Genomic DNA, 114,989 nt, shown 5'->3' on the forward strand with positions numbered 1-114,989 from the left:
GGGTGGCACCAGGACCAAAAATGGAGCCTCCCTGGCAGGTAGGAAATCCAGGGGATTTCCAGGATATTTTTCAATCTGGGCTGCCAGCGGGAAACGGCTTGAAAAACGGGGGTTTCCTCCGAAAAACGGGAGACTTGGCAGCTATGAAAATGGTAGAGTCAAGCCTGCTCTATAAAAACATAAGCAGACCTTGCAGGATGAGGCCAGTGACCCATCTAGTCCAGCATCTTATCCCCACAGGGGCACCAACCAGATGCGGGCTGCACTCCACAGAAAACAATCCTTCACCCTTCAGAATTAGGAAAACTTCCCTGATAGACACATTAGCACACAGGACCATCCCAAAGCCATATTGCCTCTATTTCCTCTGCAGAAGGAACTATCTTGGGGAAACCTTTCCCAATAGTTCTTTCCCTTACAAATCCCTCAAATCCTGTCTTAAGGACATGTTTTGTGTTTGAATAGGGTAGGCCTGTGATCAGGAGTCTAGAACTAAGGTATTTACCATCTCAAAAGATTGGCCCAGCCTGGCCAGGTAATGCAATCAGTAAAACATTGCCATGTATCCTGACAGACAGGAGACAAGCCACATTCTCAAATTTCCATTGTAGACTGTCTCTTTCTGTGACACATGCATGATGCTTTTGGGGTGGTCTTTGGCTGGGCAATTCCAAAAGTTCTTGCACACCTTTGTTCTGTGTCCTCAGCTCCTTTCAAAAAGAACAGGGGGACCATCTGTTGCAACAGGAAAATAAAGAGCTGCCTTCCTCTCACTGGATCCTGCCTCCATCCATTCTCTGACCCATCATGGACTTAGAGGACAAGGAATCCTTGATGGAGAGTTGGCCTGTAAAAGCCAACCCCAACTGCTATAACACCAGCAATGGGAACTCAACCACAGTGCCTCTGATCAGGTGTAGTCTAAAACATCTGGGGAGGGGACCAGGTTGGGGAAAGCCAGGGTAGCTAAAGCAGAAGCCGGCATCTGATGCTGTCAATGTGTCTTTCCCCTTCTGCTTCTCTCTCCCCGGGATGCTGAGGCACTCGACAGTGCTTCATCCTTGCTCAAGGCTGCTCCACAGCCTTCTCTGAGACATCTGGGTCCTTGGTGCTGGGTGTCTTTGGCGGAAACAAATGAAGAGGCGGTTTATGATGACATCTCCACAATTCCAGTCCAAGGGGAGGTGAAAACATGAGCAAAGTGTTCTTAGCTGGCATTGACGCCTGTCACAAGACCTGGCGTGACCACTTGAAAAGCTTACCCATAAGAAAAAGGAGCAAAAGTTCATTCTAATAGGGAACAGATGTCAGCAGTTGTTTGTGGTGCTAGAGAGCGATTTCTCTGAACGACAGCCTTTCCTAACCTTGTGCTCTTGGGAATACAACTCCCATCCTGTGGCCAGCCTCTGCCTGCTCTCTGCCCCCAGCCCCTGCTGCAGGTCAATCTGCATATTGGTTGGAATGACCCTGCTCCCATCAGCCCCAGCTAGTGCAGTCTCGTGGTGGCTGGCGTGATGGGATTTGTAGTCCAGAACAGCAGAAGCCAGGCACGGAGTTGAAGAAGGCTAGCTTAGAACCAGAGGGCATAAGCAGCAAGCCTTCGGGGAAGCTAAGTTTCAGCGGGTCTCACCTCTGAGTAGACTAGTTGAGGGTTGCATTTACAGTGCAAACCTAGGCATGTTTACTCTGAATTAAGTCCCACTATCACCAATGGGTCTTACTCTCAGATAAGCATAAGGTAAAGGTAAAGGTACCCCTGACCGTTAGGTCCAGTCACAGATGACTCTGGGGTTGCGGCGCTCATCTCGCGTTGTTGGCCGAGGGAGCCGGTGTACAGCTTCTGGGTCATGTGGCCAGCATGACGCGGTACCTATTTATCTACTTGCACTTTGACGTGCTTTCGAACTGCTACCGTAGGTGGGCAGGAGCAGGGACCGAACAATGGGAGCTCACCCCATTGCAGGGATTCGAACCACTGACCTTCTGGTTGATCTAGTTTCACCACCTGCAATGCAGAAATGGATGGCAGATGGCCATCCAACGTCTGCTGAAAAACCTCCAGTGTGGGGAAGAACGTAACCTTCCAAGGGAAGGTGTTTAGGATTAGAATGTTCAGGATTACAGCACTCCTTTATTTACAAAAATAAATAAAGCAATGCATTGCCTTCCTTAGAGCCAACTAAAATGCTGCTCACTTTGAGCATTGCATAACTTCATACCCTGAAACATCTCTCCAATGGAAATAGGGACGTCCTAAGGAAAAGCAGGTGGCGCTGTGGGTTAAACCACAGAGTCTAGGGCTTGCCAATTAGAAGGTTGGCGGTTCGAATCCCTGCGACGCGGTGAGCTCCCATTGCTCGGTCCCAGCTCCTGCCAACCTAGCAGTTCGAAAGCATGTCAAAGTGCAAGTAGACAAATAGGTACCGCTCCAAGCGGGAAGGTAAATGGTGTTTCCGTGCGCTGCTCTGGTTTGCCAGAAGTGGCTTAGTCATGCTGGCCGCATGACCTGGAAGCTGTACGCTGGCTCCCTCGGCCAATAACGAGATATGAGCACCGCGACCCCAGAGTTGGTCACCACTGGACCTAATGGTCAGGGGTCATTTTACCTTTAAGGAAAAGCAGGGATGCAGGTGGCGCTGTGGTCTAAACCACCGAGCCTCTTGGGCTTGCCAATCGGAAGGTCGGCAGTTCGAATCCCCGCAACAGGGTGAGCTCCCGTTGCTCGGTCCCAGCTCCTGCCAACCTAGCAGTTCGAAAGCACATCAAAGTGCAAGTAGATAAATAGGTGGGAAGGTAAACAGTGTTTCCGTGCGCTGCTCTGGTTTCACCTGAAGCAGCTTAGTCATGCTGGCTACATGACCTGGAAAAACTGTCTGCGGACAAACGCCGGCTCCCTCAGCCTGTACAGCAAGATGAGCACCACAACCCCAGAGTCGTCTGCGACTAGACTTAACTGTCCAGGGGTCCTTTACCTTTAAGGAAAAACAGGACGTTCCAGGATCAAATCAGAAACCGGGACGGCTCCTGTAAATATGGTAGCGTCCCTGGGGCACTTGGAGGGTCTGCAATTAGAGACGGCAGAAATTGAACCAGGCATTGAACCTGCTTTTTCGCTGAGCTAATTGAACCAGGAATTGAACCTGCTTTATCGCTGAGCTAATGCTCCCTTCCCAAATTCTAGTAGCAGAGCCCAGATACCTCCTCCGCTACCACCAGGGCAGCTTATGGGCAGAGGGGATTCCTGGCTTGATTGCTGCTGCTCTGCAGAAGCCTTGCTGTATATATGGCCAGCAGAGCTCCTGCAGATTTCAAGCCCACCACGATCTGAGAAGCCGGTAGAGCCCCAGCAGGATGGCTCCCCCCCATAAAAAAAAAAGTATTTCAAAAGATACAATTTATACACTTTATAAAACACAACATTAGAGATCCCCTTAATACTTATTCCCACTGGCCTTATGTAACTCCTGCTTCTGACTTGGCTTCATAATCGGACTACTGTAGTTTGTTGCTCAATCTAAGCTGATGCAGGGAACGTCCGCTCACCCATTCCCCTCAATACTCGCAGAGTTATCAGTGTAGTCCACAGGGTAATGTCTTAACAAGGGGGAGCACAAGCCTGGATGCAGGACGGATGCCCAGGAGGCATGTCACATCACATCAGTGGCCCATGGCTTCTTAAGTGATATCTTGGGCTCCACCGAGCAGAGGCGGGTAAGTTGTCCAGAGTCGATTGCTTAAAATCAGGGTGCAGATTCTTAGCAAGCGCTGCTGGTCCCCAAACATGCATCCTGCAACCAGAAAGCTTAAAGCAGGGGTCAGCAATTTTTTTCAGCAGGGGCCGGTCCACTGTCCCTCAGACCTTGTGGGGGGCCGGACTATATTTTTTTTGGGGGGGGGGGGAGGATGAACAAATTCCTATGCCCCACAAATAGCCCAGGGATGCATTTTAAATAAAAGCACACATTCTACTCATGTAAAAACATGCTGATTCCTGGACTGTCCGCGGGCCAGATTTAGAAGGCAATTGGGTCAGAGCCATAGCTGCCAAGTTATCCCTTTTTTAAAGGGATTTTCCCTTATGCTGAATAGGCTTCCTCACGAGAAAAGGGAAAACTTGGCAGCTATGGTCAGAGCCGGCCCCTGGGCCTTAGTTTGCTTATCCGTGGCTTAAACGGCTCAGTTGTTATTCATGCTTTTATACTGTATTTTATGCTGCTTTTATGTTGTATTACAATTAAGCGTTTTAAATTTGTTCTTAGCCGCCCTGAGCCCGGGTTTCTGAACCGGGAAGGGTGGGGTATAAATAAAATATTATTATTATTAATTAGCTGAGCATAGTTTTAAGGAAACAGAATTTCCTTCTTGTCGCTGAAAAATTTGGGAGAAAGAGACAGATGCCTCTGGGGTGCAGCAAGACAAATGCTGGGGTACATGGGGAAAGAAGCTGAGAAGCACCAGATGGGGTGGAAAGAAGGGGTGTCAGGAGCCTCGCTCCCATATTACTTCAGTGGAATGCATACATTGTGAAGATGACTTCAGATTACTACCCAAGGCGGTGGCAACATGTTTGTTTCCTGTGAAATGGCTGTCCCTTTTGCCTCCTGGCAGCCCACTCTCAGCTGCCATGTTTCTTGATGGAAAAAAAGCAGGGGTGAGGAACATCCGTCCCAGGGGCCACTTGTGGCCCCCCCAGGCTCTCCTCATACCCCTCTCAGACCACACGTTTGTTCCATACACCCCTCAAGTGTCTTTGCCTGGCTGAAATGTGTCCTTGAACTGTGGCAATGCTTCTTGCCTGCCCAGATGGAGGGATGGGCACGTATGTGTATAGAACTGACTGACATTGGTGTGGTTGAAACACAGCCTACTTTGCAAAAGTAAGAATCAGGTCCATTGCTCTGCTGCAATCCTAACCTCATTTCCCTGGGAGCTGAATTCTACAGGACTTATTTCTGAGCAGGCATGGGTAAGAGTGCTGTGAGTCTCATAGAATTCAGCCAGAGTTGCTTCGGAAGCTATTATTATTATGATTAAATGATTCTATATGTTGCTTAATGCCAAGACCCTGAGCACACTGTACACGTTAGTTGGCTAGATAACTGCACCGCAAAATTCAGAATTTGTGTTTCGGTTTGTCCAAAGTCCAAATTTGTGTTTCGGTTTGTGTATTGTGTTGGAAAGGGTGAATTAGGTAGGTCCACTTTTAAATGTGAATGGAATTGAGATTGTTCCCCATCCCTACCACCCATTCTGAGTATGCGGTTCTATTGTCAAACTGCTCTTACCATCAAGAAGTGTCTCTGAATGGCAAATCAAAATCTACCCTTCTGTCACCAAAGCCCATTAAGCCCTGAGTCCTTTAGGAAGTTTATGCTACAATAAATATGTTTGCCTTTAAGGTGCATATTGCCCTTCTCTCTCTCTCTCTCTCTCTCTCTCTCTCTCTCTCTCTCTCTCTCTCTCTCTCTCTCTCTCTCTCCTCCCTATTAAAGTGGGTTGTTCTCCACTTTACACAATTTCACTTATGTGCCACAGGGGCCCAAAATTTAACCCCTGTTTAAGTAGGCATCCATTCTGAAGGAAATCAGCCCTGAGTGCTCACTGGAAGGACAGACCGTGAAGCTGAGGCTCCAATACTTTGGCCACCTCATGAGAAGAGAAGAATCCTTGGAAAAGACCCTGATGTTGGGAAAGATGGAGGGCACTAGGAGAAGGGGACAACAGAGGACGAGATGGTTGGACAGTGTTCTCGAAGCTACGAACATGAGTTTGACCAAACTGTGGGAGGCAGTGGAAGACAGGAGTGCCTGGCGTGCTATGGTCCATGGGGTCATGAAGAGTCGGACACAACTAAACGACTAAACAACAACAACATAAGTAGGCAGGGAACTGTAGTTTTAAACCTTTTTTTTTACTGCTACTTTTATTGTTTTATTTTTTGAGGTTTCATAACAATCAAGTAACATATAAATCTTGTAAAAAAATAAATATTTTTATTTAAGCATTCCTTTGTTTTGGCTTGTGTATTCAGAAGTTCTGACATACTGAAGCGCCTTCTTTAACACAGGCACTCGTCCAAAGGCTGCAGCTTGACAGGCGCTTCCTAGAGAACAATTCCTGCTGAAATCAGTGCGACTTACTTCCAAGTGTGCAGCACCGTGCTTTAAAAACCACGGCCAATTTCTCGGCCCTTTTGCTAGGTTGGGGGATTGATTCCATCCGCTCCCCTTCTCCCGTCTTAGTAGGGTGGCCTACGGCATGCCGTTGTGTGACAGAGCAGATTCCTTCTCTGTGTTACTTCTGCTCAAATACATTTGTCGGGGTTTAAGCTGTCACTTCCGATTGGGAGAAGTCGAAGATGTGCGGAAGCAACCTCTGCTTCTGTCAGTTAATTAATTAAGCAGAAGGCACTCGCTTAAAGCAGAAACGCAGATCGCTGTGTCCACAGCAGCGCATGGCCATCATGTCTTGAGGACAGAGCCTGAGTCAATGCTTTGGAAAATGAGCTGTGGACTTAAGATGGCTTTGGCACTCAAACCAGGGGAGGCAGAACCCTCAGCCAGCCAGGGCGGAGTAGCCATCATCTTATTACATAACCAAAGGGGGCACCATTTCCCTTCTGGGGTTTTGGCAATAGGGCTGGAAAGAGGATCTCACGTCTCTGGGCGCTATTGCCACGTGTGCTGAGTTAGCAGGGCCACAAGTAGCAAAGCAGGGTTGGGAAACCTTTATCATTCTGAGCCCACATGCTCTCATGGACAATCTTCTGGGGGTGTGTGTACCACTGGGGTACATGGCCAAAGTAGCTGTGAGCAGACCCACATCGCTCTCCATCCCAGACAAGCAAGAGTTCAATGACTCATTCCAGCCTGGTGAAATCACTAGAGGAGGGCCACTGGGGTGTGTGGTACAAGCAGGAGCCTGAGGTCCAGGTAGAGATGTGTGAGGGGCCACATTTGATCCCTGTGCCTGAATGGCTCAGACCCTCCAAGTGCCCCTATTTTCCAGGGACAGTCCTAGATTTACAGAAGCTGTTCCAGTTTCTGATGTCATCCCGGAATGTCCCCATTTTCCTTAGGAGGTCCCTAATTTCCTTGGCGAAATACTGGAGGGTACAGAGTTATATGACGCCCTAGCATCTGAAGGCAGTCCTGTATAGGGAAGTTTTTAAACGTTTGATGTTTTATTATGTTTTTATATGTGTTGGAAACCACCTAGAGTGGCTGGGGCAACCCAGTCAGATGGGCGGGGTATTATTATTATTATTATTATTATTATTATTATTATTATTATTATTACTATTGAATAGGACGTACCTAATTTCATCGGAGAAATGTTGGAGGGTATGGGTACTGGAGTGACTCCACCCACTTATGGTTTCTCCTCAACATGAAAGGCTTTTGGGCTGATCTGAGCTAAACAGACTCAGTGTAAGCCACCTTCCTATGCAGAGCTATGAAGTGAGCTGCATCATATCCCAGCCTTGCAGTTCTCCATCCTCAGTCGTTGAAAGGGGCTCAGGCAGGGGTGTGTGTGTGCATTCGCCTGTGTGCTTACCAAACCACCCCTGCCCATTCCTGCAGTCTACATCATGGAAAACGCTTCCAGGTTCCAGCAGAGCCTATTGGCTCGCCTCCACCACACATAGCAGATTCCATGATGCTCATGCCAGAGGGAAGCTGAGAACTGAACAGAGCGTTCCCTCTGCCCTTTCCTGCTCCACTGCTGGCCGGCAAGCCTCCTGGTCCCCTCCCTTTTCTGGCTGATTCTTAATCTCTCCCTATGACCCCTCTTAAGATACTTGGGCATGCCCAGGAACTCCTGGAGACAATGGCCTGCTTCCCAGCATCACAAGCCATGTGTTGCAAAAGCACCAGGGTACCAGGAAGGAGAGAGAGAGAGAGAGAGAGAGAGAGAGAGAGAGAGAGAGAGAGAGAGAGAGAGAGAGAGAGAGGAATCTGTATGGTTTGGGCTGCCTGGGGGCTTAGGAATTCTGAAACCAAACGCAGGCTGGAACTCAATCTTTAGCTTGATGTCTGTCATGTGTACACACGTTTTGTGCTTTCCATTCTTGGTTTTGTTTCATATTAACACCATGAATCAAAACAAGAATGGAAAGCACAAAACTAACAGTAGGATTGGGAGACAAATTTGATTCTGTTCGCATTTAAAGGTGGAAGTACCTAATTCGCGATTTCTGAAACAATATGCTTAGGGTTGCCATGTTTCAAAAAGTGAAAATCCAGACACAAAAACTGTTGAGCTTTTTAAGGAAAATTGGCAAAAATGACACTGTCAACATGTTACAGGTAGGTAGCCGTGTTGGTCTGACGTAGTTGAAACAAAAAATTAAAAAAAATTCCTTCCAGTAGCACCTTAGAGACCAACTAAGTTTGTCATAGGTATGAGCTTTCATGTGCGTGCACACTTCTTCATACATCCGGATTTTCCCGGACATTTTTGGACGATTTCCACCTGGACACTGCTTCTGACTACAGTATTCCAGGCATGTCTGGTAAATTCCAGATGTATGGCGATCCTACAGCATGAAAACCAAAACATAGCTATCCTTCGAAAGCAACCCACCCTGTCATGAACTGGCAGGACAACGGGGAGGAGGAAGAGAATCCCGGCAAGAGATGTAACCTGGACAGGGACACACCGGGGAGGCAAGCAGGGGATGGGGAAGGAGAGGCTGGCATAGGAAGTACTCACAGAGTGACAGAGGATGGTGAAGGGATGGGGGTCGGTGCACAAGAACAAGAGCTGCAGGACCCATCACCAGAGCCAGAGGGGGGCCCTGTCTCCCCAAACACAGCGGGCTCTGAGGCGTAGGGAGCAGCAGGCAGGGTGCTCAGGAGGCTGAGGCAGGCAAGGGCCCATGAGTGGCTCACTAGCAGGCCAGGTGGGGCTCATTAGCTATGGGAGGAGGGGTGTGGTTCAGTTGGACTAGGCTGGGAGCAGGTGAGGGTCACCTGCCTCGTCAAGCCCAGGTGCTGCAATCAAGTCCCAAAGGGAAGCAGAGCTGAGGTGCTGGGTCTGCTCAACTGCCCACATTGATGGACCTCGGCTTGGATGCTCCAAGATTTTTGCAGGGCTTTGAACACTCGGATTGACCCTGGACTGGGGACTTGACATACTGACTTGCCACCAGGTAGACCAGGGGATCAGGATACAGTCCGATGGTTGGAGTATAAATAATACAATTATTGCTATTATAAGCTGCTCCTCTTTGCAATGCAGTTCTTTAGCCAAGTGATGTGTGTTTTTGTAGAAAAATAAAAATAAAAAAATAAAAAGGTAGTAGGGTAGGGCAATGTGTGCACAAAATGTACAGTACTGATGAAAATAACATTTTAAAACACTTTCTATTAGGGGAAATTGCTTTGCAAAAATGTGTTTTTAAAGCAACATTGCATATAAACTCATGCATAGTAGGAGAAATTCATAATGATTTTTTTAATATAAAACCCCCCAACAAAGTGTTGCGGAAATGCAGAGAACCGGACTGGAGACTGGAAAACTGAGAGAAACTGAAACTGGCAGATTCACCCATCCTCAACTGTTAAGGCTGGCACAGGGCCAGTGAGGGGTCTTGTGGCATCGGGAGAGCTTTGAGGGCCAGTTAGAAAGGCCTGGAGGGCCACATTCACCCCGTCCCCCAGGCTGAGGTTCCCCAGCTCTGCTCTAACCAGTATGCATTTGACAACACTGCCCACTTGAAACAGTATGAATTGCTGCTTGCTGAAGTCCAGCTCTTCATTCAATCCCAGGTCTCTGTTTTGAAAATTCCCTGCAGGAAGCCAACAGCCTTTCACCCTGATGGCTAGCTGACAGCATCCAAACTTGTTTGGCTGGATTTAATCCACTTAGCAACAACCCTAAATTGATTGATTTCCTTCCTCAAGGGCCAGTCATGTAGCTGTAATTTTGCACTGCCATATAACTGCAGAATTCAACAGCAGTAAACAGACTGGGCACTTCCACTCAAGGCAGCACATTGTTAAATAAAATTAGGGTTTAAAAGTCCATGCAGTTTATTTTTTATTCTGCGGAAATTGATTTACTGTATGTGGAAATTGTTGCATTTGGCTTTGTATTTTTAAATTCTTCATTTATTGCTTATGACTACTTTTGTTATGTGGTTGTCATGCATTTTTTTCATGTTTATTTTTTGATAATAATTTTCTATTAAAATCCAATAATAGCCTCATTGTAACAATACCAAATTATAATACAATTGCTAATACCAATCATTCAAATACTGAATTATATAATTTAGGTGGTCCCCCACATGCTAGATTTGATGGTTTGATGATTTTCTTTATTTCTGCATTCCAAAATCTTATTAATTTCAATTACATTCCGATCAAAATAATAATCCCTTATACAACAGCTGCAATATTAACATAACATTTTTCCCCATGTTGTAAGCAGCCTTGAGGATGGTTTGAACTGTAGAAAGACAGCATAAAAATAATAGTGTGTATATATATGTATGATCCAGTAGGGCTCTGAATATGTTCTTAATGATGGACAGGCTAAGAACTGAAGTCTGAAATCCCAAATGCAATGGCGATATGGTTCCATTTTACATCTTACAAATGGGAGCTGCAATGCAGTGTTAGTGTTTGCCCAGTGTGTTAAGATTCCTGCTCTGTGATTGCAGTCATAAGATTGTTGTCTATCACATGATGGTGTATGTTTTCATTCCACAGTGTGGGAAGTGACGGAGACAGGATGTTTGTGCTACTGTGTTCCGTGAAGTGGGACTATTGTCCTTTGTTCTTTTCTCTCTTTGCTGTCTGATGAGAAAGAGGCAGGAGCGAAGTCAGAATGCTCAGTGTGTATTATATGTAAATAAAGTAGATTTGCCAAAATGCTGTGCTATTGGTTCTGTTACGCAAACTGTGAATACTCTGCAGATCCCTAAGTGTGCTAATGCCTTTTGGCATCAGTCGCTGTGATGTTCGGGCAGAAGAAAGCTTTTGAAGCTCCCGAATGATTGACCAGGAGGGAGAGAGCATGCCAGCTGGGTATGTGTCTCTGCCAGGGTCCTACATGAGAGTAGGACCCTCCTAACACAGTGTACTCCAAGATAGTCCATTCTTTTCCTGCTCTTACACATTTTCCATAGGATTGCAGGGCAAATAGATAACCCTTTAATGCAAAAGGTGCTTTCTCATTGTGATGCAACTGTTATTGAGAGCCAGTGTGGTGTAGTGGTTAAGAGTGGTAGACTCGTAATCTGGTGAACCATATTCGCGTCTCTGCTCCTCCACATGCAGCTGCTGGGTGAACTTGGGCTAGTCAAACTTCTCTGAAGTCTCTCAGCCCCACTCACTTCACAGAGTGTTTGTTGTGGGGGAGGAAGGGAAAGGAGATTGTTAGACGCTTTGAGACTCCTTAGGGTAGTGATAAAGCGGGATATCAAATCCAAACTCTTCTACTCTTCTTATTATTATTCCATTTTACTCTAATTCTGGAGGGGAAAAACCAAGCTGTGGCAAAGAGAGAGATTGCGACCCACACCTCCCTGAGCACATGTCTGTTTTACTGGCTACCCCCCACTTGGACAAGTCTCCTGCCTGTTTCAGGCAAGGCAATCTCCTCAGGATAAATGGTCCCATATGGCGGCAATTATGGGTTGTTTGCACAGTCTGAAACTGCCTTTTATCATGCTCAGCACCTTGGGCAGCCAGTGGTTTATTTTATGGATAATGAGCTGCACATGCGGGAGTTAATGAATGGCTTTACAAATCCAAGTTGCCCACCACCTTGTTTTGCAGATTGCGTGCTGATGTCCTGCTTTCAAAATCATTGGGTTGTGTTTTTTTAATGGCATTCTTGGAGTTTGCCATGAATAAAGTCATGCAAACAGAGGAACGAGGCGCTTCAACAACTGATCTCTCCAGATGGCTACTGAGTCATCTGGATCCATAGCAGAGCCAAAATGATCCAGTCTCCTTCAACTGAGCTATGCAAGAGGGCTCCCCTCCCCCTTCTGTATTGACATTGGGTTGTCTCCAACATGAATCTTGCTCAGAGCAGACCCTCTGAAGTTAATAGACGTGATACATTTTAGTCCATTAATTTAAGTGGGTCTAGTAATGTTGGAGGCAACCCACTTTCTCTTGGCGTGTCTGCCCAGTGATGGCACCATTGTCCAGTGATTTGTGGTTCTGGGTTCAACCCTGGCATCTCCAGTTAAAAGCATAAGGGAGCTGCTGGTGGGGAAACCCCTCTGCCTGTGACCCCCAATAAGCTGCTGCCAGTCAGAGTAGACTGCACTGGGGTAGATGGACAAATGGTCTGACCTGGTTTAAAAGGTAGCTTTGGACGAGGGATCATAACAATCTTTGCCAGAGAAGCAAATCAAACCTCTGGCCTCTGGACCTCTGTTGCTCTGTATTGATCAGAATATTGACCCATGGAAACAGACCGGTTTCAAGCACATTCTAGCCCTGTAAGCGATAAAGGAAGTGCAGGCGCTACTTACACAAATGGTGCTGGATTTCAGCTGAGGCTGGACAACCGAAAGAGGGCAAGCTGCCAATATCCCAACAAAAAAAGGAGACAAGGGGGAATTTGGCAAACTAGGTCAACTCACTAAGGGTTACGTGCAAAGAATATCACATGAGTCAAAATAATAATGACGGCACCAGTCTGGTCCTTTGCAGTGTTTTTACATACTGGTAGTCATCTGGTCACTAACATGAGGATAGGTTGAAAAGTGTTTGGCGTTGCCTATTTCTGTGGTTTGGTAGATGTTGCATGCAAAGGGGACCCAGGTTCAGTCTTTGGCATCTCCAGGTATCCGGTGGTTGGTGATGGGAAAGACCCTGAGAAAGACCTTTGGGCCAGAGACGCCGGAGAGCTGCTGCCAGTTTGGGTAGACAATATTAGACTAGATGGAAGGATGAACCTGTTAATTGGCATGAAAATTCATACAGGTTCTTGTGTGCATTTCCCCCTAAAATATCATACATATTTGCGTCTTATTTTCACAGAGTGTTTTAATACATAGGTAAAGGTAAAGGGACCCCTGACCATTAGGTCCAGTCGTAACCGACTCTGGGGTTGCGGCTCTCATCTCGCGTTATTGGCTGAGGGAGGCGGTGTACAGCTTCCAGGTCATGTGGCCAGCATGACAAAGCTGTTTCTGGCGAACCAGAGCAGCACACAGAAAAGCCGTTTACCTTCCCGCTGTAGCGGTTCCTATTTATCTACTTGCACTTTGACGTACTTTCGAACTGCTAGGTTGGCAGGAGCAGGGACCAAGCAACGGGAGCTCACCCCGTCACGGGAATTCGAACCGCCAACCTTCTGATCGGCAAGCCCTAGGCTCTGTGGTTTAACCCACTGCCATAATAGAGATGTTTTGGGTGGAGCGCTGCATCACAAAATGCAAAGAAGTGTGCATTTCGAAGGACAGCTGTGTTTCAGTTCCTTGTATTGCTTTGGGAAGTGAGAACTGAAATGCAGACCAAATAACACCCACCCAGCAATCCCTAGCTTGTTGATGGAGAGTGCAAGCATTTTCATACTGGGTCCTGACTAGTTCAGAGAAGTATTCTGCCCTTTGCCAAGATCATGAGTCGTTTTAAACTCTCCAGACCTTCAGGGAAATTACTGCAACTTTGCCAGTTTGCATCAACTTTGAACCTGGTGAGCCATAAATTTTGGAGAGGCTGGGAAATATGATTTTATCACTAACCAGTGCTCTCAGTTCTGGCTTGTGAAGACCAAAGACCTGGACAGCATTCACATTGCACTGTCTGTATCTACTCCTAGGTTCAACCACATTTAATTATATGCAAGTCACTCCTTTGCACATTTGTTAAATTTAAGTAGCTGCTGGTGGGGGGCAAGCAAGATTGGACCATAGGAAAGTGGAGTTAACCCTTACCTTCACCACAGTCATGATCACAATCTCCCCAAGCCAGGCATGGCCAAACTCGGCCCTCCAGATGTTTTGGGACTACAACTCTCCTCATCCCTAGCTAACAGGACCAGTGGTCAGGGATGATGGGAATTGTTGTCCCAAAAACATCTGGAGGGCCAAGTTTGGCCATTCCTGCCCCCAAGCTGTTGTTAGTTCCAGGAGGGAAGCTGCTGCTGACACCAATGGGAGCATCACCCAGCCTAGGGGAACCTGCAGGTATCCAGATGTTCTTTGAGTGGAACAATGGGCCAGTGCGCCTGGCTGATAACCAGAAGGTTAGTTGTTTGAGCCCACACAAGGACAGCTGTGGGCAGAATTCCTGCATTGCAGGGGGTTGGTCTAGATGACCCCTGTGGCCCCTTCCAACTCTACAATTCTGTGATTGTAAGACTCCAGATCCCACCAGCCCCAGGCTAACCTGGCACACGGCCAAGCTATTCATCTTTTATGGAACTCAGATTAATTTGGTGCAGGGGTGTGTAAGCTTTGTTGGGCACAATGGGGTCCACTGGCCATTGCAGAAGATTTAAGTTTTCAGGAGCAGAGATGGGGAACCTCCTCACAAAAGATCGCTTTCAGTAGTGTCAGCAAATGGAAGGGCTGGAAAACTATTGCCGGGGAACAATTTGACCAGACCTACTTGGAAGTTTTCGAGAGGGAAGCAGATCTTGCTTTCCCTGACGTGCTTTCAATTATATTATGACTTAGAGGGGGAAAGAGAAAAGAAAATAACATAATGTAATTATGTGTCAGCATTGTGAAGCTATGGAAAATACAATAATGGGGTTGTTTGCTCTGCTTTCTTATGCAGAATATTTTAAAACAAATGCAAATGGCTGGCCTGGAGCAGTTCAGCCCACGGCTGTATTTTACCTATCTGATACTTCTGTGGTTTTTCTAAGTAATTTTGTATTAAAACAACCAGTCTTGCTGGGAATAAGGCTTTCGGCATGATAAAGACCAAATGCCCCAGTCCATTGAGGAAGATCATCATATGAAGGCAAACTTCCAGTCATGCATCATTTGCTAAATCGGGAACTGTGAGCATAAATGGAATGCATTAGTATCCGTCCATTTGAATGCACGTCTTACAGGTCGTAGTGCAGAGAAACCTGCATGCAGATTTGAATTTGTTTCCGACTTGTACCCATAATTCTTGGTTTTGCATGTGGAATCTCCTTGTGTGTGTTGCAAGACTGACTTTCATGCAGCTGTGTGGGAGAGTGGGTTTATGTAGCAAGAAAGTTCTCTGCAGTTCCCTATGAAGTCTCTTGCGATGCTGAAGAGGCAGGCCATATTTTGCAGTGAAATCTGGCTCGTCTCTTCAGCAGCGCAGTGGAAATGTCAATGAAACCTCCAGCCAGTCTTGACTACCAAGCCAACATTCAGCAAGAGGTAACGCCGGGCAGTTTTCATGTTGTGTTGATTTCAGTTGAACATCTTACTGTGTGAACTTCAAGTGGTAGTCAACAGATGGGGGCTTTATCATACCAGAAATGAACATGGGGATTTGCTTTGTGGGATAAGTGGAGTTAGGACTCCATCTTGCATCATAATTTTGTGTCACAGTAATAAATGCAGGGTATATGGGATGCTTATGTATACTTCAGTGTAATATTCCTTCATAGTAATGGGCAGAGGTGATGTTCTCTTTACTGTCTAGGTCTCTTAGAATGATGCCATTTTCAAGTGGTAGCCTAAGAAAGCCAGCATTTTGGGTTTCCAAGTGCCCCTTAGAGGGCCAGGCAATCCTACAGTGCAATCCTATGGCTGGTTAGTTAGAATGAAGTCTCAATGTGTCCAAAGGGGGATTACTCCTAGTAGGTGAGTAACAGGATTGCTGCCTTAGACATCTAGTATAAATTGACCAGCTCTATTTAGCAACTTTGTGTTTTTTGAGGATACCAGTATAATGTTCAAGAAGAACCTCCCCTGAAATACAGGTCAGCCATATAGCCATGCATATTTCCTGACTTGGGGCTGTGTTGAAAGCTGTAATTGAATTAAGGACAATAAAATGAGAGACATATGAGAAACAGGCACTGCAAAGTTGAAGGAATGCTTGTGTTTTCATTGAGTTTAGCATTCCAAGCTTGGATAGGAGAGGAGTCATAGAGCTGGCCGTACTGACTTAGAAGGCCTGACACCAATCCTAGCCCTGTTATAATAATAATAATAATTTATTATTTATACCCCGCCCATCTGGCCGGGTTCCCCCAGCCACTCTGGGCGGCTTCCAAAAAAACAGAAATTCTAAAATACAGAAATCCATCAAACATTAAAAGCTTCCCTAAACAGGGCTGCCTTGAGATGCCTTCTAAAGGTCTGGTAATTGTTCTCTTTGACCTCTAGTGGGAGGGCATTCCACAGGGTGGGTGCCACTACCGAGAAGGCCCTCTGCCTGGTTCCCTGTAACTTGGCTTCTCGTAATGAGGGAACCGCCAGAAGGCCCTCAGAGCTGGACCTCAGTGTCCGGGCAGAACGATGGGGGTGGAGACGCTCCTTCAGGTATACCGGACCGAGGCCGTTTAGGGCTTTAAAGGTCAACACCAACACTTTGAATTGTGCTCGGAAACGTACTGGGAGCCAATGTAGGTCTTTTAGGACCGGTGTTATGTGATCTCGGCGGCCGCTCCCAGTCACCAGTCTAGCTGCCGCATTCTGGATTAGTTGTAGTTTCCGGGTCACCTTCAAAGGTAGCCCCACGTAGAGCGCATTGCAGTAGTCCAAGCGAGAGATAACTAGAGCATGCACCACTCTGGAGAGACAGTCAGTGGGCAGGTAGGGACTCAGCCTGCGTACCAGATGGAGCTGATAAACAGCTGCCCTGGACACGGAGTTGACCTGTGCCTCCATGGACAGCTGTGAGTCTAAAATGACTCCCAGGCTGCGCACCTGGTCTTTCAGGGGCACAGTTACCCCATTCAGGACCAGGGAGTCCTCCACACCCGCCCGCCTCCTGTCCCCCACAAACAGTACTTCTGTCTTGTCAGGATTCAATCTCAATCTGTTAGCCGCCATCCATCCTCCAACCGCCTCCAAGCACTCACACAGGACCTTCACCGCCTTCACTGGTTCTGATTTAAAAGAGAGGTAGAGCTGGGTATCATCAGCATACTGATGGACACCCAGCCCAAACCCCCTGATGATCTCTCCCAGTGGCTGCATATAGATGTTAAAAAGCATGGGGGAGAGGACAGAACCCTGAGGCACCCCACAAGTGAGCGCCCAGGGGTCTGAACACTCATCCCCCACCACCACTTTCTGAACACGGCCCAGGAGGAAGGAGCGGAACCACTGCATGACAGTGCCCCCAGCTCCCAAGCCCTCTAGACGGTCCAGAAGGATGTTATGGTCGATGGTGTCAAAAGCCGCTGAGAGATCCAGCAGAACAAGGAAACAGCTCTTACCTTTGTCCCTAGCCCGCCGGAGATCATCGACCAGTGCGACCAAGGCAGTTTCAGTCCCATGATGAGGCCTGAATCCTGACTGGAAGGGATCCAAATGGTCCGCTTCTTCCAGGCGTGCCTGGAGTTGTTCCGCAACCACTCGCTCAATCACCTTGCCCAAGAATGGAAGATTTGAGACTGGGCGATAGTTGGCCATATTGGCCGGGTCTAAAGATGGTTTTTTAAGAAGCGGTTTAATAACCGCCTCTTTCAGCAGGTCTGGGAAGGCTCCCTCATGGAGAGAAGCATTTACCAACCCGCGAAGCCCATCGCCCAGCCCTTCCTGGCTAGCTTTTATAAGCCAGGATGGGCAAGGATCAAGGAGACAGGTGGTTGGTTTCATTCGTCTAAGCAGCCTGTCCACATCCTCGGAGGTAACAGATTGAAATTGATCCCACAAAACTTGACTAGACAGGACTCTAGCACTCCCCCGCCCCAGCCCTGCTCCCACGGTGGAGTCTACCTCTTCCCAGCTACCTTGCTTTTGTCAGGGAGACGGACTGTTTTTTTAATATGCAGTTGGACTTCTAAATTGCTAGGAGAGACCTAAAAGAGGATGCCTCTCTCTTATACCACGCTTCATCAAAGGATGCTGTGGTCCAGCCACCTGAGAGATTTGGCCATCAGACAAAAAGAGAGGGAGAGGGAGAGAGAGACCTCTAGTCAGGGTGCTGCTGACTAGAGAGATTCTGCTACAGAAGCAGTGGCTCTCCATCTGAGTGTGTACACTAGTGGTGTGAACCTGTGGCCCTTCAGATGTTGTTGGACTCCAGCTCCCATCATCCCCAGATAGCATGGCCAGTGGTCAGGGATGATGTGAATTGTAGTCAAACAACTTCTGGAGGGCCACAGGTTCTCCAACTCTGGTTTAAGCCACACCTTCATCTATCCTCAACCATATGCAGAAATATTGCAAAAAGACAACAAGACTTCAGTAGCCTCCTTCCAAGGGGAACCAAACCTGACATCCTCCTCACCACTTGGAGAAGTGGAGTGAATACAACAATATTTTTGCTTTCTATCCAGTCCAGATCAGGGATAGGGCCTTCCTGCTGCTGTTGCACTACAGCACCCATCATCAGTGACCATTGGCCATGTTGGTTATGGATGATGGGAGTTGTTGTCCAGTAATATCGAGAAGACCACCAGCTCCCCATCCCTGGTCAAGATGGGACCCAAAACCAGCTTACATAGCCGCTATGAACCAGAGAGAGATGCAGCCCTCCCCAACCTCACTTTCCTAGCCTCACTTTCTATCTCTTCAGCAAAGAAAGTAGATGTGTTGTTTATTTAATGAAAAATGAAATATGTAAAGGCTGGTAATTAGCAATTTGTTCTATAACTAAGGTTTTGCAAGCCATAAAAAGAGAGAAGCAAAACTTCCATTGAAACTTCATTTGAGATAATAACACCGATGCAGTATTAAAATAAAATTAAAAGGGGGGGGAACAGTACCCAAATCTGATTTCTTCTCCCTGCGCAAGTTATATAATGCTCTCATCTAAATTTTATATGGGAAATATAAAACCCCCTGTGAATATATATATCGTCTCACTATTAATCAGATGATGTCAAACTTTGCTTTCAGTTTGATCCCAAGCCAAGATGCTTTGCTTATTGGAAATGTAAATTAGCCTGCTATCTAACAGTGGTTCATGGGGAATTTGCAGGCTTTTCGTGTTCGTTTTCAAACAGATCTCTTTTTAAAAAACAAACAAAAAAACCTTCCATCGGCATCTTGCTTAATAAGCAAAAAGCTAGTCATTGACAAACATTGACTCCCTCTCCCCCAGCCAGAGGTGCCACCTTGAAAAAAATATTGGGGGACTCTAGGTAAGCCCCGCCCTGCATAATCAATCACAAGACACCATTTGAGTGACAATGTCCATTGACTTTGGGAGGGGTCAGCCCCCTCCAATATTTTATTGGGGGGCCGAAAGAACCTTGACCCCCTAGAAGTAGGTCCCTATGCCCCAGCCCTTAGTGGTACCATTTGCCAGGCTGGTGCGATGTTCCGAAATGCTTGCAGGCACTGTGCTCAGGGCAAACTCGTTTGTGGTAGAGGTAAAGGCAGCCCTGTTTAGGGAAGTTTTTAATCTGTGATATTTTAATGTATTTTGGTATTTGTTGGAAGCTGCCCAGAGTGGCAGGGGAAACCCAGCCAGATGGGCGGGGTATAAATAATAAATAATAATATTGGCAAACAGAACCACTTCAGTGAGGGGGAAAGGGTGAGATAATCAGCTTGGATAGGGACACTTTGACTCATGTCCTGGGAGCAATAGGTGCTGTGTACGGTTGTGGCTCAACTCTTTGGGACCAGTGGAGAAGAAGGCAGGGAGCCCAACGGTAGGTGGAGCTAGAGCCAGAATCAATGAGAAGCAAAGCCATCTGATTCGAGTTTTGTCCCCATTCCTCCACTGTATCAAGTTCTGTCATGGCAACACCAAAAGACGGAAGGCAGGCCATCCTACTTGACCTAATGAACCACCTGCCACCACTGGTGTACTTATTTTAAAAAAAAGGGTGACAGGCTTGCCAGACAAAGTCCGTGTTAACTGAAATAATGGCATATTCGCGTAGAATTGTAGAGTTGGAAGCAACCCTGAGGGTGATCTAATCCAACCCCCTGCAATGCAGGAATCTCAGCTAAAGCATCCATGACAGATGGCCGTCCAACCTCTGCTTTAAAAACTCAGAGGAAGGGAGAGTCCACCACCTTTCCATGGTCAAACAGCTCTTACCCTCAGAAAGTTCTTCCTGATGGTTTAGTCAGAATCTCCTTTCTTGTAACTTTGAAGCCACTGGTTTGGGTAAGAGCAGGAGAAAACAAGCTTGCTCCATCTTCCCTACATCTGCTTTTAGATTAAAAGCCTAATGGGGCAGAGAAGCCTGTCAAACTTGTAAAACCCCAAGTACATATTAAAGTACGTAAAAGAGGTACGTGTCCCCTGTTCTTTGGACTATGATCCCATATATTAAGCATGCTGTGTTACAAAGAGCCAGTGTGGTGTAGTGGTTAGAGTGTTGGACTAGGGCCTGGGAGACCAGGGTTCAAATCCCCACTTACGCATGAAGCCTACTGAGTGATCTTGGGCCAGTTGCCGCCTCTCAGCCTAAATTACCTCACAGGGTGGCTGCTGGGGATTAAATGATATGGGGGACAACCATGCAGGAGTGCCAGTTTGGCCCCGTGACTGTGGGAGCCCGAGGCCATGGGTGCCATGCAGCAGGTGTGGCCATGGCACTAAAATTTGTGGGTACCCGGCTCCTTCATGGGGAATTTTGTGGGTGCTCGGGCACCCAGGGCCCCAGGGAATTGGCACCTATGCAGCCATGCGTGCCACCTTGCACACTTTGAGGAATGGTAGGATATAAATGCGATAGATAGATGACAGTGCAGAACTGAGATAGACGGACAAAGGAAAAGACCTGAAGAAAAGACCATAAGAACAAGTGGAAACGAGACCGAAACTTAGGAAGCCATGCTTGGTGTTTTGTCACGGAGACAATAATTGCCTTACCTACCCTGTGAAGTGAAAAATCACTTCAAAGTAAGCTCAAATGATATCAGTGGGATTGAGTACATATATCCAGGGGTGGGATCCACCTTGCATTTTTATCCCATTCTATTTCCAAGGTGGTGCCATAGTCCATTAATCAAAGATCATTTGGACAGACTGGGGCTTCTTTCATTTCCGTAATACAGTGGTACCTCGGTTTAACAACAGCCCTGTTTATGAACTATTCGGTTTACAAACTCCACAGAACCGGAAGTAGTGTCCCAGTTTGCAAACTTTACCTCGGTCTAAGAACGGAATCTGAACGATGGAAGGGCACCGGCTGCAGGAGGCCTCATTGGGGAAAGCACGCCTCGGTTTAAGAACAGTTTCAGATTAAGAACGGACTTCCGGAACGGATTAAGTTTGTAAACTGAGGTACCACTGTACAAGGTTTTCCCCTTGCTTGACTTGAAGCCCCCCCCCATCAGAACAAACTTAGAAACAGCCACAGATTGAGCATATTTCAGTGAACTCTTAACCGAGAACTCCCACATGAGTTATCAAGGATGCAATGTCTAGACATATTTGGGGTGGGGGTGGAATTGTTTCATTTTGGATAAAAGCCTAGCTTTCTGCAGGCCTAGCTCATAAAAGCCTATGGATGCAGATCATCTTTAAGAAAATAAGTTATGCTGCACACATTTTGCACTTTGGTGATGTCTCAGTATTTGATTTATTCCGTTTCATAAGGAATAAGGAAAGGATAATCATAATCAACAACAACAAAAGAGAAACAAAACCACACAACGTATTATTATTATTATCATTATTATTTTTTAAAGCTTTTTAGGGGTACATTTTCACCATTTGGAAATGACATCCACCAGCTAGATTGCCTGAAAGACCTACATTGGCTCCCAATACATTTCCGAGCACAATTCAAAATGTTGGTGCTGACCTTTAAAGCCCTAAATGGCCTCGGCCCAGTTTACCTGAAGGAGCATCTCCACCGCCATCGTACCCCCCGGACACTGAGGTTCAGCACCGAGGACTTTCTGGCGGTTCCTTCACTGCGAGAAGTGAGGTTGCAGGGAACTAGGCAGAGGGCCTTCTCGGTAGTGGCACCTGCCCTGTGGAACACCCTCCCATCAGGTGTCAAGAAAAAAAAAGCTATCTGACTTTTTGACGGAATTTTGAATTAGTAGTCAGTTGTAGACTTGTATATGCAAGTTACTCAAACGTGTGGCTCAAGGGGTCTAACGTTTCCAAGAGGATAGAAGCAGCAACAAGGAGGTCATCTCTCTTGGACTTGGTCCTTACCAAAAGGGAAAGAACTGATTGAAGTGCAAGTGCAAGGAACCTTGGGCGGAAATGATCATGTCCTCTTGCGTTTCATTTAAAGTAGCTAGGTGTTCCCTTACCACCTCTTTTTCTATCTTGGGCTGCAGCTCCCTGCTTACATTGTTTACTCTGTTATCACCAAGTTGAGCCCACACCTGCAGAGGGCAGGTGCAGTAGGAGAAAATAGGAATATACCCTCTTGTGCTACTGATCGGAAGCAGCATAAGGTAAAGAAACTAGAGGGCTATTTACAGTGGGTTAGGTTCTGAAATACATATATCCTAATATATACATGTTTGCCTAATAGATATATTTTTTGCAAATGCTGGTTTGCAATCTGGATCTAGGCCTGATCTGGAAATCTGAATTTTGTACACAAAAGCACTGGGGAGCCAAAACAGCCATAACTTTGTTTTTTCACGCACGTGTATGGCATATGGAAACATGGTAACCTCTCAAGAGGGGATTAGCCTTGACAACTTTCAGAGGGCTCCAGGGATTTTTGTGCTAGCCACTTTCAAAGTTCGGTTTAAAGTACAGAGGGGGTGGAGGTGGGGAAAGAGAGAGAAAAAAATAGGAGAGGCAGAGGCAGAGAGAGAAAGAAAAAGAACAAACTGCACTATTTGGTTCATGGACCTGAGGTTCCCCACAACTGTTAACTGCTCTTGGTAAACACAGTCATTTCTTGCCTTTGGTGTGCGTGTTCCCTTTTAAATATTTGCTAGTTTGAGCTCCCCCTCCCTACCATATTTCAAAACTAAACATCTAAAATTGCTGGATACATCTTAATTGCACACATGGACACTTAAGAGGTCATGCAGTGCACAACCTGTAATTTCACACCCTGCTGTTGTTGAGATGTACTTGGAACTTTTGAAAATGTGTTGTTGGGCAGCTGTCTTATTCTAGAGAACCACAATATTGCTTCTCAGGGTCAGGCTCCAGGGTTTGGGCAGCAGTGCATTGGGGGGGGTGCTCAGCAAGATGCCCCTAGTGAGCTATCCCACTCCACAAGCCTGTTAAATCTTCACTGCTTCCAACAGAGAAGCAGGAACTGCTGCTACTCACTGCTTGGTGGCTTCAGAAGGTTGGAAGCAAGTGTTAGCAAGTTAGCAGTGATGCATGGTGCTAGTGAGTTGCAGCTGAATGTTGGGGCATCAGGAGCTACCTGGGGATATTGGCCCCCAGTGCTGGCCCTGCTTCTTGCATTTCTACTAGTAAGAAGTACAAGGAGTGTAGAGATAATACTGATACAGAAAAGTGATGTCAGGTCACTCAAAATATGGCCCAGACCTGGAAAGAGAGACCAGAGAATCCCATGGAACAAGCCCAAGTCAGAACAGGCGTTTTGAATCAATGTGTTTTATTCACATCTTCAGAGCAATGCACAGATGGGGGGAAAATAGCAAACATTTCAAGGCCTTAAAAAAAGAAAGAAAGAAAGATTTAAAATAGTGAAATAATTCTGAACACTGAAAATCAAAATTCCACCAAGAGCTTCCCTGCTTTTGCATGCATGTCTAATTCAAGTAAAACAGTGTTTCAAAAATAAACTTGCTCATCATCACATGATGGAGAGAATGTCAAAAACTTTAAAGCTTTCTCTGGCATAAATCCCTTACCAAGGCATGGAAGCGGCACGCAAGAAGTCTCACAGCCAAACTCGCTTATCCCCTGGGCTGAATATTTTTCTTCCTCGCTTGTAATGTTCCGGCTATCACTGTCACTGAGCGCTTCTGTGCGGCTTCTGGTATGATTCATTACCCTGAGCTGAAATCTACTACTGTCGGATTACGAGGATGATAGCTTGTGATGGCATGGAAATTTTCTAACTACGATTTCCTGCTGAGAGGGGAAAAGGGGTGGTGGTGATAAAGGAAGAAACCAAGTTTGGTTCTCTAAAAGAAAGCTAGAATGGCAGAAGATGATACACCAGTTACATAAATATTTAGAAATGAGACCTTCTGTCCTTGCTTTGCTAGTTCATGAAGAGCAATCCTTAAACTGTGTCTATTACAGAGTGACAGGTATCATAGTGAATGCATAGGGATTAATAAAAATTGCTGTTCTTTAAGACAAAGATCCAGTCTGACTGAAATGAAATGAAAACCTTTGAAACAAGAAGCAGCAGCAGCTTTCATCAAAAAGCTCTTTTAGGTCGCCCCACTTCTTCAAATGAGTTTTAAAAGTAGAGACATGCAATCTAAATATACACTTCCAGTGTACTTCCTTCCTGACAAGAAACCACCTTAGTATTTATATACGATTAATAGCATGTATTCAAATGGTTGACAAAAAGGAAAAGATAAAAAGGAGAGGGACAGTGCCATCACTTCTTATCTCCTCTGTGTGGCCATTGGGGTTAAGAATAATGTGGCAACTTATTCTCCGTGTTGTGTCTCCTGGGAGAAGATTTCTTCTACACTGTGCCAGAAGTGCATTGGCAGGACAGCTCCAGCCTAGAGGAGTTATAGGAAAGATATGGGTAAATTGAATTCTATACAGAAATGAGAAGAGCAGCAACTAAATAACAGATTAAAAAGTCTGACTTTGCAAAACTATGGCTAACAGCAGAGTAGAACAAAATCCTTCTGGTTTATTCTCGCTTGGCTTTTCTTTTCTTCTGTTGCTCACCATCCTGTCTTGTGAATTGTTTTTCATAAAAAGGTTCATGTTTTCTCCTACCCTACCTGTCTAAGAGCCCCCCAACAATTCAGTTCCCTTCTTGTGTGGTGAAATTTTATACCTAGATTCTGGCTGCTGCATTCATCCCTCTTTAAAGATGTTGACGCCTTTACATTTGTTTTCTGTATAAGCTCAGTATATACTAGTTTTGGTGTGTGGCGACTGGAAAGCACACTCTTTTGCCAAAGAACCTGGATTTCGTTTTTGTGCCACGTGGTTGCATTGCTGCAATGACCACAGAAGTGAGTCAGGAAGCATTCCTCAACCTAAAGCCCCCTTTTGGTGGATAAATTAGCACTTGGTTCCTGAGCCCTACAAAAACAAACAAACCTTCCTCACATCTATGCAGAGAAGTAACTTGCAGAACGTTGCGGAATCTTGTCAGTCATATCAAGGGCTGTTTTCCTCTTGCATGATAAACACAGGAGTGTTTGATCTGATCGCTGGGAGCAGCTAGGCAGTCCTTACATTTTTTCATTAATTGATACTTCCATGCTACATTTCCAATTGTATGAGGGATCCGTGGGAGTGCTCCTGCGCTTAGAAAGTACAAGGTGTACACAGCTGCCCTGAGAGACAGTTCAAGAACAAGAGAAGAAACCAAGAAGCCTGTTTCCATGTTTCTTGCTCGCCAGTTAGACTGAGTGCTTCCCTCAAAAGTTCTGCTTGCAATTAACAGATATCCTGGGCTGTTTTACTGCATGAATGTGCAACTTGCAGTTATAATTTGCATATATGTGGCCTTAATTTTGCCCTGCAAAAGGTGCCCATTGTTTCTTCTCATCTGCCAGAAGTATACATAGAGAAAACTAAGATGAAAATGTCCTTTGGAAAATATACTCTCTTATAAAATTAGATTATATATTTTTTTAAAATGCCTCTCTTACCCAGCATCATAAAAGTTATATGGAATATCTCTTTACTGCAACAGTCATGTGGCATCCTGTCTTCTGTTGTCTCTCTCAAGTATTAATAGAGATTCTCTCTATCACACTCTTTCAATGATAGCTCTTCTATGTAGAAGGCTTAAACTCCTTAGCTTCTTATACAAAAATAGAAAGCTATGAGACATATTGCCTCTGCAGATTTATTAAATACTGTTCAGACTCAGCAGCCTGGATTGTGGACTATTTACAAGTCTTATGTCATCTTGACTTTAGGAAGGTTACAGAGACTCTTAAATAGTTGGGAGATCAAAAGTAGAGAGATGTATGTGAAGTGGATGTAACGGAAAGCTTGACACCATTCTTCACAGAAATGTCACACATTTGCTTATAAGGTAAGTTATAAGGAAAGAAAGACATACCACCACTGACCAATAGGAAGAGCATCCTTTGCCAGCTCACATTCTTCATGTCAATGATGTAAGACACTAACAACAGAGCAGTATCCTTGCTATGCTATACAGAAGTTCCCTTTTACTCCCTCAAGTTTAAACACTTATCAACCCTAAAAATGGCTTGACATTAAATAAACAGGTGGCTTGATTTGCTTTAGATGAGACACTAGTCCAAGGGATTCTATTGTCTGCTAAACACCAGGGCAGTGAATGAGGGGTAACTTTGATGGGCATGCAAGAGAGAGAGAGAGAGAGAGGAGTTCTATGACAGAGTTCATAAACTCTTCCACATCTGAAGGGAGGAACATTAGAGCATGTGTCCTTCCCAAGTTATACTGTATTTTGATGGGGCTACTACTGAACTGAATGGAGGATGCAAGGCAGCAGTCCTTAGTAGCTTGTACATTTGGCTCCTTTGTGCTTAACTGGTCCACACTAGATACTCCTGTTTATTAACCAGCTGTGGTTTCAAAACAAAATGCTTCAGAGTGGGGATGTGCCACCCCTAAACTTTCCTTGCACTGAACCACAGGGGGATGTAAACATTTAAAACATACCCTAGTAGTTTCATTATGGCTCTCAAGAAGTTTTCCTACAGTTCAGTTAGGGGAGCCCTCCACCCGTGATTGACTTATCTTCTGTTGGAACAATCTCCAATAGCCTTTATTAGACCTATCTTCATTTCATCTCTTAAACTCTGCAATTGCACAACTTGAAGTGCAGGTATAATATAGCTTGATAATCAATGGTATGGAGTCAGACTTCATTCCTGGCACTCCTCACCCCCTGACAAATCCTGCTACACCAAAATAATAATTGCCAGTGCTTGAATAGCTGAAAGAGAATAAAAATTCAAAACTAATTTGGAAAAAGCACAGATGTTTGATGAGGATTTCAACAGCAGTGCTTTGAAGAATCTGTCTCTTTCCTTGTTCCCTTAAAGCCTATCTCCAAGTTCTGCACACAAAGAAGTCGCCATAGACATCAGTGATAACTTGGATTCTCTTTTAGGCACAATCAACAGGTTAGTCAGTTTGGCTCCCCACCAACAGCAATACCCGGGATTCCTCTTATAACTGGAGGCATCATCAAGATCTTCACAAAAGATCAATTTAACCATACCCATATTCAATTAGAAAAAAACAACAATTAATAATCTCTTCCTAGAAGGGAAGCCACTAAATCCATTCCAAGTGGCAGAAGGGATTGTACTTCTTTGGGATCCTTTCAGCAGGTTCCAGAGTCTGAAATGCAATTAGACCACTGCCTTTCCAAGGTCCCAGCCTGCTCAGTATTCAGTAACATGGATCTCTGCTGCTGAGTTGTTCTTTGAAGGCCTTTCCCAGCTCTGATCTCCTGGCTCAGACTGGTCCTGGAGGGGCTGCATCAGTCTTCTTCTGCAGTCTTGAACATGAGGATGGCATTGTATATTTTAAGTGCTGGTCCCAGCTTGATACTCAGAATTTTAACAATGTCTGACTGGTTCAGGAGAAGGAAGGCTTCACCATCGATCTGCTGGTGGATGGAAAAATAAAAAGAAAGTCAATATTACAGCTGGGACAATCCAGCTTCCATATGCTTAAAATTAACACAGCATGGGAAGGGCACGAAGAATGACATTTGATAGGATAATCCATTACACCCTTGGTAAGCTTTTTCCAAGCAGTATCCTTTAGTGCAGGCATCCCCAAACTCCGGCCCTCCAGATGTTTTGGACTACAATTCCCACCATCCCTGACCACTGGTCCTCTTAGCTAGGGATCATGGGAATTGTAGGCCAAAACATCTGGAGGGCTGCAGTTTGGGGATGCCTGTTATAGACTCTAAATGCCTGAATAGAAACAGCTACTTTAAAAAGTTCTTGTGGTGGGGAAGTGTCCAAGCATTCACATGCCTTCGCACCATAGGTTTCGCATTCAATTCCTGGCATCTCCAGTCAAAAGCAGCTGAAGCAGGATCTGGGGAAGAACTCTATATATCGGAGACCCGAAAGCAGTTGTTAGTCAAAGCAGACAAGATTGGGCTAGATGCACCAATAGTTCCACCCTGCTTAAGGGAGCTTCATACATTGCTTGGTTTGTGTCCAGTAAGAACAGAACCAATGTCTGAGAAGCTTTTTTACTTTACAATTCAACAGAGAAATGGTGCTTCATATATAAAGGTATATGCTGAAACAGTCTCAAGGCCCTTCCCTTATTGCAAGGGGCAGTGAACCATTTTCAGCCTGAGGGCTGTGCAATGCTTTCTGGGCGACCTTCCAGGGATGATATACCAGTGGTGGGCAGGCCAGAGGCAAAAGTGGGCAGAGCAATGAATATGAAATGTACCTCTGTACAGTAGGCTTGCTTTAAACACACTCCTCTCTCCTCCATCCAGGCAAGCCAGAAGCATGGGAAGAGTCCTTGCATTTGGTCCCCAAGCCCAAGGTTCCCCATCTCTAAATTACTATGTTAACTTTAAGGTGGTTGTACATGGGGTCACACAAAATTCTCTTCAGATGTGCCTCACTACGCACACCACTTGGCTGTGTTGCATTGAGGTGACCGGGTGGTGTGTCTGTTACTACTCCTAAACAATAACCCCCTTGCTTTCCTGACAGACCATGGTTGGACCTTGCAGGGGAAAAGGTGGGGAAGAATACCACTGGGGGGGGGGACTTCTATCTGCAGCAAAAAGAAACGAAAAGCAGAGTTCACCTCAAGCTCTGCCAGCATGCAGAAATGGAGAGGACTGCTTTCTAGTAGAAGGGATAAAATCTTCTAATTTTCATTATTTAACAGATGAACAACCCTGTTCCAACCTTAGTACATGTGCTGCTAACGCTCTATATTTGTGATGCTGATTGGTGCTTTCTATGTAGAGTTGATAGGAATGTTATCCAGAAGACATATTGTGAATTGTCGGTGGTTGTACAATTGCTTAGGAGTCCAGGGAAATGGTTGCTGCTTTTGCTATATTTGTCCTCCTTGTAGTCTTATCTCTCTCTTTTCAGATGCAAACTATGGAATCTTGAATTGTTAGGGCAGAAGTGTGATGCACCTTGTGCATGCGGTTGAGCTTTCTTTTTTTACAAGATCTCAAAAAGAAAAAAGTAGTTTTTGAGCTATTTTTAAGGAAATTCATCAAAATCTACACTTCTGACATGGGTCACCATATGTCCGAATTTTCCTGGACCTTTAAGCGATTTCTGGCCAGATACTGTTTCCAACAGCCAAATCCCGGATGTATGGCAACCCTACTTGTAAAGGAAAGCTTTGCCCTTGTAGGCCAGCAGCTATTGAGGAGCCTGCTCATGTATGGACTGTTTTGTTCCTAAATCACTCCTAGTAAGGAATTGCTGGATCCATTTTCTGGCCAGAATAGTAGGCTGACCATTCCTGTGTTAAGTTTACATATTTGTTAAATGATGTAGACAAATGCATAATTTTCAAAGCAGCTTCGTTTGCGGTTTCAGTGGCTAAACTTAGAAGGAGCTTTGTAGACAGGAATGTAGCAGACAGTAGGGGTGATAGGAAGAATACCCAAGACCTGTTGTTTTTCTTCTCCACCGTGGTTAGTTTTTATTTGCTGTAACTAAATAATGCATGCTTTGTGTGTTTGATGCTATATTTTGAAGGCTATTGCTTACAATAAAACAAATGACTGGTTTGTAATGTTAGAGTCATAGAATTGTAGAGTTGGAAGGGACCATGAGGGTCATCTGGTGCAACTCCCTGGTAGTCTCATGCTCTACCAACTGAGCTATATAAGCCCAGCATGTTGCTAGTGTGCTGTTGAACTGTTGCTCAGGAAGCACAGAACAGTGACTAGTCTTCCACCAGCGGAAGCACCAGCATAGTTTAACTACCATTGGGCTGCACCTTGCCCTGGTGGAATGAGGACAGGTTAGATACCCAAAAGAGAATGATTAGAGAGGTACAACAGAATAACATCTTCAGCAATTCTTTCTTTTAATACACTGACTATGAAGAGTTATATTCAAAGACTGCAAATTTAAAACTGGTAGTGTGCGATTGGGGTTTAGTTGAGCAAGATCGAGTACGAATACATATTTTAAGTTACCAGCTCAACTTTCCATCCATATGTGGGAAAGATGGGAAGATGCAAATGATACTGAAGAAATTTTAAAAATACCCAATGTAAAAGACTTTGAAGAGTAGCAATGAAAATTCATTATATAAGAGCTTATATAAAACAGTAGACCTAATATAAATATAAGTATCCCTACAACCATTGCCCAACACACACACAGTGAAATTCTACTGCAGCTCAATATGATGAAGGTCAAGAGCTTAATGCCCCCCAAATGATAGCTTATGCTAATTTATTTAAAGAGGATTAAAGCTTTGCACAAATCGATGAAAAAGTTTTGACTTGCATTTAAAAAGTTGGAAACTAGTAATCAGCTAAATAGGATGCTAATTTAATTGTACAGTACAGCATCAAAGGCTTCAGCCTAGGAGTCAGAAAGTTCTCTGTCCACACTATCCTTTGGCAAGCCACTTAATACTCCAGCTCCCTGGTTTCTAGAATTGTGGGCACCACAATTTAAGAAGGATGTTGACAAGCTGGAACGCGTACAGAGGAGGGCAACCAAGATGATCAAGGGTCCGGAAAGGTCGAAGGAACTGGGTATGTTTAGCCTGGAAAAGAAGAGACTGAGAGGAGATATGATAGCCATGTTTAAATATCTCAAGGGCTACCACAGACATCCCCAAACTGCGGCCCTCCAGATGTTTTGGCCTACAACACCCATGATCCCTAGCTAACAGGACCAGTGGTCAGGGATGATTGGAATTGTAGTCCAAAACATCTGGAGGGCCGAAGTTTGGGAATGCCTGGGCTACCACATGGAAGAGGGAACAAGCTTGTTCTCTCCTGCTCTGGAGGGTAGGGCTTGAACCAATGGCTTCAAGTTACAAGAAAGGAGATTCCAAATAAACATACAGAAAAACTTTCTGACAATAAGAGCAGTTCGACAGTGAAATGGTCTCCCTCAGGGGGTTGTGGACTCTCCTCCCTTGGAGGTTTTTAAGCAGAGGTTGGATGGCCATCTGTCATGGATGCTTTAGCTGAGATTCCTGCATTGCAGGGGGTTGGACTAGATGACCCCTGGGATCCCTTCCAACTTCACAATTCTATGATTCTAAGAAAATGTGTGTGTTCAGAAACAAAGAATGAATGTTTGATCAAGTTCTACTCATATTGAGAAAACACTGCAGAAAGCTTTGGGATTCTTTCATTCCTTTCAGTTCGAACTACTACCATGCTATTCAGTTTCAGAAAGATCTCTTCAGACTGTTGGCCCCCATACAGGCATAATTCTCTTGCTGCAGATCACTTGCAGCTTTACCCAATCTATTTGGCTACCTTTTTACATAGCTTGCACAATTTGTTCTCACATCAACTATGGCCATTTAGTAAATAAAAATTAAAATAAAAGCACAGCAGCTTACCATCTCTAGAATTATGTACCTAAATATGGTGTGTCTGGGCAGCTCAACTGCTGCTAATGGACTATTAAAGCAGATTTCAGCAATTCTGTCACCAACATATTTTTCTTAGCCAAAGTCTCGCAGAGAGGATATTTCTTCAATTTGGTTTAATTTCAGCCTGATCAGAAACCTATCCACTACATGCCAGATGAGCAGTGCTTTTCTTCTAGAAAGAAAGGTGCCAGTACTCACCAACATGGTGCTCTCCAGATGCTGTTGGACTCCAACTCCCATTAGTCCCTGCTAGCATGGTTCAGGGATGGTGGGATGTATAGTCCCCCAGCTTTGGAATGGCATAATGTTAGCTAGCCCTGCTCTGTATCACACCTTCCTCCAATGAGTAAGAAAGCAGAATTATGCAGAAAGACCAGAATATGCAAATCTACTTAATTTCCACAATACAAAGCATTTGTGGAATGAGAATTTTCTCAGAACTTGATGTGGCTAACTTTGGTGCCTTGTTTTGATTTTTCTTCTTCTCAGTATCCCCCTCCAAGTGCCACAAATTATCCAAATGGAACAGATAGCAAGATGACGTAGCCTGCCATTAGCATTACATAGACAGCACTGGATTACCTCTTGTCGGAAGAGTGCAGCTTGATCCTTGCAACCAGGAAGACGCTGGACAAATCCAGCCACCTAATGAAGTGTTGGAAATAACAGGCAGAATTATTAAAGGGCGGCCCGGCAACCTAATAATAAAAGAAGTCCTGTCTAAAAAAAACATATTTTCATTCATTTGAACAAAATATTGCGAAAATTAAGATTTTTCTTTCTTTGTATCTAACCAAGAGATGATAGGAATTAATTATTGTATTATTTCCATTTTTTTTATACAAAACAACAACACTGGAGTTGATATAAGGTTTGACGTAGATCTGTACAATAATACAGGACAGACAAGAAGCGTAGCAAGCACTAAGGAAAGAAGCCTTGAAGGTAGACAAACTTAGGGCCAACTCAATTGCGCATGGGTGCACACCAGCAAAGCAGCATGCGGTCAAAGAGGTGTGCTCCTGGATCCTTTGCTTTCTGGCAGAGGATGCCGGGACACATATATTGGACTACAGATACCTATAGGTGCAGATTAGCTGCAACACAAAGAGAAACATCATGAGGATGAGTTTAAAAACAAATAATGAATTTGAAGCAACGAAGCCTTATCAATCCAGGAATAATTAGCCTGGCTTACACATACAGCAGAATGAGATAGGATCCTGAGGTAGCTGAATGGACTTAACCACTTCCAAGTTGCAGGTGAGGGGGCATGGGATTCCATTTTTGAGTGCTCCCCATTGGAAAAAACACCTCCCTGTAGAAAATATTTAAAATAATCAAGGAAAAAGCTTTTAACCTAATCCACTCCCTGCTTTGCTAATTTTCTTTCTGAAAGCTTTTCATGGGGGGAGTACAAAAGTGGCACCCCCACCCACCTATCGTGAGTAGCAATAGAATGTATTCTACCAGCTCATTCTGTTGCATGTGTAGGCCAGGCTATCTTTACAATGGTCTGGGGCCTAAGAGACAGAAGATCGGAGAAAATGGAAGGAGTGTATAAATTTTACTACAACTCTCAACTTGTATAGCTCCCCCCCAAAAAAAATAAAACATGCCCTGATCCAGCAATTTTTCAGTAACCTCATGTTCCCTGAAGGGATTAACTCTATTATACAGACCTTGAGCTGTTACAGATGTGACATTCCTATCACCAATACCAAAGGACAAATAGTTACAAGGGACACTGTCAGAAACAATTTCCTCCTTTATATACCATAGGTTATCTAACTCCTTGCCTCTCAGCTTGCATAAGAAAAGTATACTGCCCATATGAATATAAATTCCTCTCTTACGTTTCTTTGCACAAGATCCTTCCTAGTTTATTATGCATATCCTTACGTTGGCATTACAAGAATTAGACCATGGATAGGCAAACTAAGGCCCGGGGGTCGGATCTGGCCCAATCGCCTTCTAAATCTGGCCCGTGGATGCGTTTTTATGAGTAGAATGTGTCCTTTTATTTAAAATGCATCTCTGGGTTATTTGTGGGGCATAGAAATTCGTCCACCACCACCCCCAAATAGTCTGCTACCCCACAAGGTCTGAGGGGCAGTGGACCGGCCCCCTGCTGAAAAAGTTTGCTGACCCCTGAATTAGACCATGCCAGAAAGCAGGCCTCATCCTAAGATACAGTAAAAACCTGCAACTCCAGCTGATACAGTAATGACAGCAATGTGGGATGATTAAGCACGCGAAGCTGCCTTACACCAGGTCAGACTGTTTGTCCAGTTAGAACTGCACAGCTTTCTGTGACTAATGAAGACTCTCCAGGGACTCCTGCAGGGGTCTCTCATACCACCTACAACCTGAACATTTTAAACTGGAAATGCCAGGGATTAAATATGGGATGTTCTGCATGCAAGGCATGTGCTCTGCCATGGAGTTAGAGCCCCTTCTCAGGGGCTGTATCCAAAGTTGCCTCAGCCTTCCTTGTATGAATGGCAACATGCACAAAAGAATAAAGAATGGTCCCAGGAGGAGGTCCATGTAGGGAAAAGGATAGAGATGAAAAGTTGCTCCTAGCTGGGCAAGATCAGATTAAATTCCGATGGATACTGCTAAGGGTAATTTCCACCATATGCTTAAGGTGTGGGAAGGCGAAACCTAGGAATTTGGACATTGTTAAACACATCCCATTGCACTGCAGATGGTGCCACTATTGTAAAAGACCCTCAGTTCACCCAGCAAACGCTTTGAACTATGTTTGTTTGCAGTAAAAAAATGCACAAAAGAAAGTAGGATTTGACAGTGTCGTTTTGAAATTCTGCAAAGAGGAACCAGCCTTGCTAAGCTTTGGACAGGATTCCCATCCATGTATTAATTTCTTCTGCAGGATTAACTAAAAGGGAGATAAAACTGTCACACATGATACAAAATCACCCTCCCAGCCAGTTACATTTGGAAAACATTTTAAGAAGCATTTGAGAAATAATCAACACTCAAATGATAAGAATTCACTAGAGGGTAAAGATTATTCAAAACGAGCCTTTCCTTGAGATTCTGCATTGAAGGAGAAACACTCCTACTTCTGCAACAGTTTCCTAAAATTAAATTTAAAATATCCTCTTTGGTTTCATTACTATTACTACTTAATGCTGGAGCCCCCCCCCCTCAATTTTCTTTTCTTTTTTTACAGAGGCTGTGGGTTCCTTGTTCCAATTTTAAGTTCATAAACAAAGTTCAGTTCTGCCCATGTTATGAAGAACACAAAAAGAGGCTGCTGGATCAGGCCAATAGCCAATCAAGTCTAGCATCCTGCTTATAGGTTTCCCACCAGATGCCTGTGGAAAACCTGTAAGCAGGATTTGAACACAGCAGCACTACTGATATTCAGAAGCACTACTGCTTCCACTACCACTATGACACATTCAGTATTCAAATACTAATGAGCACAGAACTGCAGCCTTTGTCTCTTACTTGGGAGAAAGCCCCATTGAACCTAGTGAGGCTTTCATCTGAGAAAACATGCGTAAGATCAAGATGCAAGTTGGGCAGTTCCCCAATGATTTCACAGTGCTGTTCCTTCTGAGCTTACAGCATTTGTGATAAGCAAATTAAGTGCCGCATACCAATAAATTTCATTTCCTATCCTAGGCTGATGATTGGCTAGGGAATGTCTGTGCACTCAGACCCACTAAGTAGTAGTTCTACAGCCAGGATTTTGACATTGGAATGAGATATTTTTCTCCAAAATACAGATAAACTCAAGGATATTTAAGGTGAAGAAAATAAATGAAGCATGATAGTGGCTTTAATATTCTCCCCCTGCAATTACAGAGTTTAACTGGATTAAGGAAGCATGGTGGGCAGAAAGAATATTATCATTATTGTTTGATCAGCAATTTTAAAAAGAGCTCAACTATTTTATAGTGTTGTGTCAAGAGCTGTATTCTGCATACATAGCTTTTCTCCTTCAGTAGTCAAACTAGTCGAAGAGGCTTTAAGCTGGACAAGCAAGTGTTCCCCACTCATAACAACACAAGAAACTGCTGTATCAGGCCAATGGCCCTCTCTAGTTTAGCATCCTACTCTCACAGTAGCCAACCAAATGCTTGGGGGAAACCTGCAGGCAGGGTCTGAGCCCAAGAGCACACTTGCCTCCTGTGGCTTCCAGCAACTGCTATTCTGAAACATTACTACGGAGGCAGAGCATAGCCATCATTGCTCATAGCCATTGCTAGCCTCATCCTCCATGAATCTGTCCAATCCTCTTTTAATGCCACCTAAGTACCATCACTGCCTCCTGCAGGAGTGAGTTCCACAATTTAACTATGCACTCTATCCTATGCAAAGAAGTAATCGCCTCCTCCCAATCAAAATATTTCAAGCTCCAGTCACCTCACTCTCTTTCTCCAGGCCAGAATAAGGACCACTATGTGACTGTGAAGCAATCTGCACCTGCAGTTCTATATTTTTGCAATGCTTGACCGACTGATGTATAGGGGCTTAGGCCAGAATGAAAGCTACAGTTCTACTGCAGCTGCCTCTCTTTGGCTAAAAAAGACTGAGAGGGATACTCACAACAATTACTCTCTGGCCTAGGAAGGAGAACTATGGCAGTCAAGAGCATACTCATTTGGTTTATTTTAATAAAAAATATTTTAATAAATTTTGTTTTATTTTAATAAAGCCCAGGTGTGACCAACATGGTGCCCTCCGGGCATTGGACTCCAATTCCCATCAGCCCCAGACAGCATGGCCAATAGTCAGTGACGACAAAATGTGCAGCACAACAGCACCTGGAGGGTATGGCGTAATACTGAATGTGGCATAATGAGTCAGTGCATCTGGCTGTTAACCAGAAGGTTGGCGGTTCGAGCCCACCCAGGGATGTCTGTGGACAGGATTCCTGCATTGCAGGAGGTTGGTTTGGATGACCCTTAGGACCCCTTCAAACTCTGCAATTCTATGTTTCTATGAAAGCTTTATATCTCCTCCTCATGGCCTTGCTGGAGCAAGAAAGGGGAATGTGTGAACTCGAGTCTCGTTCATGTAATGGCACATCATATTATATATATATATATATATATATATATATATATATATATATATATGTGTGTGTGTGTGTGTGTGTGTGTGTGTGTGTGTGTGTGTGTGTGTATTTAAAAACCCAGTATAAGACGGCTTCATATATTTGTATAAATCAAAATAATAATCATAACAACATGTCAATGATAAAGTAGTAACATTTGGCTCAAACTTTTGAAGTGTCAGTCTTTCATGATATCAAACATCTTCAAATTTTGAAGCATAAATTAATAAATTTTACAGGAACAACTACTGCAACTACTATGAAGCATAACCCTTGAAAAAAGTATAATTTATACATTTTCAAAATAGGGCCAAGTGACCATCAAACCAAATGGACTTTCATCTACCCACTCTCATAAACTCAAACAAAACCACTCTTTGCCACTTTCAGCCTGTGGTATAGCGATTGCTAACTCCCAAGGCAACTGGTGCAAATGTACAGCACACGGCTCAGATATGCTGTGTCACTCAATCCCTGACTGCAGGGAAAACGTATTAGTTTGCAGCAAAGCACAACATTACTTTTGACTATAAACCCATAGTCTCAACAGAATGGGTCTGTCTGTTAGCAATCATGCAAACTGTGGGGGTATTCTGTGCCACAGTCATGCAAGCATGCGCAGGACAATTGCAATGTAAAGTGAGTCAGCAGCAGACAAGCACAGAAAAGGCCATTGTCGAAAGAGGCCCCAAAGGGGGCAGCTGGTAAAAGTGGCATGGCTGCACAAGGAAGGATCAGTGCAAATCTATGTGTCTTGATCTAAAGTTCTGAATTAGCCACAGCTGTAAAGCAGAGGAAGAAAAGAATCACTGCCACTGTATTAAAAATGCTTTCCAATTAGATGGGGGGTGGAATCAGGAAGCACAACTCACCTCTTCAACACTCCATTTGGCCACATTCTTGGCGGTGAGGCCAGAGACCTCCGGCAGCAGCTTGCAGTGTTGCTCCCAGCAGAGATGGAGGCGGTGGGTAGGGTTTGCAGAAAGGGAAGGCATGAAGATAGACTGGTGGAGGGCCTGCTGCAGAGCAAATGCTGTGTCTGGGAAGAGGGAGGGCAGGGAAGGAAAGAAGATGAGTCAGTCCTTGTTCAGGTGCAATTTAGAAGTGCAGGGCTGGATGTGCTCAGAGCATCCCTCCCAAAAAAGGTAAAGAAGCAAGCCCTGTGCTGTTACAGATGCTCTTAGGGAAGAGATGCCCCGATGCTAACACAGGAGGGATTGCCAGGGAGGAGGAGGTTGGGTAACTGCATCTTCAGATGGAAATTAATGGCACCATTCCAGCTTACAGTTTGTATCCAGCCTGTTCAGAGCACTCTGCATACAAGATAATGACAGGCACTGGTCACATCCCTGGAGAGATGACTCCAAGGTCAGGAAGGTTGGCAGTTCTTTCCAGACGTTAGTATCAGTCTCCATTTGTCAAACAATAGAGGCATTAAGAACAAGAAAACGTCTCCTGCCTGCCTGCCTCTCTATCCCTCTCATATATATAAGATGATCTGATTAATGCTGTGTCATGGTGCAGTAAAGATTTGTGGCTATCTATGCAGCATATACTGGAGCCACTGATTAACATGGCATGGCACAATTTCTTTGATTAACAACATTAGCATGATTTATTGGGTTAACAACATTAGCTAATTATGTTTGCTGCTCCCCCTCCTCCACTGGGACACAGACACAAAAAGAAAGGTATTTCAAAACACCAGGACCTTTTAAGTGATTGTTATTGTAAAGGTCTGTAGTGACATCTAGTGGCATTTTCAAATAACTACCGTAAGATATACTGCTTATAAGAGAGCAAGGACTGAACAGTCTGTGAAATGCTGTGTTCTTACTCCTCCCCTAGTTTAAAAATGATTGAGGAATACTAGGGCTCAAAGGGGCTGCTTATGATGAGATTGTACAACTTCCCTCCCTGCGTTTGACAAGGAGGTTGTCAGGGAAACAACATGATCCCTCCCCCAAATGCATAACAATAAAGCCTTTTAGTGCTGTTACCGCACAAGCAGTTGAAGTTTTTGGAAGGGTGAGAAAGGAGGGGGAGCTATAACCTCTTCCTTTCCTACTTCCTGAAACCTCTCCTCTGTGAGCTAGTGCTATAAGCTTGCTAGAAGATGAGCAATTACAGGCTGGGGGTACACTACTTTTTTGTTGTGGGCCCTCACTTTTTTATACGGATCGTAGATTTTTCTGAACTGAAGCAGGGAAATCTCTCTAGTGAAGGCAGCTCTCCCTGTGGATTGCACCTGTTATATTGACCAGTGGTCAGTGGAAAGAGATGGAACACTTATGGCTCTCCAATGAGTAATCTGATCTCTGCAGGAACAATTAGCCTTCATTTTAACAGGTTTGCGAGAGGGAAAGAGGTGGGAGAAATGTAAGCGGCAGCAAACATCAAAACAAATAGTTTCACCTTATCATTGAAACCACCCATTTAGCAAAATATATAATTTTCATGACCAAATTTCCAGTAACTCCACAACTGTTTCAATGATTTTAAAAAGCACAAACACAAAATTAACTAACCTCTTCCATCAGCATCCTGCTTCACTAGCTGGAGCTGTATATAGCTACGTGAACAACCAATCCTGAAAACACAGATTTGGGCAGTAAGGCAAACAATTATACAGAAGAGACAAAATTGCTTATCCAAAGAAAGCTTAAATCACGGAGCTGAATAAAAGACTTTTAAATATTTTTTGTAGCATGTTTAGCCAGCATTTGATAAAATGAGCTCTGATTTACAAGTGTTTATGTCACAATACATGCTAGCCTTTAAAACTTATTAAGTGTATGCTGCCACAGGCTAACTAACCCCTTTGGAATAGAAATTGTTGGGTCCAGTGCCAGTTGAGGATCACTCAATTGTAATGTAAAAAGATGGTTTGGAAACTGACTCAGTTACTTTTAACTGATTTTGGAATTGTTCAGGTACATTTATTGATACTCCATGAATTTGTTTAATTCTCCTTGAAAGCTACCCTTGCATCTGCAGTCAGTATCCCAACATTTTTCCTTCACTTCAAAATGAAATGGCATGAAATGAAATGGTCCAAGTGGGAAACTTTATTAGGAGTAGGTTTGACAAGTTGAACAACTTTGCTTACCCTTTTGATTTGATTTTAGTAACAGCAGACGATTCCCCTTCCACTGAGTCCTTCTCTTGGCTGGTCTCAGACTGCTCAGAAAGACTGTGGACACTGCTCCGTCCCGATCTCTCCCCATCTTGTGTGGATGATTTTCTACTAAGAATACAATATTTATGCCTATAAAAACCACTTCCCAACACTCCCAACTAGCCATGAATTAGAACTCAGGGCAAATCCTCACAAATTAAGGGTTGTGATTGTGCAGATAAAGCCTGGATTGTGCAGATAAAGCCTAGGATGCGGTGATGCGGATAGGAATAGCTCCAATGTCAGTGACTTTAATTAAGTTCTGTGGGGCAATTAAAAATACACAAAAAGGTTCCCCACCAAAATCAGTCACAAAACAAGAAACTTTCCCAACCCAGCAACAGCATTAACAACAACTGCTGTCAGGAAAAGGCCACAAAACCAACACAGAATCATTGCTCAAGTGCCTGAGAGAACAGGCACCAAAAAGATCACAATATTGGCACCAAGCAAGCTTCTCTGGAGAGAGTGTTCCACAGATGTGGGGACTACTGCTGAAAAGGCCTGTTCTCTTGCTGCCATTCTCCCAACTTTTCTTGGAAGCCGCACACAGAGAAGGGCCTTAGAATGTAATTGTAGGGTGTGGCAGAGGCAGAATAGGGCTGGGGCAAGTGGAAAGCAAGACCAGTGCAAGAGTAGCTTAATAAATGTGCCCAATATTGTAGTAGACCTTAAGGTTTAGTTAAAAGTTCACCTGGACTGTGGAGAGTCTTCCTGAAGGTCTGTAAGTCTTGCAGAAGTCTCAGGTTTCTTGGGCTTCTGAACACTAGTGCTGGGTGAAGGTTTTTCTCCACCAAGACGATCTTGTAAAGAACTCTCCCTGCTGCGATTGATTTCAGAATATGGGCAGCCAACTAATCTACATCAAAAGCAGAAAAATGTTTCCACAAGAAAAATATTATGCAACCCAATTGTTCCATCTTCTCCCTCCAAGGCCTATTATACTAACTAGCAAAGTGGTATAATACAGCAACTCTGCAAGAGCAACAAATGGCAGGCATGTAAGATAAAGGCTCCTGGGAAGTAAATGCTTAGCAGCCACAGGCTAAAACAGAAATTCTGCAGAGAGATGCAGTTTTCAGCGAAAGGAGGAGGGAAGGACATTAGCTGCCAAAATGACTGCTCTTCAACAACACTGAGTAGCTGAATGAGCTTGGGGCAACATGAATGAAAGTAAACTCTTGCCCAGAATTCAGCAAACAGGGCACAAAAAAAGCTAGCCAGAGGCAGGGGGTAAGGTGGGTCAGCTCAAGAGAAGAGTGACTTAATGTAAAGAACAAATCTTTTAAAAAAAACACCCATCTTTTTATAACTGCCTTTTCCTAAAGGCTTTTGCTTTGGAACTGTTTCAAAATGTAGCTCTGCATAGTTGCTTCTTAGCCTCTGTTTTAACTACCCTTGTAATAATTGTTAATGCTGCTGCCTTTGTCCATGTTTTCAGCCACTGTATTTAATCATCAGTTTATGATATTGTGAGCCACCTTTGATGGGCTATGCCCCAAAAGGTGGAATATAAATAATTTTACAAATAAAGAAATAAAAATAAACACACAAATTAAAGAAGGAAGCAAAATGAGCAGGTGGGGATGTGAGCTGGCACAAACACAGAAAGGCAATTGCTACAAAATGCCTACATTTCGGAGGCCTTTTCAATGGCTAAGATTCTCAAGGCCGACCTAGTCTTCCAATAGAATTACATCACTTGTTCTGGACACTGGGACCATATTTATTATACAGGTCTGAGAAAACTTAGGTTGGTTACTCTTCCCCACCCCCACCCCTTTAAACAAAAGTTTCTTTCTCCTTCCTGTAAATCAAGCTTTGCCTCCCTCCGAAAAATTCTTAATAAAATAAACACAAGTTTTTGCCTATTTGAACAAACACCTCTTTCCATATCTGGAATCTCATCCACCTTAAGATTTGACAAACATTTATGTTGATGTTATTCTGATGCCAGCTTAAAGTGTGTCTTTTCACAAAGGCATTTGGGAAGTGTGATTGATTTTATGCCAACCTGGTTGTTTTACTGTTGGTTTATTGTCACTCTGAGATCTTTGGATTAAAGGACAGCATATATGTATCAGCCATGAAACTATCTGTCCAAGAAAGTTCACTTACACCTTCCATTCTGGATTTCAGGTGACAGGTGAAAACTTTTTTATTATTATTTCAAATGATTTTTAATGTAATTCCACTCAGAGAGCTTTGCTGTGGAGGGGGTATACAAATTCAAAATAACTAAAACCAACAAAACAACAATATTGTCACTCCGCAAAACATATGCATCATGTTTGTTCCGCCACATAAAGAGCTTCCTCTAAACAGCCAGTTAGCACATCAAGGGAGAAGGCTGGAGGAAGGAAAAAACAATCTCCTTATCCCAATATGCTACCTTTTTACAATCTAGGAGTTTTTAACATGGGGGAACATTCTAATATGCAATCCCGCACCAGCTTAGTGGCACAGAACAGGAAGGAGCACTCTGGAGGCCTTTACGAATCCTGAAATTCATGAGGAAGCAGGCTATGAATCTTCTCTTTTTTATGTAGGAAATATTACGCAGAAAGCCAGAGCCTATATTTGCAGTCAGCTATTTTAACGGCAAGAATTCCATTGCATAGCTTGGTTTTAGTTTCATGTTTAGAAAGACTTATGAGAGTGTCAATGAATCAAAGTAGTAAAACAGCTCCTTGCTTAAAAGAGGGAGTCCTGACTTTGCCTTATTAATTTTTAAATCTTACAGAGTTTATTGGGGAGAAGCAATTTAATGGCTTTTTGCCCAACAAACACTGGAAATCCTAAACATACACACATAGCCAGCTATGAAACACAATTCATTTCCCAAGCTAAGGAGCTGTTCTTTGCTCCTTTGTCTCAACTTTCTCCTGGGTGGGTTGAGAATGTTGAAGGACACCTCTTCAAGCCACTCCAACTTTCCCTTCTTGCTGGCAAAGTTTTGGAAACGAAACCATGAGATTCTAAACCGCTAGAGCTGCCTCTTCTCATGTGAGTAAGCTGTAATATGTAGCCAGGTTCTGATGCTACTTTTCTGTGGTGTCAGTATAAAGCTTGTCAGTGAAGCCAAATACAAAGCACAAGAGGGAGCTACAAGCACAGCATTTTATAACTGAGACACGCATTCATATTTGTAGTTCACTGAAGCTGCATTACTTGATAAACAGGTGCTGGGCAACTGATACACATTGCCCTTCAATCTGCTGGCAATTACCCCATAACTCTTGGGCACACGTACGTGTAATGCGTTCCATATCTGGGTCCCCTGACATGACCCAATCCCTGACAACCAGGAGTAGGGCATCCCTGTCCTACTGCCCCTGATGGGTCCGCAGTCCCTAGAAAAACAAAACTTGTTCAGGAATAGATTTCAAAGTCTTGTTTTAAATAATTAGGTAAGGAGGGGAGAAAGAAACTACAACATTATTCTTTGTCTCACCTGGTGGGAGTTGCAAGGCATGTCCAGTTTTTGCACACCAGCCCATGGGGTGAATGTCTGGACTGTCAGCATCAACCCAGAAATCAAAACTGTGGTCCCAGCCATCAAAGTGTATCTAAAGAGGAGGAAACCCATATTGGAGGAAGAAAGAATGAAAGTCGTAAGATAATGTTTCTTTTCCCCCCTTTTAAAATTAATTTTAATTGCATTTTAAAATTTACATTTACGTACATTGTCTATTTATTCTTCTATGCATGTTCATATCCGTACCTCTTAACAGCTTCATCATCTCTATTTCATTTTCATTATCATAAGATAATGTTTCTTGTAACAACTCTAAGAGCTTCTAATAGGAGCAGAATCTTTTTGGTTGTGGCTCTGGAGCTGTGGAATACATTCCCTTGAGAGTCTTTTGATCTTCCTTAGTTTTGCTTTAGACAAAAGTGAAACTCTCCCCCAACCAGGGATTTACCTGGATGTGTGCTTTTTGAACAAAAGAACCCTGCTGAATCATACCTTTGGTACATCTAGTCTACAATTCTGTTTCCTACTGGAGCCTCTGGAAGTCTACAAGCAGAAAATGAAGGCAGAAGCCCTCTTTTGTTGTTGCTCCCCAGCAACTGGTATTCAGCGGCATACTGCCTCTGAACTTGGAGGTTGCTATAACCATCAGGACTAGTAGCCACTGTACTCCATGGAAATAAGTCTGAATTGCTTTTGAATCATTTGTGAAACTGTTTTATCATTTTATGTACTGAATTTAAAACAGCTTTGAGAAGATATGTGTAAAAGGCAGTATACACCTGTAGTTAATAAATACACAAAGCCAGTAAATAAAATGTCACAGGCAGACTCGTGTAAATTGCATTGCAATAGTCCAATCCTGAGGTTACCAGAGCATAGATTACTGTGGCCATGTTATCCCTGTCCAGATAGGGTCATAGTTAGGCCACCAGCATAAGCTGGAGGAAGGAACACCATGCCGCCACTGAGGCAACCTGTGTCTCAAGTGACAGCAATGCAACCAATACAACTTCCAAACTATGAACGTGCTCTTTCAAAAGGAGTGTGATCCCATCTAGAGCAGGTTGCACACCACTCAGCCAGACAGAGGAAGCACCCACTTCACTGGATTAAGTTTCAGTTTATTTGCTCTCATCCAGTCTTAATCAAGCACTGATTCAGCACATCCACTGCCTCCCTTGCAGAAGATGAAAAGAAGAAACAGAGCTGTGTGTCATCAGCATACTGGTTACACGCTCCAAAACTATTTAGGACCCCACTTAGACGTTAAACAACAAGGGATGGGACCATAGCTGCCAAGTCTCCTGTATTCCCTGGAAAACCCCCGTTTTCCCAGCTGTTCCCAGCTGAAAAAAACAGGTGTTTTTTTCCCCCGGTTTACTTACCGGCGGGGGAGGCTCCTTCTGCGCATGTCTGGAGTCTCTGGACATGCGCAGAAACGTTTTCTGGCGCGGCGGCCATTCTGGAACTGGGCGGAGCATGCTCAGAAGCGACTTTTGATGCTGCTCTGCCCAGTTCCAAAATGGCTGCAGTGCAACTTCTGGCACGGCTACCATTTTGGAACTGGGCAGAGCAGCATCAAAAGTCACTTCTGAGCATGCTCCGCCCAGTTCCAAAATGGCGGCAGCACTACTTCCGGTCTTCTACTTCCGGTCCGATCCCTTATTTCTCCGGCAGGAACTTGGCAGGTATGGATGGGACTGACCCCTGTAGGACTCCATACTGGAAAACTCATGGAGTCAAACAATGCTCCCCAAGAACTGCCTTCTGGAGCCAGTCAGTCAAGTAGGAGGGGAACCACCCAAACTGCCCAATACAGCTAAGTTTCCTGGGTTAAAAATAATATTCTGGGTAAAGCTAACTTCCCAGTAAATCTAAGTTGTTGGTTCCGATATCATTTTATGGCATCACTTTTGACTTCTAATGACTGTTTACCCATAACACAAAATCTACAGCATTAAAACTAGAAGAACCTTATTGACAGATACACAGAATAGAATTACTGTGGATATCCAACAATGGAAAACTACAAATGTATAGTCAAGAGGTATAACAATAGTTATTAATAAAACCACAGTAGGTGCTCAACTGGAGACTCTTAGTTTCTTAGTCTCTTATATGCTTCCTCTAGAGCATCTTGAATTAGGAACTTTCAGAGGCAGAACGTTGGTCTATAAGCATCATTGCTTGCAAGAGGGCTCTTATAGCCTAAATCCAATTCTGAGAAATAAAAACTGAAGGAGCCCACTAAGGAGCACTTGAGAAAAATCTGCTGAGGCTTTACCTATTCTGTGAACTGAGGGGGATTTTCAATCTTTGCATCTGAACCTCCATTTTATACAATGAGTTGAATGCAAAGTTGATGTGTTTATGTACTCATTACAGGATGGAGAGTGGAGGCGTTCAGCATTTTTTTAAAAAAAAATGAGGTTAACCTGATGTTGAGGTTCGTATTGCAAGTCACCCTGAAGGTATGAGAGCTCTAACATGGCAAATTTATGTTAGATTCATACAGAGAATAGCTCAAGGGGAAGAAAAATCAATTCAGAAATGTCATTCCAGAATAAGTGGCATTACAATAGCATCCAGCAATAGTGAGCAGGAGCATTGCAATTCATGGGGGGACTAAGATCAAGCTGTCATATTACTGCTGAAGATGCTTGCTTTCTTGAAAGCTCAAATGTAATGTTCTTTTCATAATCTTAGAGTAGCACCATGGCTTATTTGAATGCACATACCTTGACACGATGGTCATCTTTTTCAATTATGGTTGCCACTCTAATTAACATGGGATTTCTCTTGTCTACAGCTTCTAGTTTCATGTTAGGCTGGAATCCATGAGCTGGGCGCTGTAAAGGAACACATTACAAATGCAGTCAAGCATTACTGAGAGTAAGGTGAGCCATATATAATTTAAAGGTGCAGTCTGGACATAATGATAAACCACAGCCTAGCATTAAAAAAGTAAGATTGCTTGGGCAGCACCATCAGCAGTTTCCTCGGTGCATGCCAGAGTGTCACAGGAATAAGTTGCTTTCTGCTTTAACTAACCACAATTTCTTACATCTGAACTAACTTGTAGTTACAGTGGTACCTCGACTTACGAAGGCGATCCATTCCGCACCACTCTTTGGAAGTCGAAGTCTTCAGTTGTTGAAGCGCCTGTTTCGCGCATGCGCAAAGTGTGATTTTTGCGCTTCTGCACATGCGCCAACCGAGCGCGCCACTTCTGCACAGGCGCAGAGCGCACGCACAGCAAAAAGACTTCCGGGTTTGTCGACTTCGGAAGTCGAAACCTTCGTAAGTCGAGTCGTTCGGATGTCGAGGTACCACTGTAGTTCGAACTATGGTTTATGGCAAATGGCTTTTTTCAATAGACCACAGTTGAAACTAAATAGTTTGGCATGGTTCAGGTGTCATGACATTAGTTTAGGTTAGAAAGTGAATGTCCTCTGGCACATACTAGGGGAGGAGATGAAAGAGAGTTGAGCTCAAGCTGACTTGTTCCCATAATGCTAAGCTATGGTTTAATGTTATAAATAGATCCTGAAGCTGAGGCTCCAATACTTTGGCCACCTCATGAGAAGAGAAGACTCCGTGGAAAAGACCCTGATGTTGGGAAAGATTGAGGGCAGAAGAAGAAGGTGACAACAGAGGACGAGATGGTTGGAGAATGTTCTCGAAGCTACCAACATGAGTCTGACCAAACTGCGGGAGGCAGTGGAAGACAGGAGTGCCTGGCGTGCTCTGGTCCATGGGGTCACAAAGAGTCAGACACGACTAAACAACAACAACAACAACAACAACAACAACAACAATGGTTTATTGTTATATGCGAAAGAGGCACAAGCATGTTTCCAGCAGCATTCCTTTTGACTGCAAACCAAGTAATCAACACCCTCAACCTCTGGGTCTGTAACTAGAATTAAAATCACAATCCAACATATCTTCACTTAGCTTACCAAGTAGCTGTATATAGAATAAGTTAACCCAATTCTGAGTACAAATTCTAGTCTGGAAGGCCTAGATTAGTCTAGGTCTAACTGATCCATGTTAAAATTTTTGCTTAGCTGCCGAGATATGTCTTTGTTATCTTGTTTCAGTACCAATATGACTAAAGGAAAAATACTTCTTCGCACTGCATATACAGTACATTCACAACTTTTGTGCATTTAACTTGTGTGTACTCAGCTGTATGTGCTTGGCAATTTTAAAAATAAATAAAAAGAGGGTGGCTGTCTGGGGAAAGAAACTTTGGTAATTCCACCCACCACTGCACCCAATGTTTTTTTGACTATACAGTGGTACCTCGGTTTAAGAACAGTCCAGTTTAAGAACGATTTGGTTTACAAACTCCGCAAAACCGGAAATAGTGTCTTGGTTTGAGAACTTTACCTCAGTCTAAGAATGGAATCCGAACGGTGGAAGGGCACTGGCAGCAGGAGGCCTCATTAGGAAAAGCGTGTCTCGGTTTAAGAACGGTTTTGGTTTAAGAACGAACTTCCGGAACGGATTAAGTTCGTAAACGGAAGTACCACTGTATGCAGTTTGGTTTTTAGGCTCTATCCCCAGAACCTAACCCCCATTATGTTGTGGGTTTACTGAAGCTAAAACTATGGAACTTGCTCCCACAGAAGGCAATGATGGCCACCAACTTGATTGACTTTAAATGATGATCAGACAAATTCATGGGGGGTTGGGGCTATCAAGAGCTACTAGCCATGACGGCCCTGGTCTACCTCCACTATCAAGAGGCAGTATGCCCCTGAATACCAGTTACTGGGAATCACAGGTAGGCAGAATGCTGTTGCACACATGCTTCCCACAGGCACCTGATTTGTCACTGTGAAAACAGGATGTTGGACTAGATGGGCCAGTGGTCTGATCCAGCAGGCTCTTCTTATGTTCTTAAAATTCAAAAAGCCAGTGCCATTTACCAGCTTAAAAAAATAATAATACTGCTACCTTAAAGCATTTCATGTAACCCACTTACCGGTAGTTCATCTAGATCATGATTTCTAATTTGCCTTGCACCCAACATTCCATAAATAATTATAATGAAATAGCAGCAGCAGTAACCATCATCATCCTAATCATCCACCTATAACTAAGAACTGTACAAAAGTAAAACCATAGCTTTTAATGTTGTGATTCACCAATATAAAACTAGAAAAGATGTTGACCAACCAGTTTAAAAGCTCTTGCTGGGGCTGCCTGAGAACCAGTTTCCTCCAAGTATTTCTCCCATGAGAAGCTTTTGAAATCCTTGTATTCTGCAGAGAGGTTTAGGAATATTATCAGTCTTTAACTACAAAGGTAAGTGATAGGAAGTGTACATTAACCAAACAATACATTGTTATGCAAGGGAACTGAAATCAGAAATTAAATCACTTTTTAAAATGTTTGTATAGTATAAGCTTCCACTTCAGGTTATGTGCCTAGGCTTGTTTTACATCTATGCTACTTCATGGATTGGTGTACGAGCTGCTTTCTCCTTCATATGTGTACTGCAATACCTTCCCTTTCATGGAAAATCATAGCTTGTCATCATATCTGAACTGAACAAATGATAGCTTGTTCTTGCCCTCCAAAACATTGCAAACTTTTATCCTGGTTTTTAATTCTGGTCTGGAGGATAAGCACAAACCAGAGTTTACCAGTGTATGGTTTGGCACAAAAGTGGTAGTTAGGGAAAATGTGAGGGAAGGAATAATTGCGCAAGCCTAAACCAGCTCAAAGACTTTGGTATTGAGTCTATAATACAGTACGTAGAAACTAGTACAGCATTCATAAGTCTTGCAATCTCAGAACATTCACTAAATGGGTCCACATCATAACGATAACTACATTAGTCTTCATTTTCATTTTAAAGTTAATTTTACTGCATTTTCTGTATGTAAAGTGGCTTTTAAAGCACCTTTATTACCTCTAAAACTTATAAATTGAAATTCCACACCCTTGGAGATTGGCCAAAAATAGACTCGGTGATTTAAGTGAACATTATGAGCTGCCCTCCAAACTTCATAGAATCATAGAACAGTAGAGTTGGAAGGGGTCCTGATGGTCATCTAGTCCAACCCCCACAATGCAGGAATCGGTATCGGTATCAAGTTTATTGCTTATAGCCAAAGGCTGCTGCAATGTATACATCTAAACTAAAGCATCCATGACAAATGGCCCGAATCTACAGTTGTTCCTCCCTGAAGCAGTGTGTGACACACAGTTCTCAGCCACCTCAGTCAGCAGTAATAACACCTGTCCTCACCAGCAAGATCCCCCAGCCCACTGGGGAGATCCTTTGAGCTTTTAAGAAAGGCCTTTTTGTTCTCAATTCTCCTTTCCCATCCCAACTCCTGTCTAGGGCTCCATCTGCACATTATGTCTAAAGCCATATCATACCACTTTAAACAGTCATGGCCTCCCACAAAAATCTCCTGGGAACTGTAGTCTGCCAAGGGTGCTGAGAGTTGTTAGGAAACCCCCTACTGTTAAGCCAGCATCAATACATCATGTTGTCAACAAAGACCCTATTTTGTGACCCAGCACCAGCATACAGTTACCCTTATCATAATGGAATTAGGATATGACCATCCTCTTGGGAGGGGCAGGGAGTGTCTCCCATTCTACAAATCAAGCAAAATTAGTTGGAGAGGAGAAACCAGAACAGACCTCATAGACATCTGAACCACATAGAGCAGATCACATCTTGCAAATGTTTAGAATGCAACAGGGACTTGTGAACTTTCAACGTACCAGCTGGTGTTGTAAGGGGAGTTCCAGTTTCTTGACAGTAACCAACAGGTCGAATATAAGGGCTACTAGCATCACACCTGGATCAAACAAAGAGAACTAGTTCCAGTCACAGCCAGTACATGAAAGAATGAATCTGATGTTTCTTTGCTGAACCTGATCATAATAATAATAATAATAATAATAATAATAATAATAATAATATTTTATTATTTATACCCCGCCCATCTGGCTGAGTCTCCCCAGCCACTCTGGGCAGCTCCCAATTGAATATTAAAACAATATAGCATTAAATATTAAAAGCTTCCCTAAACAGGGCTGCCTTCAGATGTCTTTTAAAATTAGGATAACTGCTTATTTCCTTGACATCTGATGGAAGGGCATTCCACAGGGCGGGTGCTGCTACCGAGAAGGCCCTCTGTCTGGTTCCCTGTAACCTCACTTCTCACAATGAGGGAACTGCCAGAAGGCCCTCGGCGCTGGATCTCAGTGACCCGGCTGAACGGTGGGGGTGGAGACGCTCCTTCAGGTATACTGGACCAAGGCCGTTTAGGGCTTTTAAGGTCAACACCAACACTTTGAATTGTGCTCGGAAACGTACTGGGAGCCAGTGTAGATCTCTCAGGACTGGTGTTATGTGGTCCCGGCATCCGCTCCCAGTCACCAGTCTAGCTGCCGCATTCTGGATTAGTTGCAGTTTCCGGGTCACCTTCAAAGGTAGCCCCACATAGAGCGCATTGCAGTAATCCAAGCTACTTGCTTTAAAAGTCATAAAACTATGCCTTCAAGAAGACCAAAACACTGGAACTTACTGTGAAGCGTTTTTTCTTATCCGACATAAGAAGGTATCAAGTGCTTGGAAGGCAGGGAAAATGTGAATTTCTGTTTTAAGATCCAGGTGAAAGACATTTCTAAAATAAGATGATGCCTCCTACTGGAGGGATCAGTCAGACCCTATGCTTGCTTTCCATTGAGAGGAGTCATCCCTCTAACTAACCAGAATGACTCTGTCTGTGGTGGTCAGCTTGGTTCTCAGACTTTGTTCCGAGCCTTTTTAAATAGCTTTCCCCTGTATTCTTTTTCTTTTCTTTTTGCCTCCTCTTCTCTCTTGGTGTGACTGTTGTGTGAGTGGCCACTGTATATATTTGCATTGATCTACAAAGCATTTACACTTGTGCTAAGAACCTGCCTTGAGTTCCACTTGGAAGAAAGTCAAGATGTACTTTTTTAAAAAAGGAACCTGGGATATGCAGCATAATTTGATATGCTGGTATTCTCAGTACTCTTCTTTTTCTCCAAGCATGCTTCCATAAAGCTATGGTTTTCCCAGTAGTGATGTATGGAAGTGAGAGCTGGACCATAAAGAAGGCTGAGAGTCCCATGGACTGCAAGAAGATCAAACCTATCCATTCTTAAGGAAATCAGCCCAGGGTGCTCACTGGAAGGACAGATCGTGAAGCTGAGGCTCCAATACTTTGGCCACCTCATGAGAAGAGAAGAATCCTTGGAAAAGACCTTGATGTTGGGAAAGATGGAGGGCACTAGGAGAAGGGGACGACAGAGGACGAGATGGTTGGACAGTGTTCTCGAAGCTACGAACATGAGTTTGACCAAACTGCGGGAGGCAGTGGAAGACAGGAGTGCCTGGCGTGCTATGGTCCATGGGGTCACGAAGAGTCGGACACGACTAAACGACTAAACAACAACAACAATGCTTCTAGTAATCAAGGTTGCAAAAGACTTAAAATTTGTACAATGAGAAAGAAGGTTCAGAAATGAGAATAGATTGGATATCCTTCAGTGGGTAGCAGTTCACTGCATGGAACAAGCAATCTATCCTTTTCTCCTGTCAACTATTCCCTAATCTCCTAAACTTTTATGTGTAGTTCCTAACTTGGAACATTCCCAACCCACAATTGCTAAAGTAATGTGAATGAAGGGGCATGAGGAACATATGTAGTTAAGCATTGGTGAATGTGAGAAAAGAGTGCTTAACCTTTCACATACTTGTCAATTCTCCCCTCCTAATGTCTCCCATGACCTTCTTTCCTCCATTTGGGTGTATTTCTGGTGTCAGAAACAAGGCAGGGAGAAACTGAGCTAAATACAGCTGTGGCATGGGATTCTATTTACATGGAGAAATCATCAGGCATGGGAAGGGGAAAGCCAATGATTATAATACTGTAGGACAGCCTGCCCTTTAGAGGGTATAGAGCACCTTCAGAAGTTCCTGGCACCTTTATTGCTTAATTTTTAATTTTATGTAATTGTTGCATGTCATATGCTCTAATGTTAACAAAGATATTTCTCAATGCAACCATGTTAAACAGTTTAAAGATGAAAATGAATAAAAACTGTGTTACAAAACAAAGAGAGAAAGTTCCAGATGTAAATAAATCCCAAGGCAGGTTGTATAATCCTTTTCTACTAGCTAGGACCTAGCTAAAAAAACCTAAATGTTGACTACATTTATTTTATTCAGTTACATATATATTCTGGGTTTTGGTCATTTACAGGACTCCCAGGGTGACTCAAAATTGCAACAACATACCTATCCATAGTTATATACACATACCTCTAAAATAATTAATTAAATCATAATGACAAATGGTAAGCACGCATAAGTTTTCAAGTAAAATAATATTCCCCCCCTAGATTTTCAAAGAGATGTGAGCTGTACACAGTTCTACAAGTTTTGACAATGTCACAAGCAAACAACTGGGCCCAAACATATTCACTTGGAGGAAAGTTGCACACATCTAAATGAAATTTAAGTGTGCTTAGGACAGCTTCAGAAATTCAGGAAGTGAATAAGATCTAAATTCAGAACTGGAGCCTGACTCAGAATGAAGAAGTAGCGCCCCCCTCATCCTAACTCAAATTCATTCTCTATCTAGACCAGGGGTCCCCAGACTTACCCCGCAGCGGGCCGGTGCCCGCCGCGCCGACTGCGCGGCGGGCCGGAGGGCAGGGGAGTGCGCGCGCAGCGGGCCGGAGGGCGGGGGAGTGCGCGCCCGTGTGCATGCGCACACGCACATGGTCGGGGAAAAAATCGCTTGTGCGCATGCGTATGGGCCTCCCCCGACCCGGAAGTGCATCGGAAATGACCTCTTCTGGGTCGGGAGAGGCCCATACGCATGCGCACAAAGGATTTTCGGCAATTTTTTGCCGATTTTGAAGATCGTCGCCGCGTAAGAGCAGGCGGCGGCAGCGGGCAGCGGGGGTCGTCGCGGGCCGGATTGGGAGGCCAATTGGGCCGCATCCGGCCCGGGGGCCGTAGTTTGGGGACCCCTGATCTAGACAATGCCAAGCGATATCCTAGTTGCGTGAACAGAGGAGATATTTCTTTACTTACCAGTAGTCATAACTTTCACCCCAGTTGTCAAAATGAACTAGCAGCCGATTATCCAACATGTCTGCAATGGTTGCTACACACATTAAGGAAGGATTCTTTTTGTCTACGGCCTCCAACTTCATTCCCACTCGAAAACCAGAAGGTGTGACTGGCTATGGAACAGGAGGAAATTGAGAAAACATTGCATTTAGCTAGATTATTGAAATCACAGCTTCATTAGTATAATGAATGCAATAAAGTTAAAAAAAAAAAAGATCTCACCTTCAAGTGGAGATTAAAGACCAGAATTTGTTAGATATGGGAAAGTCTCATCAAAAAACCGACTATCCCAGATCAAACTAGCAGGTTAATCTAGCATCTGAATAAATTTATCCATCTAAAGAGGTGTCAGGTAGAAATCCTTCCCAGGCATGGTTCCTGAGTTTGTTCTAACTGGACATATAAAAGACCAAACTTGGCAACACATGTGTGGTAATGGGTTGCATTCCGAATTTTCCCTTTCTCCAATAGAAGGATTCCTTCATCCAGAGGAGGAGAACCTTTAGATCCAAACCTCTTCTCCCTCCTCTAAACTATATAATCCACTATGACATCAAGACAGCAGAATGCAAATGCTATTTTCCACTTGGATCAAAATTCAGTGCTAGAGGCTGAATCCTATGACAATTCTACTATGGTAACAGCAAGTTCTGGCACATTACTGGACAAATCCTCTGAAACACAGCAGATGTTCCCCATAAATAGAGGGGGATCACTCAGACTGAAACCTAAGGACCCTGACCTTGTTCAAATATATGAAACGTTTCCATATAGAGTGGCCCTGCAGACACAATCATGGGAAAGAAGTAATGTCTGGGCTAGTTTATCCACAAATACAGTTATTGCTTCCTGGCAGCAATTCTTGGCTGAAAAATGGGTTGCTTGCTCTTTGACAGTGGAACAGACAACTTCGGAAGGTTGTGGACTCTCCAGTGGAGGCTTTAAAACAGAGCTTGAATGGCCATCTGTCAGGGATTCTTTGGCTGTGATTCCTGCATTGCAGGGGGTTGGATTAGATGACCCTTTGGATCCCTTCCAACCCTACAATTATATGAGTCTATGTAAAATGCTGCTGGGAAGTGACTCTTGTATTCAAAGAAAAGCTGGATCAGATCTGACTTTCTCCACAAGGCTACTCTGCTTGGAAGAGATACAAAAGGGCCTTCTCATTCATTGAAATCAACACAATTTGACAACCATTGCCAGGCTACAGATTGGACAAGGTGCTATGCAAATGTACAAGCAAAGATACTTGACAGAGTGGAACGGGAAGCAAACTAAAACTATTTTAAAAATGCTATTTCAAATGAGCAGAAATGTGTTTGATGTAGGTACACGTATAACAAATATTTTCCAGTCAAGGACTGAGCAAGTTCTGGTATTCTGGTAAAATGTAGCCAATTCCAGAGAAATGATTTTACGACAAAATACAATCTAGTCTGTGCCAAATCACCTGGTAAGTAGTCAGATGATAGAATTGTTTCTTTGCTTGGATAGTTGTCTGCCATGTGCACATAAATAAAAAGCCAGACAATAAACTCTGTTTACTAAATGTAATGTGAGAAATTAAATAGGTTTCCTATTTGACATCTGATATTTCCCTGTTTCTTAGGGATTCAGCCTCTGTTCCTAGCATTTGAAAAAGGCACAATAATATCCTGGTTGAAGCTTTAGAAATGGCTGGAATTTAAAAGACTAAAACATCAGTACTGCCTCTTACTGTGCTCAGGGCTCTGAAAAGAGCTTTGGGGGCAGCTTGAGCTTTGCAGTTCTTCAAATATGATGTCCAATTAAATTCCCCTTCCTTGTAACCTAGAGAGAGGGTGGGAGGGAGATAAAAGTATTGTTTTATACAGTGGCTGCTGTTACATTCAGATTGGTTTTTCAGAAATAGAAATGATGTGGGAAGAATGTGAACTTTGCATAATAGCTGCCCCTTTGAAATAGGCAGGAGTTGCAGGCTTCAGTTAACATATCTCTCACTTTCTTCTGTCTTTTAAATACATTATTGCAGTTGTTAATCATTAATCTGAAAGTTCAGAAGTCTCTAGGAAACACATTAATGGGGGGGGGGTTAGCTAATGCATTTGCTACATTGCACATTACTGAAAGAAGTTCTCATTATTTTACGTTTTCCATTGCTTGGCTCCATCAAAAAAGGTTTGTCTTTTCTCTTATAAGAAAACTGCTTCATAAACTACAGCAAAAGCGAATGCACTCTCTTCTGTCCTGTAAGATTTCTGTCTTGTAAGGTTTATCACATGATCCACTGCAAACAATACACTGCTTCAGCAGCTTATTTCCATGCTGTACACAGGGTGGACAAACAGTGTCTCAACATCTCACATATTATTATTATTTATTCATTTTATTATTTATTGCACTTAAGTACTGCCTTCCTGACAAGCTATTTACAAATATTAATAGCCTTTACTCAAGCGAGTAAAGGCAAGCAAGTAAAGGTAGGTGCAAATGTTATATTTAATATGTACCCATTTCTACTTTGTGAAGTGGCTACTTATGGTTTAGATTTCAATTACTTCTTCCCATTTTTAACAATGTTAACTTTAATGCTATCAGAATGAGCACAGGTGAGCCATGAGTTTGCAAGCTCCCTCCTCACTTCCTCCTCCTCTGGCAAGAAGACTGGAAGCATCCACTTCCATGTTTGAACTAACTACAATTTATATGAAATGGCACACTATAATAAATTAAACAACCTAGCATTGATTCAGCAAACCTACGTTAACTTTAAACTAAGCAGAGTTCCAAGTGTGGATGTTACAACAAACTGAAATCAAGAACTGGGTGCCTTTAACTTTCTCTTCAAATACCCATGAGATGAGAGCATAAAAGCTTGAAGCTCATCCATGGGTGTTCCCAAGATGCTAAAATGTGGCTTAGTATTACATCCAAATGCACTTATTTGAACAAAAAAATAAGTTCATGTACCTTTAGGAGGAAGCAGTTTGTGACCTGTTTTTTCACACCATCCAACAGGGTGGATTTCTGGAGAATCTGCATTAACCCAGATGTCATAACACTCAGAATAACCATCGAAATGCAATCTCACTCTGTACCCTTGCACCTGTAAGCATGAAGCAACTCAAAGTTATCCCTTTCACGAGTCAAATGAACCCTAGGGTTGTTTTTTGTTTGTTTGGGTTTGGGTTTTTTTTAATAAAAAAACTTAACTCTGGATTGATTCTATTTCCTTATAATTCCTTATAATCTTTTTCCTAAAAAATAATGTCAAAAATTAGGGGGCATTTTATACATGGATAGTGTCGAGGGCAGACTGGCAATCAGTTGTTGCCGAAAATAGGGGGTGTCTTATACATGGGGGTGTCTTATAGACGAAAAAATACGGTAATTCAAGTAAACACCCAAGAAAACACACACACACATTAAAGATTGTCTTGTTTACCTGAAAATACACTTTGAGTAGCAGGATCTGTTTCTGTCTTTAAAACTATTAAAGTTGTTTAATTTAAAATAACAAATTCTAGACAGAAGATATTTTTAATTAAATAGAATGTGAAGCATTATCTTTAGACATTGTTTTAACTCACTGATCCAGGGCATGCCTTAGAGACCTTCCCTCTGTCTATTCCCCCCACCCCCTTATTATTCAGAAAATAAATTAATACTGTTGATTTCAATACAAAGAAAGGCAAATACCTCGGCAACAGAAAGAACACAAAATAAGGATGGGTGTTCAGGATCTAGGCCCTCTAGTTTCATTCCAACTTTAAATCCATTTTTGTTTTGTGGAAAGGACTGAGACTGCAGTGGGAATAATGGAGGGAAAACATTATTTTACACTTTAACGAAGACTTTCTTGTTGCAGTGTTAATACTCTATGGGGGAAATAAGAAGTAAATGAACTAGAGTTCAGATCATGAACTCTAGTTATTTAGTGTAATCAGTTTTCTCTAATGGAGGTAACTTCAGAGATAGCTAACTCTGTACCTGTTTTACATTGAGAGATGGAAGGTGAATGGCATCTATATCAAACTTATATTCACAAATATATTGATTTGAAGACTGTGATTCATCAGAAATGGCTTGCCCAGTGGGACAGAGCTGCAATGCTAACTTTTTGGCAGCCCATGCAGTCAATAAGGTTCCCCACCCTGATGCACACCATGATTTGACTGTTAAACATTTGGAAACTCAATCCATTGGTTTAGTTCTAAACTATTGTGAGCACAAAACTGACTTGGTTTGACATCTGAATTGTGTGATACCTGAACTGAGTAGCTTTTTCTGACTTTTGTAAGCATCTAACCAAGAACAAAGTTTCAAGCTTTTACATAAAGAGTCATAACTCTCAAACCATGGCTAAGAACAGGTAGGTAATTAAAAGGAATTCTGGTGCTGTAACCTGAAACAACCTTTTATAACCAATGCATACTTCCACCAAGAAGTTGGTCTTTATAGACATAACTGATCAAAGCTGAAAGGTGCTGCTGGAAAAAAAATGGATGACTGAACATTTCCCCAGTGTTACAAGGTGCTATTTTCTTCATTTCAATGGAAATTGAGGGAATTCAGTATCAGACAGGATGCGTGCTATATTCACAATCTATAGGGGTTGGCTTCTTGCATATTTTTAGACATGCCAATTGGTTGCTACTTGTACCCTCACTTGTAATGATTATTTTTTAATAAGATGATCTACAAAGTGCTAAAAGTCAAGGATCCAATTAATATAAGCACTATGCTAATGAGCAAAGCTAAAGCTAGCTTCGCACAGTCGCTGGCTACGATATGATCCTAGTGCTGAGCAATTTCACATACTTAAGGCACAAATTAAAACGGGTTGAGTGCAAACTTTAAAAAATACAACTATTAAACTTTCTCTGGTAAGTGATTTTAGGGACGTGGGTGGCGCTGTGGGTTAAACCACAGCGGCTAGGGCTTGCCGATCAGAAGGTCGGTGGTTCGAATCCCCGCGATAGGGTGAGCTCCCGTTGCTTGGTCCCAGCTCCTGCCAACCTAGCAGTTCGAAAGCACGTCAAAGTGCAAGTAGATAAATAGGTACCGCTACAGCGGGAAGGTAAACGATGTTTCCGTGTGCTGCTCTGGTTTGCCAGAAGCGGCTTTGTCATGCTGGCCGCATGACCTGGAAGCTATACGCCGGCTCCCTCGGCCAATAATGCGAGATGAGCGCGCAACCCCAGAGTCGGTCACGACTGGACCTAATGGTCAGGGGTCCCTTTACCTTTAGTGAGTGATTTACATATTCCCATTTCAACAAGGGAACATGTACAAATAAAACCCTCCTCTGTCCATATTGGTTCATTTCTCTGGCATCCAGAACAGGCAGTAATTGAAGATTTCTTAGAATCATAGTGTAAGAAGGGACCTAAGGGTTATCTAGTCCAACCCCTAGCAATGCAAGAATCTCACCAAAAGCATCCAAGGCAGTTGGCCTTTGTCTTGCAGCACTTGCTCTCCCCTTTTCTTGTCTACTACTCCCTCACAATGAGAAACCCCAGTGCCACCTATCTCATTAGCAAGCTGTTTTGGGGAGCAGCACCTTGTTGCAACAGCTCTGGTCACTCTGTAGTGACAGCTCTTTCCTATCCAAATGGGCAAACTATTCTTGACTACACAGAGGAAACAATGAAAGGAGCAAGGGAGTTCGTCTGCATTATTCCTAAGACCAAAACAGAAGTGGGGCTTGATTACACATTTTCCCTTTTAACAAGCAAACTTGCATATTGACCCAAAAGGCAGCTTTGGAGGTACATTTTTGTGCAGAATGCTTCTCAGTGCTTTGTTAACTTTTAGGATATTATTGGGAAAGCATCACGAAGCACCCTTCAGACAAGATGGAACCATAGCTATCAAGTTTTCCCTTTTCACGCAAGGAAGCCTGTTCAGCATGAGGGAATTTCCCTTTAAAAAAGGGAGAACTTGACAGCTATGGATGGAACTACCCACCGAGCCAGCCAGCCAGCCAGTCAACACAACACCATCAGTAAATCTAGCTGCAGCAGCACAAAATAAAGGAAGTCAACCCTGTCTGGTTCCTCCCTGTAGGAGAACTCTTTTTGTATGCAAGAACTGTAGGCTGGTTTGGCAAAGTGAAAACTCTATTTCTCCTGTACGCACCACAGGCCATGCCAAAACAAGACCAGCCCTGCCCCCCCCATTCTAGTAACCAAATGCACAAAGTCATTAAATATTCACATGAACAAAATAAATAAATTATCCAAGAGCTGTCAACCTCTTTGAAGAGTTTCAGTGGAGCAGGTGCCATTTTTTCTTCTTCTAAGTATGACAGCCAGTTCCACACATGCTTCTTTCCAGGAGTAACTGAGCAAAGACAGAACAAGAGGGAAATTATTTCTGCAGGGCAAAGCACTGAAGCAGAGAGCCACACACGTGTGCTTATATTTGCCACATTGGATATACAAAGGTAAGCCATTTCTTCTACATGGATAGCAGGTTTCAAGAACAGTCCAACAATTCTAATGCTATCAACTTCCCCTTACTAGAATATATATTAGGGAACTAAAATAAGCAAAACTATCTACTATTTAAAAAATGAATAAAACTAATTACAGAAAGGATCTGGTTTCTGGTGTTGCTTTTTTAAAAATTACAAACATACCATATACTGTACAATTAATTACGCATTTACAGTTATTTATACAAAAACACAGCAAGAGAAAGAAATTAACCATATATAATAATTTTAAATGAAACGGGGGGGGGACTCAGAAATGGTGTGTTTTTGTAACGTCTGCTCATGAATTTCAAAATGTTTTCTTAATATCTGAGGCAGACTTTTAATGCTATTTAAATATGGTTTTCTTGTTTCTAGATAGCTGTAAATGGTGCACTGGTCAAACATACCCTTACTGCCCAGTACAAAACAACAAATTCCCATAGTCCTTCAACATATATTGTGTACAGGAAAAGATGAGGAACCATTAGCAGCAATAAAGCAAATCTAAAATAAATTAAATGGCCAGCCAACAGATCATGAGGAATATGAACAGGCTGCAATCTTATACTGTACATATTTACCAAGTTCCACTTAATTCAGTGTGCTGTAAATGTCTCCAGCTCTGACTTTAGTAAAAGCGTTCAACAAATTAATGCAAAAGATGAACAATATTTGAGGATGTAATTTAATTTAAGATGATCCTTAAGAACCCATAAATCATTATCAGTTCCATTTCAATTTTATCTTCCAGTGTTTATTTTAACAGGATTTATCATAGTTACAGGTAGGTAGCCGTGTTGGTCTGAGTCGAAACAAAATTAAAAAATTCCTTCAGTAGCACCTTAAAGACCAACTAAGTTTTTATTTTGGTATGAGCTTTCGTGTGCATGCACACTTCGTCAGATACCATATTCATATTCAGCTTGCTGTTTATAGGAGGGACTCTAGTTTGATGACGGCAGAATGAACGATCCACATGCTTTGGGGCCAGCTGAGCAAGTTGATATACTGTTACTCGTAACCCTTAATTTTACTATTCTAGATATAGTATGGGTTCTACAGCCCCAGCCTTCTGGGCTGCAAAATTATACAGTACAGCAGCTTTTCAGCATTAAGTCTTCCACTTACCTTGCTTTACTGGTTTAGCATTCTTGCGGTTTTTCAAATTCAATCTATTTTTTTCCTAGAAATAGACATATTTTTAAAATGATAAGAAAATACACAGAGATTTTCATACATATGGTTGACATTTTCATTCTTTTATAAAAATAAAAAGCTTTAGTATTTTAAATTGTAACTCACCTTGGGTACCTTGGAAAAAAGGTAGAAATGCAAAAAACAAACAAGACAGCATAACCTGCCATATAGTGTATCCCCCCCATGATACACACACACACACACACACACACACACACACACACACACACACACACACACACTCTGCCCGGCTCAAATGTAGTCGCTTGGTTATGATTCCAACTAAGCCTGTAATACCTCATCATCATCTGCATTTTCTTCCTCATCTTCAGAATCCAAAAGCAACTTCCTCTTTTTTCGTAAGCGCTTGGAAGGTCTGTCTGTTTCATAAATCTGGCTGCTACTTGTCTGTTTCCCAAAGTCAGCTGGGGTGTCCTTAGAGACTCTACTAGAAGACAAAACCTAAAATAAGTGCAAAGTATCCATGTGAAGTTACAATGGGAAGTTACCCTTCCCATTAACAGTGGGGAAGCATCTGGATTGGCAGCTTTAAAAGGCAATACTGTACAGTATAAATGGTCTGGGGCAAGGATATGTCAAAGACCAGCTTCTTCAACGAAAACCGACCTGCTTGCTTAGAGGTCCTGGTCTAGGTTCCCCGCGCCATCTGATATTCAGTGGGTAGCTACATAAGACATGGCTTTTTCATCAGAAATGCCTATTTTGCGGAATTCTACAGTACTAGAGTCTACATACTAGATTAAAAGACTGTTGTTATAAAGGGCACCTGGGACAAGGGATAATGAATGGGCTCTGTTATATTCCTTTTACTGATGCTAATTCTATAATATTGCTCTTTAACTATATGTTCATTATTTGCTTGTATATTATTATTAAGGTACCTTGTGGATCCAAACAAAAGGAAAGGCAATATATAAATGTTTAAATGACTAAATTTAAAAAGTTAATGAAAAGAAATTAAATAGTTGAATAGCATGAGGCAAATGTTTAACCTCCTGAGCTGGTTCTGCACAGAAAGATTACAAGTGTCCCTGCAACAGTATGATTTACAGCACAATCGTGTGCATGTTTACTGAGACATGTCTCACTATGACCAATGAGGCTTACTCCCTAGGAAGTATGTTCAGGACTTAAGCTTTAATAGCTAGTATTAACTGGCATCTTAATTGGCAATTAATCATATTTGAGGAAACCAAAATCATGTACAATAGTGACCTCTCTTAAAGTACAGGTCAACTGCACAACCATGCAGGTTGTCTTGATGTTGAGCTTCATTCATATTACCACTGAATATTTCACATCAAGGAAAACAAGCACTGCAAAGTTGAAACAATGCTTACATTTTCATTCAATATGAGCCAATTAAAGCGCCAGAGCTAATTTCCTTTAAGAAAGGCTCTTGTACACTTTTAAACTGCAGTGTGGCCTTCTTATGCTTCAGACATACCACCAACGGTTTTCCTATCAATGCTTGCTTGATGAGTTTTCATTTCATTTTGCCTTTTATAAGGAAACTGAATATGTATTCATTTTTCTGCTGTGGCAGAGGAAGTCTTGTGGGATAAATAGGACTATAACTTCCCCATTTGAGTGACAGGTTTGCTACCACCCTAACAATTTTTATGGGCTACTTCAATGTTTCAATGTTCAGCATTACTAAAAATGCAAAACTGGTGCATGAAAGTTATGGTGGGAAACAACTGAGGTGGCAATACATAACTTATCTGAAGTTAGAAGTTACTCAAATTAATGAAACTTTTGAGTATTATAATTCATCTATTTAAAACAATCGCAAATATGTGAATAATCTGAATTTCAGACAAACTGGAGTATTCCTTATATATAGTTACAGTGTTCTTAAACTAGATGGGGATGCAGAGGGCAGTTAAATGACCAGAGGTTCAGTACGTTTTTTCCACCTTCCTGAATAAACTATTGAGAATTAACTTTCAGTCATGCTGAAAGATTAGACCTTTTAAATTTAATCAGAGAATATTGTTTAAAGAAAACAACAACTGCATTTCTCTCTCTTTTGAATAATGTTAACTGATAAAGAGAAAACCACTACCTCCCTTAATCTGTCTAGGTCAGTGCCTCATCAATACATGGGGCCAGTCTCCACCTTGAATGCTATCATTCTTTCATAAGATTATTTACACTGCAATCCTATACTCAGAAATAAACCTCACTCAGTTCAATGGTATTGACTCCCAGCTCAGTGTGTAGGATTGCAGCCTTACTATTTAATTGCTGCATCAGCAGCCAGCCACCTGTTTTCCAACATCTTTTTTTAAAAAAAATACTGAAACTGATACTTGCTCTTTTAATACAGAGATAAATATAGATTAATCCAGATTCCACTTGTGTCCCATGAAACAAAGGAGAAGACCAAAGACATTACCTGTCTCTAGGTTCCTGACGGGAATTCTCAAAGCAGTCCATTTTCCCAGGGTGTCTGTTATTTTCACAGGTTTGGAGTTCAGATCTGGGAATATTGTCCTTGGGTACTGCAAAAAAGGATGATAGGCACTGATTAATTCAAAATAAAAATATTTGGGACTTCTAACACCTTTCATGGAGCTCTTTCAATGCTTTTTACATTCTGAAAGGAAACTGAACACCATGGACCAGGTGTTCAAAGAGTCTCTGAAGTCATTTAAGCCAAAGCAACAAACAACTGAAGACTCTGTGGATATTTTAACTGTGGGTGAACTTTAGAGATGAGAAGAATAGTGTTTTGAATTTTGTTAAATGTATAAAACCTCTAGGCACCTACCCCATAAAATGACAAATTCAAAACTTCATCTATATTGACAAATTGCAGAGGGGGTAGCTATGTTAGCTGCAGCAAAAACAGCAAGAAGAGTCTTAACACCACAGGCTAATAAAATGTATTGTGGCAAAAAAAGTATGAGTTATAGGCACCTCATTAAACATGTATCTTAAGGCCACATTCAATAAAAGAAAGTGATTTAAAGATATGGTGACTTAATTAAAATAATGTATTTTCTGTTTGAGAGAAATAGGTTACATTTAAGCAAGATTTGCTGTAACTAAACAGAAATTACGTGTATTGAAATGGCATTTTAATATATAGATTGTTTATATGCACCCTCTTATTACTGGTTTTGGCTTTGGGGACAATTTTATCCTTTTTATTTTATCAATTGATAATGATGTTAGTCTTGTAATAACCTACTTATTTAAACAATAAAGAATGAGATTGGTCTAACTATATGATGAATACAATATAAATTAACTGTCTACATGGATGTCAGTGTTTTCCAGTTGAAAAAGGTGTCTCTGTTTTGACATTTTAATAAACTTCTGTAGACATAGTAAATATATGCAAACAACTATGACTTTATAAAGAAATTATGCCTATATCTAAGCATATTTTCATGTGTACTTTAGTTGCATTCATTCTTCTGTTCTGGATCAAAAATCTTCAGCAATAACATGTGGACAAAACAGAAATTTGTACCCAACCAGTACGAAGTTTGCTTAGAAGGAAATGTGTAGCATTACACAGTTAGCATGTGTTCATTTTTGTTCATAAATCCTTGTTTAAAATCACGAAACTTGGCAGGATATTCAATAATCTCCAGAAGCAATACAACCAGGTTTACTTAGATGGTGCCAATCTAAGTATCAGGAATGGCCAGAGAAGTCCAGCAATGTCACCTTCCTGACATCAGTGTCACTGCCACTTTCCTGAACTACTGCATGGGTGTACCAGTGGGCAAGTGGCAGCAATATCAGTGTCAGGAGGGTGAATCTGCCCCACTGCAGTGGCCACTCCTGCCAAATTTAGATAAGCTTAAATGGTTTTCAAACAGTGCACTTATTCCTCTTGTGTGAATTTAATAGCATTAAATAGTCCTAGCAATGCCTTACAAATGTAAAAGTAACAAGAATTAGCAATAAGAAACTACATTTTATTACCAGAAACACCAGAAAGTTGCTAGCTAATGTTCTCCCCTTTTCCACTGAAAATTCAAGATTGCTAACATTCCATAATTACATAAAATATTCTATCCCAGCAAACCTGTTCCAGAAACAATGTCTTGCCCACAAGATTGCTTTGGGTGCAAAATATTGGACAAGAGACATATTGTGCACTCCAGTTCCTGCTCCCCTGTGCGGTAGAATAGGAGTCCTGATGGTTGAACCATGTTTCGCCAGACTGCAAGCTACTGCACAGACCCACTCTTGCTACACGTAACTGAAGCATATATTTTTTATGTCTGCTTCATGCTCTTGTTCCATTATACTGTATAGTCTACTAGTCTAAGGCTCACCTTCAGTACCACAGGCAGTTATGGTGTTGGGCACAGAAGAGGTAGACAAGTTAAGGGCTGAACTGGTATTTATTGATGTTGCAGAGAGAGCTTTTGTAGCCTTTGCTTCAACTTCTGTAATTATTTCCAGTGTCCCAAACTCAGTTAAACGAAACTGCAGGGGGGGGGGGGAGTGATGGAGTAAACATGTAACAAAAGAGACTTTTGAAAGGAAACAGTATATAAGAGTCAACAAGGAAACAATGTAGATTGGAGTAAAAAGGAACTACAGTAATAGCAAAGAAAATGCATTAAATACTGCCTTGACAATAATATCTAGGGCATAGTTAGTATAGCTCAGACACAGATTAAATGAGTACTGATTTCTTTCAAAGTACATACAGAAAGACATCATCGGTAAACATGAATCGGACCTATGAAACATATAAAAATATAATGAGGAATGATTACATACACAGTTTCTTCAAAACTATAGTGCTATTTGAGGGAGAGTAGGCACTCCTTCATAATTTTATCTGCTTAGAATCAAAATCTATAAAGTGAAAACCATAGTTGCCAGTATCTGCTGCTTTGGAGGGATGTCTCAGCACATCAAGCTGGTACTGGTATATACTGTACCTACTTTCCTATAGTGCTAGAGCACCAACCCCCTAAATGGTACATGCAGTTATAACCTAGAAGGAGAATGTCTCTGAACAGTTCAGGAAGTGATGTGTACATTATTTGAATTTTTAAAAAAGCAAGCTACATGGTAATAGTAAACATTTCTGCTGTATCATCCAGTTTTTGTTTATTCAGTCCCCGTAAGCACTTAACCAGTATGTGCCACAATTCACCAAACTACTCAACAGACAGAGTACAATCCAGTTAGTGTTAAACACCAAGACTGATATCCGCTAGTAGAGTAGACCCAATAAAATCAATGGACTTAAGCAATTTCAATGGGTCTACTCCAAGTATGACTTACGGTAGCTGGATATCACCCTAAACCCCAAAGAATTCAATGTGAAATATTTAAGCATGTACCTAACTATCCAACTGAAATCACTGATGTTGACTAGATGTTGCACACAGTACACTTGCATCTCCATGTATTTAGAGATTCACCAATTACAGAGGGCAGAACAATATTTTAAAACACATATACAGGACTATAATGCAAGACCCTTGAAAAACACGTGAAGATTTGTTAAGCATTCTTAAGCATTTTATAAATAAAATATTTTATCACTTGTTTTGTAATCGAATTGAGCCATTTTTACAAATCCGAGGATAATACAGCATTGGTTTTACTTGACTGAGAAAAAATGCAAACCAGCCAACATCCTGATCAATAATGATAGATTGTCACAACTATGTTGTTGCTTTTTAAATGGAAGAGCAACAAAAGAATGATCTAAGTGTTTTTAGACACAAATGTAGGTGGTTACAATGTGAACCGCACTACAGTTATTATGTGTCATTAAAGGCAAGATGATATGACTATGGCTGGGCGATATCAGCTTTTCAACATTGTGGTGTATCACCAGCCAAACATCGTGGTTTGGTGATATACTGCAATGTTGAAAAAACAAGCTGCATTGGCCTCTGCCCGCAAAACACCTGGTGAAACTGCCCCAGCTATCACCTCAGGAACTGAGGCGGTTTTACCCAGGTGCTCAAGGGCTGGGACAATGCAGTTTGCTTGCATAGAGGGGAAAGGTTCCCTCTCCCCAGCTGAGACAGCCTGGTGGTGCACACTCCTCAGTCGAGCAGTTTAAAGATGGGAGAAGGAGGAAAAGTTTCTCCCTCTGCATTGTATGAGGGCAGAGTGTGATGGCGGTTTCACTCAGAGATATATCACTGGTGAAACTGCCACCACTCCTGAGTCCCTCTGCTAGCAGTGCCACTGGAGGTAGGGACTCTAGTGGACTCTCATAGCAGAGAGACTTAGTAGCGGTGGGGGTGTCACCAGTGATATACCATCGTCTTGGGCGATATATTGATATATATTTTCTGATTGCAGTGTTGCCCATTCTCAATTTCTGAAGAGAGAATTTAAATCATCTTTAAAATCACACCCCATGGGCTATAAGCCCACACTAGAACCCAAGAGAGGAAAAGAGAATAAAAGATCGGGGGTAAGGAAAATGCCCTTTGCGCATGATGCAACACATTTATTACTTCACAGGATCTTCATCCTTAAAGCTATTTGCCGAAAACTCTCAAATTAGATGCAGATTAACTGCAAAGTTGAGCTATTCTCTCCTACCAAAAGCTGGAGCTAAAGTCCTGTTCCTCAACAGGTAGCCCACAAGCCAAACCAGTCTTCAGACCAGCCTCTCTGATCAGCACAACCAGCCACAGTTTCTTCTGCTCTCCTTCCTATTATCACCATGCAATTCTCTGTTGTTCTTGTTGGCTGCCAGCAACCAGCCTTGGGTTCCAAGTTTTCTTATAATGCACAGGTGTTTAACGAAACATCTTGGTAGAGGCTTAGATGTCACCAGGTCCAGACAAGGAGCACAGTTCTTTTTTCCCCTGCTGCAGTTTTCCCCCTGACTGCAGTCATTATTCTGCAGTCTAATACTGGTACCCAAGGAGTCAAGGCTAAGAAGAGAGCTTTCCTCTGTCTCACAAGTTAGTTAAAACAGGGTGATTTAGTAAGTGTACTTATGTGGCTGAAAATATATAAAGTTAGTTCTCTGGTTTGGTGCATAAACAGTGAGTTATACTTCTTCACTGACATTTTGTTTCCAGAAACTCCAGATTCACTGCATAGCAGGAAAAACAAATAGCTAAATCAGCAGGCAAGCAAAAATCTCAGCAAAATTTAACTTCGTTTGGTGATGGCATCTCAGTTTGCTTTTGTCACCAGAGCTCCAATTAATGCCAGAAGGCAATACATTTCACAGCATATCTTTTCTCTACCCTGACAAAAGAACATTTGGTAACTCTTACTAAGTTAGGGCCTTTGCTTACCCTATCCCTTATTTTTTTTCCTTACTTGTATGTTGCTACCCGGCAAGGTGGCAATGCCGTCTTTCCAGTATAAGGCACCCATTACATCGAAGTCTGCAGTCTGGGCGATGGCTGGTTTTTTCTCCGATATATTCTGTTCCATCTTTCAGCTTAGTCTTTGATTTTTTATAAAAAAATTAAGAAACAAAACTAGGCTTGAAAACAAAACAAAAAGGAACAGAATCAACAGGCCAGTTGTGTACAATTTATGAACAATTTTAGGGAGGGGGAGGCTTTGAAACATGAAAAAATGTCATCCTTCAATAAGGTGCATCTTCACACTGAAGCAATTGGTGTAAAAGAAACGGAGTGTTTTGTGACTTAACTGTGTGGTGCCTACCGGTACCTGCGTATTTGTACAGTTCTTACCTTATTGTGAGAGAAGAGGTCTCTATACTTAATTTTTTAGGAAATAGCCATGACTTAAAGAAAAATCATAGGCTTTGTTGAGAGAAGGCCTGTGACATCTCATAGGAAGTATCAGAACCCAGGAAGCTGCCTTATACTAGTCAGACTATTTGTTCATTGAGCCTAGCACTGTCTGCTTTGACTAGCTGCAGAGTTCTAGGCAGAAGTCTATCACATCACCTGCTATTTGATCTTTCTAAATGGAGACTGTGGATTGTACCAAGGACCTTGTGCTCTACCACTGTACTATGGTCCTTCCCAAATCTCTGGTTAAAAGGCTCTCAAGCAGCAGGCCTGGAAAAATCACTGCCTGATATCCAGATAAGGAATTGTTGTCAGGGTGACAGTGCTGGGATAGCTGAACAGTTGGTATGACTCGGTATAAGCAGATGCTTATACCTGTACTACTATTACTGTTGTTGTTAAGTCATTTCTATACCACAAACACATACAAAAACATATGCATGTGGTGTAGAGAATATCTATTAAAACAAAAAAAATAACAAAATCAAGCAGAATGCATTAAAGAAATAGGTTTACAAAAATGATTCATCTGACTATAAATCATGAAATGAAAACTATATATCTTTTTCATAAGAAGGCTTGCTGAAAGAACCAAGACTTAAGCTGACACTCAAAGTTCATTACCGACAATGCTGACTTCATTATGTATAGAGTTCTATAATGCTGATGCTACCATGCTAAATGCATAATTTGTTGAGGACAGCCAGGCACCATCAAATGATTGTAGATTGGGCAGAAGTATAAGGAAATGTTTTAAGTACACTGGCCCCAAGTTACTTAGGGCTTTATATACTATTAGTAAGATTTGAATTTGGTTGGTAGCAAATGCCTTGAAACAGCTGGGCCTCAGAATTCTGCATCATCTGCAGCTTCTAAACTAATCTCATGGGTAGCCCCTTACACCGAGTGGATTATAATAGTCTAGGAGTGCTTGAATTTCCATAGTCAAACTATCCTGTAATCAAAAAGTAAAATATATATACACACATTTTTTTCTTGCTGATTCAGAAAGGTCATATTGCATACAGTGGCCAAAACAGCATCACTAACCATATTACATAAGTGGGAAACAAAATAGCTTTGACCATATCATTGCAGAAGTGTTTTTCACACAATAAAATGAACAAGGGTTCTGAGACGTATTTTGTTTTTATTAAATAATTAATAAAACTTATTTTAAAAATATTTTATAACCACAGACAAACACCCTTCTTATTTTTAAAACATAACAGGTTCATGATTAGCCCAATCTACAAAAAAGTATGATATATGTTTAGTTGTGGTTTGCGTGCTATGGTTTATCAAACCTACCAAGGTACAAAATGACTAAAATTCACTTTGAATGGTCGGTGACCCTTTTCTGTGGCACTTAATACCATTTTATACCTTAGTTTGAAAGAGACCAAAATTAGCTTTATTTTGAAACCAAAATAAGCCCAATTGGTTAAAAAAATAAGCAAAAAAGGTTTTTTTTCTAAACTGACGCAGAAATTGCATTAGCTTAAATCACGTGAAAATAATAATAATAATAATAATAATAATAATAATAATAATAATAATAATAATAATAATAAAATTCTCCTGCACCCTATTTTGGACCAAAAAATCTTTTAAAAATAATTTGAGGTTATCTCATAGGTATCTATCAACACATTAAATTTTTTTGAAGAAAATCTGAGTCATCAGAGCACATGGCACCAGGTGATTTGGCATGGAATGACCCCCTACTGAACATCTTCCAATATCACAGTGAACACTCACATTATAGAGAGCTTATAACCCACCTACTCTCAGTAACCAGAAGCCTCACAGCCAGACACTGGAGAGACCTGTCAGGGGTGAACAAGAACCAATGGGAAATAGCCTTACTAGAAAAGCTAACCAATAAACTGAAACTGAAACGCCTTCACCCAAGTATGGCTCCCCTTTATCACATACAAAACCAAGCAAGAACTCACCAACAGCATACGAAGCAATCTGGCTTACTTGACACAGCAAGCCCACCCCCCCTCACAAAGGCAAAAGAACCCCACTGCAGCCAACCACAGACAACCAACCATACCCTGAGCCCCCAACTTCTCTCACTACCAAGGAAACGTAACAAGCGAATAGAAAGAGAAGCTATCTAGAAAACACTAATGTCCCATAACAAATGTAACTGATCTGTAGAAAAGACTGTACAACTTGAGAAAAGAGGCATGTACTTTTGTAAACTAAGAAAAATGTTAATAAAAATACATAGATAAACTTCGGTAGGTCTATTTTGAGTAACAGTGAACACTACTCTTAGATTCTTTTCAGCTATGCCTTCAACTGTAAATAGAGATGGGAAGAGTATGGGAATAATGGATACACTGGTCTATATTTCATATTTTTGAATAAACAAAGCAAGAACTTGTGCAAATTTGCACAAATTTCGATTTTATAGCTCATGGATAATTGTGTTATGTGGGGACCCAACAGGAGTTCCAGCTATATTTTTATTCACTTCCTACTAACAGCTGTTTCATACTGCAGAATAAAGGCCCTCCAACAGGGCCAGCCCTACAGCAAGGCTGGGTGGCGCAGGGTGCCAGGGCGCCAGGGGGGGGGTGCTGGGAAACACGGCGCCGGGGGCGCCGGAGGGATCTTCGCACCACAGCGCCAGGGCACCAGATATGCTTAAGACGGCCCTGCCATCCAATTCTATAATATAATGGGAATTTAAGCTGGATTACTTTAATAATTATTACATAGCTGTTCCACAAAAATACATTAAATTATGTAATACTTCTAACATTTAACAATGAAGGTTACAAAAAACACACACCTTTTCATAGAATTTTAAACAATTTTCCTCCTCAAAACTATGCTAGATATATCTAGGCAGGAAAATATTGACAGTCAATTCAGTTCAACCCAGGACCAGTGAAAACAAATTGCTCTGGGGAAATCACATTGCCATTTCATTTGTATGGTTCTACTAAAAAACAATACAAGACAAAACAATCCACTGGCAGAACTTCATGCCATTTGATTTAATAAAAGAAACCTTTTGAGAGGCAATAAGTCCGTTGCCTTGAAGAATCATTTATGATTCAAACTGCTATAGTGAACTCTCTGATTAACGCCTTTAACAGGGTAGTCTCGAGCAGGTCGAGTGCCCTGGCGCTGAGATTGCTCTGCCGCCCCCCACCGCGCGCAGCATGGCTTCCGTGCGGCGCCCTGGCGCCCCTGGGATTATACCTAGAGCCGGCCCTGACAGTTAAACAGTCACAGCAAATAAATCCTTAATATGTCTAAGGCTTCTGGCAAGTACCATCTCCAGCAATGGCACCTGAAGGCATCACACTCCATCCTGAGGCAGGCTAAGTTTCTTTAGGGTCACTTCCAGACAACCTGTTTATTACACATTCATCCTAGTTGGTTTGCACAAAGCTAGCAAAGAGATTATATGATGTTTATTGAGCTTTGGTTTGTGTGGAGGTTATATTGCCTGTCAACTGATTGTCATCCTGTATTTTCTAGTCCAGTTTGTTGTGCCGGAGTGCTTTAATCCATTTCAATAGTGCAAACCTAAATGTTTTCTTTAATGTACATGAAAACATGTTATAGTCTGCAGGCTTTTTTTACTTCACACTAACTTGAGATGTAAATTCATCTGAGATTTGTACATTATAAGAAAAGTAAAATAAACATGTTAGACGTGTAATTATAGACCAAAGTCATATGAACAGTCAATGCCACCACCAAGTAAACCCTTCATCACAAGTTATTTACAAAGATTTGAGCACCTGAGTAATTGCTGTTGCTTTTAAGCTTAGAAAACTACCTTCCTGCTGCTCTTTCATAGCATTTTGTGTTTTATATACAAAATTTCAGAACTCTCAGATTCTGCTTTTAACTGTTACATAATTTAGCAGTTTATAGCTCATAAATAAAACACTGCATGCTGTTACAGCTGTTAAATGCTTTCTAGTCCCTTGTCTCTCCCAAAAATCACAAGGTATAGCTCATGCACGGTTCCTCACTGCCTCATTCTTGTCCTTCTTTGCCTGGTTTCTCAGTCTTGCTATTCACTTATGTGTCCACATCAGCTTAACCTATGGGCTGCATTTGGAGAAATGGTATTATCTAACTTCCCTGGGTGCTGTCATTTTTTCTGAACAGTCAGGTACAGTCAGGGTCAGGGAATGTTCCTGGACCCAGCCCTGACTAGGGAGATGCAAGTGATGGTGGTTGCTTGGGCTGGTTTTGCAACCATGGCCTTACCTAGGGAAGACTGTCCTAGCCACAGATTTAAATCTTTTAAATAAATAAATGAAACACTAGCCTTTGATTTACAACAGCAATACTATTATATTGTGCTATTATAAAACAACATTTATACAATAAACCTAGTTCTATGGGTGCGGGAAGCATAAGCATCTCTCACATTAAAATACAGTACTGTACAAGTTCCCCTTCATGGATCAATGCCTTGTCGTGGCGAAGGGGCTTGAATAACTCGGAGAAGCTATGAGCTATGCCATGCAGGGCCACCCAAGATGGACAGGTCATAGTGGAGAGTTTTGACTAAACGTGATCCACCTGGAGAAGGAACTGGCAAGCCACTCCAGTATCCCTGCCAAGAAAACTCCATGGACAAAGACAACAGGCATATAAAAGTTATGACGCTGGAAGATGAGCCCCTCAGGTCGGAAGGCGTCCAACATGCTACTGAGGAAGAGCGGAGGACAAGTACAAGTAGATTCAGAGCTGATGAAGCGGCTGGGCCAAAGCCGAAAGGATGCTCAGTTGCGGATATGCCTGGAAGCGAAAGGAAAGTCCGATGCTGTAAAGAAAAATATTGCATAGGAACCTGGAATGTAAGAACCATGAGTGGAGGTAAGCTGGATGTGGTCAAAAATGAGATGACAAGAATAAATATCGACATCCTGGGCATCAGTGAACTAAAATGGAAGGGAATGGGCGAATTCAGTTCGGGTGACTATCATATCTACTACTGTGGGCAAGAATCCTGTAGCAGAAATGGAGTGGCCCTCATAGTCAACAAAAGAGTGGCAAAAGCTGTAATGGGATGCAATCTCAAAAATGACAGAATGATCTCGATACGAATCCAAGGCAGACCTTTTAACATCACAGTAATCCAAGTTTATGCACCAACTACCGGTGCTGAAGAAAGTGAAATTGACCAATTCTATGAAGACCTACAACAACTTCTAGAAATGACACCAAAGAAGGATGTTCTTCTCATTACAGGGGATTGGAATGCTAAAGTAGGGAATCAAGAGATAAAAGGAACAACTGGCAAGTTTGGCCTTGGAGTTCAAAATGAAGCAGGGCAAAGGCTAATAGAGTTCTGTCAAGAGAACAAGCTGGTCATCACAAACACTCTCTTCCAACAACACAAGAGACGACTCTACACATGGATATCACCAAATGGGCAGCATCGAAATCAGATTGATTATATTCTCTGCAGCCAAAGATGGAGAAGCTCTATACAGTCAGCAAAAACAAGACCTGGAGCTGACTGTAACTCAGATCATCAGCTTCTTATAGCAAAATTCCAGCTTAAACTGAAGAAAGTAGGAAAAAGCACTGGGCCAGCAAGATACAATCTGAATCAAATCCCTTATGAATACACAGTGGAAGTGAGGAACAGGTTTAAGGATTTAGATTTGGTGGACAGAGTGCCTGAAGAACTATGGATGGAGGCTCGTAACATTATACAGGAGGCAGCAACGAAAACCATCCCAAGGAAAAGGAAATGCAAGAAAGCAAAATGGCTATCCAACGAGGCCTTACAAATAGCGGAGGAGAGGAGGCAAGCAAAATGCAAGGGAGATAGGGAAAGATACAGGAAACTGAATGCAGATTTCCAAAAAACAGCAAGGAGAGACAAGAGGGTCTTCTTAAATGAGCAATGCAAAGAAATAGAGGAAAACAATAGAATGGGGAAAACCAGAGATCTGTTCAAGAAAATTGGAGATATGAAAGGAACATTTTGTACAAAGATTACCATAATCAAGGACAAAAGTGGTAAGGGCCTAACAGAAGCAGAAGACATCAAGAAGAGGTGGCAGGAATACACAGAGGAATTATACCAGAAAGATATGGAGGTCTCGTACACCCCAGGTAGTGTGGTTGCTGACCTTGAGCCAGACATCTTGGAGAGTGAAGTCAAATGGGCCTTAGAAAGCACTGCTAATAACAAGGCCAGTGGAAGTGATGATATTCCAGCTGAACTATTTAAAATTTTAAAAGATGATGCTGTTAAGGTGCTACACCCAATATGCCAGCAAGTTTGGAAAACTCAGCAATGGCCAGAGGATTGGAGAAGATCAGTCTACATCCCAATTCCAAAGAAGGGCAGTGCCAAAGAATGCTCCAACTACCGCACAATTGCGCTCATTTCACACGCTAGCAAGGTTATGCTTAAAATTCTACAAGGCAGGCTTAGGCAGTATGTGGACCGAGAACTCCCAGAAGTGCAAGCTGGATTTCGAAAGGGCAGAGGAACCAGAGACCAAATAGCAAACATGCGCTGGATTATGGAGAAAGCTAGAGAGTTCCAGAAAAACGTCTACTTCTGCTTCATTGACTATGCAAAAGCCTTCGACTGTGTCGACCACAGCAAACTATGGCAAGTTCTTAAAGAAATGGGAGTGCCTGATCACCTCATCTGTCTCCTGAGAAATCTCTATGTGGGACAAGAAGCTACAGTTAGAACTGGATATGGAACAACTGATTGCTTCAAAATTGGGAAAGGAGTACGACAAGGTTGTATATTGTCTCCCTGCTTATTTAACTTATATGCAGAATTCATCATGCGAAAGGCTGGACTAGATGAATCCCAAGCCGGAATTAAGATTGCCAGAAGAAATATCAACAACCTCAGATATGCAGATGACACAACCTTGATGGCAGAAAGCGAGGAGGAATTAAAGAACCTTTTAATGAGGGTGAAAGAGGAGAGCGCAAAATATGGTCTGAAGCTCAACATCAAAAAAACCAAGATCATGGCCACTGGTCCCATCACCTCCTGGCAAATAGAAGGGGAAGAAATGGAGGCAGTGAGAGATTTTACTTTCTTGGGCTCCTTGATCACTGCAGATGGTGACAGCAGTCACGAAATTAAAAGACGCCTGCTTCTTGGGAGAAAAGCAATGACAAACCTAGACAGCATCTTAAAAAGCAGAGACATCACTTTGCCGACAAAGGTCCGTATAGTTAAAGCTATGGTTTTCCCAGTAGTGATGTATGGAAGTGAGAGCTGGACCATAAAGAAGGCTGATCGTCGAAGAATTGATGCTTTTGAATTATGGTGCTGGAGGAGACTCTTGAGAGTCCCATGGACTGCTAGAAGATCAAACCTATCCATTCTTAAGGAAATCAGCCCTGAGTGCTCCCTGGAAGGACAGATCGTGAAGCTGAGGCTCCAATACTTTGGCCACCTCATGAGAAGAGAAGAATCCTTGGAAAAGACCCTGATGTTGGGAAAGATGGAGGGCACTAGGAGAAGGGGACGACAGAGGACGAGATGGTTGGACAGTGTTCTCGAAGCTACGAACATGAGTTTGACCAAACTGCGGGAGGCAGTGCAAGACAGGAGTGCCTGGCGTGCTATGGTCCATGGGGTCACGAAGAGTCGGACACGACTAAACGACTAAACAACAACAACAACAACTGTACAAGTTGTCAACACTTTGAAGGTCTCTCCTCTAAGTTAACAGTTAGCCATCTGTTCAATGGTGTACCATATAATATGTGAACTCCACATGTACATCAATTCTGATCTGAAATGGCAATTCACATGCAGAAATCTGTTTGTGTGCTCTGATTGCCCTTGATGGGCATAGTGTATCTTTATATTCAACAAAACAACAGGAAAACACCTGTGGTGACAGTTTCATGCAAGGGTTCTGTTCCTGGTCATCGCACACATTAGCGAAGCACACATAAGCCCCCCCTGCCCCATTGTGCTCCATTCCCACTTCACACACTCCCATTATGCCCCCATTATGCCCTCTTCCAAAAGGATCCACGCATCAGGGATTGAGCATCAACTGGACGCGTGCAAAATTGTCGCCATCTGTATTACTAAGTGCTCATTATACAACATAATCCAAACTTACAAAACAGTTGGCATACTTAGTCAAACCATTAGCCCATCTAATGGCCAATATTATCTTCCTCCATGTGCATAATCTGTTAGACAATGACTTTTCTGCTGCACTAGAAACATGCAAAGTGGACTAGGAATACTGTTCACAGGAGCTTAATATCTGTCCTTTCTTGCCTTTTACATTATCTTAACATTACATGCACAAATTGTTAGAAGCGGATCAAACATGAAGGCTTCCTATCAACTCTCTTCCAGTAGCTCTATGCCAGCTCAGTGGGCAAGGTTTTCCTAGGATCAGTACTGTACAATGTACAATCAGTACTGTACATACATTGATAAACAGAGATTTAGTGGCATCACTGTCAATTTAGGAACTTCCTGTACTGTCAAAAGTGGTGCTGAAGAGGAACTTTTGAAGAAATATGCAAAGCAATGCTGGAGTGATTTCCCCCTTTTATTTGTAGTATCTTAACTAATAATAGGAACATCTGGGGGGGAGGGAATCTTATGGCAGAAGGGTTTGATGATCTGGGCTAACAGCCAAGGTGGCATATAAGGGGATACTGCAATGTAATATAATAATACTAACATACTTTTTCCACATTGACAAGCTATATCTCTAACTATGGTAATGTATCATTTTTATGCAATGGTAGCCACTGAATATAGTCAAGGTCACAACCTCTCCATGTTTTACAGAAAAAGTTATCATGGAGTTTCTGTCAAGGACAATATATTGAAACTAGTATCATGAAGCCTGTTAAAACTAGTATCATGAAGCCTGTTGCTCTAGCAACCTCGGGACATGCGCAGAGCGCATCCCGCCGCGTGCCCGCCGCGTGCCCATACACACCCGCCGCTTCAACAGTTCCGCCCGGCCGTCCGAAGTCTCTGCGCTCCAAGTCCCAATGGCTGTCCGTGGGGCACATGCGCAGTAGCGCATTCCCACGGACACAGGGACTGGACGCAGAAACACTTGCACTTTATTATAAAGGATGAAGCCTGCAACATCTATAACAGAATATTGTGCAGGAACAATCTTTCTTTAGAGACAACAGCCTGCTGCTTGAAAGATAAAGATATATTTACATAGATTTAATGGGTCTATTCTCCCTTTTAAAAAACTATGAAATGCACCAGGCTCTCTGTATGAATTACATTCTACAGAATTTCCAGAATATCACAATTACTGTAATCTTTTTTCTATTATTTTCCTTCTGCACCTTTCTCTTCCACAAAGATAGGGATCAACATTTTGCTCCAATGCAAATAGCAGGCATTTTAAAGTCAGCTGCCCCGATCCCCAATAAAGAGTTTCCTCAAGCCAGAAATAAAAATTTCCTTTGTAGAAACCGCTGGCTACCTTACTTGCAAACAACATGCTTTCTTCTCAAATGCCTCAGTAGGGTTGTTTATATTGTTATCTAGTAGCAGACTGTCTGTTTGAACTTGTGATCTGAAAAGACCTGTCTTTTCAATAAACACCTGCATAAATTCTTTTTCTGTTCTATTCTAGTCATCCCTTTTTTCTGTCCCCCACAACCTCCATTTCCTAAAAATGGGAATATCAGTGAAGAAAAATATACTCGGTGACCAGGGCACAGTGCAGAGAGAAAAGAACTGATAGTGCACCCGATTTTTTCAATTTTCCACTAGAAAGGCAACACATCATAGCCTTATTTTCACTGTTGAAAAAGGAGATAAAACCTACAATACTCAGTTTGCTAACAGAATGACTTTTCCATTATGATAGTCATACTCACACTTATGCTAAATGTTATAAACATGTTATATAAACTGCATGTTATAAACACATGCAGAAGTAGTTGTTTGGAAACAAACTGCATCTGACCAACCCTGTAAAACAGAGGTGGGGAACTTCAGTCCTGGAGTCAATTGCAGTCTTCCAGGCCTATCTGGCCCTCAAGACTCTCCCTAGGCCATTCACCCAGCCAGCCAACACCCTTTCCAGTCCTGCTATGCACCTTCTTAAATGTTTTTTATCTGGCCTGCAATGTGTTTGAACTGTAATAATGAATGAAGAATGGAGAGATGTGTGTTGTATGGGTATAAAAACTTTGACTTTGACATGGCTAGAATGTAGCCCAACGGTACATAAGTAAAAGTGACAGACCACTTTTGCTTCTACTGTGTTTCTCTGAAAATAAGACACCGTCTTATATTTATTTTTCCTCAAGAAAACACACTATGGCTTATTTTCAGGGGATGTCTTATTTTTCCTCCTCCTCCGGCCGCAGCCGGCATTGCTGCTGCGCCTATCCCTATGTCTTATTTTGGGGGTATGGCTTATATTGCTTAAAAATCCTGCTACGGCTTATTTTATGGCTACATCTTATTTTCGGAGAAACAGGGTACCTGTGCCCACCACTGGCATGTGACCCTAGAAGGTTTCATACAAATGAATATGTCCCTCAGACTGAAAGGGGTTCCCCATTTCTGATGTAAGCATTGGTTTTTTGTATACAAGCCCCATACAGAATTGTACATTGGATGGCACACAATATGACAAAGGTGGTTGTGGGAATCAGCTGTGAATGAGAAACCTAGTCATATGCATTACGGAAATTTAATCAGTGGTATTGGGAAGAAGTAATCCACCATTAACAAGCTTCACACAGTTATTATTTCACTCTAGTCACAATCATTTCATCTTTGACAATTGCAGGTTAAAATGTAAGTTAAGAGAATGGCTAGTTGGTTATGATGATTAGTGTTTCAATCAACAGTAATTCCCTTAACATGGTTTTATTACCACAAAAATTATTACAGAAGTATTGGCTTATTCCTGAAACTTGTGTTTTAAGTAGCTGTCACAACCAGGTAGTATTTACAACGTGCCTGAGTGAATGGACATTTCCTGATTTTAGTGAAAACTACAAATGCCAGTAGAAAATACCCTAACAAACCTGCCAACTCCAATTTAGACATTAAAACTTTTATCATGGCTAAAAGATTATTGGGATACAAATCAGCCGGATAAAAACCATCATCCTGTGGCATAAGGATATAAAGACTAGAAATGTTAAACAGAAAGTATGTGTGTAAGGAGCTAAAAGATTCCATGGCAGTTGATCAGCAGTTGATCAGCAGTTAAGGATAGAAAGTTAACCAACTTTTAATGATTTGAATAGAAGTGGAACAAAGTTTGGGAATTTTAAGAATAAAATGTGAGCAGTGTATAAACAGTTTGCTATACGAGGCAGTGTGATTAAGTTGTAAACAATTGTTATTTTGGAAATATTACAGGACTCCTGTTGGTTTGGTAGAAATATATGCATTACTATGCATATTTCACTGCCCTTGACATTTTAATATATATCACATAATTAAAATGCTGAAATTTACTAGTATTCTTTGATGTGCACCAAACATATTTGTTTGCCTTATCAGAAGTGATCAAACATTAAGGTTAAAGGATGACTTTCATTTACTAACATACTTCAGAAACAGGTAATACAAAAGTATGTTTCTTTCCGGACAATAAGAACTTAAGAGTGCAGATTTAGCCATATCTTAGTTCACTGAAATCAATGAGATTAGGTGCACAAAACTCAGTTATAGGATTGGGCTATGCTACACCAAAAACTAAAACCATGAATTAATACATAGTTGAACACCACAATCTCTTATTATTTCATCTAACTGATGTGCTAACATAACCTTATATTCAGTCCACTTAAAATAATTATAAACTTGGAAGATCATCATAACTCTTTATAAAGGTAAAGGGACCCCTGACCATTAGGTCCAGTCGTGACCGACTCTGGGGTTGCGCGCTCATCTCGCATTATTGGCCGAGGGAGCCGGCGTATAGCTTCCAGGTCATGTGGCCAGCATGACAAAGCCGCTTCTGGCAAACCAGAGCAGCACATGGAAACGCCGTTTACCTTCCCGCTGTAGCGGTTCCTATTTATCTACTTGCATTTTGACATGCTTTCGAACTGCTAGGTTGGCAGGAGCTGGGACCAAGCAACGGGAGCTCACCCCGTCACAGGGATTCGAACCGCCGACCTTCTGATCAGCAAGCCCTAGGCTCAGTGATCCAATATAACCACTGACAATCATGTCGCTTATGAAAGGTTGAGCTACTTCAGGCTACCTGGAAGCCCTTTCTGAGTATACTGAACCAACAACCAACTTCCCAGCCACCAGTAATGACAATATCTTTATCTCGTCATAGAGAAATGAGTAAAATAACCAGCTACTACAGTAGCCTTAATAATGTAACCTGGTAAAATACGTTTAAGTGAGAAATATGCTTATTGTCCATGATAACAACTGAATGTAATGTGCTCTCATGTACATCACCATTCATCCCATTAACACTGTCATTTACTTCGGCAAGAAAAGATAATATCATTCATGAAGCAAGAGATTCCTGCTAATCAGAGCAAATGAAAAGCAATATGCACTTTGACAAGTTATACTAGAATTCTTTGGAGCTTCAAATATAGAAACCATATCTATATTTTACAAAAATCATATTTTACAAGTCAGTTTTGGAGGGAAACATTTGTAGGTTGAGAAATTACTCAGTTCAATGGTGTCCACATATATATGTTGGTTGTTCATCCAATTTATTTCTGAGGGAAAACTGGCACTCCTTTACTGACAATAACTGTTGTTTCACCCATATACCCATCTCTTTTGAGTTATACATGTAATTATTTTGCTAGAACTCTCTCACTAGGTTCCAAGGCCATTCTTTTGATAATTTATGATTTGTACATATTAAACATTCCATTGCCCAATCAACAGATGAAACATGGCTTTTCTTAGTCACATCATCAGAAACAGCATAAAAGATAGATAAGGAAAAAAAGTGAACTGGATAGGAAGTATTAGTTGTTTATCACAAATACCCATTATCATGTAACAGTTTCCACCACTGTATACTTTTCCATTTTTACTTATGAATAACTTGAAAGTGCTGATACAATAGCAGTTTAATGTTACATTAGAAATTGAACACAAAGCCTCATCTCTCTTTCCCATGTTAACTGGGAAATAAGTTTAACTGCTGCTCAATGGAGCTTATTTCCAGATAAGCACATAAAGGTCCAAAGCCATACAGCACAATCCAAGGTAAGTCTACTCAGAAGTTAAATGAGACTTTATCCCAGGTAAGTGTGTATAAGGATTGCAGCCCCTGTCTTTCAATTTTTGCATTGGGGGTAGGAAGGAAACCTGTGCCCCCCATACACTGTTGAACTCACATCAACCCCAGCCAACATGGCCAATGTCAGAAATAATGGAAGCTATAGCCCATTAACATCTGGAGGATGCAGGCTCCCCATCCCTGTCCACTACACAGTCCAGTATTCCATTATTCTAATGTTTGACAAATATGCTACAAAATAAAAAAAATCCATTATTTTCAAGAATAATTCACTGACAAAAACAACAACTAACAATGAAACTATACTTCTGATGTTTCCAAAATAACTGTATAGGTGGGAAATAATCTGAAATGATGAAATTCTCATACAGCATACTATGTGAGGGATATGGACAAAGGATGACCACATTACAATGTGCTGACTGAACATGCAGATACATAGTAACTTGTTTCAGACAGAATGTTAAACTATTATTTGTTTAGCTTAATTCTGACTTGTTTGTACATTCAGATCCAAGTGAGCTCACTAACTATGATCTGAAACCATGGTTGGAAGGTAACTCCTAGCATCAATATGCGGGTGGAGGGGTAAAAACTTAAAATAGCTATAGTTACATAACCAAACTTTTATTAGACTAGTTACAGGTAGGTAGCCGTGTTGGTCTGACGTAGTCAAAACAAAATTAAAAAATTCCTTCCAGTAGCACCTTAGAGACCAACTAAGTTTGTCATTGGTATGTGCACACGAAAGGTGCTACTGGAACGAATTTTTTTTATTTTATCAGACTAGTGTCTAATCAATCCATGGCCCCGTCCAAAGAACGCTGCAACTAACTTTTCTAAATTGTAGCTACCTGCACAAACTTGCAACACAGGCCCCTCCTACACATGTACTATTGAGCCCGTCCTACAAGTGAACAAGTTTTTATCTTGATTCTGAAATTAATTTTTTTGCAGTATGCCCCAGAATCTCAGTAGCTGGGCATCACAAAAAGAGAGTGTTGTCACACTTGGGTTCAGGTTCTGGGCTTCTCATAGACATTTGGTTGGCCAGGGTGAACAGGATTCTGGACTAGATGGACCTTTGGCCTTATCCAGCAGGGCTGTTCTTACAGTCTTATGCTAGACAATGAAGGTGTCAGGGGGAACCTCTGCACAGCTCTTTGTGCCATAGGCCGCAAGGAATACTGTACCCCCCCCCCACATTCCCTTCAGGAAATACACAAACAAACAGGTAATTCTACCAGCAAAACCAATTTACTGTACTGGTTCTATTAGCACAGGCCATTCACATGGGCAGAAACAATAGGGATTGAAGGGTGGGAATAATGTCCTGCTAGAATGGCCTTTGCTCCTTGCTATTTCCCTTTATACATCTCTCTACCTGCTATTATCCCTTGCCACTCTAATTCTTATACAATTATTTCACCACACTTCTGCATGCATGTAAACCCATTCATTGCAAGAATGATTTCTACAGGATGAGAGTGAAGTTCAAGAAAAGTTTAGTTACACCTGATCTTTTCCATAGCCCTGTAACTACTTTCCAAAGAGTGCCAATTGAGGCTCCTAAAGAGGAAATGGCCACAATGCAAATGCACAGGTATGAGCATTTAAGCCCCATGGAAATTAAGGGTTTGATTTCACAGAAGCTCCATGCTGAAACATTGCCAACAATTTCAAAACACAGTATGATTTTGGTTGAAAACATAAAGTTCTATAATTCTTACTAATGATCTTTGCAAGCAAGAAAACAGCTTTTCTGGCTTATCTACTGCTTCAAAGTAATTCATTTTGAATGTATACTTAGGGAATGTAAAGGTACAATTAGAGGTTTTATTCTGCTATATATTAACTCCCAAATGGACTACAATGGTTTCAGCAGAGCCTACTGAAGATTATTGACTTCTTCCACCAGAAGTCAATAATCCTGCCAAGACAGGATTAAGCACTCAAAATGCTTAGAATATATTTTCTCAGTAATCTTTACAATAGCCTTGTAAAGTACACCAGTCATATAATCATATTGCAGGAAGGGGGCTGAGAGATAGTGACTACATATTAAGTTAGTTGGTGAAATTTGCACCCATGACTTCAGGTCCTGCATTAATGCGACCTTTCTGTGGAATTAGCTGGCCTATCAGCGGAGGAGATGATGAGGAATGCATTGCTTATCCTTTCCTGAAATTCAGAAGTGCACAGTGGCATTGGTACAGACTGTTGCAGCTGGCCAGCCAGGATCCACATCTAAAACATCTTCAAAGACAAATTACATACTGTATTATATTTTTTGCTGTAAATCTAAAATGTTTTAATGGTACATATACTGTAATGTAATATGTAAAAAATACAACCCCTTGTTTAAAACCATGTTTCATAGTACACTAATCAAAGAGCCATGCAGAATTGGCTACAGCTCCCTAGAGAGTATACACTTTGTTGTGAACATTAGAGTAAGACCAACAGGTTTATTATGACATGAGCTTTCGTGGCTCAGAACTTATTTCATCAATTGCCATTCTCAGCTAGCAGACATACATATGTACAGGTGTAATGGGGAAAAAATGTAAACAGTAGGACCATTAAATGCCAGAGGTACAATCTGCGACATGTATACTTTTGAGCTCTGCAGTTTGGCCCCACTGTTTACATTTTTTCTGTACACCTCTGCACTAGTCAGATCCCATCTGAAGAACTGTATTCAGTCCTGGACATTGCACTGGAGAAAACAACTCCTGTGAGGAAAGGTTGAAGAAACTAGATATGTTGAGCCTAAAAAAGAGAAGATGGAGGGAGAAAATGATAGCACTTTTCAAATACTTAAAAGGCTGTCATGTAAAAGAGGACAAAGACTTGTTCTCTGCTCCTCAGAAGGAGTAGATCTAATGGGCTTAAGTTACAGGAGGATAGATTTCAATTGCCCATTAGGAGAAACTTCTTAATGGTAAAAGCAGTTGGATAATGGAACTACCGGTAATTACTGTACCTAGAGAAGTGGGCAGCTCCCCTCACTGGAGATCTTCAAGACTGGATTGCCCTCTTGTTGGGATGCTCTAACTCTGGATTTCCTACAGCTAGCAGCAACCTGGTCTAGAAGGCATGTAAGACTCCCCTTCTAACAGCCCTGTGGCTGTTTGTGCCATATATGCATTATTATACCTGCAAGTAGGAGGAGATGGAGCACTGCTCAGCGAAAGCACAAGTGCTGCATGCAGAAGGCCCCAGGTTTCAATTCGAGATCAACATATAATCTGACCTGGAATATAGGCAGCTTCCTATATTCCTGGAGTCACAGTTTGCAACAGTTCCATACCACAGGAATAGACAGGAATAAGACACTCTCCCACCCCCACACCAGATAATAGTTTTTTCTCCATATTTTTTTTACACATCAGGCAAATATGTGGAGGGTGGGGGTAAACAAAACCTCCTGTCACAATAAGTCTTTGAAGATGCCACCGGACAATTGTTGTTGCCTGACTGCGAAACCTTAGACACCTCTCAACTCTAAATGAACAAAAACAATCCCAGGGACTCCAATGGGACTTATCCCCAGGTAAGCAAGGGTAAGCCTAACACATCCACTACTACCCATCAAGACCTTTGTTTTTGGTGGGGGTGGGGAGGAGACGACGGTGGGAAGAGGAGAGATGGGAAACCTCACCCACCCAAGCACAAAGAAATTATGGGATGGGGAAGAAGGAAGATGCGGCGGGGGGCGGGGGCTAGCGGAGAGGAAAGACAACTTGGCATCTTCTTCAAACTTCCCCACAGGACTTGGGGAGCGCGGCGGCGGCGGCCGAGGCGGCGACGGGGTTAGAGGAGGGGAAGGGACAGTTTCCGAGTCCCGGGGCGAGGTGCAGGGTTGGGAGCCCCCACTCCGTCGCTCGCTCATTTACCTACCGACTCACTCCGATTTGGGGGGGCTGTTGATCGCACTTAATGGGACAGACCCCCCTTCCTCCTCCCCCTCACTTTTTTCTCAAAATGGCGGGAGGAAGCGCCGCCTAACGGTGTGTGCAGCGCACGCGAAGCGGCGGCGGCGCGGGGGACAACGACGACGACGACAAAAGACGAGGGCCTCCCCGCCCCCTCCCCTCATGCACAAAGTAATCCTCTTTTTCTCCCGTCCCATTCCATCCCCCCTAAACTGAATTTGAAGTACAAAGAGGGGTTGAGGAGAGCCTCCGTTCTTTCCTGCCTGGCCGACACCCCCCGCACTCCCCACTCCCCATCTCTTTTCCCTACTCACCTCCTCCCCTCGCCGGACTCTTCTCCTTTAAACTCCCACAACAATTCTTCACCCGCGCTCCCCCCCTCCCTCCACTCTTCCCTTACCGGAGCGGTGCTCGGAGCGGCCAAGGCGCATGCGCGTAATAACTGGGGCGGCGCGGGCCGTTCCGGCCGGTTTGTGAGGGAACCCGAGGGATTGAGGCCCGGAGTGGAGGCTGCGGGGAGTGCGAGCGAGCGAGCGAGGGGATGAGGGTGGGAGGGGCGCGAGGCTCAGCCTGTGGGAGGCGGGAGCGCGCGCATCAGCGGGCTCCTGGGGGGCGGCAAGGGGATGTTTTGGCAGGCGACTTGGGAGGGGAGGTTTTTTTGCGTGACACGAGTTGCCACACAAACACACACAACCTGAATCTTGTGGGCATGGGGATTCTGGCCCATAGGGTGTTGCTGACCTACAGCTCCCATCCTTCCTGCCCCATGGTCATGCTGGCTGGGGCTCATGGGAGTTGGAGTCCAACAGCATCTTGTGTTGGGAGGGGTTGTGTATGTCCCAGGCAGGGGTGGCTCCTCCTGTTTGGCCGCCTCAGGCAAAATGGGAAGGTGCCACCCGCCCCCGCCTGCCTAAGCCTTGCTTACAGGGGTCATGAGGCGGCAGCTTCCAGGGGAGGTCTGGCAGAGATCTGGTGAGATCTCGTGCAAGCTACATGAGATCTTGCAAGAGATCAGGAGTGCTGGCTTGGCCCCGCGACTGTGGGTGCCCGGGGTCGTGGGTGCCATGCAGCATGCATGGCCCTGGCACTGAAATTGTGAGTGCCCAGCCCCTTCATGGGGAATGTTGTGGGTTCTCGGGCACCCAGGGCCCCAAGGAATGGGCATCTTTGCAAGAGATCTGCAAGATCTCACCAGAAGCCGCCTCTGTGTGACCCCAGCCCATGGGATTCTGCCACCTGAAGCAGCTGCTTCATGAGCAGGCCGGCTCTAGTTGCAGGTTTGCTATCCCTGCTTTCAAGAACAGCAGCTCCTTTTTCAGTTTTTTAATGTGGCAGCAGGATTGGTATAGACCTCTTTCCCCTGGTATCGTATCCACATGCATGCCATACAGTTACGCTTGTGAGTTCTGATATATTACTTGTCTTTTAAAAGAGTTGGGATTTGATAATGAAGAAAATAACTTGCAGGGTGTATGTGTTCACATCCAACGACCCGCACCAAATTTGAACCCAAGGCTGTTTTTGCATCTACAGCAGCTTTTATGATTCAATAAGTCTTGTCATGCGGTCATGATTGTCTTGCCACTTTTAATGCATGGTATTTTTGTTATCTTTCCATTTGTTCAAGTTGTTTACTTCCATAATTGGGAACACTTTATTGCTCAGTTATGTTTGAATGCTAAAACAATAACAATATTTTCTCCCAATAAAAAATATTTTTCTCCCACTGGAGTTGTAAGACACATCTATAATGCAGGGGAAAATAAAGCCTCAAGCAGGCCTGAAACTGTTACAATTTAAATGAAAATGGGATTGAAGGAAGATGATACGTGAGAAACTAAATGGCTCACATGAAGTACATGTTAAACTAGTCTTGATTGCTAGAGTGAGATACTTTTAAAACCTGCTATTAAAATTCACTAAACGGGAGCACATATTTTGCCTAATCTGCATATCTGATTTGATGTTAGAATCATGATTCTGCTGATCGTGAGGCAGCATGCTGGTACATTTTAGTTGCAATCCTATACATACTTGGGAGAAAATCCCATCAAATTTAATAGGAATTACTGCCAAGTAAACATGCATAGCACCACACTGGTGTAACTCATATAACACAGGTTACAGGTAGGTAGCCGTGTTGGTCTGGATCGAAGTAAAATAAAAAAAATTCCTTCAGTAGCACCTTAAAGACCAACTAAGTTTTTATTTTGGTATGAGCTTTCGTGTGCATGCATGAAGAAGTGTGCATGCACACGAAAGCTCATACCAAAATAAAAACTTAGTTGGTCTTTAAGGTGCTACTGAAGGAATTTTTTTTATCATATAACACAGAGACACACACATCTGCGTGCGCACACACACACATTTATGGTGTCTTCTGCTCTTAAGGCTGCAATCCTGTATCTGTTTATCTGGGGTCTATGGGATTGCGCTGTAACATTTATTAATATAAATATACCCACAATGGATTTATTAGCGGCAGTTATCATCAGTGTCCTTCGGTCAAGTCCATCAAACTGAGCTAGTCTATCCATGTCAAAGTTGCTAATTTGTCATTGAACCAGACAGAGATCTCCCCAATGTAGGGCAGTTTATACCATTTTCCTGTTGTGTGTGTTTTGTTGGTTTGTGCCACTTTCCACCACAGGGCTCTTGAGTCAGATGAAAACAAAAGTATGTGGTTCATACCTGGCCAACAACATTGTGGTTGGGCACGTGTGGAGATCACAATCACCACTTCCTTCTTCACCTGTGTGCAGGCATGGATAACATAATAAAGAGAAGGGATTTCAAGCATGTATCAAGTAACCCCCCTTCATGGATCAATGCCTTGTCGTGGCGAAGGGGCTTGAATAACTCAGAGAAGCTATGAGCTATGCCATGCAGGGCCACCCAAGATGGACAGGTCATAGTGGAGAGTTTTGACTAAACGTGATCCACCTGGAGAAGGAACTGGCAAGCCACTCCAGTATCCCTGCCAAGAAAACTCCATGGACAAAGACAACAGGCATATAAAAGTTATGACGCTGGAAGATGAGCCCCTCAGGTCGGAAGGCGTCCAACATGCTACTGAGGAAGAGTGGAGGACAAGTACAAGTAGATTCAGAGCTGATGAAGTGGCTGGGCCAAAGCCGAAAGGACGCTCAGTTGCGGATATGCCTGGAAGCGAAAGGAAAGTCCGATGCTGTAAAGAAAAATATTGCATAGGAACCTGGAATGTAAGAACCATGGATGGAGGTAAGCTGGATGTGGTCAAAAATGAGATGACAAGAATAAATATCGACATCCTGGGCATCAGTGAACTAAAATGGAAGGGAATGGGCGAATTCAGTTCGGGTGACTATCATATCTACTACTGTGGGCAAGAATCCTGTAGAAGAAATGGAGTGGCCCTCATAGTCAACAAAAGAGTGGCAAAAGCTGTAATGGGATGCAATCTCAAAAATGACAGAATGATCTCGATACGAATCCAAGGCAGACCTTTTAACATCACAGTAATCCAAGTTTATGCACCAACTACCGGTGCTGAAGAAAGTGAAATTGAACAATTCTATGAAGACCTACAACACCTTCTAGAAATGACACCAAAGCAGGATGTTCTTCTCATTACAGGGGATTGGAATGCTAAAGTAGGGAATCAAGAGATAAAAGGAACAACTGGCAAGTTTGGCCTTGGAGTTCAAAATGAAGCAGGGCAAAGGCTAATAGAGTTCTGTCAAGAGAACAAGCTGGTCATCACAAACACTCTCTTCCAACAACACAAGAGACGACTCTACACATGGATATCACCAAATGGGCAGCATCGAAATCAGATTGATTATATTCTCTGCAGCCAAAGATGGAGAAGTTCTATACAGTCAGCAAAAACAAGACCTGGAGCTGACTGTAACTCAGATCATCAGCTTCTTATAGCAAAATTCCAGCTTAAACTGAAGAAAGTAGGAAAAACCACTGGGCCAGTAAGATACAATCTGAATCAAATCCCTTATGAATACACAGTGGAAGTGAGGAACAGGTTTAAGGATTTAGATTTGGTGGACAGAGTGCCTGAAGAACTATGGATGGAGGCTTGTAACATTATACAGGAGGCAGCAACGAAAACCATCCCAAGGAAAAGGAAATGCAAGAAAGCAAAATGGCTGTCCAACGAGGCCCTACAAATAGCGGAGGAGAGGAGGCAAGCAAAATGCAAGGGAGATAGGGAAAGATACAGGAAACTGAATGCAGATTTCCAAAAAACAGCAAGGAGAGACAAGAGGGTCTTCTTAAATGAGCAATGCAAAGAAATAGAGGAAAACAACAGAATGGGGAAAACCAGAGATCTGTTCAAGAAAATTGGAGATATGAAAGGAACATTTCGTACAAAGATTACCATAATCAAGGACAAAAGTGGTAAGGACCTAACAGAAGCAGAAGACATCAAGAAGAGGTGGCAAGAATACACAGAGGAATTATACCAGAAAGATATGGAGGTCTCGTACACCCCAGGTAGTGTGGTTGCTGACCTTGAGCCAGACATCTTGGAGAGTGAAGTCAAATGGGCCTTAGAAAGCACTGCTAATAACAAGGCCAGTGGAAGTGATGATATTCCAGCCGAACTATTTAAAATTTTAAAAGATGATGCTGTTAAGGTGCTACACCCAATATGCCAGCAAGTTTGGAAAACTCAGCAATGGCCAGAGGATTGGAGAAGATCAGTCTACATCCCAATTCCAAAGAAGGGCAGTGCCAAAGAATGCTCCAACTACCGCACAATTGCGCTCATTTCACACGCTAGCAAGGTTATGCTTAAAATTCTACAAGGCAGGCTTAGGCAGTATGTGGACCGAGAACTCCCAGAAGTGCAAGCTGGATTTCGAAAGGGCAGAGGAACCAGAGACCAAATAGCAAACATGCGCTGGATTATGGAGAAAGCTAGAGAGTTCCAGAAAAACATCTACTTCTGCTTCATTGACTATGCAAAAGCCTTTGACTGTGTCGACCACAGCAAACTATGGCAAGTTCTTAAAGAAATGGGAGTGCCTGATCACCTCATCTGTCTCCTGAGAAATCTCTATGTGGGACAAGAAGCTACAGTTAGAACTGGATATGGAACAACTGATTGGTTCAAAATTGGGAAAGGAGTACGACAAGGTTGTATATTGTCTCCCTGCTTATTTAACTTATATGCAGAATTCATCATGCGAAAGGCTGGACTAGATGAATCCCAAGCCGGAATTAAGATTGCCGGAAGAAATATCAACAACCTCAGATATGCAGATGACACAACCTTGATGGCAGAAAGCGAGGAGGAATTAAAGAACCTTTTAACGAGGGTGAAAGAGGAGAGCGCAAAATATGGTCTGAAGCTCAACATCAAAAAAACCAAGATCATGGCCACTGGTCCCATCACCTCCTGGCAAATAGAAGGGGAAGAAATGGAGGCAGTGAGAGATTTTACTTTCTTGGGCTCCTTGATCACTGCAGATGGTGACAGCAGTCACGAAATTAAAAGACGCCTGCTTCTTGGGAGAAAAGCAATGACAAACCTAGACAGCATCTTAAAAAGCAGAGACATCACCTTGCCGACAAAGGTCCGTATAGTTAAAGCTATGGTTTTCCCACTAGTGATGTATGGAAGTGAGAGCTGGACCATAAAGAAGGCTGATCGCCGAAGAATTGATGCTTTTGAATTATGGTGCTGGAGGAGACTCTTGAGAGTCCCATGGACTGCAAGAAGATCAAACCTATCCATTCTTAAGGAAATCAGCCCTGAGTGCTCCCTGGAAGGACAGATCGTGAAGCTGAGGCTCCAATACTTTGGCCACCTCATGAGAAGAGAAGAATCCTTGGAAAAGACCCTGATGTTGGGAAAGATGGAGGGCACTAGGAGAAGGGGACGACAGAGGATGAGATGGTTGGACAGTGTTCTCGAAGCTACGAACATGAGTTTGACCAAACTGCGGGAGGCAGTGCAAGACAGGAGTGCCTGGCGTGCTATGGTCCATGGGGTCACGAAGAGTCGGACACGACTAAACGACTAAACAACAACAACAACATCAAGTAACCACACCCACCCCTGTGGACAGCAGGATCTAGAATCAATCTCAATTGAAAGCAGCATGTTGAGGACTAGCACGGATGATTGCAGATTGAGAAAAACCTACATTTTTGTGCTACAAACAGGTTAATGTATACACAGTCTGGGTCAAACTATTGGTCCATCTAGCTCAGTATTGTCTACACTGACTGGTAGTGGCTCTCCAGGATTTAAGATAGGGTTCTCTGCCAGCCCTACCTGGAGATGCTGGGGATAGGACTGTGACCTGCATTTACAGCAGATGCTCTACAACTGAATTATAACCCTTCCCCATATGCCATCCTTCCTGCTCCACAGAACCACTTAGCTGCATTTTCCTATACAGTACTAGATAACCCTTAGGGGTCCATTCCAACCCTATGATTTTATGGTTCAAACGGGCAAATTATGGTTAGTGCAATCCTTCAAACCAGGTTTGCAAAGCCATTTCAAAGTACGTAACAGCGGCCACTCTAATGAGGAAGTTCACAACGTGTGGAACTTTGGCACAGCTTTGATAGGTTTTCAAAGTGGTTTATGTTAATACAATACGAAAAATTTAATTTGGGTGGTGTGTACAGTGTGTGTGTGTGTGTGTGTGTGTGTGTGTGTGTGTTGTAATGATTTTGTCCCAAATAGCTCATTCTAGATCTTCTGGAATGTGACAGCTTTATGGATAGTACAAAGCAATGTGCTTGCTGAGGTTTTATACAGTGGTGTAGCAACAATGTCATAACGGCTGTTCAAAATAATTGCTCACATATGTCTTCAGGCTTCATCTTTTTAAAGCTGTGGCGTGGTGATAAGAGTTTAGCATAATGCATCCAATATGATGGACAAGTCGGTGTCGCTCACCTCAGCTGGCGCTACCACAAAAACCCTTTACTTTGGTATCACTGAATTAAAAGAAGCAGCTTCCTTTTGGAGTCCAAACTTCTATTTGCCTATTTCTCCCCCAGCCAATTGATTCCCAAATGAGCCCTGTTTTGATTGGAGTGACCGGAGCTGATCTTCCTTTATCTTTTGTGCTGAAAGTGAAAGGATCGATTGTAACTGAAATAGTACAACTGGCTTGCCATGAGTATATCTAGGATGCATAATCTACCGAAGTCTGTCGGATGATTTAGCATTCCTGTTGCTTTACAATTTATACAGCTGCAGATAGATTTTATTTGTTTATATGTTTTGAAAGATTTGTATCCTGCCTTTTTGTCCCGTTATGAGACAATCAAGGTGGATAATTTTTGGGGAGGGGGGACAAGGAAGGACATGCAAGATGGGTAGGGATATAATATTCAGATATACAGTATACTTCTTTCTTTAAATGTTTCAATGGCAGACATCACAGTTCTTCAGGAACATTCTCCAAACTAAGCTAATATATATTTATTTATGTAAGCTGTTCCGGGAGCCTTTCCAGCTGAAGAGCAGGATAAAAATGCTTTCAATAAAATTACTGAATAGACAACAAGAAATGTATGTATTTATTATGATTTGTATACAGTGCAGTGCTAAGTAACTGTCCCATTAGTAAAATAAAAAAATTCCTTCAGTAGCACCTTAAAGACCAACTAAGTTTTTATTTTGGTATGAGCTTTCGTGTGCATGCACACTTCTTCAGATACAGTGAAATGGAAGTTTCCAGGCACTTATGTAGAGAAGGGGTGGGGAGGGGTGGGGATGGGGAGGGGGGATCACTCAGAAGGGTGGTGGAAATGGGTGATTGACTGACTGATAGCTGTTGATGACCGCAAACGACTGCAAATGGTTTTGCATGAAAAAGCAAGGGTTGAGATGGCTGAAGATCGCTTATCATGTATAATGAGATAAGAACCCGATATCTCTGTTCAAACCAGGTCCCTCCATGGTTTTGAGCTTGGTGATAAGTTGCAATTCAGCAACTTCTCTTTCCAGTCTATTTCTGAAATTCTTTTGTAGTAAGACAGCTACTTTGAGATCTTGTATAGAATGTCCTGGGAGATTGAAGTGTTCTCCTACTGGTTTTTCTGTCTTCTGGTTCCTGATGTCAGATTTATGTCCATTTATCCTTTGGCGTAGGGTTTGGCCTGTTTGTCCAATATAGAGAGCTGAAGGGCACTGTTGGCATTTGATGGCATACACAATGTTAGAGGATGAGCAATTAAATAGTCCTGAGATGGTATGTTGGATGTTGTTGGGGCCAGTAATGGTGTTGTCTGGGTGTATGTGGCAGCAAAGTTGGCATCTGGGTTTATTGCAGGCTCTGGTACCAGTGTCCATGTTAAGTCTGGTGGTTGTATTATTGTGGGTGAGGAGTTGTTTAAGATTGGGTGGCTGTCTGTAGGCAATGAAAGGTCTTCCTCCCAGAGCTTGAGAAAGGGAGCGGTCATTGTCCAGGAGAGGCTGTAGATCTCTGATGATGCGTTGTACTGTTTTAGCTTGGGAGCTGTATGTGATGACTAGTGGTGTTCTGTTATTTTCTTTTTTGGGTCTGTCTTGCAGCAGGTTCTCTCTAGGTATCTGTCTGGCTCTGTTGATCTGTTGTTTAACTTCATCAGGTGGATATTTTAGTTCTAAAAAGGTTTGCTGTAGATCTCTTAGGTGAGATTCTCTGTCTGTAGAGTTGGAACAGATGCGGTTGTAACGTAAGGCCTGGCTGTATACGATGGATTGTTTGGTATGTTTGGGATGGTAGCTAGAAGCATGTAGATATGTTTGTCGGTCAGTTGGTTTTCTGTATAAGGTGGTGTCTATACGTCCATCCTGTATTTTTATAGTAGTGTCCAAAAAATGTATTTCTTGCATAGATTGGTTCATTGTTAGGTTGATGGTGGGGTGAAAGTCATTGAATGTCTGGTGGAAGGTTTCCAGGGTCTGTTGTCCATGTGTCCAGATAATAAAAATATCGTCAATGTATCGCAGGTACAGGAGAGGTTTGAGTGGGTAGGAGTTAAGGAAACGTTGTTCTAAATCTGCCATGAAGATGTTGGCATACTGTGGGGCCATGCGGGTGCCCATGGCTGTGCCGCTGATCTGGAGGAACAGGCACAGCCATGGGCACAGCCATGGGCACCCGCATGGCCCCACAGTATGCCAACATCTTCATGGCAGATTTAGAACAACGTTTCCTTAACTCCTACCCACTCAAACCTCTCCTGTACCTGCGATACATTGACGATATTTTTATTATCTGGACACATGGACAACAGACCCTGGAAACCTTCCACCAGACATTCAATGACTTTCACCCCACCATCAACCTAACAATGAACCAATCTATGCAAGAAATACATTTTTTGGACACTACTATAAAAATACAGGATGGACGTATAGACACCACCTTATACAGAAAACCAACTGACCGACAAACATATCTACATGCTTCTAGCTACCATCCCAAACATACCAAACAATCCATCGTATACAGCCAGGCCTTACGTTACAACCGCATCTGTTCCAACTCTACAGACAGAGAATCTCACCTAAGAGATCTACAGCAAACCTTTTTAGAACTAAAATATCCACCTGATGAAGTTAAACAACAGATCAACAGAGCCAGACAGATACCTAGAGAGAACCTGCTGCAAGACAGACCCAAAAAAGAAAATAACAGAACACCACTAGTCATCACATACAGCTCCCAAGCTAAAACAGTACAACGCATCATCAGAGATCTACAGCCTCTCCTGGACAATGACCGCTCCCTTTCTCAAGCTCTGGGAGGAAGACCTTTCATTGCCTACAGACAGCCACCCAATCTTAAACAACTCCTCACCCACAATAATACAACCACCAGACTTAACATGGACACTGGTACCAGAGCCTGCAATAAACCCAGATGCCAACTTTGCTGCCACATACACCCAGACAACACCATTACTGGCCCCAACAACATCCAACATACCATCTCAGGACTATTTAATTGCTCATCCTCTAACATTGTGTATGCCATCAAATGCCAACAGTGCCCTTCAGCTCTCTGTATTGGACAAACAGGCCAAACCCTACGCCAAAGGATAAATGGACATAAATCTGACATCAGGAACCAGAAGACAGAAAAACCAGTAGGAGAACACTTCAATCTCCCAGGACATTCTATACAAGATCTCAAAGTAGCTGTCTTACTACAAAAGAATTTCAGAAATAGACTGGAAAGAGAAGTTGCTGAATTGCAACTTATCACCAAGCTCAAAACCATGGAGGGACCTGGTTTGAACAGAGATATCGGGTTCTTATCTCATTATACATGATAAGCGATCTTCAGCCATCTCAACCCTTGCTTTTTCATGCAAAACCATTTGCAGTCGTTTGCGGTCATCAACAGCTATCAGTCAGTCAATCACCCATTTCCACCACCCTTCTGAGTGATCCCCCCTCCCCATCCCCACCCCTCCCCACCCCTTCTCTACATAAGTGCCTGGAAACTTCCATTTCACTGTATCTGAAGAAGTGTGCATGCACACGAAAGCTCATACCAAAATAAAAACTTAGTTGGTCTTTAAGGTGCTACTGAAGGAATTTTTTTATTTTACTTCGATCCAGATCAACACGGCTACCTACCTGTCCCATTAGTGCAAGGATTTACTCTTCTGCAACAGGACTTATTCCTGCACCCTCCCCTTCCCCAAATCTGCTCCAAAGGTTTGGGGGGAACCTCAGAACAAATATAGGGGCACACGGGGAGGAGAGGGGGGAATGTCCCACCTCACACACTTAAATTCTTGTGATGACAAGATACTTAACACTGCATTGGATACAAGTCACAGTATATATGTATGCATAGCCCATTTTCTACAAAGGGTCAAGAAGATGGATATAAAAGAATACCAGGACATGTTATAATGAAACAAGATAATAAAACAGCAAAACACACCAGAATCTATATAGAAGAAATCCAATGCCAGTCCAACCCCCAAACTGCCTAAAAGGTTGACATGAACATATATGCTAAAGGAGGGAATTTAGGTGCCACTACTGGAAAGGACTTCTCATGTCCCCACCTATCTAACCCCAGGCATTAATGGGAGAGAAGAATCTCCCATTAATTGCCAGGAAGGTTCATGTGAATGTTATGGCACAGTCCTGGAAAATAATCACAATTTTTAGAGAGATGTATCTCATTTCATGGTAAATGTGATGCAGAGACCCTTGGATTTTATAATGATTTAGGGATGTCTCGTGTGCTGTGTAAAGATAGGCAGAATCTAAGAATGAGGACCATTCAGCACCAGAACACAATATGCCCAGTTAGGACCATCAAACACTGCAAATTTGATTCAATATATAATTGCGCACACAAAAAAAGCAACAAAGTAAACCAGCTTCTATACACAATGATAAAATGCAAGGTATATTAAAAGACAGAAGTGAATACAACAGGCAAACTATTTCAAATTATGCAAATGAGGCAAACTACTCTTTCAGTTGCTCAACAGCAAGAAAAAATAGCTTCTGAACACAGTGACAAATTACAGCATGTATTGAAAGGCAGATGAAAACATAATACACTCTCCCAGACAAGCAAGCTTTCGGTTGGTTGCAATATATTTGGCAAGTGAAAGGTTTGTTTATCTGCAACAGGTTGCCAAGTCACTTTTTCTTGTGCCTTTCAATATTCTGTCTCCGAACCAAGGAAGACTTCCAGGGTGTCAACACATGCCTCAGGTTCAGCTTCCTTAGAATGAAGGTCACTGAAGCCTCTTTATGATATATGGTTTCATTCATATATATATATATATATATATATATATATATATATATATAATAACCCAGGCATAGGCAAACTCGGCCCTCCAGGTGTTTTGGGACTACAACTCCCATCATCCCTAGCTAACAGGATCAGTGGTCAGGAATGATGGGAGTTGTAGTCTGAAAACATCTGGAGGACCAAGTTTGCCTATGGCTGGTATAACCTGATCATAGGATGGAGGGGCTCAGATCATTAACACTTCATCAGATCTTGCGTCCCCATTAGATTTCTAGAGGCATCCCAGCAAGACATGCCTCTGTGTCTTCAGCTTCTAGGGCATTTTGAATTTTTCAACTTTCAAATTCCAAAAATGAGGGGTGCTAAAAAGTTGTAACATGACTTGGGAATTCAAAAGATGTATTAGTTAAATTAACATATTTTAGTTTGGTTTGGTAAATAGCTGCATTAATATATTGACTTTTTGAGTTTTTTGTGGAATTTCCATTAATTTAAACTTGTCTTACTAATTTTTTTGTGAAGAAATGTGTGAAAAATGGCATAAAAATCATTAAAAATGATTGCCAAGTACTTGCAGTTATATTTCTTCTTCTTCTTCTTCTTCTTCTTCTTCCTCTTCCTCTTCCTCTTCCTCTTCCTCTTCCTCTTCCTCTTCTTCTTTGGCTACTACGGTACTACTTCCATCCTAACCAGTATGGATCGACCTACAATGGCTCCTAAACAGAGAACAGGACTGGGAACATTCACACATATGAGCAAACTAACTGGAACTGACAGAGAGTTGTTGTTCTCTCAAGTCTCAACTCAGATCTTTCTGTACAGCTGAGGACACCTTCCATCCACTTCAGTGTTTCATCCCTGTTGCTGATAGACTGGTCTGACGGGGTCTATGAACCTCCTCTGACATGTAAACTTACAACAGCGGAAGTACGGTAAATAAGTTTACTGATGGCCCTGTCAGGCTCAGTCTATAGAGAGGTGTGCGAAGCAAGGAAGCAAGGAAACAAGGTGGATACACATAAGGTGTGTGATGTTTGTTGTACATTTTGTTGCTGTAAACTGTCTTGTGCATAGTAATATAGAAAGGTGGCATACAAATTAAAAGTCAAATGAAAAGAAATGAGAAATGTGAGGGCTACATCAGAGGCCAAGAAACAAGTCAGTGAATCAAAGCAAGACTTGATGAAAGTTGCTTAAATTTATTTTACATTTGGTTTAAATTAACTGGTGCCATTACTTTCTAATGTTTTATGATTACAAGGTAATGTTGCATGCTTAGTAGGATAGGTTTTATGCAGAAAAACAAAACAAAAATTTCAGCACTACCTGAAATTTTCAGAAGGTAAAATTATTATTTTTATTGTTTTCCGAGAGCAATTTAGGTGCTTTTAAATCACACATGGATTAACCAAGCTAAATGTTGTCCAGTCAAAAAATAATACCTGATTTGAATTCCTCACACCCAAAAACATATTCTTAAGACCCCTGCCCTCACTGAAGAAAATTTGAAAAATAAAGTTTAGCCCCTTAAAATGACATGCCTTACCAGTGGTTCAGGGCTTGCACACAGCCTCTCCTGGTTATGGAGTAGAACTGTCTGTCATCAGTATACTGATGGGAACAGCCCAGGGCTCCTTCAGATTAACTGACTAGAAGATTTCTGTTCCAGGTGCCCCAAGTGCTGTTGTCACTTAAACATTAGAGCTGCATGCTGTGAATTTTTTTTTACTTTTTTTTACTTTGCAGTAGGACACCCCCATTTGAAATCAAAAACTCCAAGGATCAAAACTCCCTGTGTGTTTTTGAAAATGTTTGCTCAAATAGTTTGCCTAAGGTCTTGAATTAACCTGATGGCAATGACAAACCCTCTTCCCACATACATAAATGTTTCAAACTAGCCCTATATGAAAGCCAAGAGAAACAGCTTTTTCAATATACCAAATTATGTCAGGTTTGTTGAAAAAATAGAAGCCATAGCAAAGTATTTCCTGTTTTTTTAAGGCACAGCGAGAGTAAAATACATATTTATATAGTCTTTTAAATGCAGATTAGGTACCCAGTAGAGGGATACATGAGCACAATTATGTTTATTTTGCTTTCCCTACCTCCTCCCAGATTTGCTCTGTTTTGCCAAGGGTGGGGTGGGGGGTTATCCTTTTATTTTTGGCCATAGCTGTATTGCTGCACCTTCCCGGAGCTATCGAGAAAGTACTTTCTCAAGCAATATTTTTTCAAAGAGGGATTTTTGGAACCAAGAGATAAGGGGTGAGCTTTGCATCTGTCTGTACATAAGCTATTAAATTCTTATCACAGGTCGTTTATAGGCCCAGGGATTTGGAGTACATAAACAGGCAGATGCAAATGTCCTCCAGTGTTCTTGCTCTTCAGGAGGCACTGGGGAGAGCACAATCGCTTCAATTGGCAGCCCATTCTCTGTTGTTCCATTAATTCCCAGCGAAAACAGATACACCTGTTTTATCCAATATAGATTTGGGAAAGTGGCTTGTCTTTCTGTCCGTTTGTTCTCTATGTAAAAGGGAGTCCTTGGAGCACCTACAATTGCCTAAACTTGACTCCTACAGGGTCAGGTCGGGGGTCATAAGCAAGAGACTTCAGCCAGGAGACTGAAGCAAAACAGCGGCCAGTCGGCCTAATCTTTATTGGTTCAACAAGACTTCCCACTACAACAAAGACAAAGCAGCCAGAAGCCCCGATCAATTGTTACATCAGTCTTTTTAAAAAGTTTCCCATAATACATTTCCAGAAGCATCATCAAGACATCGTAGATATGTCACAGAAAAGGTGTGATCTCCAGGCATGCCCCTGTCAATCAAATACTGTATAGTCTTTGACACGTACTCCATCACAGTAGAAAGGAAAGTATTTACAGTTCCCTGGTCCCTGAGTCAAGTCAAACACACCCCTTTGTCTTGTCCAGGCTTCGTCCCATTATGGGGTGAGTAGGCATTGCAGGAGGCAGTGGAAGACAGGAGTGCCTGGCGTGCTATGGTCCATGGGGTCACGAAGAGTCGGACATGACTAAACAACAACAACAACAGGCATTGTGATTGAGATGTTTATCTGTTTGACGCTCTTGGGGCAGGATATCACTGGTCATGACTCCTTTCAAAGGCCCTGCTGACATAACTGTACATCTCAGGGATTATGGTGGGCTCACTAAATCCTCCCCTTGTACCTCACTTCCCTGGGTCCTAAATGTCATTGGAACTTAGAAGCTGAATATGAGTGATATCTTATGAATTTCTAAAGTTTTCCCATTGAGCCAGTACATGGATACATTTATCAGTGCATTGCTACAATTGGTATTGGCGCTTTCGCTGCTTTCCTGGGAGCCAATGTGGTATAGTGGTTAAGAGCGGTAGACTCATAATCTGGGGAACCGGGTTCGTGTCTCCGCTCCTCCACATGCTGGGTGACCTTGGGCTAGTCACACTTCTCTGAAGTCTCTCAGCCCCACCCACCTCACAGAGTATTTGTTGTGGGGGAGGAAGGGAAAGGAGATTGTTAGCCGCTTTGAGACTCCTTCGGGTAGTGATCAAGCTGGATATCAAATCCAAACTCCTCTTCTTCCTTTGTTGGAGACCTGGGGCTCAGCGGGGAGTCGCCGGCTCCTCCTGCAAACTGAGCTGAGCTTCCCTTGCAGATGCAATGCCTTTGCAGATATGTTGCTGTTAATTTTCTTGACCTTAGGGGCTGCTGTTGGGGATCTTGAAGTTTCTGATTAGACAGGCTCTTTGTGAATGGAGTTTTGAAAAGTACAAAGATTCACAAAATATTTCAGGGTATGCGTATCCCTGCATCCCCCCAGAAAAAAGCACTGCCTAAATAAATGAGGTTTTGGTAATGTGTGAGGCAAGGCTTGTGGTGGTGGGGTGTATCTCAGCTCCTCCAGTCCTGCAACATCTACAGTATAGATTTGGCTGCCTGTTGGATATCATCACCAAGTTTGGAGCAAGGGTTCCCAAAGTGGGACGCTTACAGAAATTTAAGATTGATAAAATGAGAAACTGAGGAAACCAAAGTTGGCCTTGCAAATCAGCCAGAGGTTTCCTAGCAGAACCTAACCTACTTTCTGCCCACCCCTGCTCCATACAGACAAACCTTGATGAACCAAATAATGTATATGGACTGAATTAGTGTTAAATGGCAACCAGCAAACAAGGTGGTAGAGAAAGATGGATTTGGAGGACTTTGAAGCAACCTAAAATGCAAATGCTTGAGGAAAGCCGTGCATGAGCTCAGGCTGTGTGTGTGTGTTGCAACATATAATCGACCCAATCATAGTGTATTAATGATGAATTTATACTGGCTTGCAGACAAATTTTGTTTTATCAGTTCTGTGGTGCTTCCCCAATGTTATTGCATTACAGTCGTACCTTGGAAGTTGAACGGAATCCGTTCCAGAAGTCTGTTCAACTTCCAAAATGTTTGGAAACCAAAGCACGGCTTCTGATTGGCTGCATGAAGCTCCTGCAACCAATCAGAAGCCGCGGAAGCCCCTTCAGACATTCAGCTTCCAAAAATAGTTTGCAAATCGGAACACTCACTTCCGGGTTTGTGGCATTCAGGAGCCAAAACATTCGAGAACTAAGCTGTTGGAAAACCAAGGTACAACTGTATTGCTGTTTGGAGATGCCCTCTTGGAAAAGAGCCTGGGAGACCAGGGCTCAAATTTCTTCGGCCATGAAGCTCACTGGGTGATCTCGGGCCAGTCTCTGCTTCTCAGCCTGATGTACCTTACAGGTTTGTTGTGGGGATCACCGGTAAATGAGGAGCAGAAGAACTACCGTATGTACACCACCTTGAGTTCCTAGGAGAAAACTGTGGGATAAAGGTAAAGGGGCCCCTGACCATCAGGTCCAGTCGTGTCCGACTCTGGGGTTGCGGCGCTCATCTCGCTCTATAGGCCGAGGGAGCTGGCGTTTGTCCGCAGACAGCTTCTGGGTCATGTGGCCAGCATGACAAAGCTGCTTCTGGCGAACCAGAGCAGCGCACAGAAACGCCGTTTACCTTCCCGCCGGAGCGGTCCCTATTTATCTACTTGCACTTTGATGTGCTTTCGAACTGCTAGGTGGGCAGGAGCTGGGACCAAGCAACGGGAGCTCACCCCGTTGCAGGGATTCGAACCGCCGACCTTCTGATCAGCAAGCCCTAGACTCTGTGATTTAACCCACAGCGCCACCTGGGTCCCTATGTACACCACACCGTATGTACACCACCTTGAGTTCCTAGGAGAAAACAGTGGGATATAAATGCAATAATAAAATAAATAGAACATGAAAAGCAGGGCATAATAAAACAAAAACAGAACACCTGTGGTGTAAATAGTTATAGTATTTCAACAAGAAGTTATGGGGCACACACTAATTGGAATCAAAGCAGCGTGCCCAATCTGAATTTTGCAGGAGCAGGAGAGGTGTCATGTACAACTGCCCTGATACCATCATGTGGAAAAATAGTCATCAATTCCTAATTAATAGGACACCTGGAGGGGCCCTCTGTCACACTGAAGGATAGTTTGGGACCTGGGCAAATGAATGAACCTGAGACAGGGAAGTCCCTTGGTAGAATGCATGAGAATAGAGAAGCCGGTTGCTTTATTTGCCCCAGGATTAAGCTTGCCAAGCCTGAAACTCTGAGTAACAAAGGGGTTATTTTCCTTCTGAAAGCATTTCAATGCAACCCTGGAAGAGAATGAAGTTGCGTACAACGTATGGGACTAAAGATAAATGCTGCCAGGGACGCAAACCTGTGAGAGAGCAGCTGGGGGGGGATATGAAAGGCTGCACTGAATGATTTTGCTGCATAATACAAAGAGGTCAAGGAAGAGGAAAAATAATGATAAAAAAACCCTGTATATGCGTGTGTGTATAAATGTCTGTGGAATCTTTAAACAGAAAGAAATAAAGTCTTTTATGTGCTAAATCCCGCATGGAGATTTTGGGCTGCTAATACTGTCCTTTATTTTGCTTCTTTGTGGCAATGGAAGAAAGTGACATCCTGAATAGTATAAAAGGCAGGAAGGTTGGGACCCTTTTAAATACACTTCGTCAGGGCGTTTCAGCAAGTCTTTTGGAAGCATTACCTTTTCATCCTCCTCACCTTCTTTTAATGGTGAGATTAAAAATTCTGTTGACGGGAAGGGGACACATCCAAGTGATTTAGCAGTTAAGCCCCAGACCGGTCTTTTTTGAAGGTGCTTTGATCAAAACATCAGTGTGTCCCTTTTGAAAACAAATCCATCATTTTTATTTTATTTTTAAAGTCAAATTCACTGAGCCAGAATAACCTCTCTTGCAACTGTGCCTAGAGATGCTTATTTTGAAAGTCAGTCTCATTCAGAATTTTCAATCTATTGTCACTGCCCTCACATTGTTCTCTTCCTACTTGTCTGATACTTCTTTCAGTGTTTTCCTAAGGGGAAGCTCTTCCTCCACTTTCCCTCTCCCTATTGGGGTCATGCAGAGGACATCTTATTCCTGTGTTCCCCTGTGATCTCTGCAGAAGCTGATTAGCATGCCTGAACCCTGTATGGATAGAGCTCCTTGTATCTGGCCTCGGATGGTGCTCCCGCTGCATCTGGTCAGTCTTACGAAATAAGGCAGGGTGGGAAAGAGGTAGCAGGCATTCAAGTGAGGTTCCTTTAGCTCAGGGACCCCCAAACTCAACCCTCCAGCTGTTTTGGGACTACAACTCTCATCATCCCTAGCTAACAGGACCAGTGGTCAGGAATGATGGGAATTGTAGTCCCAAAACAGCTGGAGGGCTGAGTTTGGGGATGTCTGTTTTAGCTGCTATGCAGCTATCAAGTTGCACCAAGGCCTTCTAGGAAACTTTGGTAATTAAGCAGTATATGAATAGCTTAAATAAAGGAAGAATTAACAATGGATGATTGAAAACACAGGTTCTGGCTGTTACCCAGGTGTGGCTCCATTCTTAGATGAAGCACATCAAGGTTCCTTGATAGGTCGAAAAACAGGAATTAAGACAAACTAGGTAGCCCTTCAATTACCAAAGTCAGAAATTAATTTTAGTTGTGCTAGGCAAAAGTTCGATAGAAGCCACATTGGATAGCTTTCCTTAGGGACTGGAGAGGATTTCCCGTAATGGAATCAAGTCCCATCTTCAGGTGGTGCAAAATCCCCTTCCTCCAAAAAAATATCCAAAGTAGCTGTGTTGACCCTTTGGAAAACAGTTGATTAGCAGCGACCCATTATGCTTTCATAGAAAGGATTAAATATTGCTCGCACCTAGATTTGCTGTGCTGCTGAGAATGCCAAAAGGGAATATGTTGAAGTTCTGCCCCATTAAATTCCTCAAATATTACACATTTGCTTGAAACTCATTTGGCCCATCCATCACTTTTCTTGTCTTTCACATGAAGAAGAGATGCTTTGAAAGGCTGGATGACATGTATCCCGTCTCTCCTCAAATTTCATTAGAAGCCTCTTGACAAGAGCTGCCACTTCAGGGTAGCATGAAATTCCAGTGGGGTGGAGAGCGAACGTAAGCTAAGGGCCCCTCCAGCATCATTATTGTTGCCATCGTCTTGGTGCTTCAGGAAAGGAGGGGAACACATCCCACTTGGCTGCTGAACCATGTGCTGGAACATCATAGGAAGTTCTGTATATCGAGACGGAGCTAGGATAGCTCAATTGTAGAGCATGAGACTCTAATAAATAATAATAATAATAATAATAATAATAATAATAATAATAATAATAATAATAATAATAATAATTTATTATTTATAATAAATTCTGGGCGGCTTCCAACAGAAATATTAAAAGGCACTAATTTCGTAAAGATTAAAAGCTTCCCTAAACAGGGCTGCCTTCAGATGTCCTCTAAAAGTCTGGTAGGTGTTTTTCTTTTTGACATCTGGTGGGAGGGCGTTCCACAGGGCGGGTGCCACTACCAAGAAGGCCCTCTGCCTGTTTCCCTGTAACTTGGCTTCTCACAGCGAGGGAACTGCCAGAAGACCCTTGGCACTGGACCTCAGTGTCCGGGCAGAGCGATGGAGGTGGAGACGCTCCTTCAGGTATACTGGACCGAGGCCATTTAGGGCTTTAAAGGTCAGCACCAACACTTTGAATTGTGCTCGGAAACGTACTGGGAGCCAATGCAGGTCTTTCAAGACCGGTGTTATGTGGTCTTGGCGCCTGCTCTCAGTCATCAGTCTAGCTGCTGCATTCTGGATTAATTGGTGTTTCTGGGTCACCTTCAAAGGTAGCCCCACATAGAGCGCATTGCAGTAGTCCAAGCGAGAGATAACTAGAGCATGCACCACTCTGGCGAGACAGTCCACGGGGCAGGTAGGGTTTCAGCCTGCGTACCAGATGGAGCTGATAAACAGCTGCGCTGGATACAGAATTGACCTGCGCCTCCAAAATGACTCCCAGGCTGGCTGCGCACCTGGTCCTTCAGGGGCACAGTTACCCCATTCAGGACCAGGGAGTCCCCCACACGTGCCCACCTCCTGTCTCCCACCAACAGTACTTCTGTCTTGTCAGGATTCAGCCTCAATCTGTTAGCCGCCATCCAACCTCCTCCAGACAGGACCTTCACCGACTTCACTGGTTAATCTCATGGGATGTGGTTTCGAGACCCATGTTGGGCAAAAAGGCTCCAGAGACACTGCACCCTCGTGGCACCTTCCAACTCTATAATCCTATGATTCTCCTGCATCCAGCTCACTATTTACACTTACTGCTAGTAATTTGTCAAGATTTTAGACAGGAATTGCTCGCAGCCCAGCATGGCCATGGAATGAAAGGCTGCTGCATCAGGTTGCTGTTACAGCATTCTTCAAACCACTGAGCAACTGCAGTGAAATGGCTGGAACTTTTTACTTCAGTCAGGGTGACTCCATTTCAATTTCCTGCTCAGCCACAAAGCTTGCCCCTGAGCCAGTCACTCACCTTCAGCTCAACCTGCTTCACCGGGTTGTGGTAAGGGTAAGAGGACAAGACCATGGACAGATCCCTGGAGGAAGGGCATGGTAAACATTTTAACCAGCTATGTATTTAAACACTGGTTTGGTAGCCACAGGCGACTGGAATTCCATGTAGGCAAACAGAATTCCATGCAAATGAGTGAACTGGAAGAGGAAGGAAAGGGCGCTGTGGCTCTCTGCTGCATGCAGTGTAGAAACAGACAGGGCTGCTGCACGTTGCATAGAAATGCAGCTCTCCATCTCTACTCCGCCACTCCAGCAGGCTAGTAACCCTGCGAACTTATTTACGGGGCTGATTCTAACATTAAAAAAACCATGATCCCTGGTGGTGCACCATGCAGTACAGATCTGGCATATAAAGTATGTTGCAATAAGCAGTAGGAAACGGTTCATTTTTGTACTGGTCCAGAGACAGACAAGAAATTCACGTGCGGTATATCCCTTTCCAAATGGTCTATTGCTAGTCTAAATACACAAGGATATAAAATGATAGTTCAGTTCCATTACAGACAGTTTTCAAAGTGTAGATACTATGTACAGTACCATAGTCCAGGAGAAAATTTATTAATCTTGTTTTGTTAATGTCTTGTTTTGTTTTGTTAATGTCTTATTAATCTTGTTTTGTTAATGTCCACTTGAAGATTTTTGCATCAGAACTGCAACACTTACCGGTAACTAGTTCCTTGATAGAAGTGAACTGAGCAAATGAAACCAGAAATATATATTTGTGCCTCCCGAAAAAATCTATTCCTACCAGCACAACTGCAGAAGATCATAGCAGTTCCAAACTTTAATAATCTGTATCCAAGAGTTTAAGGCACTCTCGAGCTTTAGATGTAGCATGTGTTAATCTTCTTTGATCCAGTAATGCATGCTGTCAATGCACTGAAACCTGGAGTTGAGCATATGGGTTGTTTAGAAGCTGAAGAGCTCCCAGGTGGAATAAAAACCTAAACAAAACTTCATTAGTTGCATTTGCAAGGATCCACCCCCTGGAGCAATGGCACTGCACCGAGAGAAGACCAAAAGCCTCACCACTGAGTAGGTGTATCCAAGTAAGTTCTACTCAGAGTAGACACATAAAACTCTCCTTCAAGCTATGTTTGCAAAAAAGAATAGATGGAAAAGTAATTTAGGTGCTGAGGCTAGCTTATTATAATGCCTAAAGGTGTTCATCAGTCTCAAGAGAGGATAAAGTCCCAGGATACCTGAGCTCATCAGTTCAGTATCACAGCACAAAATAAGCCTTAGACGACTATCACCTTCACCTATGAATAAGTGTAAGTAGGCAAGCAGTTTTACGGCATAACAGCATCCAGGCTAGGGATGGGGAAACTGGCTCTCCAGATATGATTACAAGTCCCACCACCCCTGCCCATTGGCCAATCTTGCTGGGGCTGATGGAAGCGGAGGTCTAAGGGCCACAGGTTCCACACCCCAAATATACGTGAAGTTGTGCCATGTACTAGATCATTGTTTAGGCAGCATGCTCTTAAGTTCCTGGTCACTTCATATGTCAAACTATCTGCTGTCAGTGGCCAGATTACATCTGTTCCCAAGGACAGCCAGCTTTTTTGTCTTTGTAACTGTGAATAAAGCACACAAATGTATGTCTTCACTTTGAAATGATTCAAGACCCACATGGTGCAGATCAGGTCGCTGGGTTCATATAAAAGTGACTTTTGCAAGAAAGCAAAAGTCACTGTATCTATCTGTTTGTGAGCAATGTATTTGAGCACTGTATCTAACAATGAGGCAACACTGCCACACAGGTAAAGAACATTAAGAGTCATTCTGGATCAGACTAAGGCCTATCTAGCCCTAATCCCATTCTCACAATGGCCAGTCAGATGTTTACGGGAAGCCTGCAAGCAGGACTAAATGCCAACAGCACTTTCCTCACTGGTGAGTCGCATACAAAGGGATACTGTCTCCAACAGTGGATGTAGAAGATATGGGTAGTAGTCATTGACAGCCCTGTCCTCCATGAATTTGTCTCTTTTACAGCCATCCTAGTTGGTGGGCATCACAACATCTTGGGCGGCAGCGGAGTGTGTGAATTCCATAGTTTAACCATGTAATGTGTGTAGAAATACATTCTGTTGTCTATCCTGAATCTCCTAGCATTCATAATACTAGAACTTGGGAGTCATCCAATGAAAGCCGAGAGATGGAGGAAAACTTCTCTATCCACTTTCTCCACACTATGCATAATTATATACACCTCTTACCATGTCCCCCCACCTAATTCACCCTTTCCCTAAACTAAAAAGCCCCAGATGCCATAACATTTCCTCATAGAGGAGCTATTCATTTGTTCTGGCCACCTCACATTTCTTTCCACTGTGTCATCAATCTAAACTTGAAAATAGAGTCCCGCATAAAGGATCAGTCACTTTACTGCAGTAAGGATAGTGAATTCATTCAAAATCATTTAAAAACGGGTCATAATGATGCAGCAGCTAAAAAAGCCAATGCAATTCTGGGCTGCATCAATAGGAGTATAGCATCTAGATCAAGGGAAGTAATAGTACCACTGTATTCCGCTCTGGTCAGACCTCACCTGGAATGCTGTGTCTAGTTCTGGGCACCACAGTTCAAGAAGGATATTGACAAGCTGGAATGTGTCCAGAGGAGGACAACCAAAATGGTCAAAGGCCTGGAAACGATGCCTTATGAGGAACGGCTTAGGGAGCGGGGTATGTTTAGCCTGGAGAAGAGAAGGTTAAGGGGTGATATGATAGCCATGTTCAAATACATAAAAGGATGTCATATAGAAGAGGGTGAAAGGTTGTTTTCTGCTGCTCCAGAGAAGCAGACACGGAGCAATGAATTCAAGCTACAAGAAAGAAGATTCCACCTAAACATTAGGAAGAACTTCCTGACAGTAAGAGCTGTTCGACAGTGGAATTTGCTGCCAAGGAGTGTGGTGGAGTCTCCTTCTTTGGAGGTCTTTAAGCGGAGGCTTGACAGCCATCTGTCAGGAATGCTTTGATGGTGTTTCCTGCTTGGCAGGGGGTTGGACCGGATGGCCCTTGTGGTCTCTTTCAATTCTATTATTCTATTATTCTATAATAAATTGGTCATATATCCCCTTAAGAGTGTAGGTCAGAGATACTTGCTTTGTTTCAACCGTAAGCCAAGTTGTGTAAGGATCTTGTCAACAGCCACATAATAGTACTATGGAGTCTGGATAATAGGCTTTATATGTTGGAAAAATATTCTTTTCTGATTATCTTGCCTAAAACTTATGAACATCTCTGCAAAGGGACAAATCAGCGTAACTTAAAACCATTACAACGTGTGGTCAAGCAAAAATAGTCTTTATTCAAATTTAATGGAAACAGGGGCCACTGTACTTTGCAAGATGGGGAAAAATAAAAAAATATAAAACAAGGATATTGTCACAATACCAGAATGTGGAACTCTACTCCCCCCTCCCTTCCTATGGTTTACTGTAGGTATCTATTTTTCTTGACTGTGCTATTAACAAACTCTGCAAGTCCAAAATATGAAACAAAAGTAATATGAAATTTAAGACTCTGCACTTTTCACTAAATGGCGTACATCAAAGGGCATCAATTTAAGGGCAAATTGTTGAAGTTACCATACCTACCTAGGAGTCATCATTCCAATCTTAGAAGCCCATCGAAACACAGTGCTCATTCTCTATGGCTATTCTGGAAATTCAGGGAAATGATCTGATGAGACTCTCAGCATCATCTTCCAGAATGTGCGACAGAGAGGGAGCACTGGACTGAACACTTAAGACACACCATTGTGGGGTGGGTTTTTTAAAAATGTACAGCAGTGACATGTGTTCTACTCCAATCACTTGTGCTACAACTACCAAACATGTACAAAAGACTTCTCATAGAGCTCTAAGTGTGGTTGCAGCAGGTTTAGGATCTGGACCGAGACCTTGATCTAGATCGGGAATGCGATCTAGAGGCAGACCGCGATCTAGACTTGGATTGGGATCTTGGCTTTGAAACAGATTTGGATCTGGAGCGAGATTTTGATCTGACATTTTGTTTAGAAATGGAATTGGACCTGGACCGGGATTTACAGCGGGTGTCCATTTCCTCACCCTCACTTTTTGCTTCCTTTGTGTCTGGTTCTGCTTTTATAGGCTCTTTTTCCTTGGACTGAGATCTGGACCTGGATCTAGACATGGATCTAGACCGTTCTTGGTCTTCTCTCTTTTTCTTCTTGCTGCTAGACTTGCTGTCATGTTTACTCCGCCTTTTGCTTTTCTCACTTCTGCTGCGACTCCTGCTCCTGCTCCTACTGGCCTCTCTGCTCCTCTTCCTACCTTTCCTCTTGTCCTTACTTTTGCTACGGCTCCTGCTCCTACTCCTCTCTTTGCTCCTACTTCTAGCCTTGCTGACACTCTTCTCTCTCTCTTTACTTCTACTGCCCCTCACACTGCCCCTCTCTTCCTCTTCTGCTTTCTCTTTACTGCCACTCCTACTCCTGCTTTTACTCTTACTCTTTTCCTTGCTGGGACTTCTACTTTTTGCTTGGTCATCATCATCAACATCATCATTATTCTGCACCACATCCTCTGGCTTGTCTTTACTTTTACTTCGGGATTTCTCTGCACTTCTGCTGCGGCTCCTGCTTTTATCATCTTTACTCGGACTCCTGCTTTTTGCTTTTTGGCTTCGACTTTTGCTTCGGCTGCGACTCTTGCTTCTGGAATGGGATCTTGACCTAAGAAGCAAAACCAAAAGTGGCAAAGGAATTCTTATTATAAATCTTCATGCAATTATCGGCAGGAATGAAATTCAGCCTCTGTGATTTGTGCTACTCAAACAGAAGCTTGCAAATCTTACCCTGTTGAAATAATTGAACTTGTATCAGTTTCCGCCTATATGTTCACTATGTTCCCTCCTTGCACATTTCCCTGTGAGACATCCAGTGCTTGTTCACATTTAAGAACTTCCTATACTGTACTGTAACCAGAATCTGACTTGTGTGTTGTAGCACTCAAATGTGTATTATTGCTACAGAAGCAAATCACACAAGCTGTTAATAAATGAAACCCACAGGAAGGGGAGAAAAATAGAACAGTAAGAGATCAGTACCTAGATTTTAAAGCTAATGAGGATAATAATGGGATCTGGAATTCAAGAAAAAAAATCAAAGCAAAAATCACTGCAAATTAGGGATCTATAATGATTAGATTTCACAGCTATGTAAGCAAGATTTGTTCATGTTGATATGGGTTAAAAACACTCAATCGCTATCTTCTGAAGTACGTTGAAAATTAAGTAACTGTGAATTTGCTCTACCTGGATCGTGATCTGCTCTTTGAATGACTGCTTTTACTACTGCCACTACGACTCCTGCTTTTACGTGAGTGTCTGCTTCGAGAACGGGACCTGAAAGAAAGAAAAAATAATTGTTGTAGCTTTAAGTCTCTACATATTTTAGGAGACTCCTGGAACATGGCATAGCAAATGGGCGGTGGCGGCGGGGGTTATTGGATTTTGTTTTTGTTTTGATTAAGTATAAATACCTCACGTCTGTATTCCCTTCACTCATGCACAATAATTCCTTGCATCTGATCCTGGCTTGTGGCTAAGCATATGTAGCTGTTTTGTCTAATCTGGCAAACTACAGGACCATGGAAAGCTGACTTATATTAGGGCAGACCATGGGCCCATATAGATCAATAGATGCAGTGGATCTCCAGCTTCAGACAGGGGTAGGAAAAGCCCCTGAAAACCCTATCCAGAGATGTCAAGGATTCTGCTACTCTGCTACTGAGCTATGGGCTCTACCCAGGTCTCACTCTGGCTTCCAATTGTGGTTTGTAAGGCACAAACACAGTTTGCTGGCTTGAATGAAATGGCTAGCTTTGGCTGTGCCTCAAACCAAGATCAGAGGTGGAGATTAGTAATGAGCAAACCTAAACTCTCATCTGTTTGATCATGGTTGGAATTAAGTTTAAAGCACTCCTCTATTTCCATTACCCAACAAGAGAACTTCACAGTTCTGCAATTCACCACTGTTCCTGCAAGGTTAACAAAGCAAGGGTGCAATACATTATTTTCCTGCAGCTCTAACAAACGTTTGACCTGCCAAGGAGAGTTGTGAACAGACTTACCTCGAATGAGTCCGACTTCTGGAGTAGGAGCGGCGGCGCCTGGACCCAGGCCTGTCTTCCACTAGCCTTATCTTCCTACCATTTACTTCTGTCCCATCCAGCTTTTCAAGGGCTCTTTTCATGTCAGAATAGGATTTGAACTCAATCACACCTTCATTTTTTCTACCTTTGTGCGCGTCAGCATATGTCACTTCACCTGCCTGACGCATATAATCCTGGAAGACAGAACATTGCCTGTCAATACACCTATGCTTTCACGCTGATTCTGTCTGTTATCATCCCTGCTAGGTCAGAGCTTTCCAAACTGTGTGTTGTGACACGTTAATGTGTCGGCTGCAGTGTGTAGGTGTGTCGTGCAAATGTTCCCTGCACTCCTCCCAGGGCTGGAAAGGGATTAGTTTAACCTCCGGTTTGCAAGTAAAACAGAATTGCTGTGTCGTGAAAAGATGCATGTCTGAAAAGTGTGTCACCAACATGAAATGTCTGGAAAGCTCTGCCCTAGATGCTGCAACTGAAAAGCACGGTAGACTGCATTTCTTTTTCAAAGTGTGCATGCGAGAATGTTCAGCTTACTGATGCCCTCTTGATTCCTTCTCAGATGGACAGATGAAAAAGCCAAGAAAACGGCTGCACACTACACCAAGCCTCACCTATGGTCTAAAATACAAGGAGCACAGTGGTCTATTACCAGAGGCAATTCTAACCTCAGACATTCTGTTTGAAGATGATACTGTTGGGCTGGCAAAGGAGGAACAATACTGTCCAATTACTGGTGAAAATGGCCAGAAAGGATAAAGCAGATAGTGTAAGTAAACAGGGACTATCTTGCTTGGATATTATTGTATCTGCTTACGCATTTGCTTAGCTCAAGCAATTCAACAAGACTTCATAGACTGCACACATAGCAGACTTTTCAGCCTTCCTTTTCTCTGTGCACATTCTTCTGCATCCCAGTTTGCATTATGGGGTCTATCACCCTTAATCTCCTCAAAGTGGCCGCTGTGCTATTTTAGCCCACTGCCTTCAAAGGGAAGCAGGCCAATGTGAAACCACACGAGCCAGGAAACCAGAGGAAAGAACCTCCATATCCTGCAAGCTGGCTGTTTGGGAAGGTTTTCAAAATGCATAGTGACATGTGAGTTCAGGTACAAAACCTTGTATTACTTCAGAAGCATCTTATCTGCATTTATGCACATGAGGGTCTCTCTCTCTCTCTCTTTTACAATCAAGCAGTCTATATAACTCCATGAAACAACTAAATGTAATAAAACATCTGAAATAGTAAAATATTCAGTGTGCATAATAACTGCACAGGCTGAAACCCTCATGCTCAAGGAGCTTATCACTTGTACTGTTCTCTGTTGTGCTTTGTACACTGCAGTAAGAGTTAACACAATGTCAGTTATTCTGGACAGGTGGTGGTATTCAGCTAAGCGTAGATCCATTGAAATTAATTACCTTTGTAATGTTCACAAATTTCAGTGGGTTTACTCTGAGTAAAGCATAACTGAATACCACCCAGGGTTTCCATTAAAAATGGCTCTATATTTGAGTGGACCACAGGCCAAAAGCAAGGCTTAAAAAGAGAAGCACAATTTATGTTTTCAAACCTTTATCAGCACTAGCAGAAGCACAGAGATGGCATACCTTCAAATCCTGCCAACTGCAACGACTTGACAGATTTTCAACGATCAATCTGTATTCAGTACGGGTCGGAGGACCGTACTTATCTCTTCCACTTCTTCTATAACCATATCCACCTTTAGAGGTGATAAGCAGATGGAATACTTCAGGTAAGGTAGTGGAGCCAGGTGGTTAATCTATACCCCCAAAGAAAATAAAAACTAGTCTACCCAACAGCCGGTAAATACATAAAGTTCCCCCCTCCCATTAGCCTAAACTACA

The 114,989-nt window shown here is 42.6% G+C and overlaps 2 protein-coding genes across 29 annotated transcripts in view; both read right to left on the reverse strand.

The window, feature by feature from the left end:
• Positions 1-25,994: 25,994 nt before the first annotated feature.
• LOC118086527 (lethal(3)malignant brain tumor-like protein 4) lies at positions 25,995-86,812 on the reverse strand. 27 transcript variants are annotated; one of them, XM_088672463.1, is made up of 22 exons: positions 86,560-86,675; positions 68,615-68,744; positions 65,629-65,782; positions 63,729-63,834; positions 61,604-61,751; positions 61,238-61,292; positions 59,885-59,973; positions 57,328-57,432; positions 56,599-56,734; positions 55,367-55,458; positions 53,608-53,759; positions 50,256-50,332; positions 48,690-48,775; positions 46,241-46,351; positions 43,479-43,593; positions 43,278-43,377; positions 40,719-40,883; positions 39,956-40,093; positions 39,375-39,436; positions 37,719-37,885; positions 32,334-32,396; positions 25,995-27,777 (listed from the first exon to the last, which is right to left on the reverse strand). In XM_088672463.1, the coding sequence occupies exons 2-22, from the start codon at positions 68,729-68,731 to the stop codon at positions 27,649-27,651; spliced, it is 2,367 nt and encodes a 788-aa protein (XP_088528589.1). In that variant the 5' UTR covers positions 68,732-68,744; positions 86,560-86,675; the 3' UTR covers positions 25,995-27,648. The 27 variants fall into 27 exon arrangements, with proteins under 27 accessions (XP_088528589.1, XP_034974142.2, XP_034974143.2 ...); XM_035118251.3 differs by having other exon boundaries at positions 39,956-40,090; positions 61,604-61,754; XM_035118252.3 differs by having other exon boundaries at positions 39,956-40,090; positions 68,615-68,783; positions 86,560-86,658.
• Positions 86,813-110,276: 23,464 nt separating this feature from the next.
• The window catches only part of SRSF4 (serine and arginine rich splicing factor 4), a 15,458-nt gene continuing 10,745 nt past the window's right edge, over positions 110,277-114,989 (reverse strand). For both annotated transcript variants that reach the window (XM_035119585.3, XM_035119584.3), the window contains 4 exons: positions 114,732-114,844; positions 113,085-113,299; positions 112,267-112,356; positions 110,277-111,685 (listed from right to left, as the gene is read on the reverse strand). In XM_035119585.3, coding sequence (XP_034975476.1) covers positions 110,872-111,685; positions 112,267-112,356; positions 113,085-113,299; positions 114,732-114,844 — 1,232 coding nt within the window. In that variant the 3' untranslated portion in view covers positions 110,277-110,871. The remainder of the gene's footprint in view (positions 111,686-112,266; positions 112,357-113,084; positions 113,300-114,731; positions 114,845-114,989) is intronic.

The sequence above is a fragment of the Zootoca vivipara genome, chromosome 6 (assembly GCF_965207765.1).
Source record: "Zootoca vivipara chromosome 6, rZooViv2.hap1.1, whole genome shotgun sequence".
Taxonomy (NCBI): domain Eukaryota; kingdom Metazoa; phylum Chordata; class Lepidosauria; order Squamata; family Lacertidae; genus Zootoca; species Zootoca vivipara.

Excerpts from the sequence above, each read along its gene's own strand:
- LOC118086527 (XM_060275731.2), bottom strand. The coding sequence starts at position 68,731 with ATGGAACAGAATATATCGGAGAAAAAACCAGCCATCGCCCAGACTGCA. Across the intron at positions 48,776-50,255 it reads TCCCCTTACAACACCAGCTG|AATACAAGGATTTCAAAAGC; the intron begins GTACGTTGAAAG and ends ACCTCTCTGCAG. Across the intron at positions 40,884-43,277 it reads AGATATGGAACGCATTACAC|ATTAGTTGGCTGCCCATATT; the intron begins GTACGTGTGCCC and ends CTTTTGATGTAG.